Source organism: Ixodes scapularis, unplaced genomic scaffold (genome assembly GCF_016920785.2).
Source record: "Ixodes scapularis isolate PalLabHiFi unplaced genomic scaffold, ASM1692078v2 PGA_scaffold20__3_contigs__length_1032517, whole genome shotgun sequence".
In the NCBI taxonomy this organism is placed as follows: domain Eukaryota; kingdom Metazoa; phylum Arthropoda; class Arachnida; order Ixodida; family Ixodidae; genus Ixodes; species Ixodes scapularis.
In genome coordinates, this window is record NW_024609847.1 from 858,087 (window position 1) to 976,851 (window position 118,765).

The 118,765-nt window shown below is 44.8% G+C and overlaps 2 protein-coding genes and 4 long non-coding RNA genes across 7 annotated transcripts; 1 reads left to right on the forward strand and 5 right to left on the reverse strand.

Moving 5' to 3' along the window:
* Window positions 1-23,191: 23,191 nt before the first annotated feature.
* Window positions 23,192-38,371, reverse strand: LOC121836230. Of its 2 annotated transcripts, none has more exons than XR_006077844.1 (3): window positions 38,336-38,371; window positions 29,212-29,384; window positions 23,192-23,459 (listed from the first exon to the last, which is right to left on the reverse strand). It is a non-coding gene; the product is annotated as an uncharacterized LOC121836230 (long non-coding RNA). The 2 variants fall into 2 exon arrangements; XR_006077845.1 differs by lacking the exon at window positions 38,336-38,371 and adding an exon at window positions 32,252-32,279.
* Window positions 38,372-44,931: 6,560 nt separating this feature from the next.
* Window positions 44,932-46,065, forward strand: LOC115331815 (the record flags this gene model as incomplete). The annotated part of the gene is made up of 1 exon (XM_029994063.3): window positions 44,932-46,065. A coding segment is annotated over one exon (1,134 nt), but the record flags the coding sequence as incomplete, so codon positions are not given.
* A 5,599-nt stretch (window positions 46,066-51,664) lies between these two features.
* Window positions 51,665-59,324, reverse strand: LOC121836231. The gene is made up of 2 exons (XR_006077846.1): window positions 58,924-59,324; window positions 51,665-51,930 (listed from the first exon to the last, which is right to left on the reverse strand). It is a non-coding gene; the product is annotated as an uncharacterized LOC121836231 (long non-coding RNA).
* A 9,886-nt stretch (window positions 59,325-69,210) lies between these two features.
* LOC120839237 lies at window positions 69,211-74,839 on the reverse strand. Its single transcript, XR_006077847.1, has 3 exons — window positions 74,655-74,839; window positions 70,810-70,956; window positions 69,211-69,476 (listed from the first exon to the last, which is right to left on the reverse strand). It is a non-coding gene; the product is annotated as an uncharacterized LOC120839237 (long non-coding RNA).
* Window positions 74,840-87,919: 13,080 nt separating this feature from the next.
* LOC121836232 lies at window positions 87,920-94,510 on the reverse strand. The gene is made up of 2 exons (XR_006077848.1): window positions 94,408-94,510; window positions 87,920-88,044 (listed from the first exon to the last, which is right to left on the reverse strand). It is a non-coding gene; the product is annotated as an uncharacterized LOC121836232 (long non-coding RNA).
* Window positions 94,511-108,667: 14,157 nt separating this feature from the next.
* LOC121836229 lies at window positions 108,668-111,142 on the reverse strand. Its single transcript, XM_042291081.1, has one exon. The coding sequence runs from the start codon at window positions 111,140-111,142 to the stop codon at window positions 108,668-108,670; it is 2,475 nt and encodes an 824-aa protein (XP_042147015.1).
* Window positions 111,143-118,765: the final 7,623 nt, after the last annotated feature.

The window sequence follows — 118,765 nt, forward strand, 5'->3', positions numbered from 1 at the left end:
GTAGCTGGATTTGAAACAAGCCGACGTGGGGAAAGTACGGAAGCCGAGAAAACAAATGTGTCGGCCAAGCCGTAGCAAGGACGTCCCAGCACGACTGCGGACAGCGTTATCCTGGCTGTGCAAAGTGGACGTCCCTCGGAGACAAAAGGCAGACTTTTGGTATTCCGCAGTAACCATGCCTGCGTTCAAATTTTGGCCGTCAAGGGAAAAGGGACGTAGCTTGAGGGTTCCAACTGAACAGGTAGCAAGCTAGAAGGTTACTCGTGCTTCAGTTTAGCTCATCTTGCGCCAGAAAGTGCACAAGGGGACGAAATAGAAAGTGTCGGGCCAGTTGTACTGTAGGGGCATGTTTGTTTGTTTGTTTGTTTATTGGAACTTTTGACAATACAGGATTGTCATGGTGCTGAGGCAAAAGGTGACAGTAAGTCACCTGACCAGGCCCCTAGCACCAGACTACACTTGCAGCAGATGCAGCAGATGCAGCAGGCAGACTAGTGGTAGAGTGCTATAGTTAACCATAAACAAAAACAAAAAATACGCAGTAACTAGATCACTACACTACATACGCTCTTGCAATGAAAAATAAATAATTCGCAACATGCAACAAAAATATATGAACTACATTACTACAATTACATCTGTACACATAATTTAGAAGACCACAGTATTATGCGGAAAGTAAAAAATATTGTTTTTGATTTTTTTCTGAAAGTCAAGAGGTTTGAATTATGATCGATTATATCGATCAAGCCAGGGTGGAGGTTGAGAAGATTGGGAATCTGCCAAGATAGTAATTGCGTACCGTAATTTGTTCTGGTTCTGATTTTTATAAAGTTTGTATTTCTAAAATTGTAGTGTGTATCAGTATTCGTATATGTAGAAAGGAATAATTCACGGTCAGTTTTAACTTGGGAGAATATAACCTCAGACAATCGTTGATTATACAGTGCCTCAATATTCAGGATACGATCTTTCTCAAAGTATTGGAATGTATGATCGCGGCTTGATAGGTTTTCAATAAATCGTATACTTTTTTTCTGCATTAAGTACAAACTAGTCATATTACATTTAGATGTAACCCCCCAGACAAGTAAACAATAGTGCAGTCGAGAATGAACAGTAGTGAAATAGAGCTGACGTTTTAGCCACATTGGTAATAAGGCACGAAATCTATTCAGCATGCCAATAGACTGTGCGATGTCACGCTTCACAAAATTCACATGACATGTCCAGCGAAGGTTTTCATGAAAATGTATGCCTAAGAATTTGTATTCGGTAACCCTTTCTAGTGACCGTGACTGGAATACAATTTCGGTAGTAAGGTTAACTGGTCTGTTAATTGAGGAAAAAACAATATATTTTGTTTTGTTAACATTTAGAAGCAGCTGATTCGCATCAAGCCACTTCGATAAGTTTTTGAGCCATTCGTTTGTGACAGGAATAAGAGATGATAGGTCCCTGGATGAAAAAAAAAACACTCGTGTCATCGGCGTAAAGTACTATGTCTGGCGTATGGGGGATAGCAACAATGTCATTGATATAAAGAAGGAATAGTATAGGTCCTAATATTGATCCTTGCGGAACACCAAATTTTATATGTTCAGTGTCCGATTCTATACTATTAGCTACCACAAACTGGCTACGATTTGTCAGATAACTGCGCAATAGTTTAAGTGAAATGCCTCTAATTCCGTAGTGTGGCAGTTTATCAAAGAGAATATTATGCTTGATAGAGTCAAAAGCTTTATTGAAATCTACGAAGATGCCTATAGTGTAGGATTGATTTTCTATATTGCTGATAAGTTTTCCTCGAATGTTAAGTAAAGCTGACTCAGTATATTTACCTCTCTGAAATCCATATTGGTTTGCAGAAATTAGTCGGTATTTATGAAGATGATTAATTATTCTAGATGTCTACAAAAAGCTCTGTAGGGTTGTGTGGAGGCCCTCTTGCAGCACAGATGTGTATTTGTCCTCACCGTCTCTGGAAAAGACGACCATAACACAGTATGAACGTCCCTCGGAGACAAAAGGCAGACTTTTGGTATTGCGCAGTAACCATGCCTGCGTTCAAATTTTGGCCGTCAAGGGAAAAGGGACGTAGCTTGAGGGTTCAAACTGAACAGATAGCAACCTAGAAGGTTACTCGTGCTTCACTTTAGCTCATCTTGCGCCAGAAAGTGCAGAAGGGGACAAAATAGAAAGTGTCGGGCCAGTTGTACTGTAGGGGCATGTCTACAAAAAGCTCTGTAGGGTTGTGTGGAGGCCCTCTTGCAGCACATATGTGTATTTGTCCTCACCGTCTCTGGAAAAGACGACCATAACACAGAATGAACGTCCCTCGGAGACAAAAGGCAGACTTTTTGTATTCCGCAGTAACCATGCCTGCGTTCAAATTTTGGCCGTCGAGGGAAAAGGGACGTAGCTTGAGGGTTCAAACTGAACAGGTAGCAACCTAGAAGGTTACTCGTGCTTCACTTTAGCTCATCTTGCGCCAGAAAGTGCAGAAGGGGACAAAATAGAAAGTGTTGGGCCAGTTGTACTGTAGGGGCATGTCTACAAAAAGCTCTGTAGGGTTGTGTGGAGGCCCTCTTGCAGCACAGATGTGTATTTGTCCTCACCGTCTCTGGAAAAGACGACCATAACACAGAATGAACGTCCCTCGGAGACAAAAGGCAGACTTTTTGTATTCCGCAGTAACCATGCCTGCGTTCAAATTTTGGCCGTCGAGGGAAGAGGGACGTAGCTTGAGGGTTCAAACTGCTCAGATAGCAACCTAGAAGGTTACGCATGCTTCAGTCGAGCTCATCCTGCACCAGAAAAAGCACAAGGGGGGAAAATAAAGAGTGTGGGGCCAGTTGTACTCTAGGGGCATGTATACAAAAAGCTCTGCAGGAACAAACCTTTTCCCGAGGTGGACAGCAGGGGCCTGAAGACATAAATAAAAAAGAAGTGACACATTTAACGAGTCTTTACTGCGCCAGAAAAACAAGAATCAGCTCATTTCTTTTTGAGACCTCAGACTTTATTAGGCCAAGAATACAATTTTTCAGACGAGCTGTCTCAATGTAAAAACACACTTCCTTATTAGTACCCTTTTGACACACAAACAGTCCTACCTGGTGCGAGACCCTTCACCAACAATTTGATAGTTGTACGTACCTATAATGGTTTTCTAATTACGAGCGAGCGGCAGCTCTTTGAAGTCTTGCTCGCGCTCTGGTGAGCCTTCAAACGACTAGCCGCTCCGCCGAGCGCGCGCCGCACGAGATGTATGAATTAAAATAATCTCGCGCGCATAGCGAACGTTCCTTTTACCCGAGGGAGCGCTTCAGAACAAAAAAGCAAATTGTGGTAGCAAATGATGAAGCGGTGAGCAATATCGAACCTGAAAATGACTGCTTTCGTGCGGGAAGTCGCATCAGTGCTCGTACAGTAAACCATCGACTCGATCCGAGGCAAACTACAGTCGTCGGGTCTTCTACGGAACGCGTGCTCACGTTTGACACCAACATCGCGGCTCGGAAACGAAAATTCAGCCTCGGAGGTCCGAACACAGGCTCGGAAAGTACAATTGGCCGCCATGACCATGCCCACGGTAAAAGCGTCGTAGCATCGCGAAACCTTTTATTACACACGTTCAAAGTGGTGTCCGTAGAGTCTAGAAAGACCAAGGAACACATCGGTGCTAGCGGTGACGAGATACGACCAGTATTAATGAAGCGAGATCGAAGAAAGGATCGGTGCCTAAAGTGAGGAAAGCGAATGGCTGGCTTCGATGTGAAAACTTTCAAACGCCGTTTATTTCGCGAAACTCGCATCACACAAGAAAAGAAATCGGTCTCTGTCCAGTCCAGGGGCGGCTGGGAACAAGTGTCCCCCATTTGATATCGTAAATTCAAGGTCGTAATATAGATTTCAGAAATTCAATATTTTCAATGGTAAAACAAAAGGCACCAGGTGGCGGGATTTACCGACCGGTCGGAATTGCTCAGCCGCACTCATGGATCCATTCATTCGAAACGGGTCATCTATCTATTCATTCATAAAAAATGTAATTCCTGGCCGTGTTTTAAAATTAACGAAATCATACTGCGAGGTAAAGCTTCTGTACACCTGGCGTTTTGAAACCTGCCTGCGTCCAGCGTTCTTTCATTTCTGCTGTCACGTGACACGATCCGCCCGAGTAACTCGGGTTTATTAGGGTGAGATTTGAAACACAGCCCTGGTTTAATAAAACCAAACTTAGAATTACGGGAATCGTCTTATTTTTGAAAACGATGTCGTCGAGACCCGTGTTCCACAACAAGTTTAAATTATTTAGGTCAAGTATTTAGAAATTTACCGCCCATTCGTGGTTCTGGTTTGGTTTTTGCAAAAAAAGCAAATGGCTGCCGCGTGTTTTGCTCGCAACCGGAGGTGATTCAATCGCACGAAGCTCGGAAAGTAGGCTAGCTAGGACATTTATTTTAACCAGGGAGTAAGATTATGTTCCGAGGAACATTCGAGGCGCGTCTCATCGATGTAGGTATTCTAAAAAGAAAGTTATCAACAGAAGTTTACGTGTAAGTAAGGCTTCACTGTACGATGTTTGGACTTCACATATGCTCGTATAAAGAAAACTACGATAGCTAGCGGGTTCTAATTCGCAGCGAATGATCGCGCTCTGAATTTAGACGCACTGTTAAAATTTCATCGCTCCAGCTAGTCTAGAACTCGTTATATTCGCGAAAACAGGTTTTGGGACTCTGCTCGGAAATTAACAAGCCCGACCAAGTTCAATCGTTCGCCTGTGGATATTCAAGACCGCTGGAGTGCATTCATCGATTGTGGTCGTGAAAACAACATCATAGGAACATGTGTGTGCAGTGAAACCGTGTCAGCTCATCTCAATCGAGACTCATCGATCAACGGGGAGGGTGTCCCGAGCACAAGTGGATGGATATACTTCAAAGAGCTGCCGCTCGCTCGGAATTAGAAAACCATTAAGCTATCCAATTGTCGGGAAAGGGTGTCGCACCAGGTAGGAGTGTTTGTGTGTCAAATTTCTTCGAGATAGCAAACGCAAAAGTTGTTTTATCGACCTAATAAAACCGCTCGGAGAACTCGGCTCATTTCTGGTGTTTTTTCTGGTTTTTTTGTTGTTTTTTTTAGTGAAAAAAGATGACTCTTCAGATTACCATTTCTTTTAGGTAATTGAGAAGTTGCATTAAAGAAACGGCCTGCACAGTAAATACAAATGGTTCTATTGCGATTATTTCATAATTGAACCAGAAAAGCACATTAATGTTGGCCTAATAAGAGAGTCGGCTGTTTTTTATGTACTGCTCATGTCTAGGAAACGAAGAGTGCTAGAGCGACGATTCATTTTTGATACGAGTGCTTGCTTTCCTCCTGTAATGAACGAGCCCAGGTTGGTTAACACAGCTGGTGTCAAAGTTTATGTACGAACGCAAAAGCTGAAGGTAGTCCTGATTTTTCGAGCCTTTGAACAGTGGCGTGGGGTTTTGTAGTGTCTGAGAATAAAGAGGCACTGCAGACAAGAAGACTGTGTCCTCGGTGTTGCTTGCCCACCCCCGTAAGATGTGGAGACACACTTCATTGAAAACCTACGTGATTTACTAAGACGGGGGTTTCTGCAGAACCCCGTAGGGGGCTGTGCAGAGAATACAGGTCGACATCAAGCCTTCAGAATTCACAGGTACCATTCGACAAGAATGCTGTAGCTGGACTTGAAACAAGCCGACGTGGGGAAAGTACGGAAGCCGAGAAAACAAATGTGTCGGCCAAGCCGTAGCAAGGACGTCCCAGCACGACTGCGGACAGCGTTATCCTGGCTGTGCAAAGTGGACGTCCCTCGGAGACAAAAGGCAGACTTTTGGTATTCCGCAGTAACCATGCCTGCGTTCAAATTTTGGCCGTCAAGGGAAAAGGGACGTAGCTTGAGGGTTCCAACTGAACAGGTAGCAAGCTAGAAGGTTACTCGTGCTTCAGTTTAGCTCATCTTGCGCCAGAAAGTGCACAAGGGGACGAAATAGAAAGTGTCGGGCCAGTTGTACTGTAGGGGCATGTTTGTTTGTTTGTTTGTTTATTGGAACTTTTGACAATACAGGATTGTCATGGTGCTGAGGCAAAAGGTGACAGTAAGTCACCTGACCAGGCCCCTAGCACCAGACTACACTTGCAGCAGATGCAGCAGATGCAGCAGGCAGACTAGTGGTAGAGTGCTATAGTTAACCATAAACAAAAACAAAAAATACGCAGTAACTAGATCACTACACTACATACGCTCTTGCAATGAAAAATAAATAATTCGCAACATGCAACAAAAATATATGAACTACATTACTACAATTACATCTGTACACATAATTTAGAAGACCACAGTATTATGCGGAAAGTAAAAAATATTGTTTTTGATTTTTTTCTGAAAGTCAAGAGGTTTGAATTATGATCGATTATATCGATCAAGCCAGGGTGGAGGTTGAGAAGATTGGGAATCTGCCAAGATAGTAATTGCGTACCGTAATTTGTTCTGGTTCTGATTTTTATAAAGTTTGTATTTCTAGAATTGTAGTGTGTATCAGTATTCGTATATGTAGAAAGGAATAATTCACGGTCAGTTTTAACTTGGGAGAATATAACCTCAGACAATCGTTGATTATACAGTGCCTCAATATTCAGGATACGATGTTTCTCAAAGTATTGGAATGTATGATCGCGGCTTGATAGGTTTTCAATAAATCGTATACTTTTTTTCTGCATTAAGTACAAACTAGTCATATTACATTTAGATGTAACCCCCCAGACAAGTAAACAATAGTGCAGTCGAGAATGAACAGTAGTGAAATAGAGCTGACGTTTTAGCCACATTGGTAATAAGGCACGAAATCTATTCAGCATGCCAATAGACTGTGCGATGTCACGCTTCACAAAATTCACATGACATGTCCAGCGAAGGTTTTCATGAAAATGTATGCCTAAGAATTTGTATTCGGTAACCCTTTCTAGTGACCGTGACTGGAATACAATTTCGGTAGTAAGGTTAACTGGTCTGTTAATTGAGGAAAAAACAATATATTTTGTTTTGTTAACATTTAGAAGCAGCTGATTCGCATCAAGCCACTTCGATAAGTTTTTGAGCCATGCGTTTGTGACAGGAATAAGAGATGATAGGTCCCTGGATGAAAAAAAAAACACTCGTGTCATCGGCGTAAAGTACTATGTCTGGCGTATGGGGGATAGCAACAATGTCATTGATATAAAGAAGGAATAGTATAGGTCCTAATATTGATCCTTGCGGAACACCAAATTTTATATGTTCAGTGTCCGATTCTATACTATTAGCTACCACAAACTGGCTATGATTTGTCAGATAACTGCGCAATAGTTTAAGTGAAATGCCTCTAATTCCGTAGTGTGGCAGTTTATCAAAGAGAATATTATGCTTGATAGAGTCAAAAGCTTTATTGAAATCTACGAAGATGCCTATAGTGTAGGATTGATTTTCTATATTGCTGATAAGTTTTCCTCGAATGTTAAGTAAAGCTGACTCAGTGGATTTACCTCTCTGAAATCCATATTGGTTTGCAGAAATTAGTCGGTATTTATGAAGATGATTAATTATTCTAGATGTCTACAAAAAGCTCTGTAGGGTTGTGTGGAGGCCCTCTTGCAGCACAGATGTGTATTTGTCCTCACCGTCTCTGGAAAAGACGACCATAACACAGAATGAACGTCCCTCGGAGACAAAAGGCAGACTTTTGGTATCCCGCAGTAACCATGCCTGCGTTCAAATTTTGGCCGTCAAGGGAAAAGGGACGTAGCTTGAGGGTTCAAACTGCTCAGATAGCAACCTAGAAGGTTACGCATGCTTCAGTCGAGCTCATCCTGCACCAGAAAAAGCACAAGGGGGGAATATAGGAGTGTGGGAGCGGTTGTACTGTGGCGGCATGTCTAGAAAAAGCTCAAAAGTGATTTGTGGAGTCCCTCTTGCGGCGCAGACCTGTATTTGTCCTCACCGTCTCTGGGAAAGACCACCCTAACAAAAGAATGGACGTGAAACTGAGGCAAAGGGCGTAGTTTTGCTTCGAGGTAGAAACAGCGCCTGCGTTCAGATGTTGGCCGTCAAGTGAAAACGGACTTAGCTTGAGGGTTCAAACTGAACAGGTAGCAAGCTAGAAGGTTACTCATGCTTCAGTCGAGCTCATCTTGCACCAGAAAAAGCACAAGGGGGGAAAATAAAGAGTGTGGGGCCAGTTGTACTCTAGGGGCATGTATACAAAAAGCTCTGCAGGAACAAACCTTTTCCCGAGGTGGACAGCAGGGGCCTGAAGACATAAATAAAAAAGAAGTGACACATTTAACGAGTCTTCACTGCGCCAGAAAAACAAGAATCAGCTCATTTCTTTTTGAGACCTCAGTCTTTATTAGGCCAAGAATACAATTTTTCAGACGAGCTGTCTCAATGTAAAAACACACTTCCTTATTAGTACCCTTTTGACACACAAACAGTCCTACCTGGTGCGAGACCCTTCCCCAACAATTTGATAGTTGTACGTACCTATAATGGTTTTCTAATTACGAGCGAGCGGCAGCTCTTTGAAGTCTTGCTCGCGCTCTGGTGAGCCTTCAAACGACCAGCCGCTCCGCCGAGCGCGCGCCGCACGAGATGAATGAATTAAAATAATCTCGCGCGCATAGCGAACGTTCCTTTTACCCGAGGGAGCGCTTCAGAACAAAAAAGCAAATTGTGGTAGCAAATGATGAAGCCGTGAGCAATATCGAACACGAAAATGACTGCTTTCGTGCGGGAAGTCGCATCAGTGCTCCTACAGTAACCTATCGACTCGATCAGAGGCAAACTACAGTCGTCGGGTCTTCTTCGAAACGCCTGCTCACGTTTGACACCAACATCGCGTCTCGGAAACGAAAATTCAGCCTCGGAGGTCCGAACACAGGTTCGGAAATTAGAATTGGCCGCCATGACCATGCCCACGGTAAAAGCGTCGTAGCTTCGCGAAAGCTTTTATTTCACACGTTCAAAGTGGTGTCCATAGAGTCTAGAAAGAACAAGGAACACATCGGTGCTAGCGGCGATGAGATACGACCAGTATTAATGAAGGAAGTGTCTATTCTGCCGGCAGCCGGCAGAATAACCGGAGGGGGAAAAAGTGCCGGCAGTAGTCGCCTATTGGGTCTCGTATAAAACGGATTGTAAACACGCCTATTCCGAGCTGTGGATTAGCTCAGTGGGTAAGATGTGCGCTTCGTACACAACAGGATCTTAGTTCAATCCCCCGAGAAAATTTGTTTTTGTTTTTTTCTTCGGACTTTTGTTTTTTGTTGAGGTATTAGGCGATACTTACGGCATCCCTCTTTTAGAATTAACACTACAAAAAGAACGCGCAAAAAAAAAAAAAAACAGAAAAAACACCAGAAATCAGCCGAGTTCTCCGAGCGGTTTTACGATAAAACAACTTTTGCGTTTGCTATCTCGAAGAAATTTGACACACAAACAGTCCTACCTGGTGCGAGACCCTTCCCCAACAATTTGATAGTTGTACGTACCTATAATGGTTTTCTAATTACGAGCGAGCGGCAGCTCTTTGAAGTCTTGCTCGCGCTCTGGTGAGCCTTCAAAGGACCAGCCGCTCCGGCGAAGGCGCGCGCCGCACGAGATGAATGAATTAAAATAATCGCGCGCGCATAGCGAACGTTCCTTTTACCCGAGGGAGCGCTTCAGAACAAAAAAGCAAATTGTGGTAGCAAATGATGAAGCCGTGAGCAATATCGAACACGAAAATGACTGCTTTCGTGCGGGAAGTCGCATCAGTGCTCCTACAGTAAACTATCGACTCGATCCGAGGCAAACTACAGTCGTCGGGTCTTCTACGGAACGCGTGCTCACGTTTGACACCAACATCGCGGCTCGGAAACGAAAATTCAGCCTCGGAGGTCCGAACACAGGCTCGGAAAGTACAATTGGCCGCCATGACCATGCCCACGGTAAAAGCGTCGTAGCATCGCGAAACCTTTTATTACACACGTTCAAAGTGGTGTCCGTAGAGTCTAGAAAGACCAAGGAACACATCGGTGCTAGCGGTGACGAGATACGACCAGTATTAATGAAGCGAGATCGAAGAAAGGATCGGTGCCTAAAGTGAGGAAAGCGAATGGCTGGCTTCGATGTGAAAACTTTCAAACGCCGTTTATTTCGCGAAACTCGCATCACACAAGAAAAGAAATCGGTCTCTGTCCAGTCCAGGGGCGGCTGGGAACAAGTGTCCCCCATTTGATATCGTAAATTCAAGGTCGTAATATAGATTTCAGAAATTCAATATTTTCAATGGTAAAACAAAAGGCACCAGGTGGCGGGATTTACCGACCGGTCGGAATTGCTCAGCCGCACTCATGGATCCATTCATTCGAAACGGGTCATCTATCTATTCATTCATAAAAAATGTAATTCCTGGCCGTGTTTTAAAATTAACGAAATCATACTGCGAGGTAAAGCTTCTGTACACCTGGCGTTTTGAAACCTGCCTGCGTCCAGCGTTCTTTCATTTCTGCTGTCACGTGACACGATCCGCCCGAGTAACTCGGGTTTATTAGGGTGAGATTTGAAACACAGCCCTGGTTTAATAAAACCAAACTTAGAATTACGGGAATCGTCTTATTTTTGAAAACGATGTCGTCGAGACCCGTGTTCCACAACAAGTTTAAATTATTTAGGTCAAGTATTTAGAAATTTACCGCCCATTCGTGGTTCTGGTTTGGTTTTTGCAAAAAAAGCAAATGGCTGCCGCGTGTTTTGCTCGCAACCGGAGGTGATTCAATCGCACGAAGCTCGGAAAGTAGGCTAGCTAGGACATTTATTTTAACCAGGGAGTAAGATTATGTTCCGAGGAACATTCGAGGCGCGTCTCATCGATGTAGGTATTCTAAAAAGAAAGTTATCAACAGAAGTTTACGTGTAAGTAAGGCTTCACTGTACGATGTTTGGACTTCACATATGCTCGTATAAAGAAAACTACGATAGCTAGAGGGTTCTAATTCGCAGCGAATGATCGCGCTCTGAATTTAGACGCACTGTTAAAATTTCATCGCTCCAGCTAGTCTAGAACTCGTTATATTCGCGAAAACAGGTTTTGGGACTCTGCTCGGAAATTAACAAGCCCGACCAAGTTCAATCGTTCGCCTGTGGATATTCAAGACCGCTGGAGTGCATTCATCGATTGTGGTCGTGAAAACAACATCATAGGAACATGTGTGTGCAGTGAAACCGTGTCAGCTCATCTCAATCGAGACTCATCGATCAACGGGGAGGGTGTCCCGAGCACAAGTGGATGGATATACTTCAAAGAGCTGCCGCTCGCTCGGAATTAGAAAACCATTAAGCTATCCAATTGTCGGGAAAGGGTGTCGCACCAGGTAGGAGTGTTTGTGTGTCAAATTTCTTCGAGATAGCAAACGCAAAAGTTGTTTTATCGACCTAATAAAACCGCTCGGAGAACTCGGCTCATTTCTGGTGTTTTTTCTGTTTTTTTTGTTGTTTTTTTTAGTGAAAAAAGATGACTCTTCAGATTACCATTTCTTTTAGGTAATTGAGAAGTTGCATTAAAGAAACGGCCTGCACAGTAAATACAAATGGTTCTATTGCGATTATTTCATAATTGAACCAGAAAAGCACATTAATGTTGGCCTAATAAGAGAGTCGGCTGTTTTTTATGTACTGCTCATGTCTAGGAAACGAAGAGTGCTAGAGCGACGATTCATTTTTGATACGAGTGCTTGCTTTCCTCCTGTAATGAACGAGCCCAGGTTGGTTAACACAGCTGGTGTCAAAGTTTATGTACGAACGCAAAAGCTGAAGGTAGTCCTGATTTTTCGAGCCTTTGAACAGTGGCGTGGGGTTTTGTCGTGTCTGAGAATAAAGAGGCACTGCAGACAAGAAGACTGTGTCCTCGGTGTTGCTTGCCCACCCCCGTAAGATGTGGAGACACACTTCATTGAAAACCTACGTGATTTACTAAGACGGGGGTTTCTGCAGAACCCCGTAGGGGGCTGTGCAGAGAATACAGGTCGACATCAAGCCTTCAGAATTCACAGGTACCATTCGACAAGAATGCTGTAGCTGGACTTGAAACAAGCCGACGTGGGGAAAGTACGGAAGCCGAGAAAACAAATGTGTCGGCCAAGCCGTAGCAAGGACGTCCCAGCACGACTGCGGACAGCGTTATCCTGGCTGTGCAAAGTGGACGTCCCTCGGAGACAAAAGGCAGACTTTTGGTATTCCGCAGTAACCATGCCTGCGTTCAAATTTTGGCCGTCAAGGGAAAAGGGACGTAGCTTGAGGGTTCCAACTGAACAGGTAGCAAGCTAGAAGGTTACTCGTGCTTCAGTTTAGCTCATCTTGCGCCAGAAAGTGCACAAGGGGACGAAATAGAAAGTGTCGGGCCAGTTGTACTGTAGGGGCATGTTTGTTTGTTTGTTTGTTTATTGGAACTTTTGACAATACAGGATTGTCATGGTGCTGAGGCAAAAGGTGACAGTAAGTCACCTGACCAGGCCCCTAGCACCAGACTACACTTGCAGCAGATGCAGCAGATGCAGCAGGCAGACTAGTGGTAGAGTGCTATAGTTAACCATAAACAAAAACAAAAAATACGCAGTAACTAGATCACTACACTACATACGCTCTTGCAATGAAAAATAAATAATTCGCAACATGCAACAAAAATATATGAACTACATTACTACAATTACATCTGTACACATAATTTAGAAGACCACAGTATTATGCGGAAAGTAAAAAATATTGTTTTTGATTTTTTTCTGAAAGTCAAGAGGTTTGAATTATGATCGATTATATCGATCAAGCCAGGGTGGAGGTTGAGAAGATTGGGAATCTGCCAAGATAGTAATTGCGTACCGTAATTTGTTCTGGTTCTGATTTTTATAAAGTTTGTATTTCTAAAATTGTAGTGTGTATCAGTATTCGTATATGTAGAAAGGAATAATTCACGGTCAGTTTTAACTTGGGAGAATATAACCTCAGACAATCGTTGATTATACAGTGCCTCAATATTCAGGATACGATGTTTCTCAAAGTATTGGAATGTATGATCGCGGCTTGATAGGTTTTCAATAAATCGTATACTTTTTTTCTGCATTAAGTACAAACTAGTCATATTACATTTAGATGTAACCCCCCAGACAAGTAAACAATAGTGCAGTCGAGAATGAACAGTAGTGAAATAGAGCTGACGTTTTAGCCACATTGGTAATAAGGCACGAAATCTATTCAGCATGCCAATAGACTGTGCGATGTCACGCTTCACAAAATTCACATGACATGTCCAGCGAAGGTTTTCATGAAAATGTATGCCTAAGAATTTGTATTCGGTAACCCTTTCTAGTGACCGTGACTGGAATACAATTTCGGTAGTAAGGTTAACTGGTCTGTTAATTGAGGAAAAAACAATATATTTTGTTTTGTTAACATTTAGAAGCAGCTGATTCGCATCAAGCCACTTCGATAAGTTTTTGAGCCATGCGTTTGTGACAGGAATAAGAGATGATAGGTCCCTGGATGAAAAAAAAAACACTCGTGTCATCGGCGTAAAGTACTATGTCTGGCGTATGGGGGATAGCAACAATGTCATTGATATAAAGAAGGAATAGTATAGGTCCTAATATTGATCCTTGCGGAACACCAAATTTTATATGTTCAGTGTCCGATTCTATACTATTAGCTACCACAAACTGGCTATGATTTGTCAGATAACTGCGCAATAGTTTAAGTGAAATGCCTCTAATTCCGTAGTGTGGCAGTTTATCAAAGAGAATATTATGCTTGATAGAGTCAAAAGCTTTATTGAAATCTACGAAGATGCCTATAGTGTAGGATTGATTTTCTATATTGCTGATAAGTTTTCCTCGAATGTTAAGTAAAGCTGACTCAGTGGATTTACCTCTCTGAAATCCATATTGGTTTGCAGAAATTAGTCGGTATTTATGAAGATGATTAATTATTCTAGATGTCTACAAAAAGCTCTGTAGGGTTGTGTGGAGGCCCTCTTGCAGCACAGATGTGTATTTGTCCTCACCGTCTCTGGAAAAGACGACCATAACACAGAATGAACGTCCCTCGGAGACAAAAGGCAGACTTTTGGTATCCCGCAGTAACCATGCCTGCGTTCAAATTTTGGCCGTCAAGGGAAAAGGGACGTAGCTTGAGGGTTCAAACTGCTCAGATAGCAACCTAGAAGGTTACGCATGCTTCAGTCGAGCTCATCCTGCACCAGAAAAAGCACAAGGGGGGAATATAGGAGTGTGGGAGCGGTTGTACTGTGGCGGCATGTCTAGAAAAAGCTCAAAAGTGATTTGTGGAGTCCCTCTTGCGGCGCAGACCTGTATTTGTTCTCACCGTCTCTGGGAAAGACCACCCTAACAAAAGAATGGACGTGAAACTGAGGCAAAGGGCGTAGTTTTGCTTCGAGGTAGAAACAGCGCCTGCGTTCAGATGTTGGCCGTCAAGTGAAAACGGACTTAGCTTGAGGGTTCAAACTGAACAGGTAGCAAGCTAGAAGGTTACTCATGCTTCAGTCGAGCTCATCTTGCACCAGAAAAAGCACAAGGGGGGAAAATAAAGAGTGTGGGGCCAGTTGTACTCTAGGGGCATGTATACAAAAAGCTCTGCAGGAACAAACCTTTTCCCGAGGTGGACAGCAGGGGCCTGAAGACATAAATAAAAAAGAAGTGACACATTTAACGAGTCTTCACTGCGCCAGAAAAACAAGAATCAGCTCATTTCTTTTTGAGACCTCAGACTTTATTTAGGCCAAGAATACAATTTTTCAGACGAGCTGTCTCAATGTAAAAACACACTTCCTTATTAGTACCCTTTTGACACACAAACAGTCCTACCTGGTGCGAGACCCTTCACCAACAATTTGATAGTTGTACGTACCTATAATGGTTTTCTTATTACGAGCGAGCGGCAGCTCTTTGAAGTCTTGCTCGCGCTCTGGTGAGCCTTCAAACGACTAGCCGCTCCGCCGAGCGCGCGCCGCACGAGATGAATGAATTAAAATAATCTCGCGCGCATAGCGAACGTTCCTTTTACCCGAGGGAGCGCTTCAGAACAAAAAAGCAAATTGTGGTAGCAAATGATGAAGCGGTGAGCAATATCGAACACGAAAATGACTGCTTTCGTGCGGGAAGTCGCATCAGTGCTCTTACAGTAACCTATCGACTCGATCAGAGGCAAACTACAGTCGTCGGGTCTTCTACGAAACGCCTGCTCACGTTTGACACCAACATCGCGTCTCGGAAACGAAAATTCAGCCTCGGAGGTCCGAACACAGGTTCGGAAATTAGAATTGGCCGCCATGACCATGCCCACGGTAAAAGCGTCGTAGCTTCGCGAAAGCTTTTATTTCACACGTTCAAAGTGGTGTCCATAAAGTCTAGAAAGAACAAGGAACACATCGGTGCTAGCGGCGATGAGATACGACCAGTATTAATGAAGGAAGTGTCTATTCTGCCGGCAGCCGGCAGAATAACCGGCGGGGGAAAAAGTGCCGGCAGTAGTCGCCTATTGGGTCTCCTATAAAACGGATTGTAAACACCCTATTCCGAGCTGTGGATTAGCTCAGTGGGTAAGATGTGCGCTTCGTACACAGCCGGATCTTAGTTCAATCCCCCGAGAAAATTTGTTTTTTTTTTTTTCTTCGGACTTTTGTTTTTTGTTGAGGTATTAGGCGATATTTACGGCATCCCTCTTTTAGAATTAACACTACAAAAAGAACGCGCAAAAAAAAAAAAAAAAAAAAAAAACAGAAAAAAACACCAGAAATCAGCCGAGTTCTCCGAGCGGTTTTAATAGGTCGATAAAACAACTTTTGCGTCTGCTATGTCGAAGAAATTTGACACACAAACAGTCCTACCTGGTGCGAGACCCTTCACCAACAATTTGATAGTTGTACGTACCTATAATGGTTTTCTAATTACGAGCGAGCGGCAGCTCTTTGAAGTCTTGCTCGCGCTCTGGTGAGCCTTCAAACGACTAGCCGCTCCGCCGAGCGCGCGCCGCACGAGATGAATGAATTAAAATAATCTCGCGCGCATAGCGAACGTTCCTTTTACCCGAGGGAGCGCTTCAGAACAAAAAAGCAAATTGTGGTAGCAAATGATGAAGCGGTGAGGAATATCGAACCTGAAAATGACTGCTTTCGTGCGGGAAGTCGCATCAGTGCTCGCACAGTAAACCATCGACTCGATCAGAGGCAAACTACAGTCGTCGGGTCTTCTACGGAACGCGTGCTCACGTTTGACACCAACATCGCGTCTCGGAAACGAAAATTCAGCCTCGGAGGTCCGAACACAGGCTCGGAAATTAGAATTGGCCGCCATGACCATGCCCACGGTAAAAGCGTCGTAGCATCGCGAAACCTTTTATTACACACGTTCAAAGTGGTGTCCGTAGAGTCTAGAAAGACCAAGGAACACATCGGTGCTAGCGGTGACGAGATACGACCAGTATTAATGAAGCGAGATCGAAGAAAGGATCGGTGCCTAAAGTGAGGAAAGCGAATGGCTGGCTTCGATGTGAAAACTTTCAAACGCCGTTTATTTCGCGAAACTCGCATCACACAAGAAAAGAAATCGGTCTCTGTCCAGTCCAGGGGCGGCTGGGAACAAGTGTCCCCCATTTGATATCGTAAATTCAAGGTCGTAATATAGATTTCAGAAATTCAATATTTTCAATGGTAAAACAAAAGGCACCAGGTGGCGGGATTTACCGACCGGTCGGAATCGCTCAGCCGCACTCATGGATCCATTCATTCGAAACGGGTCATCTATCTATTCATTCATAAAAAATGTAATTCCTGGCCGTGTTTTAAAATTAACGAAATCATACTGCGAGGTAAAGCTTCTGTACACCTGGCGTTTTGAAACCTGCCTGCGTCCAGCGTTCTTTCATTTCTGCTGTCACGTGACACGATCCGCCCGAGTAACTCGGGTTTGTTAGGGTGAGATTTGAAACACAGCCCTGGTTTAATAAAACCAAACTTAGAATTACGGGAATCGTCTTATTTTTCAAAACGACGTCGTCGAGACACGTGTTCCACAACAAGTTTAAATTATTTAGGTGAACTATTTAGAATTTTACCGCCCATTCGTGGTTCTCGTTTGGTTTTTGCAAAAAAAGCAAATGGCTGCCGCGTGTTTTGCTCGCAACCGGAGGTGATTCAATCGCACGAAGCTCGGAAAGTAGGCTAGCTAGGACATTTATTTTAACCAGGGAGTAAGATTATGTTCCGAGGAACATTCGAGGCGCGTCTCATCGATGTAGGTATTCTAAAAAGAAAGTTATCAACAGAAGTTTACGTGAAAGTAAGGCTTTCACTGTACGATGTTTTGATTTCACCTATGCTCGTATAAAGAAAACTACGATAGCTAGAAAGTTCTAATTCGCAGCGAATGATTGCGCTCTGAATTTAGACGCACGGTTAAAATTTCATCGCTCCAGCTAGTCTAGAACTCGTTATATTCGCGAAAACAGGTTTTGGGACTCTGCTCGGAAATTAACAAGCCCGACCAAGTTCAATCGTTCGCCCGTGGATATTCAAGACCGCTGGAGTGCATTCATCGATTGTGGTCGTGAAAACAACATCATAGGAACATGTGTGTGCAGTGAAACCGTGTCAGCTCATCTCAATCGAGACTCATCGATCAACAGGGAGGGTGTCCCGAGCACAAGTGGATGGATATACTTCAAAGAGCTGCCGCTCGCTCGGAATTAGAAAACCATTAAGCTATCCAATTGTCGGGAAAGGGTGTCGCACCAGGTAGGAGTGTTTGTGTGTCAAATTTCTTCGAGATAGCAAACGCAAAAGTTGTTTTATCGACCTAATAAAACCGCTCGGAGAACTCGGCTCATTTCTGGTGTTTTTTCCGTTTTTTTTTGTTGTTTTTTTTTAGTGAAAAAAGATGACTCTTCAGATTACCATTTCTTTTAGGTAATTGAGAAGTTGCATTAAAGAAACGGCCTGCACAGTAAATACAAATGGTTCTATTGCGATTATTTCATAATTGAACCAGAAAAGCACATTAATTTTGGCATGTTTTTTTTTTTTTTTTATTATTTATCAATACTGCCAGCCCAATATAGGGCCAAGGCAGGAGTGGGGTGATACAGTGTCACACATGCACATTATAAACACAACAGTTCTAAACAAAAAGCAATCTTAGCACCGAAAATTAATATCTACGACATATTCGAAAGAAGAGAAACAATACAGTAACCAAATGTAACACTAGTAATAACAATAACAGTATAGCAGTAAATGTAACAGCAGTAATAAAAAATAAAGACAGTAAAATAATTTCATAAGAGCAATAAAAGCAATCTCAGCACTGAAAAATATTATCTACGGCTTTTTCGAAAGAACAGAGTGAATCAATATCGACAACATCCCCGGGAAGGCTGTTCCACAAATCAATTGTATGCACAAAAAAAGATTGTTTATAGCTATTTATTCGAGCTTTAATAGGGGCTACGGTCTTTGAGTGATGCAAGCGTTCCGAGTAAAAACTTTTTGGTTTTAAGTAAACGGAGCCATCAATTTTTATTGAAAATCTGAAAGAACAGCTTCAACCGTTGGCTCTCTCTTCTGTTTGACAGAGGGCTTATATTGGCTCTCCTTTTAAGTTCGGTCACAGACGTAGTTCGTCTGAAATCTGAAAAAACTATACGCACAGCTAGCGACTGAATATCTTCGAGTTCTCTGACCAGAGAGCTCTGCCATGGGCTCCACACTGCAGACGCGTATTCTAACACAGGTCTAGTAATTGTCTTATACGCAAGAATTTTAACGGAAGGGGGAGTTTTACCCAGCGTTCTCTTCAGGTACCACAATTTGTTAGTTGCCCGCTTTTTAACATACTCCACATGCCTTTTCCACCCGAGGTCAGAAGACAAAATCACTCCTAAATATTTGTAACTATCCACTTCAGTCAATACTACGCCAGCAACCTCATAGCTAAAGTTTAAGACAGTTCTTTTTGTTGTTATGTGCATGTACTGAGTTTTGCTAATATTAATCTTCATGTTATTTTCACGACACCAAGACGCAATGTTAGCCAGTGCTTTACTCACTTTTATCTGGTCTTGTATTTCAACAACGGGACTGCAAATGACGCAGTCGTCGGCAAACATTCTTAGCTTAATTGGGACATCTTCATTGGATGGGAACAAACTGTTAACGTAAGTTAAAAAAAGTAGGGGCCCTAAGACAGAACCTTGGGGCACCCCAGAATGAACATCTAACAGCCCTGAGTAAGTACCATTTATATCCACAAATTGTTGACGGTTTGAAAGATATGCATTGATCCACTTAGTCAAAGAAAAGGGAACTCCGAGATCTATTAATGTCTTAATCAGTCTGCGGTGAGGTACCCGGTCGAATGCCTTCGACAGGTCGATGAAAACTGCATCAACCTGCGTACGGTTGTTAACGTAAGTGGCTAATTCATGGTAAAATTCAATCAACTGGGTTACCGTTGACAGGCCCCTGCGGAAACCATGTTGGTTGGGGTTTAGAACATTATGCATTTCTAAGAAAGAAACGAGTTTCTAAGAAAGAAACGAAACAAGGGCGTGGGGTTTTGTAGTGTCTGAGAATAAAGAGGCACTGCAGACAAGAAGACTGTGTCCTCGGTGTTGCTTGCCCACCCCCGTAAGATGTGGAGACACACTTCATTGAAAACCTACGTGATTTACTAAGACAGGGCTTTCTGCAGAACCCCGTAGGGGGCTGTGCAGAGAATACAGGTCGACATCAAGCCTTCAGAATTCACAGGTACCATTCGACAAGAATGCTGTAGCTGGACCTGAAACAAGCCGACGTGGGAAAGTACGGAAGCCGAGAAAACAAATGTGTCGGCCAAGCCGCAGCAAGGACGTCCCAGCACGACTGCGGACAGCGTTAACCTGGCTGTGCAAAGTGACCACCGTAACGCAGACTGGACGTCCCTCGGAGACAAATGGCAGACTTTTGCTTTCAGACAGAAACAACGCCTGCGTTCAAATTTTGGCCGTCAAGGGAAAAGGGACGTAGCTTGAGGGTTCAAACTGAACAGGTAGCAAGCTAGAAGGTTACTCGTGCTTCAGTTTAGCTCATCTTGCGCCAGAAAGTGCAGAAGGGGACAAAATAGAAAGTGCGGGGCCAGTTGTACTGTAGGGGCATGTCTACAAAAAGCTCCGTAGGGTTGTGTGGAGGCCCTCTTGCAGCACAGATGTGTATTTGTCCTCACCGTCTCTGGAAAAGACGACCATAACACAGAAGGAACGTCCCTCGGAGACAAAAGGCAGACTTTTTGTATTCCGCAGTAACCATGCCTGCGTTCAAATTTTGGCCGTCAAGGGAAAAGGGACGTAGCTTGAGGGTTCAAACTGAACAGATAGCAACCTAGAAGGTTACTCGTGCTTCACTTTAGCTCATTTTGCGCCAGAAAGTGCAGAAGGGGACAAAATAGAAAGTGTCGGGCCAGTTGTACTGTAGGGGCATGTCTGCAAAAAGCTCTGTAGGGTTGTGTGGAGGCCCTCTTGCAGCACATATGTGTATTTGTCCCTTCCCCAACAATTTGATAGTTGTACGTACCTATAATGGTTTTCTAATTACGAGCGAGCGGCAGCTCTTTGAAGTCTTGCTCGCGCTCTGGTGAGCCTTCAAACGACTAGCCGCTCCGCCGAGCGCGCGCCGCACGAGATGAATGAATTAAAATAATCTCGCGCGCATAGCGAACGTTCCTTTTACCCGAGGGAGCGCTTCAGAACAAAAAAGCAAATTGTGGTAGCAAATGATGAAGCGCTGAGCAATATCGAACCCGAAAATTAGTGCTTTCCTCTGGAAAGTCGCATCAGTGCTCGTAGAGTAAACTATCGACTCGATCCGAGGTAAACTACAGTCGTCGGGTCTTCTACGGAACGCGTGCTCACGTTTGACACCAACATCGCGGCTCGGAAACGAAAATTCAGCCTCGGAGGTCCGAACACAGGTTCGGAAATTAGAATTGGCCGCCATGACCATGCCCACGGTAAAAGCGTCGTAGCTTCGCGAAAGCTTTTATTTCACACGTTCAAAGTGGTGTCCATAGAGTCTAGAAAGAACAAGGAACACATCGGTGCTAGCGGCGATGAGATACGACCAGTATTAATGAAGGAAGTGTCTATTCTGCCGGCAGCCGGCAGAATAACCGGCGGGGGAAAAAGTGCCGGCAGTAGTCGCCTATTGGGTCTCGTATAAAACGGATTGTAAACGCGACTCTTCCGAGCTGTGGATTAGCTCAGTGGGTAAGATGTGCGCTTCGTACACAGCAGGAGTTCAATCCCCCGAGAAAATTTGTTTTTTTTTTTCTTCGGACTTTTGTTTTTTGTTGAGGTATTAGGCGATATTTACGGCATCTCTCTTTTAGAATTAACACTACAAAAAGAACACGCAAAAAAAACAAAAAAAAAAAAAACAGAAAAACACCAGAAATCAGCCGAGTTCTCCGAGCGGTTTTAATAGGTCGATAAAACAACTTTTGCGTTTGCTATCTCGAAGAAATTTGACACACAAACAGTCCTACCTGGTGCGAGACCCTTCCCCAACAATTTGATAGTTGTACCTATAATTAATTTCTAATTACGAGCGGGGGCGGCAGCTCTTTGAAGAATATCAATCCACTCGTGCTCGGGAGACCGTCCCTGTTGATCGAAAAGTCTCGATTGAGATGAGCTGACACGGTTTCACTGCACACACATGTTCCTATGATGTTCTTTTCACGACCACGATCGATGAATGCACTCCAGCGGTCTTGAATATTCACGGGTGAACGATTGAACTTGGTCGGGGTTTTTAATCTCCAAGCAGAGTCCCAAAAACCTGTTTTCGCGAGTATAACGAGTTCTAGACGAGCTGGAGCGATGAAAATTTAACAGTGCGTCTAAATTCAGAGCGCGATCATTCGCTGCGAATTAGAACCTTCCAACTATCGTAGTTTTCTTTATACGAGCGTATGCCAAATCACAACACCACAGAATGAAGCCTTACACGTAAACTTTTTATTCGTAACTTTCTTATTAGATTAGCTACATCGATGAGACGCGCCTAGAATGTTCCTCGGAACATCCCACTCGCCTGGTTAAAATAAATGACCCAGCTAGCACTTGTGGATTGATATACTTGAATACAAAGTACAGAGATACAAAAAAAGAAGAGAAAACGCAAGTTCAAAGGCTGTATAGATAATACAACGCCGCTGACAGCGTCTTGCAATAAGCGCAACAGAGAACGTTAAAAGAATGCATGTGCTCGCTTTTGGGCGAGCACACACATAAAAAAACACATTTTTTTTTTTCACGATTACCACAGGAAAAAGTCAAATTTCTGAATAATACTGATAAGGTACTTACTTTGTTTCCGCAGGTGTGCACAGCAGGGGCCTCTTTGTCCGTTTAACCTCAGATTGTTATATTATATTAAAAACGCAACACCAGGTAATCCGTAAAATGGGAGAGCGGAACAGGGGAAAATTGTAATGTAATAGCTCACAACAAAGTTGGGAGGAGTGGCAGTAGTGGGCAAGAGGAAAATTAAAACACCATGCAAAGAGTTGCACATGAAACAAACGCTCGATCGACTACAAAACATTGTCAGATATAAATCTGCGATGAGGTAGGCTGTTTCATTCTGTTATGGTTCTGGGAAAAGAGTATTTAAATGCATTTGTAAGCAGATCAAGACCCTATGGCGTCGGGAAGTATTTAAATTCTTTTTTTATATTTGGTTTCTATTCATTTACACTGCAGGCCATTTCCAATCCCCAAGCAGGGTGCGACGAGAAGGAACAAAAAAATAACAGTAAACCGACAAATCTGGTACACTGGAGATCACAAAAAGAAAGAAGAAAAAACACAAGTTCAAAGGCTATGTATAGATATAATAGAACGCCGTTCATAGCGTCTTGCAATAAGCTCAAACATAAGAAAGAAGAATTTATGTCCTCGCTCTTTTTTTTTCACGATTACCACGGGAAAAAATCAAATCTCTGAACAAACTGATAAGGGACTTACTTCGTTTCCGCAGGTGTGCACAGCAGGGGCTTCGTCCTCACCAGCAAAACACAAAACAACAGATTTCTCCGTTTTAACCTCACGTTTTATTAGGCTTGACGTCAAACTTTATTAGGCCGACAATGCAAGTTTCCGGACGAGAGCTGTCTCGATGAAAACACACTTGTTCCTATTCAGTGAATTCGCACGAGCTAACACGATTTCATAAAAACACTTTTTGCTTGGAGCAAGTTCTCAGTTGCCATTCAAGCGGTCTTGATTAAGCACAGGTCATCCGCAGCTGAAGGAGGTCACTTGAAACGGAGGGCCAGCCGTGCAACTCGCTCTTGCGCTGCACAAAAAGACAATCTTTAGCGCCCTACATTAAAGATGCACCGAACGTTCTTACGCCATACACATATCTTTTTTTCTTTTCTTTCGTGCGTCAGAGGCCGGCTTCCTAGCTCGGCGCCGCCGATTCCGTGTTTCGCGTGAAAAGAACAAAAGAATTCGTGCAAGAAGTCGGCTCCAACGGTCGCCCAACAGACAAAGGGGCTGTAGCAGACGGCAGAGTTTCGGGGAAAGCTCACGCCACTAGCAAAGCCTGGCCTGGCGCTGCTGCCCGCCCGCCGAAACCGCTCCTCCTTTCCCTCCTTCGGGAGACGCTAGTATCTTTTTTTTTTCGGCTTCTTGTCGGCTGCGTTCTTGGCGCCCGACTTGATTGACAGCCTCTGTCTCGCGGTCTGCTTTAATCTCTTCTTCCCTGCCTTGCAGCGGGGACTGCTCCTCTTTGTGCAATAGCTACTCTGGGGCGTTTTTCTTTTTGCTATTCTTTGCTTTAAAAGCTCTTTCCCTGCGTCTAGCAAACACACACACTTCTTTCGCGGCACCGTTAATGAACACCGTCTGCGTTTAGAAACTTACAAACGAACAGCCCCGAACTCGATTACCGAAGCGCCGATGAAATTAATCAGCGCGCCCAGCGAAAACCCAACACGCTCGAACGCTGATTTTACGATGCAAGATAATAAAAAAAACGTACTTGGACACTACCAACCCAATTACAGCAACAAATTAAGAAATACGAGGGAAAACAATATTGCGCAATCCTTAATCGGACGTTCGAATCGCGGCTGACTTCGTTTTATCAGTTAAAAAAAATAATAAACGTAGGTAGACACGCTGAACTTCGCGTATAGCCACTCTAACACATACCGTTTTAAAGCCAACAGTTTATTTACTATTTCGTGCCAACTGAGAAATCGACACGAGCTCAAAAGACGAATTTTGCCTAACGAAAACTGCCCAAACGCCTAGGATGTGCAGGTCACGCTTGCATAATTGTGGAATGCCTTTTTCCCACCCTATTATAGTTTGATCGCTCACTCCTCTCTTTTTCCGAGGCAGTATTCCATCATTTCGCGATGGAATACGCGCTTCAAAGCTTAATACACTTTATCCCAGTCGAAAATTCTCATTAGATTCCAATTACAATTTCCAATTGGTACCAGTTAGGTTTTCGGACAACCAATAGGTCACTGTAATGGGAACCAACGGGAACCATTTGAAACCCATTAAGTTTCCAACTGGAAAATTTTTTCCAACTGGTGAGACCCATTGGCCAGTGTACTTCCAATTGGAACCCACTAAAACCGATTGGTTCCAATTAAAACCAGTTAGAATTCCAATTGGATCTAATGATAATTTTAGCTGGGATATCTTTGCAGAGCATGGACCTATCAAAAAAAAGCACTTGCATCAAACATGCATCGGTAATTCTTGCTCGCGCTCTGGTAAAGAGCCTTCAAAAAAACGACCAGCCGCTCCGCCGAGAATTCAATTCATCTTGCGCGCCTATATCACGCTCAATATAGTAGATCCCATTAAAAGCCTTCTTTGCCGACACTCGGAAAAGCGTGCAGAATCACGCACGCTCAGAAAAGAACATTTCCATCTACCAACCGCCGAGCACAACAAACGCTCTTCTAATCTCCTCGCAAAACGCACGCGCTCACACAAACGACTTTGGGCAAAAACAAAGATCATGAAATGATCTTTGTTTTTATTCCCAGCGTCATGTACACGCATTTCTTGCGTGGAACAACGAATGAATAACTGCTATCTGCGTTTAATTCGATCTAGAAATCCCGTCGCGCCCGTTTGTTTACTTTCTGCCTTCCAGGTTAGACAACCTTCCTTCAAAAAATCCTAAAAAATCACCAATTCGTGCTAGAAGTGCCTGCCTCGGACGATAGGTAGCGAACAATTAGCGCCTTAGTTTGCGATTAAATAAGCTTCTGTACGCGTTTAAATAAAACTTGAAAGCACGCCGCCCGTCACGCGCGATGCCGGCGTTCGCTTTTCCAGGAGGGTTAAACACACTGCTCCTTTTTTCTTTAAGTTGAAAAAAGGTAATAATAAAAGTAGATAGAGATTCTTAATTTCGTGTGCCGTTAGACAAACGTGTGCGCTAAGAGCACAGAAAAAGAGACTGTTCTAAAGGTAGTAGTTCACTTTTATTTTTAATTTTTGCCTGATCTTAGACGATCGGATCGCGGCTCGAGCGCGCTTTCCGGACTCAACCGCTTCACTCTCTAACCGAAGAAAAAATAGTTGTACGCATATCGAAGTATATATTTTCCGAAAGCTAATGAACTTGTCCAATAGGTGTAAAAATTATTTGATTTTAAACGGAATTATTCTTCTTCATATTTCGATCTAACCAGCCAAACTAGTTTTCGGGTGCTCTGGGTGGCTGGTCGATTTAAGTTAAAAAAAGGTAATAATAAAAGTAGATAGAGATTCTTAATTTCGTGTGCCGTTAGACAAACGTGTGCGCTAAGAGCACAGAAAAAGAGACTGTTCTGAAGGTAGTAGTTCACTTTTATTTTTAATTTTTGCCTGATCTTAGACGATCGGATCGCGGCTCGAGCGCGCTCCGGACTCAACCGCTTCACTCTCTAACCGAAGAAAAAATAGTTGTACGCATATCGAAGTATATATTTTCCGAAAGCTAATGAACTTGTCCAATAGGTGTAAAAATTATTTGATTTTAAACGGAATTATTCTTCTTCATATTTCGATCTAACCAGCCAAACTAGTTTTCGGGTGCTCTGGGTGGCTGGTCGATTTAAGTTAAAAAAAGGTAATAATAAAAGTAGATAGAGATTCTTAATTTCGTGTGCCGTTAGACAAACGTGTGCCCTAAGAGCACAGAAAAAGAGACTGTTCTAAAGGTAGTAGTTCACTTTTATTTTTAATTTTTGCCTGATCTTAGACGATCGGATCGCGGCTCGAGCGCGCTTTCCGGACTCAACCGCTTCACTCTCTAACCCAAGAAAAAATAGTTGTACGCATATCGAAGTATATATTTTCCGAAAGCTAATGAACTTGTCCAATAGGTGTAAAAATTATTTGATTTTAAACGGAATTATTCTTCTTCATATTTCGATCTAACCAGCCAAACTAGTTTTCGGGTGCTCTGGGTGGCTGGTCGATTTAAGTTAAAAAAAGGTAATAATAAAAGTAGATAGAGATTCTTAATTTCGTGTGCCGTTAGACAAACGTGTGCCCTAAGAGCACAGAAAAAGAGACTGTTCTAAAGGTAGTAGTTCACTTTTATTTTTAATTTTTGCCTGATCTTAGACGATCGGATCGCGGCTCGAGCGCGCTTTCCGGACTCAACCGCTTCACTCTCTAACCCAAGAAAAAATAGTTGTACGCATATCGAAGTATATATTTTCCGAAAGCTAATGAACTTGTCCAATAGGTGTAAAAATTATTTGATTTTAAACGGAATTATTCTTCTTCATATTTCGATCTAACCAGCCAAACTAGTTTTCGGGTGCTCTGGGTGGCTGGTCGATTTAAGTTAAAAAAAGGTAATAATAAAAGTAGATAGAGATTCTTAATTTCGTGTGCCGTTAGACAAACGTGTGCCCTAAGAGCACAGAAAAAGAGACTGTTCTAAAGGTAGTAGTTCACTTTTATTTTTAATTTTTGCCTGATCTTAGACGATCGGATCGCGGCTCGTGCGCGCTTTCCGGACTCAACCGCTTCACTCTCTAACCCAAGAAAAAATAGTTGTACGCATATCGAAGTATATATTTTCCGAAAACTAATGAACTTGTCCAATAGGTGTAAAAATTATTTGATTTTAAACGGAATTATTCTTCTTCATATTTCGATCTAACCAGCCAAACTAGTTTTCGGGTGCTCTGGGTGGCTGGTCGATTTAAGTTAAAAAAAGGTAATAATAAAAGTAGATAGAGATTCTTAATTTCGTGTGCCGTTAGACAAACGTGTGCGCTAAGAGCACAGAAAAAGAGACTGTTCTAAAGGTAGTAGTTCACTTTTATTTTTAATTTTTGCCTGATCTTAGACGATCGGATCGCGGCTCGAGCGCGCTTTCCGGACTCAACCGCTTCACTCTCTAACCCAAGAAAAAATAGTTGTACGCATATCGAAGTATATATTTTCCGAAAGCTAATGAACTTGTCCAATAGGTGTAAAAATTATTTGATTTTAAACGGAATTATTCTTCTTCATATTTCGATCTAACCAGCCAAACTAGTTTTCGGGTGCTCTGGGTGGCTGGTCGATTTAAGTTAAAATAAGGTAATAATAAAAGTAGATAGAGATTCTTAATTTCGTGTGCCGTTAGACAAACGTGTGCGCTAAGAGCACAGAAAAAGAGACTGTTCTGAAGGTAGTAGTTCACTTTTATTTTTAATTTTTGCCTGATCTTAGACGATCGGATCGCGGCTCGAGCGCGCTCCGGACTCTCCCGCTAAAAATCGGACTCTCCCGATAAAAATCAAAGCTATACTTCGTTTCACCTTATGTGCGAGCGAGGGCAAAGCTGGAAGCGCGAGCACGAAAGCTCCGTGCGTTCAGGCTTTGCTCGAGCGCGCGAGCTGGGGAGAAACGCAAAAAGCGCTGGTCTCGTGCTTTTAGCTTTGGCTTCGCTCGCAGATAAGGTGAAACAAAGTATAGAAGCAGACAAAGAACGCACCCGACAAGAAGCAACGCCAAAGAAAGGAAAGATAACGGATACAGTCTCAAAGAGCTAAGTGGGTCAGGGGGCCCAGGCAAGGGGTGGCCCTAGGGTGCCTGAATGTCCTTCTGTTTAGGGTGATGCCACCCTTTGTAGTACCAGATGCCGACAGCACGCGCTCACGGGCAAAATACAAAGAAATCGACGAAAACAAAATGTCGCCATAGCACAGTCAGCGCCACAAGCGCGTGCAGGGACACGCTCTTTCACCTGCTTCTCAACAAAAAAATAAACGTGTGTGACAAAATGGCGACATGCCACCACCCTAAGCAAAGCGCGCATGAAGGCACCCTAGGTGGCCCGGCGTGCGCGTTCTAAGCGGAGTCGAGTTAGAAAAAAGATTTCAGCGCGCGGTTCACCAAATGCAAAGGTAGAAATATGACATTTTCTAAAAATGCCTGGCACTTCGTTCTCTTCTACAGCACGAGCCGCGACGTTCGGCAACCGCTTCGAGGATCTGACCGGCTGTGTCCCGGTATCGACCACCTGAACCGGGAGCTACGCACGGTGCGAAGGGAACAGCGGAGGCACGAGCATCTACGCCACCCCGTCCCTGGACTGAGCGGCTACACAAGCCAGGAAACGAGCCTCGTCACGACATATGCCGGGGAATCTCTAGGCCTCGTAGAACTTTCTTTCTCCCGACCCTTCTCTTACCAACCCCGGACGAGCCTGTGACAACGTGCGACAGACATTGCTAATTGTTCTGTACAGAAGAGAACGAAGTGAGATGACAATTTCGTGTGCCGCTAAAGAAACGTGCGCGCCAAGAGCACAGAAAAACAAGTTAAAAAATGTAATAATAAACGGAGATAGAGATTCTTAATTCCCGCTTCACCTGCTTCACTCTCTAACGCAACGAGAAATACTTTTACGCATATCGAAGTATATATTTTCCGAAAGCTAATGAAATTCTCCAATAGGTGTGAAAAGCACTTGGTTTTAAACGAATTATTCTTCTTTTTTTGCTGAAAAACTCAAATCACTTTCGTTTGCCAAATAATCAAAAACTCGAAATTAAAGGATAGTATAATGGACGTACACTTACCCCAATGTGTCGAACGAAAGGAGGCCCTTTGACGAAGGCAGGAAGCGTGAGGCGACGTTCGGGGTCCGAAGAAGAAGAAGACCGATTTCGGAACAAAGAACAAAGAAGGAGCTGGACACGGGCGACTACGCGACTGCTCCCAAGCACAACGGAAACCACACTGGGGCCGGCCTCTGGGAACGAAGGAAAGCGGAGGAGGATGAGCGAGGAGGAGAGGGAAAGAGAAGGAAAAAAGTCGGGAAGGGGATCGCGCCGCCTGGTGGAGGGCAGACACACCACTCGCATCGGGTATTTTTTTCTTTATTATTTTGTTTATTTTTTGCACTATTTATTAAGGGAAGCATTCTCGTTGATCTCCCTTCATTAATACTGGTCGTATCTCATCACCGCTAGCACCGATGTGTTCCTTGGTCTTTCTAGACTCTATGGACACCACTTTGAACGTGTGAAATAAAAGTTTTCGCGATGCTACGACGCTTTTACCGTGGGCATGGTCATGGCGGCCATTTCTCCTTTTAGAAACCTTTGTTCGGACCTCCGAGGCTGAATTTTCGTTTCCGAGACGCGATGGTGGTGTCAAACGTGAGCAGGCGTTTCGTAGAACACCCGACGACTGTAATTTACCTCTGATCGAGTTGATTTTTTACTGTACGAGCACTGATGCGACTTTCCACAGGAAAGCACTAATTTTCGGGTTCGATATTGCTCAGCCCTCCTCCCTCGTACGTTTTCTTGAGAAAACTGTTTTTGTTTCTTGTTTAGCAACGGCCAGCGCACCTTTCGAAAGTTATTAGAAAACTTTATCTGCTCTGGATTTTAAATAAAGACACACCTGGGTCCTGTAGCCGAAAGATTTTTTTTTCTAAGCTTTGGAACCTCCTTTCGTAAAGGTATGCCTACTGAAATTTGAGGCCTCTGGTACCTTGCTACCTGTGAAGTTTCAACCCTCTGGATCCATCCGTTTTTCTCTGACGGCCAAAATTTGAATGCAGGCCTGTCTTAGTAAATCACGTTCAGGGGCTCTGGAAGCGGGGGGGCAGGGTGGGCTTGAGCCCCTCCTGTCCTCAGGACCGAGCTGCCGAGCCCCCCCTCCCCCTCCCTCTTTTTTTTCTTTTTTTTTAGTTTGTGTGTTTGCAGGTTATCTGGTATGGGCCTTCGGCCTATTTCCTGTACCTCCGTATCTCCTGAGCCGAAATAAATGAAATGACTCTTTATACATGCTGACCTACCGCCCTCCTCACCTCCGCCAAGCACAAAAAGCACCGGGGCGACGGAGAGGCTTGCTTGAAAAGTCAAAACCAGAAGAAAATGACAGGCAGGACTCATGAGCCTGATTGACAACCAGTTTAGAGCGAGCAAAGAGGAGACAGCGAAATGAATGGATTCCGACAAGACGACGTCGGCCAGCGTTTGTCTGCTTCCCCCGTGTGGAAGCAAGAAGCCCAGAAGATGCATGGTGCTTCTGGCCCGCGGACAAAACAGGCAGGCGCTTAAAGGCCATCATTAGGAAAAGGGGGAGGGGGGGGGGGGTCTGGTGAGCTTGAGTGGGGATTCGGCAGTGAAAGTCTACGAGCTCCCAAATTTGACAAGGCGCCTTTGATGGCGAAAGCTTTGCGCGCATGCGGCGTCGTGCCCGCAGGGTGGTGAGGCATGAGGCGACACATGTTTACAAACTAAGGACAACACAACACGAAGTCTGAAACACAGCTATTATCCTTCAGTACTCTCCTTTTGTGATGCCCCCCAACTTGTATTGACGCCAGGAGTCCGAAGCGATCACGGTCGATGTACTTGATCCCGAGGTACATACCGATGTATGCAACCTCTGCTTCCAGTTAAGACATCCGATGGCCCAACTTGCTGTGTTTGAGACTCCGTGTTGTGTTGTCCTTTTTTCCCCCGAGTTTCGGGGTTTTGTCTAAAACTTTTAACACTTGTTTGTCTACGTCTGCGTTAATACATCATGCTTCCCCGAGAATCCCTAAATGAAGGAAGGTTTTCATTTTTAGACATAGCCAATTTGGCATAGGCACAGCTGCGGTTGACATGTAACAGTTGGTATAGGAAAGAAAAAATAAAGAACACATGGTGCGGCTGATTTCAGTGGTTATCCAATCATTGTATGAGTTGTCAGTGCAAGCTTCTTACTGTTATTTTACTGAACCATTGTTTTAATTTGTTTTCCATGGATATGTGCGTGAATATGCGAACGCGGTGCATTAATATGTTTTCATTCAAATGTGGCAATTAATGTCAACCTGAAACCAACCTAACCTTGAGGATTTCGGAGATGTCGAGCCCCCCCTCTAAAGAAAGACTTCCGGAGCCTCTGGTCACGTTTGTTTTGATTAAAGTGTGTCTCCACATGTTACGGGGTGTGGGCTCTGTAGGGTTGTGTGGAGTCCCTCTTGCAGCACAGATGTGCATTTGTCCTCACCGTCTCTGGAAAAGACGACCATAACTCAGAATGAACGTCCCTCGGAGACGAAAGGCACACTTTTGGTTTGGCGCAGAAACAACGCCCGCGTTCAGATGTTGGCCGTCAAGTGAAAACGGACTTAGCTTGAGGGTTCAAACTGCTCAGATAGCAACCTAGAAGGTTACTCGTGCTTCAGTCGAGCTCATCTTGCATCAGAAAAAGCACAAGGGGGGAAAATAGGAGTGTGGGAGCGGTTGTACTGTGGCGGCATGTCTAGAAAAAGCTCAAAAGTGATTTGTGGAGTCCCTCTTGCGGCACAGATCTGTATTTGTCCTCACCGTCTCTGGGAAAGACCACCTTAACAAAAGAATGGACGTGAAAGTGAGGCAAAGGGCGTAGTTTTGCTTCGAGGTAGAAACAGCGCCTGCGTTCAGATGTTGGCCGTCAAGTGAAAACGGACTTAGCTTGAGGGTTCAAACTGAACAGATAGCAAGCTAGAAGGTTACTCGTGCTTCAGTCGAGCTCATCTTGCACCAGAAAAAGCACAAGGGGGCAAAATAAAGAGTGTGGGGCCAGTTGTACTCTAGGGGCATGTATACAAAAAGCTCTGCAGGAACAAACCTTTTCCCGAGGTGGACAGCAGGGGCCTGAAGACATAAATAAAAAAGAAGTGGCTCATTTAACGAGTCTTCACTGCGCCAGAAAAACAAGAATCAGCTCATTTCTTTTTGAGACCTCAGACTTTATTAGGCCAAGAATACAATTTTTCAGACCAGCTGTCTCAATGTAAAAACACACTTCCTTATTAGTACCCTTTTGACACACAAACAGTCCTACCTGGTGCGAGACCCTTCCCCAACAATTTGATAGTTGTACGTACCTATAATGGTTTTCTAATTACGAGCGAGCGGCAGCTCTTTGAAGTCTTGCTCGCGCTCTGGTGAGCCTTCAAACGACCAGCCCCTCCGCCGAGCGCGCGCCGCACGAGATGAATGAATTAAAATAATCGCGCGCGCATAGCGAACGTTCCTTTTACCCGAGGGAGGGCTTCAGAACAAAAAAGCAAATTGTGGTAGCAAATGATGAAGCCGTGAGCAATATCGAACACGAAAATGACTGCTTTCGTGCGGGAAGTCGCATCAGTGCTCGTACAGTAAACCATCGACTCGATCAGAGGCAAACTACAGTCGTCGGGTCTTCTACGGAACGCGTGCTCGCGTTTGACACCAACATCGCGTCTCGGAAACGAAAATTCAGCCTCGGAGGTCCGAACACAGGCTCGGAAAGTACAATTGGCCGCCATGACCATGCCCACGGTAAAAGCGTCGTAGCATCGCGAAACCTTTTATTACACACGTTCAAAGTGGTGTCCGTAGAGTCTAGAAAGACCAAGGAACACATCGGTGCTAGCGGTGACGAGATACGACCAGTATTAATGAAGCGAGATCGAAGAAAGGATCGGTGCCTAAAGTGAGGAAAGCGAATGGCTGGCTTCGATGTGAAAACTTTCAAACGCCGTTTATTTCGCGAAACTCGCATCACACAAGAAAAGAAATCGGTCTCTGTCCAGTCCAGGGGCGGCTGGGAACAAGTGTCCCCCATTTGATATCGTAAATTCAAGGTCGTAATATAGATTTCAGAAATTCAATATTTTCAATGGTAAAACAAAAGGCACCAGGTGGCGGGATTTACCGACCGGTCGGAATTGCTCAGCCGCACTCATGGATCCATTCATTCGAAACGGGTCATCTATCTATTCATTCATAAAAAAATTCATTCCTGGCCGTGTTTTAAAATTAACGAAATCATACTGCGAGGTAAAGCTTCTGTACACCTGGCGTTTTGAAACCTGCCTGCGTCCAGCGTTCTTTCATTTCTGCTGTCACGTGACACGATCCGCCCGAGTAACTCGGGTTTATTAGGGTGAGATTTGAAACACAGCCCTGGTTTAATAAAACCAAACTTAGAATTACGGGAATCGTCTTATTTTTGAAAACGATGTCGTCGAGACCCGTGTTCCACAACAAGTTTAAATTATTTAGGTCAAGTATTTAGAAATTTACCGCCCATTCGTGGTTCTGGTTTGGTTTTTGCAAAAAAAAGCAAATGGCTGCCGCGTGTTTTGCTCGCAACCGGAGGTGATTCAATCGCACGAAGCTCGGAAAGTAGGCTATACTTCGTTTCAGCTTCCGTCCGAGCGCAGCCAAAGGCTGAGGGACGGTTCGCAGCTTCGAAAAGAGCATTCCTACGCACCACAAAGTAGTCCGCAAAAGTAATTATTTTAAAATGACTGTTTTGTGTGTAAACATTGCACAAATATTCCAGATGTGTACTGCTGAGAATGATTTGTAACTAAAGGAATTAAATATCTGAAGTTTATGTTTTTATTAATATATGTAAATGCACGTGGTTCGGTGAAAACACGTACATCCGCTGGCAACACGGCTGCAGCGCTCGGTTTTTCTGTGTGATTTCGGTCCCGTGACGGCCAAATCATGTGGTTCGTTGCTTTCCTCGTCGAGTCGCTTCAAATCGTCCTTTCGCAAAGGCGCGTTTAGGCGTCAGGCGCGAGAGGTCGTGATGAATGTCTACTTTCAAATTTTTTCAGCAGGGGACTCCGGCCACGTCGTACCGCGAATGCGTTGTAAACAAGGAAAGCGTCCGGGCCACTGCAATTCAGATACGCGGCGAAATCACGGCATCCCTTTACCTGCCGATCACATTGAACGCCGAGAAGCTAGTGGAAAGGACTGCGCCTCGAGCCCTGGTATATCCAGACAGTATAAGGAAGCATCAACGGCGGGGTCATCGGGCACCTTGCAACGTGTACTTACATCTCGAAACTATGCCGAAATGCCGAACAGGTGGAAAGCTCGGACACAGACGGCTGCGGCCAGCCTACGTACTGACATCCCCTGTGACTAAATTTCAGAACGTGAAAGGTAACTTTTTAAACCTATAGCAGACGACACTGTTGATAGACTCGTAGCAGACGAAATCCTCGGCGAGCGCGGGCGGCGCGGACGACCACCGGCGCAGCGGAGTGATACAAAAGTGCAGGCGAGATCGCGTGACCTTTTGCCGGCGTGTGATTGGCTCCGGCCACACGTAGCTTCGGCTGCGCTCGGACGGAAGCTGAAACGAAGTATAGCTAGGACATTTATTTTAACCAGGGAGTAAGATTATGTTCCGAGGAACATTCGAGGCGCGTCTCATCGATGTAGGTATTCTAAAAAGAAAGTTATCAACAGAAGTTTACGTGAAAGTAAGGCTTTCACTGTACGATGTTTTGATTTCACCTATGCTCGTATAAAGAAAACTACGATAGCTAGAAAGTTCTAATTCGCAGCGAATGATCGCGCTCTGAATTTAGACGCACTGTTAAAATTTCATCGCTCCAGCTAGTCTAGAACTCGTTATATTCGCGAAAACAGGTTTTGGGACTCTGCTCGGAAATTAACAAGCCCGACCAAGTTCAATCGTTCGCCTGTGGATATTCAAGACCGCTGGAGTGCATTCATCGATTGTGGTCGTGAAAACAACATCATAGGAACATGTGTGTGCAGTGAAACCGTGTCAGCTCATCTCAATCGAGACTCATCGATCAACAGGGAGGGTGTCCCGAGCACAAGTGGATGGATATACTTCAAAGAGCTGCCGCTCGCTCGGAATTAGAAAACCATTAAGCTATCCAATTGTCGGGAAAGGGTGTCGCACCAGGTAGGAGTGTTTGTGTGTCAAATTTCTTCGAGATAGCAAACGCAAAAGTTGTTTTATCGACCTAATAAAACCGCTCGGAGAACTCGGCTCATTTCTGGTGTTTTTTCTGTTTTTTTTTGTTGTTTCTTTTTAGTGAAAAAAGATGACTCTTCAGATTACCATTTCTTTTAGGTAATTGAGAAGTTGCATTAAAGAAACGGCCTGCACAGTAAATACAAATGGTTCTATTGCGATTATTTCATAATTGAACCAGAAAAGCACATTAATGTTGGCCTAATAAGAGAGTCGGCTGTTTTTTATGTACTGCTCATGTCTAGGAAACGAAGAGTGCTAGAGCGACGATTCATTTTTGATACGAGTGCTTGCTTTCCTCCTGTAATGAACGAGCCCAGGTTGGTTAACACAGCTGGTGTCAAAGTTTATGTACGAACGCAAAAGCTGAAGGTAGTCCTGATTTTTCGAGCCTTTGAACAGTGGCGTGGGGTTTTGTAGTGTCTGAGAATAAAGAGGCACTGCAGACAAGAAGACTGTGTCCTCGGTGTTGCTTGCCCACCCCCGTAAGATGTGGAGACACACTTTATTGAAAACCTACGTGATTTACTAAGACGGGGGTTTCTGCAGAACCCCGTAGGGGGCTGTGCAGAGAATACAGGTCGACATCAAGCCTTCAGAATTCACAGGTACCATTCGACAAGAATGCTGTAGCTGGACTTGAAACAAGCCGACGTGGGGAAAGTACGGAAGCCGAGAAAACAAATGTGTCGGCCAAGCCGTAGCAAGGACGTCCCAGCACGACTGCGGACAGCGTTATCCTGGCTGTGCAAAGTGGACGTCCCTCGGAGACAAAAGGCAGACTTTTGGTATTCCGCAGTAACCATGCCTGCGTTCAAATTTTGGCCGTCAAGGGAAAAGGGACGTAGCTTGAGGGTTCCAACTGAACAGGTAGCAAGCTAGAAGGTTACTCATGCTTCAGTTTAGCTCATCTTGCGCCAGAAAGTGCACAAGGGGACGAAATAGAAAGTGTCGGGCCAGTTGTACTGTAGGGGCATGTTTGTTTGTTTGTTTGTTTATTGGAACTTTCGACAATACAGGATTGTCATGGTGCTGAGGCAAAAGGTGACAGTAAGTCACCTGACCAGGCCCCTAGCACCAGACTACACTTGCAGCAGATGCAGCAGATGCAGCAGGCAGACTAGTGGTAGAGTGCTATAGTTAACCATAAACAAAAACAAAAAATACGCAGTAACTAGATCACTACACTACATACGCTCTTGCAATGAAAAATAAATAATTCGCAACATGCAACAAAAATATATGAACTACATTACTACAATTACATCTGTACACATAATTTAGAAGACCACAGTATTATGCGGAAAGTAAAAAATATTGTTTTTGATTTTTTTCTGAAAGTCAAGAGGTTTGAATTATGATCGATTATATCGATCAAGCCAGGGTGGAGGTTGAGAAGATTGGGAATCTGCCAAGATAGTAATTGCGTACCGTAATTTGTTCTGGTTCTGATTTTTATAAAGTTTGTATTTCTAAAATTGTAGTGTGTATCAGTATTCGTATATGTAGAAAGGAATAATTCACGGTCAGTTTTAACTTGGGAGAATATAACCTCAGACAATCGTTGATTATACAGTGCCTCAATATTCAGGATACGATGTTTCTCAAAGTATTGGAATGTATGATCGCGGCTTGATAGGTTTTCAATAAATCGTATACTTTTTTCTGCATTAAGTACAAACTAGTCATATTACATTTAGATGTAACCCCCCAGACAAGTAAACAATAGTGCAGTCGAGAATGAACAGTAGTGAAATAGAGCTGACGTTTTAGCCACATTGGTAATAAGGCACGAAATCTATTCAGCATGCCAATAGACTGTGCGATGTCACGCTTCACAAAATTCACATGACATGTCCAGCGAAGGTTTTCATGAAATTTGTATTCGGTAACCCTTTCTAGTGACCGTGACTCGAATACTATTTCGGTAGTAAGGTTAACTGGTCTGTTAATTGAGGAAAAAACAATATATTTTGTTTTGTTAACATTTAGAAGCAGCTGATTCGCATCAAGCCACTTCGATAAGTTTTTGAGCCATGCGTTTGTGACAGGAATAAGAGATGATAGGTCCCTGGATGAAAAAAAAAACACTCGTGTCATCGGCGTAAAGTACTATGTCTGGCGTATGGGGGATAGCAACAATGTCATTGATATAAAGAAGGAATAGTATAGGTCCTAATATTGATCCTTGCGGAACACCAAATTTTATATGTTCAGTGTCCGATTCTATACTATTAGCTACCACAAACTGGCTACGATTTGTCAGATAACTGCGCAATAGTTTAAGTGAAATGCCTCTAATTCCGTAGTGTGGCAGTTTATCAAAGAGAATATTATGCTTGATAGAGTCAAAAGCTTTATTGAAATCTACGAAGATGCCTATAGTGTAGGATTGATTTTCTATATTGCTGATAAGTTTTCCTCGAATGTTAAGTAAAGCTGACTCAGTGGATTTACCTCTCTGAAATCCATATTGGTTTGCAGAAATTAGTCGGTATTTATGAAGATGATTAATTATTCTAGATGTCTACAAAAAGCTCTGTAGGGTTGTGTGGAGGCCCTCTTGCAGCACAGATGTGTATTTGTCCTCACCGTCTCTGGAAAAGACGACCATAACACAGAATGAACGTCCCTCGGAGACAAAAGGCAGACTTTTTGTATTCCGCAGTAACCATGCCTGCGTTCAAATTTTGGCCGTCAAGGGAAAAGGGACGTAGCTTGAGGGTTCAAACTGAACAGATAGCAACCTAGAAGGTTACTCGTGCTTCACTTTAGCTCATCTTGCGCCAGAAAGTGCAGAAGGGGACAAAATAGAAAGTGTCGGGCCAGTTGTACTGTAGGGGCATGTCTACAAAAAGCTCTGTAGGGTTGTGTGGAGGCCCTCTTGCAGCACATATGTGTATTTGTCCTCACCGTCTCTGGAAAAGACGACCATAACACAGAATGAACGTCCCTCGGAGACAAAAGGCAGACTTTTGGTATCCCGCAGTAACCATGCCTGCGTTCAAATTTTGGCCGTCAAGGGAAAAGGGACGTAGCTTGAGGGTTCAAACTGCTCAGATAGCAACCTAGAAGGTTACGCATGCTTCAGTCGAGCTCATCCTGCACCAGAAAAAGCACAAGGGGGGAATATAGGAGTGTGGGAGCGGTTGTACTGTGGCGGCATGTCTAGAAAAAGCTCAAAAGTGATTTGTGGAGTCCCTCTTGCGGCGCAGACCTGTATTTGTCCTCACCGTCTCTGGGAAAGACCACCCTAACAAAAGAATGGACGTGAAACTGAGGCAAAGGGCGTAGTTTTGCTTCGAGGTAGAAACAGCGCCTGGGTTCAGATGTTGGCCGTCAAGTGAAAACGGACTTAGCTTGAGGGTTCAAACTGAACAGGTAGCAAGCTAGAAGGTTACTCATGCTTCAGTCGAGCTCATCTTGCACCAGAAAAAGCACAAGGGGGGAAAATAAAGAGTGTGGGGCCAGTTGTACTCTAGGGGCATGTATACAAAAAGCTCTGCAGGAACAAACCTTTTCCCGAGGTGGACAGCAGGGGCCTGAAGACATAAATAAAAAAGAAGTGACACATTTAACGAGTCTTCACTGCGCCAGAAAAACAAGAATCAGCTCATTTCTTTTTGAGACCTCAGTCTTTATTAGGCCAAGAATACAATTTTTCAGACGAGCTGTCTCAATGTAAAAACACACTTCCTTATTAGTACCCTTTTGACACACAAACAGTCCTACCTGGTGCGAGACCCTTCCCCAACAATTTGATAGTTGTACGTACCTATAATGGTTTTCTAATTACGAGCGAGCGGCAGCTCTTTGAAGTCTTGCTCGCGCTCTGGTGAGCCTTCAAACGACCAGCCGCTCCGCCGAGCGCGCGCCGCACGAGATGAATGAATTAAAATAATCTCGCGCGCATAGCGAACGTTCCTTTTACCCGAGGGAGCGCTTCAGAACAAAAAAGCAAATTGTGGTAGCAAATGATGAAGCCGTGAGCAATATCGAACACGAAAATGACTGCTTTCGTGCGGGAAGTCGCATCAGTGCTCCTACAGGAAACTATCGACTCGATCCGAGGTAAACTACAGTCGTCGGGTGTTCTACGAAACGCCTGCTCACGTTTGACACCAACATCGCGTCTCGGAAACGAAAATTCAGCCTCGGAGGTCCGAACACAGGCTCGGAAAGTACAATTGGCCGCCATGACCATGCCCGCGGTAAAAGCGTCGTAGCATCGCGAAACCTTTTATTACACACGTTCAAAGTGGTGTCCGTAGAGTCTAGAAAGACCAAGGAACACATCGGTGCTAGCGGTGACGAGATACGACCAGTATTAATGAAGCGAGATCGAAGAAAGGATCGGTGCCTAAAGTGAGGAAAGCGAATGGCTGGCTTCGATGTGAAAACTTTCAAACGTCGTTTATTTCGCGAAACTCGCATCACACAAGAAAAGAAATCGGTCTCTGTCCAGTCCAGGGGCGGCTGGGAACAAGTGTCCCCTATTTGATATCGTAAATTCAAGGTCGTAATATAGATTTCAGAAATTCAATATTTTCAATGGTAAAACAAAAGGCACCAGGTGGCGGGATTTACCGACCGGTCGGAATTGCTCAGCCGCACTCATGGATCCATTCATTCGAAACGGGTCATCTATCTATTCATTCATAAAAAATGTAATTCCTGGCCGTGTTTTAAAATTAACGAAATCATACTGCGAGGTAAAGCTTCTGTACACCTGGCGTTTTGAAACCTGCCTGCGTCCAGCGTTCTTTCATTTCTGCTGTCACGTGACACGATCCGCCCGAGTAACTCGGGTTTATTAGGGTGAGATTTGAAACACAGCCCTGGTTTAATAAAACCAAACTTAGAATTACGGGAATCGTCTTATTTTTGAAAACGATGTCGTCGAGACCCGTGTTCCACAACAAGTTTAAATTATTTAGGTCAAGTATTTAGAAATTTACCGCCCATTCGTGGTTCTGGTTTGGTTTTTGCAAAAAAAGCAAATGGCTGCCGCGTGTTTTGCTCGCAACCGGAGGTGATTCAATCGCACGAAGCTCGGAAAGTAGGCTAGCTAGGACATTTATTTTAACCAGGGAGTAAGATTATGTTCCGAGGAACATTCGAGGCGCGTCTCATCGATGTAGGTATTCTAAAAAGAAAGTTATCAACAGAAGTTTACGTGTAAGTAAGGCTTTCACTGTACGATGTTTTGACTTCACATATGCTCGTATAAAGAAAACTACGATAGCTAGAAAGTTCTAATTCGCAGCGAATGATCGCGCTCTGAATTTAGACGCACTGTTAAAATTTCATCGCTCCAGCTAATCTAGAACTCGTTATATTCGCGAAAACAGGTTTTGGGACTCTGCTCGGAAATTAACAAGCCCGACCAAGTTCAATCGTTCGCCTGTGGATATTCAAGACCGCTGGAGTGCATTCATCGATTGTGGTCGTGAAAACAACATCATAGGAACATGTGTGTGCAGTGAAACCGTGTCAGCTCATCTCAATCGAGACTCATCGATCAACAGGGAGGGTGTCCCGAGCACAAGTGGATGGATATACTTCAAAGAGCTGCCGCTCGCTCGGAATTAGAAAACCATTAAGCTATCCAATTGTCGGGAAAGGGTGTCGCACCAGGTAGGAGTGTTTGTGTGTCAAATTTCTTCGAGATAGCAAACGCAAAAGTTGTTTTATCGACCTAATAAAAGCACTGTCAGTACTCGGCTGATTTCTGGTGTTTTTTCTGTTTTTTTTGTTGTTTTTTTTAGTGAAAAAAGATGACTCTTCAGATTACCATTTCTTTTAGGTAATTGAGAAGTTGCATTAAAGAAACGGCCTGCACAGTAAATACAAATGGTTCTATTGCGATTATTTCATAATTGAACCAGAAGAGCACATTAATTTTGGCATGTTTTTTTTTTTTTTTTTTTTATTATTTATCAATACTGCCAGCCCAATATAGGGCCAAGGCAGGAGTGGGGTGATACAGTGTCACACATGCACATTATAAACACAACAGTTCTAAACAAAAAGCAATCTTAGCACCGAAAATTAATATCTACGACATATTCGAAAGAAGAGAAACAATACAGTAACCAAATGTAATACTAGTAATAACAATAACAGTATAGCAGGAAATGTAACAGCAGTAATAAAAAATAAAGACAGTAAAATAATTTCATAAGAGCAATAAAAGCAATCTCGGCACTGAAAAATATTATCTACGGCTTTTTCGAAAGAACAGAGTGAATCAATATCGACAACATCCCCGGGAAGGCTGTTCCACAAATCAATTGTATGCACAAAAAAAAGATTGTTTATAGCTATTTATTCGAGCTTTAATAGGGGGCTACGGTCTTTGAGTGATGCAAGCGTTCCGAGTAAAAACTTTTTGGTTTTAAGTAAACGGAGCCATCAATTTTTATACAGTTCTTGAAAATCTGAAAGAACAGCTTCAACCGTTGGCTCTCTCTTCTGTTTGACAGAGGGCTTATATTGGCTCTCCTTTCAAGTTCGGTCACAGACGTAGTTCGTCTGAAATCTGAAAAAACTATACGCACAGCTAGCGACTGAATATCTTCGAGTTCTCTGACCAGAGAGCTCTGCCATGGGCTCCACACTGCAGACGCGTATTCTAACACAGGTCTAGTAATTGTCTTGTGCGCAAGAATTTTAACGGAAGGGGGAGTTTTACCCAGCGTTCTCTTCAGGTACCACAATTTGTTAGTTGCCCGCTTTTTAACATACTCCACATGCCTTTTCCACCCGAGGTCAGAAGACAAAATCACTCCTAAATATTTGTAACTATCCACTTCAGTCAATACTACGCCAGCAACCTCATAGCTAAAGTTTAAGACAGTTCTTTTTGTTGTTATGTGCATGTACTGAGTTTCGCTAATATTAATCTTCATGTTATTTTCACGACACCAAGACGGAATGTTAGCCAGTGCTTTACTCACTTTTATCTGGTCTTGTATTTCAACAACGGGACTGTAAATGACGCAGTCGTCGGCAAACATTCTTAGCTTAATTGGGACATCTTCATTGGATGGGAACAAACTGTTAACGTAAGTTAAAAAAAGTAGGGGCCCTAAGACAGAACCTTGGGGCACCCCAGAATGAACATCTAACAGCCCTGAGTAAGTACCATTTATATCCACAAATTGTTGACGGTTTGAAAGATATGCGTTGATCCACTTAGTCAAAGAAAAGGGAACTCCGAGATCTATTAATGTCTTAATCAGTCTGCGGTGAGGTACCCGGTCGAATGCCTTCGACAGGTCGATGAAAACTGCATCAACCTGCGTACGGTTGTTAACGTAAGTGGCTAATTCATGGTGAAATTCAATCAACTGGGTTACCGTTGACAGGCCACTGCGGAAACCATGTTGGTTGGGGTTTAGAACGTTATGCATTTCTAAGAAAGAAACGAGTTGTTTGGTTATGATATGTTCTAGTAATTTACAGGCCGTGCAAGTCATGGAGATGGGACGATTCATGGAGATGGGACGATGGGACGAAGAGTGCTAGAGCGACGATTCATTTTTGATACGAGTGCTTGCTTTCCTCCTGTAATGAACGAGCCCAGGTTGGTTAACAGAGCTGGTGTCAAAGTTTATGTACGAACGCAAAAGCTGAAGGTAGTCCTGATTTTTCGAGCCTTTGAACAGGGGCGTGGGGTTTTGAAGTGTCTGAGAATAAAGAGGCACTGCAGACAAGAAGACTGTGTCCTCGGTGTTGCTTGCCCACCCCCGTAAGATGTGGAGACACACTTCATTGAAAACCTACGTGATTTACTAAGACGGGGCTTTCTGCAGAACCCCGTAGGGGGCTGTGCAGAGAATACAGGTCGACATCAAGCCTTCAGAACTCACAGGTACCATTCGACAAGAATGCTGTAGCTGGACTTGAAACAAGCCGACGTGGGAAAGTACGGAAGCCGAGAAAACAAATGTGTCGGCCAAGCCGCAGCAAGGACGTCCCAGCACGACTGCGGACAGCGTTATCCTGGCTGTGCAAAGTGGACGTCCCTCGGAGACAAAAGGCAGACTTTTGATATTCCGCAGTAACCATGCCTGCGTTCAAATTTTGGCCGTCAAGGGAAAAGGGACGTAGCTTGAGGGTTCAAACTGAACAGGTAGCAAGCTAGAAGGTTACTCGTGCTTCACTTTAGCTCATCTTGCGCCAGAAAGTGCAGAAGGGGACAAAATAGAAAGTGTCGGGCCAGTTGTACTGTAGGGGCATGTCTACAAAAAGCTCTGTAGGGTTGTGTGGAGGCCCTCTTGCAGCACAGATGTGTATTTGTCCTCACCGTCTCTGGAAAAGACGACCATAACACAGAATGAACGTCCCTCGGAGACAAAAGGCAGACTTTTTGTATTCCGCAGTAACCATGCCTGCGTTCAAATTTTGGCCGTCGAGGGAAAAGGGACGTAGCTCGAGGGTTCAAACTGAACAGATAGCAACCTAGAAGGTTACTCGTGCTTCACTTTAGCTCATCTTGCGCCAGAAAGTGCAGAAGGGGACAAAATAGAAAGTGTCGGGCCAGTTGTACTGTAGGGGCATGTCTACAAAAAGCTCTGTAGGGTTGTGTGGAGGCCCTCTTGCAGCACATATGTGTATTTGTCCCTTCCCCAACAATTTGATAGTTGTACGTACCTATAATGGTTTTCTAATTACGAGCGAGCGGCAGCTCTTTGAAGTCTTGCTCGCGCTCTGGTGAGCCTTCAAACGACCAGCCGCTCCGCCGAGCGCGCGCCGCACCAGATGAATGAATTAAAATAATCTCGCGCGCATAGCGAACGTTCCTTTTACCCGAGGGAGCGCTTCAGAACAAAAAAGCAAATTGTGGTAGCAAATGATGAAGCGGTGAGCAATATCGAACCTGAAAATGACTGCTTTCGTGCGGGAAGTCGCATCAGTGCTCGTACAGTAATCTATCGACTCGATCCGAGGCAAACTACAGTCGTCGGGTCTTCTACGGAACGCGTGCTCACGTTTGACAGCAACATCGCGGCTCGGAAACGAAAATTCAGCCTCGGAGGTCCGAACACAGGTTCGGAAATTAGAATTGGCCGCCATGACCATGCCCACGGTAAAAGCGTCGTAGCTTCGCGAAAGCTTTTATTTCACTCGTTCAAAGTGGTGTCCATAGAGTCTAGACAGAACAAGGAACACATCGGTGCTAGCGGCGATGAGATACGACCAGTATTAATGAAGGAAGTGTCTATTCTGCCGGCAGCCGGCAGAATAACCGGGGGGGGGGGGGGGAACAAGTGCCGGCAGTAGTCGCCTATTGGGTCTCGTATAAAACGGATTGTAAACACGCCTATTCCCAGCTGTGGATTAGCTCGGAGAAAGAAGAAGACGCCGTAGCGAAAGGCTGCGTTTTCATGTTCTCCGCTCAAGAAAACCAATCGGCCTCTGGCCGAGGAATTCCGGCTACAGATTCAGATGCTACCATTACTGCAATGGACAACTACCGTGTTCTGATGCCACGTCTGCCCACAGGTAACCTCGTTCTAAATTCTGTCTTCCTTCATGGGGATCTCGCTGCCAGACCATACCGAGCTCCGGACTTCAGAGATGCCCTCAAGGGCATCATTGATCTAAAGGATATAATCGCCATGGGACAGTACCAAATGTCTCATGTGTGGATGGTCCAGTGTGCGACTTCGCTTGCAAAAGCAAAGCTCGTCGCATGTGAAGACCTGAAGGTGAAGGGACGGAAATGTCTCGTTGTTGATCCAGAGACAAAGGAGGTGAAGATCAGACTGCTTTGGTTACCACCTTATATGGAAAACCGAAGAATCGTTGAAGCGATGGAACCCTACGGCACAGTACGTTCCGTTGTGCGAGAAAAGTGGAGATGTGAAGGAATGGAGGACATGGAAACCCTCAAACGTGAAGTACAACTGACCCTTCGAGACGACACTAACGTGAACAAGATTCCACACCTGATGACCATCTTCGGGTGCCAGAGCTTGCTTCTCATCTCAGGTCGGCCTCCTTTGTGCCTACGATGCCATCGAGTGGGCCACATCCGCCGCAATTGCCGGACTCCCTGGTGTGCGAAATGCCGACGGTACGGGCATAAACCGGAGGACTGCGTCATGACCTACGCTGACAGGCTGAGGTTGGGGACAACTGAAGAATCAACAACAGAGAACCTCATGGATGTAAGTGAAGTCGTTGACCCTAATGGCGACGTCTCTGCAATGGCAGCAGCCCTCGACGGTGGGTCTCAATCGGCCTCCAGAAAACCGGTTGTGCCAGAGAACCTCACGTCGACCACCACCTCTAGCGAAGACCCAATAATCACCGTTTCGCCTGCAACCGAAAACAGCACCCCGACAAACCCCGCGACTCCAACAAATAGGGACGCCCTCACGAACGAAGAACAGTGCGAAACAACCACCGAGGCTAACCTGGAAGACACCGAAACGGAGGAAAACGATGAGGTACAGGACCCAATTCTTGAACTAGAAGCGCTTACCAACGTGGGATTAAATGACGGCCTTATAACTAGAGCAAAGCACTATGAAAAGAGACTGTGCGCTGTTCGACATAAGCCGTATTCAAAAACGCTCCCTGGCGCCAAGCTTGTTGAAGACAAGCAAACGGGCGATAACGCCCGACCATAAATGATCGCATGTCCAGCACCCTCCAACTTCGCGTGTCCACCTTAAATGTGAGAGGTCTCAGTTCTAAACGGAAGCAGTGTCAACTTCTACAACTAATAGTCCAGCAGAAGATCGATATATTAGCTGTGCAGGAAACGAAAATGTGCAGCCAGGAACAAACCGAGATCGCATTGGAGCCCTTCCTGAAAGATTTCGAAGTGTGTGTCACTCATGCATCTGGCACATCGGCTGGATGTTTTTTGTTTCTAAAGAAGGGGTTAGGTTTAACTGCTGCTTCTCTCACTACCGACCAGGAAGGGCGCTTTATATCTTGCGATCTAGACCTTGTAAACATTCAATTGCGCATTATTTGCGTGTACGCTTCAAATGATGTGACAGCGCGCAAACATTTTTTTTCTTTTCTAACACCATACATTGACACAGATAGAAAACTGTTGCTATTGGGAGACTTCAACTGTGTGCTACATCTAAACGATCGCTCCCAACTAACGACTAGATTCGACCCTAGTGCAGCTGTACTCCAATCTCTTGTGAGCGATAACAACTTAGTAGACATCGGAAAACAAAAACGAGGCAGAGTGCACTATACACATTTCCAACGCTCCTCTCACGCTCGACTCGACCGGATATATATCACTGGAGACCTTTATGACAATATTTCTGATTACTCAGTGAAACCTATATTTTTCTCAGACCACTGCCTTGTATCTGCAACTTTTGGGACAAAGAAACAACCCCCAATAAGACGTGAATGGAGCCTGTGGAAATTAAACACATCACTCTTAAACGACAAAATATTCACCGATGCTATACCCTCTATCCTTTCCTGTGTCAAACAGGACGCTTCCCTACACGTGTTTTGTAAATGGGACATGTTCAAGCAAGAAGTTAAAAATTGGGCAATTGAACGCTCAAGCTCCATTACCTTTATGAAAAAGCTAGAGCTACGAAACCTGCTCGCGATGCTATCAGAGCTTTATGAGCTTGAAAGCCTCAATCCCGGCGAATATACTGAGGAGATTAACATGGCAAAGACACAACTACAAAGATACGATACCGAGAAATATCGAGGCGCGGTGATCCGATCGCGCTCGCAAAAATATTTGCTCGGAGAGACGCCTGGACGCCGGTCCTTTGATGATGAAAGGAAATATGCCCTAAGCAAAGAAATACTTGAAATAGAACACAAAGGCAGCGCCCACACTGAAACGCAAAGCATTATAGAAGCTTTCCAAGACCACTACACTTATCTTTTCGGAAAGAGTATTGAGACCAAAGAGAGCGAAGAGATACAAAAACTTATAGAATGCATGCCATCTTTAACAGACAAAGAGAAAGAGAGTGTTGAAGGCTCTCTGACCTTGGAAGAAACACAAGCTGCGATAAAAGCTCTACCGTCAGATAAGACTCCAGGCCCGGACGGCCTGGGCGCTGAGTTTTATAAGAAATTCTCATGCCTGCTGAGTCCATTGCTCCTTGATGTATTCAAAGCCGCATATGAGCACCAAACACTACCGCCAACCTTTTACGAAGGACATACAGTGCTTATACCCAAAACAGAAGACACGTTAGCTTTGAAAAAGATGGAGGCTTACAGGCCTATATCACTTTGCAATGTAGACTATAAGATCTTCGCAAAAGTTTTAAATGAACGTTTACATCTCATAATAGACAATCTAATCGGAACTCATCAAACTTGCGGTATACGTGAAAGAAATATTCAAACGAACATACATGTTGCAAGGTCCGTAATAGATTCAATATCCGACGAACAAAATAAAGTAGCCATAGTCCAACTAGACTTATCCAAAGCATTTGATAGAGTTAGCCACTCCTTTTTATTCAGGCTACTTTCTCACGCAAACGTAGGGACCACAATAATAAAGGGCATTCAGCTATGTTACAAGAACAGCACCACAAGACTAATTATAAATAACTCACTTTCTGAACCTATACTTATAAAATCCTCGGTAAGACAAGGTTGTCCACTTTCACCACTGCTCTTTACCATATATCTTGAACCTTTATGCCGTAGTATTATCAACAAAAATACAATTCGTGGCTATCAACTTTGCTCCGCAGAGGTAAAGCTACTAGCCTACGCCGATGATGTAGCGTTATTTTGTTCAAATAAGGCGAGTGTTGAAGAAGCACTTCAGGTAACAGAGAAATATTGCAACCTAACTGGAGCAAGGTTGAATGCAGAAAAATCAAACGGTTTTTGGATAGGAGCGTGGGCAACCACTCCGAAATGCTTTGGTGGGATTTCATGGAATCGCTGTCCTTTCAAATACCTTGGTGTTCCTCTTGACCAAACTCGTTCCACTGATCCATATTGGAGCACCGCCGTAACTATAATTAGACGTAAATCGCAGGCATGGAGGGCACGAGAAATGTCAATTTTCGCTAAAGCAGCCGTCTGCAACACCTTCTTAATATCCAAACTTATGTATGTTTTGCAAGTACTGCATTGTAATCGCTCTAAAATTCAAGCTTTTCACCGAATTTTCGCTACATTTATCTGGAGTTCTCCTTGGGAACGCATGAAACGCGATAATTTATTTATTGCCTTTGGACTCGGGAGGCCTGGGCCTGGCGCATTTATTTGTGCGCCAGCTGGTCTCAAGATTGTTTTTCTTTAGGAATTTATCCCACCCGTTTCTTCTCATGGCTGTTCAAAGAAAACTGGTTCACCATTTACCCTTTCTTATCGTTTCTACTACAAGCTCTGCTCCAAGCGGCCTCTGGGGTTTCTGGAAAGAGGTAGTCGATACCTTCTTGTTTTTAAAAGTCCGTTTTTCATTAGACTATCTTTTTGAAGTACCCAGAAAGCGGTTAGCACAAGCGTTGATCGAAAGTTTTTTTCCCGCTCCGTTATACAGATCTAAGTTCGGTAACTGTGAAGGACAGGACGTTCTAAAACGTGTAAAGCGTATGTCTGTATCTCCAAGCGCTAAAACGTTCATGTTTAAACTACACACGTCAACGCTTCCAGTCAAATGGTGGCTCCAGAGCCGCGGTTTCTTTGTGCCTTGGTCAATTGACTGTCGTTTATGCCAGCAGCCGGAAACAATAGAGCACTGTTTTATTTACTGTACAGATGCGATTTTCTTCTGGGATGTGCTCCAAAGAACCCTAAGAAAAGATATTGACTGAACTGATCACAGTATTCGTTACTTATACGTCCCGACTGAAACAAATATCCCTTATGATTTATTTATGCTGATTGGTTTACACAGTCTCTGGAGATGCCGGATGATCGACAGAAATGCTGACATTCCACGCACAACTAAATCCATATTTCTAGAAGAAATTGCAAAAGTTAGAAGTGTTTATGAGGCCCACCCACCAGTGCCCGACTGGTTTCCTCTGTTTGACGCTTGTCTAGGACTTCCTGATTTTTAATATAGTGAAAGCAGCCAACATCCGTACATAATCAAATTATGTCTTTCATACACAACACACTTGAAATGTGTTTGCCTTAGGAATTTGTTTAAGTGTATGCCATGAATAAGTTGTACTCTCCGTTTCCGCAAAAGTGTATAGTGCCCAGAGTGAAGACATGAGTGCGACACGAGTGCAAGTACAGTCATTATGTTCATCAAGGACTGATCACCAGGAGAGCATCCATTCACCACCTCCATCCTCATGTATATAACATTCACTGTGTGTATATAGAATTCGAACTTTAAATTGTGATTTTCCATGTATTAAAGAAAAAAAAAAAAAAAAAAAAAAGCTGTGGATTAGCTCAGTGGGTAAGATGTGCGCTTCGTACACAGCAGGATCTTAGTTCAATCCCCCGAGAGAATTTGTTTTTTTTTTTTTTTTCTTCGGACTTTTGTTTTTTGTTGAGGTATTGGGCGATATTTACGGCATCTCTCTTTTAGAATTAACACTACAAAAAAAAACACGCAAAAAAAAAAAAAACAGAAAAAACACCAGAAATCAGCCGAGTTCTCCGAGCGGTTTTAATAGGTCGATAAAACAACTTTTGCGTTTGCTATCTCGAAGAAATTTGACACACAAACAGTCCTACCTGGTGCGAGACCCTTCCCCAACAATTTGATAGTTGTACCTATAATTGTTTTCTAATTACGAGCGGGGGCGGCAGCTCTTTGAAGAATATCAATCCACTCGTGCTCGGGAGACCGTCCCTGTTGATCGAAAAGTCTCGATTGAGATGAGCTGACACGGTTTCACTGCACACACATTTTCCTACGATGTTGTTTTCACGACCACGATCGATGAATGCACTCCAGCGGTCTTGAATATTCACGGGTGAACGATTGAACTTGGTCGGGGTTTTTAATCTCCAAGCAGAGTCCCAAAAACCTGTTTTCGCGAGTATAACGAGTTCTAGACGAGCTGGAGCGATGAAAATTAACAGTGCGTCTAAATTCAGAGCGCGATCATTCGCTGCGAATTAGAACCTTCCAACTATCGTAGTTTTCTTTATACGAGGATATGCCAAATCACAACACCACAGAATGAAGCCTTACACGTAAACTTTTTAATCAACACTTTCTTATTAGATTAGCTACATCGATGAGACGCGCCTATAATGTTCCTCGGAACATCCCACTCGCCTGGTTAAAATAAATGACCCAGCTAGCACTTGTGGATTGATATACTTGAATACAAAGTACAGAGATACAAAAAAAGAAGAGAAAACGCAAGTTCAAAGGCTGTATAGATAATACAACGCCGCTGACAGCGTCTTGCAATAAGCGCAACAGAGAACATTAAAAGAATGTATGTGCTCGCTTTTGGGCGAGCACACACATAAAAAAAACACATTTCTTTTTTTTTTTTTTTTTCACGATTACCATTGGAAACAATCAAATTTCTGAATAACACTGATAAGGTACTTCGTTTCCGCAGGTGTGCACAGCAGGGGCCTCTTGGTCCGTTTAACCTCAGATTGTTATATTATATTAAAAACGCAACACCAGGTAATCCGTAAAATGGGAGAGCGGAACAGGGGAAAATTGTAATGTAATAGCTCACAACAAAGTTGGGAGGAGTGGAAGTAGTGGGCAAGAGGAAAATTAAAACACCATGCAAAGGGTTACACATCAAACAAACGCTCCATCGACTGCAAAACATTGTCAGATACAAATCTGCGATGAGGTAGGCTGTTTCATTCTGTTATGGTTCTGGGAAAAGAGTATTTAAATGCATTTGTAAGCAGATCAAGACCCTATGGCGTCGGGAAGTATTTAAATTCTTTTTTTTTTATATTTGGTTTTTATTCATTTACACTGCAGGCCATTTCCAATCCCCAAGCAGGGTGCGACGAGAAGGAACAAAAAAATAACAGTAACCCGACAAATCTGGTACACTGGAGATCACAAAAAGAAAGAAGAAAAAACACAAGTTCAAAGGCTATGTATAGATATAATAGAACGCCGCTCATAGCGCCTTGCATTAAGCTCAAACATAAGAAAGAAGAATTTATGTCCTCGCTCTTTTTTTTTTTCACGATTACCACGGGAAAAAATCAAATCTCTGAACAAACTGATAAGGGACTTACTTCGTTTCCGCAGGTGTGCACAGCAGGGGCTTCGTCCTCACCAGCAAAACACAAAACAACAGATTTCTCCGTTTTAACCTCACGTTTTATTAGGCTTGACGTCAAACTTTATTAGGCCGACAATGCAAGTTTCCGGACGAGCTGTCTCGATGAAAACACACTTGTTCCTATTCAGTGAATTCGCACGAGCTAACACGATTTCATAAAAACACTTTTTGCTTGGAGCAAGTTCTCAGTTGCCATTCAAGCGGTCTTGATTAAGCACAGGTCATCCGCAGCTGAAGGAGGTCACTTGAAACGGAGGGCCAGCCGTGCAACTCGCTCTTGCGCTGCACAAAAAGACAATCTTTAGCGCCCTACATTAAAGATGCACCGAACGTTCTTACGCCACACACATATCTTTTTTTCTTTTCTTCCGTGCGTCAGAGAGTGATGAAACGTTTGAGTTCGTAGAGGCCGGCTTCCTAGCTCGGCGCCGCCGAATTCCGTGTTTCCCCTGAAAAGAACAAAAGAATTCGTGCAAGAAGTCGGCTCCAACGGTCGTCCAAGGGACAAACGAGCTGTAGCAGACGGCAGAGTTTCGGGGAAAGCTCACGCCACTAGCAAAGCCTGGCCTGGCGCTGCTGCCCGCCCGCCGAAACCGCTCCTCCTTTCCCTCCTTCGGGACACGCTAGTATCTTTTTTTTGGGCTTCTTGTCGGCTGCGTTCTTGGCGCCCGACTTGATTGACAGCCTCTGTCTGGCGGTCTGCTTTAATCTCTTCTTCCCTGCCTTGCAGCGGGGACTGCTCCTCTTTGTGCAATAGCTACTCTGGGGCGTTTTTCTTTTTGCTATTCTTTGCTTTAAAAGCTCTTTCCCCGCGTCTAGCAAACACACACACTTCTTTCGCGGCACCGTTAATGAACACCGTCTGCGTTTAGAAACTTACAAACGAACAGCACCGAACTCGATTACCGAAGCGCCGATGAAATTAATCAGCGCGCCCAGCGAAAACCCAACACGCTCGAACGCTGATTTTACGATGCAAGATAATAAAAAAAAAACGTATTTGGACCCTACCAAACTTATTACAGCAAGAAATTAAGAAATACGAGCAAAACAATATTGCGCAATCCTTAATCGGACGTTCGAATAGCGGCTGACTTCGTTTTATCAGTTAAAAAAATAATAAACGTAGGTAGACACGCTGAACTTCACGTATAGCCGGTATGTAAAACCTTAGTAAATAAAATGTAAATAAACTGTTGGCTTTAAAACGGTATGTACACATACCGTTTTAAAGCCAACAGTTTATTTATTATTTCGTGCCAACTGAGAAATCGACACGAGTTCAAAAGACGAATTTTGCCTAACGAAAACTGCCCAAACGCCTAGGATGTGCAGGTCACGCTTGCATAATTGTGGAATGCCTTTTTCCCACCCTATTATAGTTTGATCGCTCACTCCTCTCTTTTTCCGAGGCAGTATTCCATCATTTCGCGATGGAATACGCGCTTCAAAGCTTAATACACTTTATATCTTTGCCGAGCATGGACCTATCAAAAAAAGCACTTCCATGAAACATGCATAGGTAAATCTTGCTCGCGCTCTGGTAAAGAGCCTTCAAAAAAACGACCAGCCGCTCCGCCGAGAATTCAATTCATCTTGCGCGCCTATATCACGCTCAATATAGTAGATCCCATTAAAAGCCTTCTTTGCCGACACTCGGAAAAGCGTGCAGAAACTCGCTCGCTCCGAAAAGAACATTTCCATCTACCAACCGCCGAGCACAACAAACGCTCTTCTAATCTCCTCGCAAAACGCACGCGCTCACACAAACGACTTTGGGCAAAAACAAAGATCATGAAATGATCTTTGTTTTTATTCCCAGCGTCATGTACACGCATTTCTTGCGTGGAACAACGAATGAATAACTGCTATCTGCGTTTAATTCGATCTAGAAATCCCGTCGCGCCCGTTTGTTCACTTTCTGCCTTCCAGGTTAGACAACCTTCCTTCAAAAAATCCTAAAAAATCACCAATTCGTGCTAGAAGTGCCTGCCTCGGACGATAGGCAGCGAACAATTAGCGCCTTAGTTTGCGATTAAATAAGCTTCTGTACGCGTTTAATTAAAACTTGAAAGCACGCCGCCCGTCACGCGCGATGCCGGCGTTCGCTTTTCCAGGAGGGTTAAACACACTGCTCCTTTTTTCTTTAAGTTGAAAAAAGGTAATAATAAAAGTAGATAGATTCTTAATTTCGTGTGCCGTTAGACAAACGTGTGCGCTAAGAGCACAGAAAAAGAGAGTGTTCTAAAGGTAGTATTTCACTTTTATTTTTAATTTTTGCCGGATCTTAGACGATCGGATCGCGGCTCGAGCGCGCTTTCCGGACTCAACCGCTTCACTCTCTAACCGAAGAAAAAATAGTTGTACGCATATCGAAGTATATATTTTCCGAAAGCTAATGAACTTGTCCAATAGGTGTAAAAATTATTTGATTTTAAACGGAATTATTCTTCTTCATATTTCGATCTAACCAGCCAAACTAGTTTTCGGGTGCTCTGGGTGGCTGGTCGATTTAAGTTAAAAAAAGGTAATAATAAAAGTAGATAGAGATTCTTAATTTCGTGTGCCGTTAGACAAACGTGTGCGCTAAGAGCACAGAAAAAGAGACTGTTCTGAAGGTAGTAGTTCACTTTTATTTTTAATTTTTGCCTGATCTTAGACGATCGGATCGCGGCTCGAGCGCGCTCCGGACTCAACCGCTTCACTCTCTAACCCAAGAAAAAATAGTTGTACGCATATCGAAGTATATATTTTCCGAAAGCTAATGAACTTGTCCAATAGGTGTAAAAATTATTTGATTTTAAACGGAATTATTCTTCTTCATATTTCGATCTAACCAGCCAAACTAGTTTTCGGGTGCTCTGGGTGGCTGGTCGATTTAAGTTAAAAAAAGGTAATAATAAAAGTAGATAGAGATTCTTAATTTCGTGTGCCGTTAGACAAACGTGTGCGCTAAGAGCACAGAAAAAGAGACTGTTCTGAAGGTAGTAGTTCACTTTTATTTTTAATTTTTGCCTGATCTTAGACGATCGGATCGCGGCTCGAGCGCGCTTTCCGGACTCAACCGCTTCACTCTCTAACCCAAGAAAAAATAGTTGTACGCATATCGAAGTATATATTTTCCGAAAGCTAATGAACTTGTCCAATAGGTGTAAAAATTATTTGATTTTAAACGGAATTATTCTTCTTCATATTTCGATCTAACCAGCCAAACTAGTTTTCGGGTGCTCTGGGTGGCTGGTCGATTTAAGTTAAAAAAAGGTAATAATAAAAGTAGATAGAGATTCTTAATTTCGTGTGCCGTTAGACAAACGTGTGCGCTAAGAGCACAGAAAAAGAGACTGTTCTGAAGGTAGTAGTTCACTTTTATTTTTAATTTTTGCCTGATCTTAGACGATCGGATCGCGGCTCGAGCGCGCTTTCCGGACTCAACCGCTTCACTCTCTAACCCAAGAAAAAATAGTTGTACGCATATCGAAGTATATATTTTCCGAAAGCTAATGAACTTGTCCAATAGGTGTAAAAATTATTTGATTTTAAACGGAATTATTCTTCTTCATATTTCGATCTAACCAGCCAAACTAGTTTTCGGGTGCTCTGGGTGGCTGGTCGATTTAAGTTAAAAAAAGGTAATAATAAAAGTAGATAGAGATTCTTAATTTCGTGTGCCGTTAGACAAACGTGTGCGCTAAGAGCACAGAAAAAGAGACTGTTCTGAAGGTAGTAGTTCACTTTTATTTTTAATTTTTGCCTGATCTTAGACGATCGGATCGCGGCTCGAGCGCGCTCCGGACTCAACCGCTTCACTCTCTAACCCAAGAAAAAATAGTTGTACGCATATCGAAGTATATATTTTCCGAAAGCTAATGAACTTGTCCAATAGGTGTAAAAATTATTTGATTTTAAACGGAATTATTCTTCTTCATATTTCGATCTAACCAGCCAAACTAGTTTTCGGGTGCTCTGGGTGGCTGGTCGATTTAAGTTAAAAAAAGGTAATAATAAAAGTAGATAGAGATTCTTAATTTCGTGTGCCGTTAGACAAACGTGTGCGCTAAGAGCACAGAAAAAGAGATTGTTCTGAAGGTAGTAGTTCACTTTTATTTTTAATTTTTGCCTGATCTTAGACGATCGGATCGCGGCTCGAGCGCGCTCCGGACTCAACCGCTTCACTCTCTAACCGAAGAAAAAATAGTTGTACGCATATCGAAGTATATATTTTCCGAAAGCTAATGAACTTGTCCAATAGGTGTAAAAATTATTTGATTTTAAACGGAATTATTCTTCTTCATATTTCGATCTAACCAGCCAAACTAGTTTTCGGGTGCTCTGGGTGGCTGGTCGATTTAAGTTAAAAAAAGGTAATAATAAAAGTAGATAGAGATTCTTAATTTCGTGTGCCGTTAGACAAACGTGTGCGCTAAGAGCACAGAAAAAGAGACTGTTCTGAAGGTAGTAGTTCACTTTTATTTTTAATTTTTGCCTGATCTTAGACGATCGGATCGCGGCTCGAGCGCGCTCCGGACTCAACCGCTTCACTCTCTAACCGAAGAAAAAATAGTTGTACGCATATCGAAGTATATATTTTCCGAAAGCTAATGAACTTGTCCAATAGGTGTAAAAATTATTTGATTTTAAACGGAATTATTCTTCTTCATATTTCGATCTAACCAGCCAAACTAGTTTTCGGGTGCTCTGGGTGGCTGGTCGATTTAAGTTAAAAAAAGGTAATAATAAAAGTAGATAGAGATTCTTAATTTCGTGTGCCGTTAGACAAACGTGTGCGCTAAGAGCACAGAAAAAGAGACTGTTCTGAAGGTAGTAGTTCACTTTTATTTTTAATTTTTGCCTGATCTTAGACGATCGGATCGCGGCTCGAGCGCGCTCCGGACTCAACCGCTTCACTCTCTAACCCAAGAAAAAATAGTTGTACGCATATCGAAGTATATATTTTCCGAAAGCTAATGAACTTGTCCAATAGGTGTAAAAATTATTTGATTTTAAACGGAACTATTCTTCTTCATATTTCGATCTAACCAGCCAAACTAGTTTTCGGGTGCTCTGGGTGGCTGGTCGATTTAAGTTAAAAAAAGGTAATAATAAAAGTAGATAGAGATTCTTAATTTCGTGTGCCGTTAGACAAACGTGTGCGCTAAGAGCACAGAAAAAGAGACTGTTCTGAAGGTAGTAGTTCACTTTTATTTTTAATTTTTGCCTGATCTTAGACGATCGGATCGCGGCTCGAGCGCGCTCCGGACTCAACCGCTTCACTCTCTAACCCAAGAAAAAATAGTTGTACGCATATCGAAGTATATATTTTCCGAAAGCTAATGAACTTGTCCAATAGGTGTAAAAATTATTTGATTTTAAACGGAATTATTCTTCTTCATATTTCGATCTAACCAGCCAAACTAGTTTTCGGGTGCTCTGGGTGGCTGGTCGATTTAAGTTAAAAAAAGGTAATAATAAAAGTAGATAGAGATTCTTAATTTCGTGTGCCGTTAGACAAACGTGTGCGCTAAGAGCACAGAAAAAGAGACTGTTCTGAAGGTAGTAGTTCACTTTTATTTTTAATTTTTGCCTGATCTTAGACGATCGGATCGCGGCTCGAGCGCGCTCCGGACTCAACCGCTTCACTCTCTAACCCAAGAAAAAATAGTTGTACGCATATCGAAGTATATATTTTCCGAAAGCTAATGAACTTGTCCAATAGGTGTAAAAATTATTTGATTTTAAACGGAATTATTCTTCTTCATATTTCGATCTAACCAGCCAAACTAGTTTTCGGGTGCTCTGGGTGGCTGGTCGATTTAAGTTAAAAAAAGGTAATAATAAAAGTAGATAGAGATTCTTAATTTCGTGTGCCGTTAGGGAAACGTGTGCGCTAAGAGCACAGAATAATAAGATTCTTGTGAAGCGAGTAGTTCGTTTTCATTTTTAATTTTTGCCTGATCTTAGACGATCGAATCGCGGCTCGAGCGCGCTCCGGACTCTCCCGCTAAAAATCGGACTCTCCCGATAAAAATCAAAGCTAGAAGCAGACAAAGAACGCACCCGACAAGAAGCAACGCCAAAGAAAGATAACGGATACAGTCTCAAAGAGCTAAGTGGGTCAGGGGGCCCAGGCAAGGGGTGGCCCTAGGGTGCCTCAATGTCCTTCTGTTTAGGGTGATGCCACCCTTTGTAGTACCTGATGCGGACAGCACGCGCTCACGGGCAAAATACAAAGAAATCGACGAAAACAAAATGTCGCCATAGCACAGTCAGCGCCACAAGCGCGTGCAGGGACACGCTCTTTCACCTGCTTCTCAACAAAAAATAAACGTGTGTGACAAAATGGCGACATGCCACCACCCTAAGCAAAGCGCGCATGAAGGCACCCTAGGTGGCCCGGCGTGCGCGTTCTAAGCGGAGTCGAGTTAGAAAAAAGATTTCAGCGCGTGGTTCACCAAATGCAAAGGTAGAAATATGACATTTTCTAAAAATGCCTGGCACTTCGTTCTCTTCTACAGCACGAGCCGCGACGTTCGGCAACCGCTTCGAGGATCTGACCGGCTGTGTCCCGGTATCGACCACCTGAACCGGGAGCTACGCACGGTGCGAAGGGAACAGCGGAGGCACGAGCATCTACGCCACCCCGTCCCTGGACTGAGCGGCTACACAAGCGAGGAAACGAGCCTCGTCACGACATATGCCGGGGAATCTCTAGGCCTCGTAGAACTTTCTTTCTCCCGACCCTTCTCTTACCAACCCCGGACGAGCCTGTGACAATGTGCGACAGACATTGCTAATTGTTCTGTACAGAAGAGAACGAAGTGAGATGACAATTTCGTGTGCCGCTAAAAAAACGTGCGCGCCAAGAGCACAGAAAAACAAGTTAAAAAATGTAATAATAAACGGAGATAGAGATTCTTAATTTCGTGTGCCGTTAGAGAAACGTGTGCGCTAAGAGCACAGAATAATAAGATTCTTGTGAAGCGAGTAGTTCATTTTAATTTTTAATTTTTGCCTGATCTTAGACGATCGAATCGCGGCTCGCGCGCGCTCCGGACTTTCCCGCTTTACCTGCTTCACTCTCTAACGCAACGAGAAATACTTTTACGCATATCGAAGTATATATTTTCCGAAAGCTAATGAAATTCTCCAATAGGTGTGAAAAGCACTTGGTTTTAAACGAATTGTTCTTCTTTTTTTGCTGAAAAACTCAAATCACTTTCGTTTGGCAAATAATCAAAAACTCGAAATTAAAGGATAGTATAATGGACGTACACTTACCCCAATGTGTCGAACGAAAGGAGGCCCTTTGACGAAGGCAGGAAGCGTGAGGCGACGTTCGGGGTCCGAAGAAGAAGAAGACCGATTTCGGAACAAAGAACAAAGAAGGAGCTGGACACTGGCGACTACGCGACTGCTCCCAAGCACAACGGAAACCACACTGGGGCCGGCCTCTGGGAACAAAGGAAAGCGGAGGAGGATGAGCGAGGAGGAGAGGGAAAGAGAAGGAAAAAAGTCGGGAAGGGGATCGCGCCGCCTGGTGGAGGGCAGACACACCACTCGCATCGGGTATTTTTTTCTTTATTATTTTGTTTATTTTTTGCACTATTTATTAAGGGAAGCATTCTCGTTGATCTCCCTTCATTAATACTGGTCGTATCTCATCACCGCTAGCACCGATGTGTTCCTTGGTCTTTCTAGACTCTATGGACACCACTTTGAACGTGTGAAATAAAAGGTTTCGCGATGCTACGACGCTTTTACCGTGGGCATGGTCATGGCGGCCATTTCTCCTTTTAGAAACCTTTGTTCGGACCTCCGAGGCTGAATTTTCGTTTCCGAGACGCGATGTTGGTGTCAAACGTGAGCAGGCGTTTCGTAGAACACCCGACGACTGTACTTTACCTCTGATCGAGTTGATTTTTTACTGTACGAGCACTGATGCGACTTTCCACAGGAAAGCACTAATTTTCGGGTTCGATATTGCTCAGCCCTCCTCCCTCGTACGTTTTCTTGAGAAAACTGTTTTTGTTTCTTGTTTAGCAACGGCCAGCGCACCTTTCGAAAGTTATTAGAAAACTTTATCTGCTCTGGATTTTAAATAAAGACACACCTGGGTCCTGTAGCCGAAAGATTTTTTTTTCTAAGCTTTGGAACCTCCTTTCGTAAAGGTATGCCTACTGAAATTTGAGGCCTCTGGTACCTTGCTACCTGTGAAGTTTCAACCCTCTGGATCCATCCGTTTTTCTCTGACGGCCAAAATTTGAATGCAGGCCTGTCTTAGTAAATCACGTTCAGGGGCTCTGGAAGCGGGGGGGGGGCAGGGTGGGCTTGAGCCCCTCCTGTCCTCAGGACCGAGCTGCCGAGCCCCCCCTCCCCCTCCCTCTTTTTTTTTCTTTTTTTTTAGTTTGTGTGTTTGCAGGTTATCTGGTATGGGCCTTCGACCTATTTCCTGTACCTCCGTCTCTCCTGAGCCGAAATAAATGAAATGACTCTTTATACATGCTGACCTACCGCCCTCCTCACCTCCGCCAAGCACAAAAAGCACCGGGGCGACGGAGAGGCTTGCTTGAAAAGTCAAAACCAGAAGAAAATGACAGGCAGGACTCATGAGCCTGATTGACAACCAGTTTAGAGCGAGCAAAGAGGAGACAGCGAAATGAATGGATTCCGACAAGACGACGTCGGCCAGCGTTTGTCTGCTTCCCCCGTGTGGAAGCAAGAAGCCCAGAAGATGCATGGTGCTTCTGGCCCGCGGACAAAACAGGCAGGCGCTTAAAGGCCATCATTAGGAAAAGGGGGAGGGGGGGGGGTCTGGTGAGCTTGAGTGGGGATTCGGGAGTGCTTAGAAAAGGCGAAAGTCTACGAGCTCCCAAATTTGACAAGGCGCCTTTGATGGCGAAAGCTTTGCGCGCATGCGGCGTCGTGCCCGCAGGGTGGTGAGGCATGAGGCGACACATGTTTACAAACTAAGGACAACACAACACGAAGTCTGAAACACAGCTATTATCCTTCAGTACTCTCCTTTTGTGATGCCCCCCAACTTGTATTGACGCCAGGAGTCCGAAGCGATCACGGTCGATGTACTTGATCCTGAGGTACATACCGATGTATGCAACCTCTGCTTCCAGTTAAGACATCCGATGGCCCAACTTGCTGTGTTTGAGACTCCGTGTTGTGTTGTCCTTTTTTCCCCCGAGTTTCGGGGTTTTGTCTAAAACTTTTAACACTTGTTTGTCTACGTCTGCGTTAATACATCATGCTTCCCCGAGAATCCCTAAATGAAGGAAGGTTTTCATTTTTAGACATAGCCAATTTGGCATAGGCACAGCTGCGGTTGACATGTAACAGTTGGTATAGGAAAGAAAAAATAAAGAACACATGGTGCGGCTGATTTCAGTGGTTATCCAATCATTGTATGAGTTGTCAGTGCAAGCTTCTTACTGTTATTTTACTGAACCATTGTTTTAATTTGTTTTCCATGGATATGTGCGTGAATATGCGAACGCGGTGCATTAATATGTTTTCATTCAAATGTGGCAATTAATGTCAACCTGAAACCAACCTAACCTTGAGGATTTCGGAGATGTCGAGCCCCCCCTCTAAAGAAAGACTTCCGGAGCCTCTGGTCACGTTTGTTTTGATTAAAGTGTGTCTCCACATGTTACGGGGTGTGGGCTCTGTAGGGTTGTGTGGAGTCCCTCTTGCAGCACAGATGTGCATTTGTCCTCACCGTCTCTGGAAAAGACGACCATAACTCAGAATGAACGTCCCTCGGAGACGAAAGGCACACTTTTGGTTTGGCGCAGAAACAACGCCCGCGTTCAGATGTTGGCCGTCAAGTGAAAACGGACTTAGCTTGAGGGTTCAAACTGCTCAGATAGCAACCTAGAAGGTTACTCGTGCTTCAGTCGAGCTCATCTTGCACCAGAAAAAGCACAAGGGGGGAAAATAGGAGTGTGGGAGCGGTTGTACTGTGGCGGCATGTCTAGAAAAAGCTCAAAAGTGATTTGTGGAGTCCCTCTTGCGGCACAGATCTGTATTTGTCCTCACCGTCTCTGGGAAAGACCACCTTAACAAAAGAATGGACGTGAAAGTGAGGCAAAGGGCGTAGTTTTGCTTCGAGGTAGAAACAGCGCCTGCGTTCAGATGTTGGCCGTCAAGTGAAAACGGACTTAGCTTGAGGGTTCAAACTGAACAGATAGCAAGCTAGAAGGTTACTCGTGCTTCAGTCGAGCTCATCTTGCACCAGAAAAAGCACAAGGGGGCAAAATAAAGAGTGTGGGGCCAGTTGTACTCTAGGGGCATGTATACAAAAAGCTCTGCAGGAACAAACCTTTTCCCGAGGTGGACAGCAGGGGCCTGAAGACATAAATAAAAAAGAAGTGGCTCATTTAACGAGTCTTCACTGCGCCAGAAAAACAAGAATCAGCTCATTTCTTTTTGAGACCTCAGACTTTATTAGGCCAAGAATACAATTTTTCAGACGAGCTGTCTCAATGTAAAAACACACTTCCTTATTAGTACCCTTTTGACACACAAACAGTCCTACCTGGTGCGAGACCCTTCCCCAACAATTTGATAGTTGTACGTACCTATAATGGTTTTCTAATTACGAGCGAGCGGCAGCTCTTTGAAGTCTTGCTCGCGCTCTGGTGAGCCTTCAAAGGACCAGCCGCTCCGCCGAAGGCGCGCGCCGCACGAGATGAATGAATTAAAATAATCGCGCGCGCATAGCGAACGTTCCTTTTACCCGAGGGAGCGCTTCAGAACAAAAAAGCAAATTGTGGTAGCAAAAGATGAAGCCGTGAGCAATATCGAACACGAAAATGACTGCTTTCGTGCGGGAAGTCGCATCAGTGCTCCTACAGTAAACTATCGACTCGATCCGAGGCAAACTACAGTCGTCGGGTCTTCTACGGAACGCGTGCTCACGTTTGACACCAACATCGCGTCTCGGAAACGAAAATTCAGCCTCGGAGGTCCGAACACAGGTTCGGAAATTAGAATTGGCCGCCATGACCATGCCCACGGTAAAAGCGTCGTAGCATCGCGAAACCTTTTATTACACACGTTCAAAGTGGTGTCCGTAGAGTCTAGAAAGACCAAGGAACGCATCGGTGCTAGCGGTGACGAGATACGACCAGTATTAATGAAGCGAGATCGAAGAAAGGATCGGTGCCTAAAGTGAGGAAAGCGAATGGCTGGCTTCGATGTGAAAACTTTCAAACGCCGTTTATTTCGCGAAACTCGCATCACACAAGAAAAGAAATCGGTCTCTGTCCAGTCCAGGGGCGGCTGGGAACAAGTGTCCCCCATTTGATATCGTAAATTCAAGGTCGTAATATAGATTTCAGAAATTCAATATTTTCAATGGTAAAACAAAAGGCACCAGGTGGCGGGATTTACCGACCGGTCGGAATTGCTCAGCCGCACTCATGGATCCATTCATTCGAAACGGGTCATCTATCTATTCATTCATAAAAAATGTAATTCCTGGCCGTGTTTTAAAATTAACGAAATCATACTGCGAGGTAAAGCTTCTGTACACCTGGCGTTTTGAAACCTGCCTGCGTCCAGCGTTCTTTCATTTCTGCTGTCACGTGACACGATCCGCCCGAGTAACTCGGGTTTATTAGGGTGAGATTTGAAACACAGCCCTGGTTTAATAAAACCAAACTTAGAATTACGGGAATCGTCTTATTTTTGAAAACGATGTCGTCGAGACCCGTGTCCCACAACAAGTTTAAATTATTTAGGTCAAGTATTTAGAAATTTACCGCCCATTCGTGGTTCTGGTTTGGTTTTTGCAAAAAAAAGCAAATGGCTGCCGCGTGTTTTGCTCGCAACCGGAGGTGATTCAATCGCACGAAGCTCGGAAAGTAGGCTAGCTAGGACATTTATTTTAACCAGGGAGTAAGATTATGTTCCGAGGAACATTCGAGGCGCGTCTCATCGATGTAGGTATTCTAAAAAGAAAGTTATCAACAGAAGTTTACGTGTAAGTAAGGCTTTCACTGTACGATGTTTTGATTTCACATATGCTCGTATAAAAAAAACTACGATAGCTAGAAAGTTCTAATTCGCAGCGAATGATCGCGCTCTGAATTTAGACGCACTGTTAAAATTTCATCGCTCCAGCTAGTCTAGAACTCGTTATATTCGCGAAAACAGGTTTTGGGACTCTGCTCGGAAATTAACAAGCCCGACCAAGTTCAATCGTTCGCTTGTGGATATTCAAGACCGCTGGAGTGCATTCATCGATTGTGGTCGTGAAAACAACATCATAGGAACATGTGTGTGCAGTGAAACCGTGTCAGCTCATCTCAATCGAGACTCATCGATCAACAGGGAGGGTGTCCCGAGCACAAGTGGATGGATATACTTCAAAGAGCTGCCGCTCGCTCGGAATTAGAAAACCATTAAGCTATCCGATTGTCGGGAAAGGGTGTCGCACCAGGTAGGAGTGTTTGTGTGTCAAATTTCTTCGAGATAGCAAACGCAAAAGTTGTTTCATCGACCTAATAAAAGCACTGTCAGTACTCGGCTCATTTCTGGTGTTTTTTCTGTTTTTTTTTTTGTTTTTTTTAGTGAAAAAAGATGACTCTTCAGATTACCATTTCTTTTAGGTAATTGAGAAGTTGCATTAAAGAAACCGCCTGCACAGTAAATACAAATGGTTCTATTGCGATTATTTCATAATTGAACCAGAAAAGCACATTTTTTTGGCATGTTTTTTTTTTTTTTTTTTATTATTTATTAATACTGCCAGCCCAATATAGGGCCAAGGCAGGAGTGGGGTGATACAGTGTCACACATGCACATTATAAACACAACAGTTCTAAACAAAAAGCAATCTTGGCACCGAAAATTAATATCTACGACATATTCGAAAGAAGAGAAACAATACAGTAACCAAATGTAATACTAGTAATAACAATAACAGTATAGCAGTAAATGTAACAGCAGTAATAAAAAATAAAGACAGTAAAATAATTTCATAAGAGCAATAAAAGCAATCTCGGCACTGAAAAATATTATCTACGGCTTTTTCGAAAGAACAGAGTGAATCAATATCGACAACATCCCCGGGAAGGCTGTTCCACAAATCAATTGTATGCACAAAAAAAGATTGTTTATAGCTATTTATTCGAGCTTTAATAGGGGGCTACGGTCTTTGAGTGATGCAAGCGTTCCGAGTAAAAACTTTTTGGTTTTAAGTAAACGGAGCCATCAATTTTTATACAGTTCTTGAAAATCTGAAAGAACAGCTTCAACCGTTGGCTCTCTCTTCTGTTTGACAGAGGGCTTATATTGGCTCTCCTTTTAAGTTCGGTCACAGACGTAGTTCGTCTGAAATCTGAAAAAACTATACGCACAGCTAGCGACTGAATATCTTCGAGTTCTCTGACCAGAGAGCTCTGCCATGGGCTCCACACTGCAGACGCGTATTCTAACACAGGTCTAATAATTGTCTTATACGCAAGAATTTTAACGGAAGGGGGAGTTTTACCCAGCGTTCTCTTCAGGTACCACAATTTGTTAGTTGCCCGCTCTTTAACATACTCCACATGCCTTTTCCACCCGAGGTCAGAAGACAAAATCACTCCTAAATATTTGTAACTATCCACTTCAGTCAATACTACGCCAGCAACCTCATAGCTAAAGTTTAAGACAGTTCTTTTTGTTGTTATGTGCATGTACTGAGTTTTGCTAATATTAATCTTCATGTTATTTTCACGACACCAAGACGCAATGTTAGCCAGTGCTTTACTCACTTTTGTCTAGTCTTGTATTTCAACAACGGGACTGTAAATGACGCAGTCGTCGGCAAACATTCTTAGCTTAATTGGGACATCTTCATTGGATGGGAACAAACTGTTAACGTAAGTTAAAAAAAGTAGGGGCCCTAAGACAGAACCTTGGGGCACCCCAGAATGAACATCTAACAGCCCTGAGTAAGTACCATTTATATCCACAAATTGTTGACGGTTTGAAAGATATGCATTGATCCACTTAGTCAAAGAAAAGGGAACTCCGAGATCTATTAATGTCTTAGTCAGTCTGCGGTGAGGTACCCGGTCGAATGCCTTCGACAGGTCGATGAAAACTGCATCAACCTGCGTACGGTTGTTAACGTAAGTGGCTAATTCATGGTAAAATTCAATCAACTGGGTTACCGTTGACAGGCCACTGCGGAAACCATGTTGGTTGGGGTTTAGAACATTATGCATTTCTAAGAAAGAAACGAGTTGTTTGGTTATGATATGTTCTAGTAATTTACAGGCCGTGCAAGTCATGGAGATGGGACGATTCATGGAGATGGGACGATGGGACGAAGAGTGCTAGAGCGACGATTCATTTTTGATACGAGTGCTTGCTTTCCTCCTGTAATGAACGAGCCCAGGTTGGTTAACACAGCTGGTGTCAAAGTTTATGTACGAACGCAAAAGCTGAAGGTAGTCCTGATTTTTCGAGCCTTTGAACAGTGGCGTGGGGTTTTGTAGTGTCTGAGAATAAAGAGGCACTGCAGACAAGAAGACTGTGTCCTCGGTGTTGCTTGCCCACCCCCGTAAGATGTGGAGACACACTTCATTGAAAACCTACGTGATTTACTAAGACGGGGGTTTCTGCAGAACCCCGTAGGGGGCTGTGCAGAGAACACAGGTCGACATCAAGCCTTCAGAATTCACAGGTACCATTCGACAAGAATGCTGTAGCTGGACTTGAAACAAGCCGACGTGGGGAAAGTACGGAAGCCGAGAAAACAAATGTGTCGGCCAAGCCGCAGCAAGGACGTCCCAGCACGACTGCGGACAGCGTTAACCTGGCTGTGCAAAGTGACCACCGTAACACAGAATGGACGTCCCTCGGAGACAAATGGCAGACTTTTGCTTTCAGACAGAAACAACGCCTGCGTTCAAATTTTGGCCGTCAAGGGAAAAGGGACGTAGCTTGAGGGTTCCAACTGAACAGGTAGCAAGCTAGAAGGTTACTCGTGCTTCAGTTTAGCTCATCTTGCGCCAGAAAGTGCAGAAGGGGACAGAATAGAAAGTGTGGGGCCAGTTGTACTGTAGGGGCATGTCTACAAAAAGCTCCGTAGGGTTGTGTGGAGGCCCTCTTGCAGCACAGATGTGTATTTGTCCTCACCGTCTCTGGAAAAGACGACCATAACACAGAATGAACGTCCCTCGGAGACAAAAGGCAGACTTTTTGTATTCCGCAGTAACCATGCCTGCGTTCAAATTTTGGCCGTCGAGGGAAGAGGGACGTAGCTTGAGGGTTCAAACTGAACAGATAGCAACCTAGAAGGTTACTCGTGCTTCACTTTAGCTCATCTTGCGCCAGAAAGTGCAGAAGGGGACAAAATAGAAAGTGTCGGGCCAGTTGTACTGTAGGGGCATGTCTGCAAAAAGCTCTGTAGGGTTGTGTGGAGGCCCTCTTGCAGCACATATGTGTATTTGTCCCTTCCCAACAAGTTGATAGTTGTACGTACCTATAATGGTTTTCTAATTACGAGCGAGCGGCAGCTCTTTGAAGTCTTGCTCGCGCTCTGGTGAGCCTTCAAACGACTAGCCGCTCCGCCGAGCGCGCGCCGCACGAGATGAATGAATTAAAATAATCTCGCGCGCATAGCGAACGTTCCTTTTACCCGAGGGAGCGCTTCAGAACAAAAAAGCAAATTGTGGTAGCAAATGGTGAAGCGGTGAGCAATATCGAACCTGAAAATGACTGCTTTCGTGCGGGAAGTCGCATCAGTGCTCGTAGAGTAAACTATCGACTCGATCCGAGGCAAACTACAGTCGTCGGGTCTTCTACGGAACGCGTGCTCACGTTTGACACCAACATCGCGGCTCGGAAACGAAAATTTAGCCTCGGAGGTCCGAACACATGTTCGGAAAGTACAATTGGCCGCCATGACCATGCCCACGGCAAGAGCGTCGTAGCATCGCGAAACCTTTTATTACACACGTTCAAAGTGGTGTCCGTAGAGTCTAGAAAGACCAAGGAACACATCGGTGCTAGCGGTGACGAGATACGACCAGTATTAATGAAGCGAGATCGAAGAAAGGATCGGTGCCTAAAGTGAGGAATGCGAATGGCTGGCTTCGATCCGAAAACTTTCAAACGTCGTTTATTTCGCGAAACTTGAGATGAGCTGACACGGTTTCACTGCACACACACTTTCATATGATGTTGTTTTCACGACCACAATCGATGAATGCACTCCAGCGGTCTTGAATATTCACGGGTGAACGATTGAACTTGGTCGGGGTTTTTAATCTCCAAGCAGATTCCCAAAAACCTGTTTTCGCGAGTATAACGAGTTCTAGACGAGCTGGAGCGATGAAAATTTAACAGTGCGTCTAAATTCAGAGCGCGATCATTCGCTGCGAATTAGAACCTTCTAACTATCGTAGTTTTCTTTATACGAGCATATGCCAAATCACAACACCACAGAATGAAGCCTTACACGTAAACTTTTTATTCGTAACTTTCTTATTAGATTAGCTACATCGATGAGACGCGCCTAGAATGTTCCTCGGAACATCCCACTCGCCTGGTTAAAATAAATGACCCAGCTAGCACTTGTGGATTGATATACTTGAATACAAAGTACAGAGATACAAAAAAGAAGAGAAAACGCAAGTTCAAAGGCTGTATAGATAATACAACGCCGCTGACAGCGTCTTGCAATAAGCGCAACAGAGAACGTTAAAAGAATGCATGTGCTCGCTTTTGGGCGAGCACACACATAAAAAAACACATTTCTTTTTTTTTTTTTCACGATTACCACAGGAAAAAGTCAAATTTCTGAATAATACTGATAAGGTACTTACTTTGTTTCCGCAGGTGTGCACAGCAGGGGCCTCTTTGTCCGTTTAACCTCAGATTGTTATATTATATTAAAAACGCAACACCAGGTAATCCGTAAAATGGGAGAGCGGAACAGGGGAAAATTGTAATGTAATAGCTCACAACAAAGTTGGGAGGAGTGGCAGTAGTGGGCAAGAGGAAAATTAAAACACCATGCAAAGAGTTGCACATGAAACAAACGCTCGATCGACTACAAAACATTGTCAGATATAAATCTGCGATGAGGTAGGCTGCTTCATTCTGTTATGGTTCTGGGAAAAGAGTATTTAAATGCATTTGTATGCAGATCAAGACCCTATGGCGTCGGGAAGTATTTAAATTCTTTTTTTATATTTGGTTTCTATTCATTTACACTGCAGGCCATTTCCAATCCCCAAGCAGGGTGCGACGAGAAGGAACAAAAAAAAAATAACAGTAAACCGACAAATCTGGTACACTGGAGATCACAAAAAGAAAGAAGAAAAAACACAAGTTCAAAGGCTATGTATAGATATAATAGAACGCCGCTCATAGCGTCTTGCAATAAGCTCAAACATAAGAAAGAAGAATTTATGTCCTCGCTCTTTTTTTTTTCACGATTACCACGGGAAAAAATCAAATCTCTGAACAAACTGATAAGGTACTTACTTCGTTTCCGCAGGTGTGCACAGCAGGGGCTTCGTCCTCACCAGCAAAACACAAAACAACAGATTTCTCCGTTTTAACCTCACGTTTTATTAGGCTTGACGTCAAACTTTATTAGGCCGACAATGCAAGTTTCCGGACGAGCTGTCTCGATGAAAACACACTTGTTCCTATTCAGTGAATTCGCACGAGCTAACACGATTTCATAAAAACACTTTTTGCTTGGAGCAAGTTCTCAGTTGCCATTCAAGCGGTCTTGATTAAGCACAGGTCATCCGCAGCTGAAGGAGGTCACTTGAAACGGAGGGCCAGCCGTGCAACTCGCTCTTGCGCTGCACAAAAAGACAATCTTTAGCGCCCTACATTAAAGATGCACCGAACGTTCTTACGCCATACACATATCTTTTTTTCTTTTCTTCCGTGCGTCAGAGAGTGATGAAACGTTTGAGTTCGTAGAGGCCGGCTTCCTAGCTCCGCGCCGCCGCCGATTCCGTGTTTGATAAAAAAAAAAACTGCTCCGACTTTACTCAACAAGATTAACAATTTAATCAAACGTTTCGTCTCCCATCCGGGAAACATCGTCAGTGAAACCTACAAGCAGGAATGAGGGGAAAAAAACTCGATTCCGTGTTTCCCGTGAAAAGAACAAAAGAATTCGTGCAAGAAGTCGGCTCCAACGGTCGCCCATGCACGCTGTGCGGGTTCAGACATTGCCTTCTTTGCTTTAGCTCACTTCTCTTCACCAACTTTCTTTCGCGGCACATTTTTCACGTACCGGGGTCCCCCTCGAAAGAAAGCCCACCAGGAAAACCTAAGTAATCAAAACTTGGCCAAGCAGTCATTGAGTTAGAGAGGGATTTTTATAGCAGCGTATGATTTAAACAAGAGCAGGAATGTCGACGCGTTTCAGTTTAGAAATATCTGCAGCGACGTGGGGACGGCAACACACGACGTCGCACGAAGCTCAAAAAGTAACTCCCGCCGCGCAAAAACGTGGTTTTGTTTCACAGCATGACGGCATGTTTGGCATCCGATACACTAGAGACGAGATTTTTGAGACGACGAGTACACGAAACGCGAGACGTCGGGAAAAATCATGCAAGACCAAATAGACGATTGATACAGGGTACTTTGTGTCGGGTGGCGTCTTGTGCGACCTAGCTTACACAATTACGGTTCTCAGTTTAGTTTCGTTATTGAAAGGCGACCAAAATTGCTTCTTTGGCGCAGATTAGCCATATTTCGGTGAAATGTAGCAGGATGTAGCAAGGTTAGCCCCTTGGTGCAGTTTGGCGCAATTATCACATCACTGGTATTCCATCATTTCGCGATGGAATACGCGCTTCAAAATACACTTTATATCTTTGCCGAGCATGGACCTATCAAAAAAAAGAACTTGCATCAAACACGCATAGGTAATTCTTGCTCGCGCTCTGGTAAAGAGCCTTCAAAAAAACGACCAGCCGCTCCGCCTATGTGCGCCTATATCAATATAGTAGATCCCATTAAAAGCCTTCTTTGCCGACACTCGAAAAAGCGTGCAGAATCTCTCCGAGAACAACATTTCCATCTACCAACCGCCGAGCACAACATAATCTCCTCGCAAAACGCACGCGCTCACACAAACAACGACTTTGGGCAAAGAACAAGGAAATGAGCAAATACCTTCTCGAGTTACGGTAATCCGACCTTCTTCCGTTCTCGGCTCCTTCTGAAAGTGAGCCCGGGCCCAGACAGAACACGCACAGCAACAGCCAGGCGCCGTTGAGGCGAGGGTGACTCATCCTTGCTCCGACAAAAACATCACGTGACCTGGAGTGAGAAAACACACACAACCCAAACCGAAACCCTGGATCATGATGATGATACCTTCTCCAAACCCCTAACGGTCAAAACCCGCGCAAAAATGTCGACGCACGTCGTAACGGTACCATACAAAGTGCTATTACGTTCTGTGTCGACCTTTTTCAACTAGAGCCTAGAATTACAACTCTTTAATTAAAACCGACCGAATCTAAAAACAAAAATATCTATTGTACCCTTTGTTGAAATGACAACACTTTTCTTTTCTATTCCAGAAATCCTCTCTCTGCCGCTAGTCCCTACCTCAGTCGCCCAACTTCACAAACGGCCGCCCAAATCCACGTCTGTGTGTGCGCTTCGTTGCGAGTCAAGAGAAGAGGGTGCGCGGGCGAGCTGGTGAATGTTAACAACGTTGAAATAGCCCGAGACTGGGGTAGAGAAGAAGCTTGAAATAGTAGAAGGGACAGAAAATATCTATTTTCTGTCCCTTCTACGATTTGATGCTTCTACCCCAGTCTCGGGTGATTTCAAAACGGCCGTGCCCCGTCTCAACGTGGACGCTTCCGTGAACGTGTGTGTGTGTGTGCACTTTCCTGGTGAACTTTGGATTACTCTGGACCTTGGATAACATCTGGACCGCTAGACACCATGCAAGGAAAGGTATTTGAGAATGCTTCTATCTCTCTCTCTCGTGGTTTGAATAGGAGTCCGGACTATAAAGCGCTCGGCCGCGCTTCGAAATCTCTTCTTCGCGTAACAAATATTGATTAAAAAAAAAGTATTCGCTTCTAAAATTTCTCTTATTCCCAGCGTCATGTACACGCATTTCTTGCGTGGAACAACGAATGAATAACTGCTATGTGCGTTTAATTCGATCTAGAAATCCCGTCGCGCCCGTTTGTTTACTATCTGCCTTCCAGGTTAGACAACGTTCCTTCAAAAAATCCTAAAAAAATCACCAATTCGTGCTAGAAGTGCGTGCCTCGGACGAGAGGTAGCGAACATTAAGAGCCTTAGTTTGCGATTAAATAAGCTTCTGCACGCGCCTAATTAATACTCAAAGTCGCGCTTTCCCACACGGCCAATGCATGAATTTCGCTCTAAACGTGCCTCCCCTGCTCCTTCAAAAAATCACAAAAAATCACCAATTCGTGCTACAAGTCCCTGCTTCGGGCGAGAGTTAGCGAACAATTAGCGCCTTATTTTACGATTAAATAAGCTTCTGCACGCGCCTAATTAATACTCAAAGTCGCGCTTTCCCACACGGCCAATGCATGAATTTCGCTCTAAACGTGCCTCCCCTGCTCCTTCAAAAAATCACAAAAAATCACCAATTCGTGCTACAAGTCCCTGCTTCGGGCGAGAGTTAGCGAACAATTAGCGCCCTATTTTACGATTAAATAAGCTTCTGCACGCGCCTAATTAATACTCAAAGTCGCGCTTTCCCACACGGCCAATGCATGAATTTTGCTCTAAACGTGCCTCCCCTGCTGCTTCAAAAAATCACAAAAAATCACCAATTCGTGCTACAAGTCCCTGCTTCGGGCGAGAGTTAGCGAACAATTAGCGCCTTATTTTACAATTAAATAAGCTTCTGCACGCGCCTAATTAATACTCAAAGTCGCGCTTTCCCACACGGCCAATGCATGAATTTCGCTCTAAACGTGCCTCCCCTGCTGCTTCAAAAAATCACAAAAAATCACCAATTCGTGCTACAAGTCCCTGCTTCGGGCGAGAGTTAGCGAACAATTAGCGCCTTATTTTACGATTAAATAAGCTTCTGTACGCGCCTAATTAATACTCAAAGTCGCGCTTTCCCACACGGCCAATGCATGAATTTCGCTCTAAACGTGCCTCCCCTGCTCCTTCAAAAAATCACAAAAAATCACCAATTCGTGCTACAAGTCCCTGCTTCGGGCGAGAGTTAGCGAACAATTAGCGCCTTATTTTACGATTAAATAAGCTTCTGCACGCGCCTAATTAATACTCAAAGTCGCGCTTTCCCACACGGCCAATGCATGAATTTCGCTCTAAACGTGCCTCCCCTGCTGCTTCAAAAAATCACAAAAAATCACCAATTCGTGCTACAAGTCCCTGCTTCGGGCGAGAGTTAGCGAACAATTAGCGCCTTATTTTACGATTAAATAAGCTTCTGCACGCGCCTAATTAATACTCAAAGTCGCGCTTTCCCACACGGCCAATGCATGAATTTCGCTCTAAACGTGCCTCCCCTGCTGCTTCAAAAAATCACAAAAAATCACCAATTCGTGCTACAAGTCCCTGCTTCGTGCGAGAGTTAGCGAACAATTAGCGCCTTATTTTACGATTAAATAAGCTTCTGTACGCGCCTAATTAATACTCAAAGTCGCGCTTTCCCACACGGCCAATGCATGAATTTCGCTCTAAACGTGCCTCCCCTGCTGCTTCAAAAAATCACAAAAAATCACCAATTCGTGCTACAAGTCCCTGCTTCGGGCGAGAGTTAGCGAACAATTAGCGCCTTATTTTACGATTAAATAAGCTTCTGCACGCGCCTAATTAATACTCAAAGTCGCGCTTTCCCACACGGCCAATGCATGAATTTCGCTCTAAACGTGCCTCCCCTGCTCCTTCAAAAAATCACAAAAAATCACCAATTCGTGCTACAAGTCCCTGCTTCGGGCGAGAGTTAGCGAACAATTAGCGCCTTATTTTACGATTAAATAAGCTTCTGCACGCGCCTAATTAATACTCAAAGTCGCGCTTTCCCACACGGCCAATGCATGAATTTCGCTCTAAACGTGCCTCCCCTGCTCCTTCAAAAAATCACAAAAAATCACCAATTCGTGCTACAAGTCCCTGCTTCGGGCGAGAGTTAGCGAACAATTAGCGCCTTATTTTACGATTAAATAAGCTTCTGCACGCGCCTAATTAATACTCAAAGTCGCGCTTTCCCACACGGCCAATGCATGAATTTCGCTCTAAACGTGCCTCCCCTGCTCCTTCAAAAAATCACAAAAAATCACCAATTCGTGCTACAAGTCCCTGCTTCGGGCGAGAGGTAGGGAACAATTAGCGCCTTAGTTTGCGATTAAATAAGCTTCTGTACGCGCCTAATTAATACTCAAAGTCGCGCTTTCCCACACGGCCAATGCATGAATTTCGCTCTAAACGTGCCTCCCCTGCTCCTTCAAAAAATCTAAAAAAATCACCAATTCGTGCTACAAGTCCCTGCTTCGGACGAGAGGTAGGGAACAATTAGCGCCTTAGTTTGCGATTAAATAAGCTTCTGTACGCGCCTAATTAATACTCAAGGGCGCGCTTTCCCTCACGGCCAAGCAGTCATTGAGTTAGAGAGGGATTTTTATAGCAGCGTATGATTTAAACAAGAGCAGGAATGTCGACGCGTTTCAGTTTAGAAAGCGCCATATCTGCAGCGACGTGGGGACGGCAACACACGACGTCGCACGGAGGAAAGAACAGTTGCAGAAAAAATATACTTCGTTTCTGGAGCAGCAGTGGGGAGCTATTATTTATTCGCATTTATAGACTGACACTTTGAGCACTTTCCGAAAGCTAAAGAAATTGTCCAATAGGCGTACAAATTATTTTGAATTTAAACGGAATTATTATTCTTTTTTTGCTGAAAAACCTAAACCACTTTCTTTTGGCAAATAATCGGAATAAAAAACTCGAATTAAAGGATAGTATAATGGACGTACACTTACCCCAATGTGTCGAACGAAAGGAGGCCCTTTGACGAACGCAGGAACCGTGAGGCGACGTTCGGGGTCCGAAGAAGAAGAAGACCGATTTCGGAACAAAGAACAAAGCAGGAGCTGGACACGGGTGACTACGCGACTGCTCCGAAGCACAACCGAAACCACACTGGGGCCGGCCTCTCGGAACAAAGGAAAGCGGAGGAGGATGAGCGAGGAGGAGAGAGAAAGAAACAAAGCGAAAGACAAAAGAACAAACGAGCAATTAGCGGGCCAAAGAAAGAAACCGGGGGGACAAACAAAGAGAAGGAAAAAAAAGTAACCGTTGCCACGGGTTACTAAGAAGCGTGTGCGCGCGCAACTTGGTAACGGCGGATGGATGGATAGATAAATACGGCTGAGCCCTTTGGATCCGGCGGTAGCTTACGCCACCTAGCCACAAAAACGTCGGGAAGGTGGATCGCGCTGCCTGGTGGAGGGCAGACACACCACTCGCCTCGGCTAGTGTGTCTGCCCTCCGCCAGGAGGCACTCAATTTTATTTTGAACTATTTATTAAAGGGCAACTCCACTCAAAAAGTCGACCCTATCGAAATGACTGATATCGCTTTAGGAGGTCAAAATACGGTCATACCCAAAATATCACGTCAAACCGACGCCGCGTTACCGATTAAAACCAATATTAAAAATGTTTTCCCAGCTCGGTTAGCGGCCCGAAAGCGGGTGAGCAACGCTGGCACCGGGTGAGCTAGTGAAGCAACACTGGGCAATGACGTAGGTCTAGTCCTACGCTCTCGTACGGACGCCGCGAACGCTTCGTTTCCCGTGGCATTCTGCGATTCTGCTGACGGCACGAGGTGTTTACCACATTATCCTGTGTTCTCCTATTTTTATTAGCGTCCAGGCAGTTCCTTTAATTCCAGCATTGCTTCCGCGACAGCGCGGAAGAAAGGGAAGCGGTGCTGCTCGCTCACGCGCGCGTCGTGGAGCCGGAGAGATTCGCCGGTCTCGCGTTGGGCAATGTCGAGCAGGATTTTTAGTGCTGTGGGTTGCACCAACAATCCGGTGTGCAACCCGGAGCTGCGATTCCACCAGTTCCCAAGAGACCGGGAGATGCACAAGGTGTGGGTCGGTGCCGCTCGCCGGATAGACTTCGGAAGACCGTTGACTCCGAGCTCCAACGCGAAGCTCTGCTCCCAGCACTTTACGTCAGACACCTACACACGGGATCTGCGGCTGCTGACTGTTGCGGGTTTCACCACGAAACAGGCGTCTTTGAAGAACGATGCGGTGCCGTCGCTGTTCGCGGACCGTCCGCCGGCTGCTCCAGCACGATCGGCCGGACGCAGCAGGTCGCGGCTGATCTAACTAGCGTGCACATAAAGGCACCTTGGCTTTAACAACTTAGACCACTTGTGGATAGATCTGTCCATCTATCTCCCATTATTTCGTTTTCTCGGTCCGCGCGCAAGAAACAAATACAGTCACGCTGCGCCGGCACCAGTCGGATTCGCTTTTCGGCCGGCAAATTTATAAATACACACTAAAAATTACTACATTTGGTGCATATTAACAAGGTGAAGCGGTAAAAAAAAAAAGAAAATGTGCATCTAACCTTCTGTTTTGAAACTCCACGTGCGACTGAGCCGACCTTGTCGGCGCGTCGGCTCAGAAGCGCGGGACTAGAACTAGGTCATGCCGACGACGCGTCAATAGTATCAGTGTTGCCAAGCTGCTTCAACCGGTAGTTTCGGTTTCGCCGTGCCGCCGGACCGATTCTTGCATTCGCGATATCTACAAGACTATACACACTACCGAAAAACAAATTATATCTCGTGATTCAGGGTCGCCGGCTTCGACTAAACAGATCATAACCCAAAAATTTTAAAAATGGAGTGGAGTTGCCCTTTAAGGGAAGCATTCTCGTTGATCTCCCTTCATTAATACTGGTCGTATCTCATCACCGCTGGCACCGATGTGTTCCTTGTTCTTTCTAGACTCTATGGACACCACTTTGAACGTGTGAAATAAAAGCTTTCGCGAAGCTACGACGCTTTCACCGTGGGCATGGTCATGGCGGCCAATTCTAATTTCCGAACCTGTGTTCGGCCCTCCGAGGCTGAATTTTCGTTTCCGAGACGCGATGTTGGTGTCAAACGTGAGCACGCGTTCCGTAGAAGACCCGACGACTGTAGTTTACCTCGGATCGAGTCGATGGATTACTGTACGGGCACTGACGCGACTTCCCGCACGAAAGCAGTCATTTTCGTGTTCGATATTGCTCACCGCTTCATCATTTGCTACCACAATTTGCTTTTTTGTTCTGAAGCGCTCCCTCGGGTAAAAGGAACGTTCGCTATGCGCGCGAGATTAATTTAATTCATTCATCTCGTGCGGCGCGCGCTCGGCGGAGCGGCTGGTCGTTTGAAGGCTCACCAGAGCGCGAGCAAGACCCGCGTCGAATACCGATATATCATCCAACTGCTTCTTGATAGGTCTATGCTCGGCAAAGAAAGCTTTCACTATAAAGTGTATACTCTATAATTGAGCTCTAAAGCGCGTCCGCCGCGAAATGATGGAATACTGCCTCGGGAAAGGAGATGACAAGGTTCATTTTGAAATTGAGGTGTGCGATCAAACTATAATAGGGGGGAAAAAGGCATTCCACAATTCTGCGAGCCTGGCCTAAAAAATATATTTGGCGTGATATCGTTTCGCGTATCTTTTTAAATGTAGGGCGCTAAAGATTGTTTTGTCTTTTGTGCAGCACGAGCGTGTCGCACGGCTGGCCCTCCGTTTCAAGAAACCAATGGCCTCCTGACCCGAGTCTTCTTCAGCTGCGGATGACCGCTTCAATGGAAACACCGATTGTGACAACTCTCTGCGAGCAACATGTGTGTGAAATCGTGTTATCTAGCTCATAGGTTAAAAAAAAAAGAACACTATACGAACTGTGAGATTTTCATGGCAGGGTACTAATAAGGAAGTATGTTTTTACATTGAGACAGCTCGTCTGAAAAATTGTATTCTTGGCCTAATAAACTCTGAGGTCTCAAAAAGAAATGAGCTGATTCTTGTTTTTCTGGCGCAGTGAAGACTCGTTAAATGTGTCACTTCTTTTTTATTTATGTCTTCAGGCCCCTGCTGTCCACCTCGGGAAAAGGTTTGTTCCTGCAGAGCTTTTTGTAGACACGCCCCTACAGTACAACTGGCCTTTCTATTTTCTCCCCTTGTGCACTTTCAGGCACAAGATGAGCTCAGCTGAAGCATGAGTAACCTTCTAGCTTGCTACCTGTTCAGCTTCAACCCTCAAGCTACGTCCGTTTTCCCTTGACGGCCAAAATCTGAATGCAGGCGTTGTTTCTGCGCCAAACCAAAAGTGTGCCTTTGGTCTCCGAGGGACGTTCATTCTGTGTTATGGTCGTCTTTTCCAGAGACGGTGAGGACAAATACACATCTGTGCTGCAAGAGGGACTCCACACAACCCTACAGAGCTTTTTGTATACATGCCCCTAGAGTACAACTGGCCCCAACTTTTGCGTGTGCTGTCTCGAAGAAATTTGACACACAAACACTCCTACCTGGTGCGAGACCCTTCCCCAACAATTTGATAGTTGTACGAGCGAGCGGCAGCTCTTTGAAGTCTTGCTCGCGCTCTGGTGAGCCTTCAAACGACCAGCCGCTCCGCCGAGCGCGCGCCGCACGAGATGAATGAATTCAATTAATCTCGCGCGCATAGCGAACGTTCCTTTTAACCGAGGGAGCGCTTCAGAACAAAAAAGCAAAGTGTGGTAGCAAATGATGAAGCGGTGAGCAATATCGAAAAACGTTTAAAATTTCATCGCTCCAGCTCGTCTAGAACTCGTTATATTCGCGAAAACGGGTTTTGGGACTCTGCTCGGACATCACCGACCACAAACTTTTGCTCATAACTTTATTAGCTACATCGATGAGACGCGCATCGAATGTTCCTCGGAACATAATCACACTCCCCTGGTTAAAATAAATGTCCTAGCTAGCCTACGGTCTTCTTTTTCGCTGAAAAAAGAACTGGAAAAACAGCCGAAATCATTCCAGTACTGAGTGGTCTTATTAGGTCGAATAAACAAGTTTCGCGTGTGCTGTCTCGAAGAAATTTGACACACAAACACTGCTACCTGGTACGAGACCCTTCCCCAACAATTTGATAGTTGTACCTATAATTGTTTTCTAATTACGAGCGGGCGGCAGCTCTTTGAAGAATATCAATCCACTCGTGCTCGGGAGACCGTCCCTGTTGATCGAAAAGTCTCGATTGAGATGAGCTGACACGGTTTCACTGCACGCACATTTTCCTATGATGTTGTTTTCACGACCACAATCGATGAATGCACTCCAGCGGTCTTGAATATTCACGGGTGAACGATTGAACTTGGTCGGGGTTTTGAATCTCCAAGCAGAGTCCCCAAAACCTGTTTTCGCGAATATAACGAGTTCTAGACGAGCTGGAGCGATGAAAATTTAACCGTGCGTCTAAATTCAGAGCGCGATCATTCGCTGCGAATTAGAACCTTCCAACTATCGTAGTTTTCTTTATACGAGCATATGCCAAATCAGAACACCACAGAATGAAGCCTTACACATACTTTTCTACGGAACGCGTGCTCACGTTTGACACCAACATCGCGTCTCGGAAACGAAAATTCAGCCTCGGAGGTCCGAACACATGTTCGGAAAGTACAATTGGCCGCCATGACCATGCCCACGGCAAAAGCGTCGTAGCATCGCGAAACCTTTTATTACACACGTTCAAAGTGGTGTCCGTAGAGTCTAGAAAGACCAAGGAACACATCGCTGCGAATTAGAACCTTCCAACTATCGTAGTTTTCTTTATACAAGCGGAAATGCAAAATCAGAACACCACAGAATGAAGCCTTACACATACTTTTCTACGGAACGCGTGCTCACGTTTGACACCAACATCGCGTCTCGGAAACGAAAATTCAGCCTCGGAGGTCCGAACACATGTTCGGAAAGTACAATTGGCCGCCATGACCATGCCCACGGTAAAAGCGTCGTAGCATCGCGAAACCTTTTATTACACACGTTCAAAGTGGTGTCCGTAGAGTCTAGAAAGACCAAGGAACACATCGCTGCGAATTAGAACCTTCCAACTATCGTAGTTTTCTTTATACAAGCGGAAATGCAAAATCAGAACACCACAGAATGAAGCCTTACACATACTTTTCTACGGAACGCGTGCTCACGTTTGACACCAACATCGCGTCTCGGAAACGAAAATTCAGCCTCGGAGGTCCGAACACATGTTCGGAAAGTACAATTGGCCGCCATGACCATGCCCACGGTAAAAGCGTCGTAGCATCGCGAAACCTTTTATTACACACGTTCAAAGTGGTGTCCGTAGAGTCTAGAAAGACCAAGGAACACATCGCTGCGAATTAGAACCTTCCAACTATCGTAGTTTTCTTTATACAAGCGGAAATGCAAAATCAGAACACCACAGAATGAAGCCTTACACATACTTTTCTACGGAACGCGTGCTCACGTTTGACACCAACATCGCGTCTCGGAAACGAAAATTCAGCCTCGGAGGTCCGAACACAGGTTCGGAAATTAGAATTGGCCGCCATGACCATGCCCACGGCAAAAGCGTCGTAGCATCGCGAAACCTTTTATTACACACGTTCAAAGTGGTGTCCGTAGAGTCTAGAAAGACCAAGGAACACATCGGTGCTGGCGGTGACGAGATACGACCAGTATTAATGAAGCGAGATCGAAGAAAGGATCGGTGCCTAAAGTGAGGAAAGCGAATGGCTGGCTTCGATGTGAAAACTTTCAAACGCCGTTTATTTCGCGAAACTCGCATCACACAAGAAAAGAAATCGGTCTCTGTCCAGTCCAGGGGCGGCTGGGAACAAGTGTCCCCCATTTGATATCGTAAATTCAAGGTCGTAATATAGATTTCAGAAATTCAATATTTTCAATGGTAAAACAAAAGGCACCAGGTGGCGGGATTTACCGACCGGTCGGAATCGCTCAGCCGCACTCATGGATCCATTCATTCGAAACGGGTCATCTATCTATTCATTCATAAAAAATGTAATTCCTGGCCGTGTTTTAAAATTAACGAAATCATACTGCGAGGTAAAGCTTCTGTACACCTGGCGTTTTGAAACCTGCCTGCGTCCAGCGTTCTTTCATTTCTGCTGTCACGTGACACGATCCGCCCGAGTAACTCGGGTTTATTAGGGTGAGATTTGAAACACAGCCCTGGTTTAATAAAACCAAACTTAGAATTACGGGAATCGTCTTATTTTTGAAAACGATGTCGTCGAGACCCGTGTTCCACAACAAGTTTAAATTATTTAGGTCAAGTATTTAGAAATTTACCGCCCATTCGTGGTTCTGGTTTGGTTTTTGCAAAAAAAGCAAATGGCTGCCGCGTGTTATGCTCGCAACCGGAGGTGATTCAATCGCACGAAGCTCGGAAAGTAGGCTAGCTAGGACATTTATTTTAACCAGGGAGTAAGATTATGTTCCGAGGAACATTCGACGCGCGTCTCATCGATGTAGGTAATCTAAAAAAAAAGTTATCAACAGAAGTTTACGTGTAAGTAAGGCTTCACTGTACGATGTTTTGACTTCACATATGCTCGTATAAAGAAAACTACGATAGCTAGAGGGTTCTAATTCGCAGCGAATGATCGCGCTCTGAATTTAGACGCACTGTTAAAATTTCATCGCTCCAGCTAGTCTAGAACTCGTTATATTCGCGAAAACAGGTTTTGGGACTCTGCTCGGAAATTAACAAGCCCGACCAAGTTCAATCGTTCGCCTGTGGATATTCAAGACCGCTGGAGTGCATTCATCGATTGTGGTCGTGAAAACAACATCATAGGAACATGTGTGTGCAGTGAAACCGCGTCACCTCATCTCAATCGAGACTCATCGATCAACAGGGAGGGTGTCCCGAGCACAAGTGGATGGATATACTTCAAAGAGCTGCCGCTCGCTCGGAATTAGAAAACCATTAAGCTATCCGATTGTCGGGAAAGGGTGTCGCACCAGGTAGGAGTGTTTGTGTGTCAAATTTCTTCGAGATAGCAAACGCAAAAGTTGTTTTATCAACCTAATAAAACCGCTCGGAGAACTCGGCTCATTTCTGGTGTTTTTTCTGTTTTTTTTTGTTGTTTTTTTTAGTGAAAAAAGATGACTCTTCAGATTACCATTTCTTTTAGGTAATTGAGAAGTTGCATTAAAGAAACGGCCTGCACAGTAAATACAAATGGTTCTATTGCGATTATTTCATAACTGAACCAGAAAAGCACATTAATGTTGGCCTAATAAGAGAGTCGGCTGTTTTTTATGTACTGCTCATGTCTAGGAAACTAAGAGTGCTAGAGCGACGATTCATTTTTGATACGAGTGCTTGCTTTCCTCCTGTAATGAACGAGCCCAGGTTGGTTAACACAGCTGGTGTCAAAGTTTATGTACGAACGCAAAAGCTGAAGGTAGTCCTGATTTTTCGAGCCTTTGAACAGTGGCGTGGGGTTTTGTAGTGTCTGAGAATAAAGAGGCACTGCAGACAAGAAGACTGTGTCCTCGGTGTTGCTTGCCCACCCCCGTAAGATGTGGAGACACACTTCATTGAAAACCTACGTGATTTACTGAGACAGGGGTTTCTGCAGAACCCCGTAGGGGGCTGTGCAGAGAATACAGGTCGACATCAAGCCTTCAGAACTCACAGGTACCATTCGACAAGAATGCTGTAGCTGGACTTGAAACAAGCCGACGTGGGAAAGTACAGAAGCCGAGAAAACAAATGTGTCGGCCAAGCCGTAGCAAGGACGTCCCAGCACGACTGCGGACAGCGTTATCCTGGCTGTGCAAAGTGGACGTCCCTCGGAGACAAAAGGCAGACTTTTGGTATTCCGCAGTAACCATGCCTGCGTTCAAATTTTGGCCGTCAAGGGAAAAGGGACGTAGCTTGAGGGTTCCAACTGAACAGGTAGCAAGCTGGAAGGTTACTCGTGCTTCAGTTTAGCTCATCTTGCGCCAGAAAGTGCACAAGGGGACAAAATAGAAAGTGTCGGGCCAGTTGTACTGTAGGGGCATGTTTGTTTGTTTGTTTGTTTATTGGAACTTTTGACAATACAGGATTGTCATGGTGCTGAGGCAAAAGGTGACAGTAAGTCACCTGACCAGGCCCCTAGCACCAGACTACACTTGCAGCAGATGCAGCAGATGCAGCAGGCAGACTAGTGGTAGAGTGCTATAGTTAACCATAAACAAAAACAAAAAATACACAGTAACTAGATCACTACACTACATACGCTCTTGCAATGAAAAATAAATAATTCGCAACATGCAACAAAAATATATGAACTACATTACTACAATTACATCTGTACACATAATTTAGAAGACCACAGTATTATGCGGAAAGTAAAAAATATGTTTTTGATTTTTTTCTGAAAGTCAAGAGGTTTGAATTATGATCGATTATATCGATCAAGCCAGGGTGGAGGTTGAGAAGATTGGGAATCTGCCAAGATAGTAATTGCGTACCGTAATTTGTTCTGGTTCTGATTTTTATAAAGTTTGTATTTCTAAAATTGTAGTGTGTATCAGTATTCGTATATGTAGAAAGGAATAATTCACGGTGAGTTTTAACTTGGGAGAATATAACCTCAGACAATCGTTGATTATACAGTGCCTCAATATTCAGGATACGATGTTTCTCAAAGTATTGGAATGTATGATCGCGGCTTGATAGGTTTTCAATAAATCGTATACTTTTTTTCTGCATTAAGTGCAAACTAGTCATATTACATTTAGATGTAACCCCCCAGACAAGTAAACAATAGTGCAGTCGAGAATGAACAGTAGTGAAATAGAGCTGACGTTTTAGCCACATTGGTAATAAGGCACGAAATCTATTCAGCATGCCAATAGACTGTGCGATGTCACGCTTCACAAAATTCACATGACATGTCCAGCGAAGGTTTTCATGAAAATGTATGCCTAAGAATTTGTATTCGGTAACCCTTTCTAGTGACCGTGACTGGAATACAATTTCGGTAGTAAGGTTAACTGGTCTGTTAATTGAGGAAAAAACAATATATTTTGTTTTGTCAACATTTAGAAGCAGCTGATTCGCATCAAGCCACTTCGATAAGTTTTTGAGCCATGCGTTTGTGACAGGAATAAGAGATGATAGGTCCCTGGATGAAAAAAAAACACTCGTGTCATCGGCGTAAAGTACTATGTCTGGCGTATGGGGGATAGCAACAATGTCATTGATATAAAGAAGGAATAGTATAGGTCCTAATATTGATCCTTGCGGAACACCAAATTTTATATGTTCAGTGTCCGATTCTATACTATTAGCTACCACAAACTGGCTACGATTTGTCAGATAACTGCGCAATAGTTTAAGTGAAATGCCTCTAATTCCGTAGTGTGGCAGTTTATCAAAGAGAATATTATGCTTGATAGAGTCAAAAGCTTTATTGAAATCTACGAAGATGCCTATAGTGTAGGATTGATTTTCTATATTGCTGATAAGTTTTCCTCGGAACGTTAAGTAAAGCTGACTCAGTGGATTTACCTCTCTGAAATCCATATTGGTTTGCAGAAATTAGTCGGTATTTATGAAGATGATTAATTATTCTAGATGTCTACAAAAAGCTCTGTAGGGTTGTGTGGAGGCCCTCTTGCAGCACAGATGTGTATTTGTCCTCACCGTCTCTGGAAAAGACGACCATAACACAGAATGAACGTCCCTCGGAGACAAAAGGCAGACTTTTGGTATCCCGCAGTAACCATGCCTGCGTTCAAATTTTGGCCGTCAAGGGAAAAGGGACGTAGCTTGAGGGTTCAAACTGCTCAGATAGCAACCTAGAAGGTTACGCATGCTTCAGTCGAGCTCATCCTGCACCAGAAAAAGCACAAGGGGGGAATATAGGAGTGTGGGAGCGGTTGTACTGTGGCGGCATGTCTAGAAAAAGCTCAAAAGTGATTTGTGGAGTCCCTCTTGCGGCGCAGACCTGTATTTGTCCTCACCGTCTCTGGGAAAGACCACCCTAACAAAAGAATGGACGTGAAACTGAGGCAAAGGGCGTAGTTTTGCTTCGAGGTAGAAACAGCGCCTGCGTTCAGATGTTGGCCGTCAAGTGAAAACGGACTTAGCTTGAGGGTTCAAACTGAACAGGTAGCAAGCTAGAAGGTTACTCATGCTTCAGTCGAGCTCATCTTGCACCAGAAAAAGCACAAGGGGGGAAAATAAAGAGTGTGGGGCCAGTTGTACTCTAGGGGCATGTATACAAAAAGCTCTGCAGGAACAAACCTTTTCCCGAGGTGGACAGCAGGGGCCTGAAGACATAAATAAAAAAGAAGTGACACATTTAACGAGTCTTCACTGCGCCAGAAAAACAAGAATCAGCTCATTTCTTTTTGAGACCTCAGACTTTATTTAGGCCAAGAATACAATTTTTCAGACGAGCTGTCTCAATGTAAAAACACACTTCCTTATTAGTACCCTTTTGACACACAAACAGTCCTACCTGGTGCGAGACCCTTCACCAACAATTTGATAGTTGTACGTACCTATAATGGTTTTCTAATTACGAGCGAGCGGCAGCTCTTTGAAGTCTTGCTCTCGCTCTGGTGAGCCTTCAAACGACTAGCCGCTCCGCCGAGCGCGCGCCGCACGAGATGAATGAATTAAAATAATCTCGCGCGCATAGCGAACGTTCCTTTTACCCGAGGGAGCGCTTCAGAACAAAAAAGCAAATTGTGGTAGCAAATGATGAAGCGGTGAGCAATATCGAACACGAAAATGACTGCTTTCGTGCGGGAAGTCGCATCAGTGCTCCTACAGTAACCTATCGACTCGATCAGAGGCAAACTACAGTCGTCGGGTCTTCTACGAAACGCCTGCTCACGTTTGACACCAACATCGCGTCTCGGAAACGAAAATTCAGCCTCGGAGGTCCGAACACAGGTTCGGAAATTAGAATTGGCCGCCATGACCATGCCCACGGTAAAAGCGTCGTAGCTTCGCGAAAGCTTTTATTTCACACGTTCAAAGTGGTGTCCATAGAGTCTAGAAAGAACAAGGAACACATCGGTGCTAGCGGCGATGAGATACGACCAGTATTAATGAAGGAAGTGTCTATTCTGCCGGCAGCCGGCAGAATAGCCGGGGGGAGAAAAAGTGCCGGCAGTAGTCGCCTATTGGGTCTCGTATAAAACGGATTGTAAAGACGCCTATTCCGAGCTGTGGATTAGCTCAGTGGGTAAGATGTGCGCTTCGTACACAGCAGGATCTTAGTTCAATCCCCCGAGAAAATTTGTTTTTTTTTTTTCTTCGGACTTTTGTTTTTTGTTGAGGTATTAGGCGATATTTATGGCATCTCTCTTTTAGAATTAACACTACAAAAAGTACACGCAAAAAAAAAAAAAAAAAAAACAGAAAAAACACCAGAAATCAGCCGAGTTCTCCGAGCGGTTTTAATAGGTCGATAAAACAACTTTTGCGTTTGCTATCTCGAAGAAATTTGACACACAAACAGTCCTACCTGGTGCGAGACCCTTCCCCAACAATTTGATAGTTGTACCTATAATTGTTTTCTAATTACGAGCGGGCGGCAGCTCTTTGAAGAATATCAATCCACTCGTGCTCGGGAGACTGTCCCCGTTGATCGAAAAGTCTCGATTGAGATGAGCTGACACGGTTTCACTGCACACACATTTTCCTATGATGTTGTTTTCACGACCACGATCGATGAATGCACTCCAGCGGTCTTGAATATTCACGGGTGAACGATTGAACTTGGTCGGGGTTTTTAATCTCCAAGCAGAGTCCCAAAAACCTGTTTTCGCGAGTATAACGAGTTCTAGACGAGCTGGAGCGATGAAAATTTAACAATGCGTCTAAATTCAGAGCGCGATCATTCCCTGCGATTTAGAACCTTCTACCTATCGTAGTTTTCTTTATACGAGCATATGCCAAATCACAACACCACAGAATGAAGCCTTACACGTAAACTTTTTAATCATCACTTTCTTATTAGATTAGCTACATCGATGAGACGCGCCTAGAATGTTCCTCGGAACATCCCACTCGCCTGGTTAAAATAAATGACCCAGCTAGCACTTGTGGATTGATATACTTGAATACAAAGTACAGAGATACAAAAAAAGAAGAGAAAAGGCAAGTTCAAAGGCTGTATAGATGATACAACGCCGCTGACAGCGTCTTGCAATAAGCGCAACAGAGAACATTAAAAGAATGAATGTGCTCGCTTTTGGGCGAGCACACACATAAAAAAAACACATTTCTTTTTTTTCACGATTACCACTGGAAAAAATCAAATTTCTGAATAAAACTGATAAGGTACTTACTTTGTTTCCGCAGGCGGGCACAGCAGGGGCCTCTTTGTCCGTTTAACCTCAGATTGTTATATTATATTAAAAACGCAACACCAGGTAATCCGTAAAATGGGAGAGCGGAACAGGGGAAAATTGTAATGTAATAGCTCACAACAAAGTTGGGAGGAGTGGAAGTAGTGGGCAAGAGGAAAATTAAAACACCATGCAAAGAGTTACACAACAAACAAACGCTCGATCGACTGCAAAACATTGTCAGATATAAATCTGCGATGAGGTAGGCTGCTTCATTCTGATATGGTTCTGGGAAAAGAGTATTTAAATGCATTTGTAAGCAGATCAAGACCCTATGGCGTCGGGAAGTATTTAAATTCTTTTTTTTTATATTTGGTTTCTATTCATTTACACTGCAGGCCATTTCCAATCCCCAAGCAGGGTGCGACGAGAAGGAACAAAAAAATAACAGTAAACCGACAAATCTGGTACACTGGAGATCACAAAAAGAAAGAAGAAAAAACACAAGTTCAAATGCTATGTATAGATATAACAGAACGCCGCTGATGGCGTCTTGCAATAAGCTCAAACATAAGAAAGAAGAATTTATGTCCTCGCTCTTTTTTATTTTTTTTCACGATTACCACGGGAAAAAATCAAATTTCTGAAGAAACTGATAAGGTACTTACTTCGTTTCCGCAGGTGTGCACAGCAGGGGCTTCGTCCTCACCAGCAAAACACAAAACAACAGATTTTTCCTTTTTTTACCTCACATTTTAATAACCTCAGAGTTTATTAGGCCGACAATGCAAGTTTCCAGACGAGCTGTCTCGATGAAAACACACTTGTTCCTATTCAGTGAATTCGCACGAGCTAACACGATTTCATAAAAACACTTTTTGCTTGGAGCAAGTTCTCAGTTGCCATTCAAGCGGTCTTGATTAAGCACAGGTCATCCGCAGCTGAAGGAGGTCACTTGAAACGGAGGGCCAGCCGTGCAACTCGCTCTTGCGCTGCACAAAAAGACAATCTTTAGCGCCCTACATTAAAGATGCACCGAACGTTCTTACGCCATACACATATATATATATTTGTTCTTTTCTTTCGTGCGTCAGAAGGCCGGCTTCCTAGCTCGGCGCCGCCGAATTCCGTGTTTCGCGTGAAAAGAACAAAAAGAATTCGTGCAAGAAGTCGGCTCCAACGGTCGCCCAAGAGACAAAGGAGCTGTAGCAGACGACAGAGTTTCGGGGAAAGCTCACCCCACTAGCAAAGCCTGGCCTGGCGCTGCTGCCCGCCCGCCGAAACCGCTCCTCCTTTCCCTCCTTCGGGAGACGCTATTATCTTTGTTTTTGGGCTTCTTGTCGGCTGCGTTCTTGGCGCCCGACTTGATTGACAGCCACTGTCTGGCGGTCTGCTTTAATCTCTTCTTCCCTGCCTTGCAGCGGGGACTGCTCCTCTTTGTGCAATAGCTACTCTGGGGCGTTTTTCTTTTTGCTATTCTTTGCTTTAAAAGCTCTTTCCCCGCGTCTAGCAAACACACACACTTCTTTCGCGGCACCGTTAATGAACACCGTCTGCGTTTAGAAACTTACAAACGAACAGCACCGAACTCGATTACCGAAGCGCCGATGAAATTAATCAGCGCGCCCAGCGAAAACCCAACACGCTCGAACGCTGATTTTACGATGCAAGATAATAAAAAAAAAACGTATTTGGACCCTACCAAACTTATTACAGCAAGAAATTAAGAAATACGAGCAAAACAATATTGCGCAATCCTTAATCGGACGTTCGAATAGCGGCTGACTTCGTTTTATCAGTTAAAAAAATAATAAACGTAGGTAGACACGCTGAACTTCACGTATAGCCGGTATGTAAAACCTTAGTAAATAAAATGTAAATAAACTGTTGGCTTTAAAACGGTATGTACACATACCGTTTTAAAGCCAACAGTTTATTTATTATTTCGTGCCAACTGAGAAATCGACACGAGTTCAAAAGACGAATTTTGCCTAACGAAAACTGCCCAAACGCCTAGGATGTGCAGGTCACGCTTGCATAATTGTGGAATGCCTTTTTCCCACCCTATTATAGTTTGATCGCTCACTCCTCTCTTTTTCCGAGGCAGTATTCCATCATTTCGCGATGGAATACGCGCTTCAAAGCTTAATACACTTTATATCTTTGCCGAGCATGGACCTATCAAAAAAAGCACTTCCATGAAACATGCATAGGTAAATCTTGCTCGCGCTCTGGTAAAGAGCCTTCAAAAAAACGACCAGCCGCTCCGCCGAGAATTCAATTCATCTTGCGCGCCTATATCACGCTCAATATAGTAGATCCCATTAAAAGCCTTCTTTGCCGACACTCGGAAAAGCGTGCAGAAACTCGCTCGCTCCGAAAAGAACATTTCCATCTACCAACCGCCGAGCACAACAAACGCTCTTCTAATCTCCTCGCAAAACGCACGCGCTCACACAAACGACTTTGGGCGAGAGAGAGAAATGGTTTATTGAAAGACGAAGATGTTAACCTAGCTGTATGATGCCGGTTTGCTACTTCGTACTGGGGAAAGGGAAGGGGAAATAAAGAATCGAGAGGAAGAAAAGAAGAACAGAAAGAAAGAGTACTCGTGAAAACATTCACGCACACATAAATTAACTAAACATAAAAAAAAAAAAAAAAAAAAAAAATTGACCTTAAACGCAAAAGTGGAGGAGCGTATGCGTCAATCGCAAGTACAAAAGGAACAGAAGGTGTAAAAAAAAAAAAAAAAAAAAAAAATGATTGGCGTGGTCGGTTCTTTCCTTTTTGTCTCTAAAGTGTCCTGTCCAGCCGGGTTTCTTTTAGATACTTGGTCAGCGCATTTGTTGCAACCTCAGCTTCTCCGTAAGTTTGCCAAGGGCCAAGGAGTCGCTGCAGGGATAATGGTTGTCCGGATAGATGCAATGCCTGAGCCATGGTAGCACGTTCCTTCTCGTACAATCTGCATTCGCACAGGAGATGATGTTCGTCCTCAAGTGATGAGCACGGTTGGCAGAGTGGGGATGATGCTCTGCCGATCATGTGAAGATACTTCTTGGTGAAAGCAACACGCAGGCGTATTCGGTGAAGTGTGGACTGCTCACGCCGTCCAAGTCCTCGCGGTACACGAAACTGAAGTTGAGGGTCAATTTCATGGAGCCGCTTGTAGTGATAGTTTGGGCAAGACCAGAGGGAAGAACGGATGGCGCTTCCGATACGATTTGCCAATCGCCTAGCGTCTGCCTTTGAGTATGGAATACGTATGATGGAATCTGATTTTCTTCCGTTTTTGGCAGCAATGTCTGCTGATTCATTTCCGGCGACTCCACAATGGCTTGGTATCCATTGGAAGAGAACTGTGTGTCCAGTCATGATTGTCTCATTGTGAAGGTGCTGTATTTTCCGTACTATTTGGATGTTCGCGCTTTTTACGTTTGGGTTTATCATGCTTTGCAGCGCCGCTCTAGAATCAGTGAATATCGTCCAGCTGGCTGGAACTTGTTCAATTATTAGCCTCAAGGCTTCGCGAATCGCAACTAGCTCTGCAGCTGTGGAGGACGTTGCATGACTAAGCTGTGCCTCAAGTGTGAAGTTCATCGACGGAACAGATATTCCTATGCCTGTGCTGTCTGACGCAGTGGATCCGTCAGTAAAGATATGTCGTCGTTTAGAATGGCGTTCCTGGATTATGGTAAGAGCATGCTGCTTAAGAGTTGTTAGTGCGCATCCTTTTCTTGAGGTAATTCCTGGAACATCAATATAAATTTCAAGGTCCGAGCGTAACCACGGAGGGAATGAAAATGTCTCTAAAGGTTCGAATCCATCAGGAAGCTCACTACTGAGAATGTTCAAAACCTGCGCGAAGCTTGAAGCCTTTCTAGTGCTACCAAGAGTGGCGAGATGATGTGCCTTATGGCGCGTGCTTTGTCGCAGGTGCGTACATAATATTTCCTGTGTCCTAAGAATAGCGATGGAGAACGCTCTGGCTTCTGCAACGCTTCCTGTGTTAGATGTGCATGAAGGAAGTCCGAGGCATGCGCGAAGGGCCTGAGCTTGCACAGATTCAAGCTGCTTCATGCTAGAACGTGAGATGTTGTACAACACTGGCAGACTATAACGCAAGAGTCCCACGAATAAAGCGTTGTAAAGTCTTTTAAGGGAGGGGACGGAGGAACCCCACCTGGTGCCACTAATAAATTTGAGTATGTGTACTATGGTGACTAATTTTGCTTTCAGACGTTTCACATGAGGAGACCAACTTAGGGATCGATCAATTACTATTCCTAAGAAGGTATGTTTTCGGACGTAAGGGATAGCAAGGCCATCAATATATAGCCGGTACTTGTCCGTGTCGCGCTTCGTAAAGGCCATTGCCGCTGTTTTTTCTGGTGAAACTGTAAGTCCTCGTTCTTTTAGGTAAGAAGATATGATGATAATTGCTTTCTGCAGACGGATACGATTAAAGTGTTGTGAGATGGAGGATGTCCAAATACATATATCATCTGCGTAGAACGATGTTTTTGTAGACTTTGGAATCTTTTGTGCTAGTTTGATAAGACATATGTTGAATAGGACGGGACTTAAGACACCACCCTGTGGGACTCCGCGAGTGACACTGTGCATTGTAGTATTTCCTTCTGTAGTTGACATATAGATAAGGCGGCCATTCAAGTAACTTAATATCCACGCGAGAAGTCGTCCTTTTATACCAATATCACGTACAGCAGCGTGTATTGCCTCGTGCATAACATTGTCAAATGCACCTTTGACGTCAAAGAAGACAGCTGATGTAATTCGTTTTTCTTTTTTGGCTTGCTCGACGGATGAAACAAGATCTATTACACCATCAACGGAATTCCTTCCACGTCGGAAGCCAGACATGCTTTCAGGATAAATGTTCCGTTCCTCTAAGAACCATTCCAAGCGTCCTAGTATCATCCTTTCCATTACTTTACATATGCACGAAGATAGCGCTATCGGGCGGAAAGATGTTATGTCAAGTGGAGACTTTCCCGGCTTCAAAACAGGTATAATTCTCGAAGTCTTCCAGCTCTCAGGTACTACTCCAGATTCCCATGATTGGTTATACAAGTTGAGTAGTCTAGACTTTCCTTGTTCACCAAGATGAGCCAAAGCTGCATACCGTATATTATCTGGACCGGGCGATGATGGTCGATTGGATAAATTGGGCGAAAACAAAGATCATGAAATGATCATTGTTTTTATTCCCAGCGTCATGTACACGCATTTCTTGCGTGGAACAACGAATGAATAACTGCTATCTGCGTTTAATTCGATCTAGAAATCCCGTCGCGCCCGTTTGTTTACTTTCTGCCTTCCAGGTTAGACAACGTTCCTTCAAAAAATCGTAAAAAATCACCAATTCGTGCTAGAAGTGCGTGCTTCGGACGAGAAGTAGCGAACATTAAGCGCCTTAGTTTGCGATTAAATAAGCTTCTGTACGCGTTTAATTGAAACTTGAAAGCACGCCGCCCGTCACGCGCGATGCCGGCGTTCGCTTTTCCAGGAGGGTTAAACACACTGCTCCTTTTTTCTTTCAGTTGAAAAAAGGTAATAATAAAAGTAGATAGAGATTCTTAATTTCGTGTGCCGTTAGACAAACGTGTGCGCTAAGAGCACAGAAAAAGAGACTGTTCTAAAGGTAGTAGTTCACTTTTATTTTTAATTTTTGCCTGATCTTAGACGATCGGATCGCGGCTCGAGCGCGCTCCGGACTCAACCGCTTCACTCTCTAACCCAAGAAAAAATAGTTGTACGCATATCGAAGTATATATTTTCCGAAAGCTAATGAACTTGTCCAATAGGTGTAAAATTATTTGATTTTAAACGGAATTATTCTTCTTCATATTTCGATCTAACCAGCCAAACTAGTTTTCGGGTGCTCTGGGTGGCTGGTCGATTTAAGTTAAAAAAAGGTAATAATAAAAGTAGATAGAGATTCTTAATTTCGTGTGCCGTTAGGGAAACGTGTGCGCTAAGAGCACAGAATAATAAGATTCTTGTGAAGCGAGTAGTTCGTTTTTATTTTTGCCTGATCTTAGACGATCGAATCGCGGCTCGAGCGCGCTCCGGACTCTCCCGATAAAAATCAAAGCTAGAAGCAGACAAAGAACGCACCGGACAAGAAGCAACGCCAAAGAAAGATAACGGATACAGTCTCAAAGAGCTAAGTGGGTCAGGGGGCCCAGGCAAGGGGTGGCCCTAGGGTGCCTGAATGTCCTTCTGTTTAGGGTGATGCCACCCTTTGTAGTACCAGATGCCGACAGCACGCGCTCACGGGCAAAATACAAAGAAATCGACGAAAACAAAATGTCGCCATAGCACAGTCAGCGCCACAAGCGCGTGCAGGGACACGCTCTTTCACCTGCTTCTCAACAAAAAATAAACGTGTGTGACAAAATGGCGAGATGCCACCACCCTAAGCAAAGCGCGCATGAAGGCACCCTAGGTGGCCCGGCGTGCGCGTTCTAAGCGGAGTCGAGTTAGAAAAAAGATTTCAGCGCGTGGTTCACCAAATGCAAAGGTAGAAATATGACATTTTCTAAAAATGCCTGGCACTTCGTTCTCTTCTACAGCACGAGCCGCGACGTTCGGCAACCGCTTCGAGGATCTGACCGGCTGTGTCCCGGTATCGACCACCTGAACCGGGAGCTACGCACGGTGCGAAGGGAACAGCGGAGGCACGAGCATCTACGCCACCCCGTCCCTGGACTGAGCGGCTACACAAGCGAGGAAACGAGCCTCGTCACGACATATGCCGGGGAATCTCTAGGCCTCGTAGAACTTTCTGTCTCCCGACCCTTCTCTTACCAACCCCGGACGAGCCTGTGACAACGTGCGACAGACATTGCTAATTGTTCTGTACAGAAGAGAACGAAGTGAGATGACAATTTCGTGTGCCGCTAAAAAAACGTGCGCGCCAAGAGCACAGAAAAACAAGTTAAAAAATGTAATAATAAACGGAGATAGAGATTCTTAATTTCGTGTGCCGTTAGAGAAACGTGTGCGCTAAGAGCACAGAATAATAAGATTCTTGTGAAGCGAGTAGTTCATTTTAATTTTTGCCTGATCTTAGACGATCGAATCGCGGCTCGCGCGCGCTCCGGACTTTCCCGCTTCACCTGCTTCACTCTCTAACGCAACGAGAAATACTTTTACGCATATCGAAGTATATATTTTCCGAAAGCTAATGAAATTCTCCGATAGGTGTGAAAAGCACTTGGTTTTAAACGAATTATTCTTCTTTTTTTGCTGAAAAACTCAAATCACTTTCGTTTGGCAAATAATCAAAAACTCGAAATTAAAGGATAGTATAATGGACGTACACTTACCCCAATGTGTCGAACGAAAGGAGGCCCTTTGACGAAGGCAGGAAGCGTGAGGCGACGTTCAGGGTCCGAAGAAGAAGACCGATTTCGGAACAAAGAAGCTGGACACGGGCGACTACGCGACTGCTCCCAAGCACAACGGAAACCACACTGGGGCCGGTGGCAATCAGTTCGTCGAACGACGTTTCATGGACAAATCGTTTCGTCGACACTGCGATGTTTCATCGACAGATCGTTTCGTGGAAACGAGCGCCCGCTCGTTTCATCGACAGATGTTCCGACGTTTCGTCGACAGCTCGCTGCCTCCGCCAGCTGCACCTCCTCGCGACCTCTGCGCATGCGCGGCGCGCGGCGTTGTGTTGGATGGATGGATGGATGAAAGATGGCCGACTGGGCCAAGTATGGCGAACCTGTGAGCAGCCATTTTGCCTCACCGACTTAAACTATCGCAATTCTTTTTTTTTTTTTTTTTGGGGGGGGGGGGGGGGGGGGGGGGCGGGGGCGGGGGGCGGGTGCAGCGATCGCACTGATTTCGGCACTTACGATTTGTATGGTTTCGCTCGTGTCTTTGCCCGAACCTTTAGGGAAGCGTTGTCAAAGCCGGGAAGTTTTGTTCTCGACCACTGTCGTTTTCTCAAATTACTTTCTTAAAACATTTAACAATATGCGCTGCCCTTCAGGGCTACACTTTCGGCAGCCCTGAAGGGCAGCCGAAAGTGTAACCCTTCGCGGGCTGGCCGCCGGCACTCCCACTGTTTTAAATAAGTGGCAGGATCGTTTCCAGAGCAAGTGTATTTTTCCGCGCGTCGCGTCTTTTGGTAGAATCCTCAAGAGCCACCTGATCATAGCATAGATGATAGATAGTTCACACGTCAAAACACTGAACCTCTTAAAAAATTTTGAAACAAAAAACGAGGCCTGTTTGCGGTGCACACAACCTTTCTACCGTTGAAAATGGCATAAAATCTGTTTTTAAGCTAGTTGGCATCTGGTCTTAGCCACAAGCAATAAACTTTGAAGAAGACTGAGCATTCGGCTACGCGTACTTTACTTTTACGGTGATAAAACGCGGTTGTTTTCTCCTCCAAACACCGGGTATTCAACGTACTGTACTTAATTACCAGACCATACGATTTTTAGACTTTAGCATATTTAGCTTCTGGATATTAGATAACACTATAGTTTTGCATGTTATATCTGTACTGAAATTTGGCATGCACATAAACCAATATGTGACCAAAGAACATCAGATTTGGAAGCCTCTCCTTTATGCAAAGAGATGGGCCACGAACTTGCCCCAGATATCTGTCTGCTGGCATCGATAAAAGAATAATTAAATGTGGCGTGTGAGGACCAGTCGGCTGCTGCCGACAGATCTTGTCTAGTGGTACTACCGCCTCCAAGGCCTTGCATGCGGCGGCTGCTCGAGAGAAGCTGTATAATGCATGAAGTTCCACATTTGATATCAACTATGGTTCACTTTGTGTAATAAGACTAAACTTTGTGTAGTGTTTTATTTATATGTTACCAATTCTCTTTTTTTTTCTTTTTCTTTTTTTGCATTGCATTGCATTGCAATGTAGCTTTTTTTTTAGGTTTACTCACGGGCAGCGTGCTCGCGGTAGTGCGAGTGTTATTGGTTTTCGTGCTTTTGTTATTTCTTTTTATTTGACGTTGTTTACAGCCCCCTTGTTATGTAATGTCCTTTTTAAACGGCCCTTAAGGATAAATGACAATGAAACGAGTGCGACTAAACAGTTTTTTCGCGTATAAGCCGCAGTAGCCAGTAAAACACTGCATCACTTTTCCTTTTGAATAATTGAGAGTAATGAACATGCGTAATTTGAATTGAAATATTAGGGTTGTAATGCTGCAATAAAAGGCTGCAAGCTGTATTTCTGCTTAAAAATAACCAATATGAAGAAGAAAATAAAATCAGTGTTTACGCCCTCTTTCGCAACCCACCATAGCATCGAAGTTTTGTTTTGTGCCTACACATATTTTTTCTCCACCACTTTTCTTCTTCCAGTAACTTTCGGTTCCATAAACGGGCATCGGAACTTGCAAATATCCGAATAGACCGCGCCCGAAATCCTGCGCGCTCTTGCTTATTCCATACGACACGGATGAGAGCGAGAGGATAGCGCAGTTGCTCACCTTGGCATCGTTTTTGTTATCTGTTACAAGCGCTTCTACCCTAAGTTTCCGGCATTCCTTTCGGAACAGCAAAAAAAAAAAAAAAAGTTTGTCGACGAAACGTTTTACGGTGGTGCTGTCGACGAAACGATGGTCGACGAAACGTCACAGTGTCGACGAAACGTGTGTCCATGAAACGTGTGTCCACGAAAAGTTGTCCACGAAACGTAATTCCACGAAACGAGTTTCGACGAAATGATAGGGACCCCACTGGGGCCGGCCCACAGTTTATCATATACAGTTTGCCCACTGTAGAATAAGCCTGTGGTAATCGCAAACCACGTGATCGAGGGCCTTGTGTGAATAAAAGTACATTGTAGAACTAAACTCATTACATATTACTCACACAATATTAATTATATTGATAACCTAATAATTCAAAAAGAGCGAAAGTTCCTTAAACAATTATTTAAACTCGTAAAAGCGCCCTCTCACCACGGATGGGGTAACTAACCACATTTTATGCTTCGTTTTTATTGTTTTGCTTTTCAAGATGGCAGCCCCCATAGCATTTTGTGTACCCGGTTCTCGCGTCCGCTTGCGTTGCGCTTTCGCTTTATTGTGACGTGCGCACCACTGGACGACAATCACAGGTAATTTATTCACACAAGAGTTATTTCAAGCAGGCGAATGTTTATTTTCGCTCTACATAGTACAATTTATAAAACGTTACAAACAGCACATGCAATGATGCGGTTGCTGACGGGTATTATCGAACATACACGGTAGTACAAACAGTTTGAATGTTAGCCTTCAAGCTATGTGCATAAACAATGATAAACCTAAGATCAACAAACAGTCTAAACACGTAGAAGTAAAGTCGCGGTAAAGGTATTTCAAAACAGCTATTCATAAACCATGCTAAAAAAAAAAAAACTGCACAGACGCGACAGTTTTACATAACGAGTGCGATTACAAACCAGTTGCTCTAACAGTAACTACAGGCTAATGTGGTAAAGAATAAAGCTGTGCTTGGAGGTGCATTTGACCTGCCTGTCCTTTCCCCCCCAAGATGAATGTTCAACACACCTGGGGGGTATGTTCGACGACAAATGTTTCGTTTCTCCTAAAAAGAAACGGAAGTGATGGAAGTGAAGATATTGCGTCTGATTGGTTAGAGGTTCAAATGATGAAAGTTCCCGCTTTCGTCATTTGAGCCTCTAACTAATCAGACGCGATATCGTCACTTCCATCACTTCCCTTTCTTAGGAGAAACAAGACATTTGTCGAACATTGCCCCCCTGGTCAGTTTTCTATGATATGTTGGATCTAGCCAGTCAATTTTTTCAGCACAATGTTAAGCTGTTAGGTTCGATGACAGCGCGCCTTTACAACTCTCCGTCTCCTGATCTGCCTAACGGGGCTACTGGCCCTTCGACAAAAAGATCACCTATCATCGACAAACCGTAAGCACCTAGAATGCCACTTTCTGACTGCAGCATCACCATTGAACATTGTAATCCATGGAAGCAACCTCCTGGCTCAGCATTCTTCACTCATCGCCCTCGCCAACCTCACCTAATCTTGTTATTGCTGATCACTGGTGAAGCACACCCGCCAGCAATATGAAAGTGAACACTTTACCTGGATTCTTGCCCGTTTTACGGCTCTCTAAAGCTATATTAACTCTCAACGTCTCAAATAGTATGTGGCTTGGGGTATAAACATTGCGTTCTAGCCCTCTTCTGGAACAGAGCTTGTTCCAAAACTTGCAGGAGCATCAAAAACAAGAAGAGGGCTGTTCACCTTCATATCGCTCATGGGCGTACCTTCAAACTCCGGCTCACGTCCCACCTGCCCCTGCCGTTTCCTGTCTGTCGACAATGTCGCCACTCTCCAATGCGACATTTATGATTTGTGGTTCCACCAGAAATGTGAAGATGTATCTCTCGCTTTGTATAGACGCCTCTCCTCATTATCAACCGAGTGGCTCTGTGCGGCGTGCCAGCTCTCACCCCTGGCCGATGACCTCTTTCCATTCACTAAGCAGCACGGAGCCCCTGTGTACCCCACCATCATCGCCAACTCTACCAAGTAGTTCTCCGACCCGCCTCCGGCGAGCGACATCAGCAGCATTCACCGTTCACATGACAACTCCGCGTTTGGCATAGTTGTCGTGTGAAAAGTGCGCGATCAGAGTCTACAGACTCCAATCCCGTTTGGTTTTCCAACATTTGCTTCCTAAAAAACAACCTTCCTGACTTTAAAGCGCTGAAGTAATCTTTCCCGAATACAATATTCGCTGTGTGCGAGACATGGCTGGACGCCTGTCTTTGGTGGGCAATTACACTCTCAGAAAAAAAGGGTGTATGTGGGTGTATCGCGCACCCTTACACCCCCCTTCGACCGGGGACACCCGGCGAGCGTACTCGTACTCCCATCACGTGAATCCTCCTCTCCCGAAAGAATCGACGGGCGAGGCCAGGGTGTTCCCGGGTGCACCGTTACACCACCAGGCACAACAACCGGCTAGCAAGCCCGAGCCACATGGATTGAATCCAGATGGATTCTTTGGAGGCTCATTTTACTTCGCACATAATTAAGAAAAAGTTGGCAACATATTATGTTGTATATTTTTTGTACCACAATATTATCTCGTCAAAACAGAGGCCAGATTCACAAAACTATCTTACCACGAAAAATGTGCGTACGAAAAAAATTTAAGAAATCCGTAATCACGAAGCGAAATGATCGCGAGTTTTGCGTAATTCACGAAGGATTTCCAAAACAGCATCCGAGCCATCCGAGCTGTCTTCCGCACTTTTCGACATGTCCGTTCACATCGCTCGGTCGCTCGTGTTTCGCCGCGAGAAGCGACTGAAAATTTTCTGAATACTCTTCGACTTTGGGCGCGTTCCGACTTCAAGTAGGGAACGGAAAGAAAGAACTTCAAGTACACGCCGAGGATTCCCGGAAGCAGTCACAGGAACCACTACGACCGTATCGACAGAGCGGATAAGAGCTCGTTCACGGGAAAGGCCTAGGCGCTTCATACCTGCAGACCGTACGCCCAAAGGGGACACGACCTTCTTTTCTTTTCTATGGACCTTTCTCGTGTTAATAACCTGAACAATTACCTCGAATGTACGGCTAGTAGTCTAATTTGTCCCTCGTCAATCTCGGGGCGGCTGCACCCTCCGTCATTCCCACTCTTTCGGCCCCCGTGCGGTACGACTCTGGAGGTACCTTCCCACGTCGATCACCAACCCAACACCAAATGACCAGACCTCCATACGCATATTCACCAAAAACGTCGCAAGCTACCTGCGGAACAATTGAGTGCATAACTCATGTAACATTTATGTAGCCGGTGACCCCCCCCCCCCCCCCCCCCCTTTGTTTTGTATATCTAAGTTCCTTCCTCTCTCTGCTTAAGAGGCACTAAGTGTTACGCTCATAACTTTCGGTATGAGCGTAACACTTGATTACAGTGATCCAACTCTCCAGAGGGAAATAAAGAAACAAATATACAAACAAACCAAAGCTCTCGGTAAACAACGTTCCCGTCAAATCAATCCTTTTTGTTTTAAATTTAAATAACTGTTTTGTGTATTAACCCCCCTCGCGACACATGGTACGTAACATTTTATTTCTTCAATGAGCGCGTATCTTGTATTTAGACGTGACGAACAGCTGGACGATTCAGAACTCCGCAGCCGATATATGATGCTAAGATATCTACGCGTGACACGCCTTGAAAACTTTGTCGCGGCGCCGATTCTTGATCGGTATCCAAGCGCGCGAAGGCACAGAGACGCAGTGCTTCAGGGCGCCAAGAAAGAACCTTTGATCCCGCCGCGAGACCGGCGAAACTTGCTTCCGACGAGTTGTGCCTTTTTCCTGCGGCACTGCATTTCCGTAAAAATTCCCTTTCGAAAAGGGAGACCCGTACCATTTAGTCGAACAAAATTTTCTCAAAAACATTCGGTTTTTTTTGTTCTTTTTTAATTCTGAAAAAGAAATGTAAATATTGCCAAATGCCTCGACAAAACAAAATGTTAAAAAAAAAAAGAAAAAAGAAGTGGCCCACCCGGGCATCGAACCCACGTCTACAGCGTATGAGGCCGACGCGCTATCAATATGCTACGTTATACCTTTTTTTTTCCCAACAAAAACAAGTATATTTACATATCGCAGTTGCACATAACACGCGTGGACATTTTCACATGTTTAGTCATCATACTGTGAGGGTAGAGTGACACAGTCAGTCCTGGTTTACATCACACAAGATAGCGCAAAGAGTCAGTCCCGGTTAACAAGCTACATTCCGAAAAACGTTCTTTGCTCGCGCCCTGACGAAACCCGTACTCTGGTCATACCTACAAACGTCCCGTTTTGACAGTTGCTTTTACCGAGAACCAATAAGTTTCGCGTCGTGCGCAAAGCCTTCGTCTTGGAAGAACTTTTTCGGCAAATGACGACGGACGAGTAGAATACGTGTCCTCAGCATGCTGCCGCCAGCCTCTGCAACGCCCCTTGGCAACGCCCCGAAAATACGATTGTTGTTCCGCAGTTTCCGCATTCTCCATGCGCACGCTTCAGTTTGCCACCGGAGGGACCGGAAGCGCTAGAGTAACCGGAGGTCGCATAGACACTAGCGCCAGTAAAACCGTAAAACCTCTAGCGTATATAATAATAATTCTACGTCGTCTACTTTCCGAACGAGGGCCGTGTTCCAAAATTTACTCGATCTTACTCTAGGGTAAGAGTTTTGTACCTGGGCGTTCCAAAACCTACCGGCGTCCTGCGTTTTTCCCGTTTTCCCCATTTTTCAGTCTGTTCTATCACGTGACACGACCCGCCGGAGTAACTCCGATCCATTGGGGTAAGATTTCGTGCAGCCGGTGCAGCGACGAGTCGACGGGCAGAAAAAATTCGCCGAAGATGGAGGGAGGTACAGACGCGAGTCGAAACGTTTTTCGTGCGCGTTGGGGAGGTTATGTGCAGATTGGTAGATTGCGGGTACTACGGCCAGCGAAACCACGATGTTTTCTTGGTTGTGTCTGGGTATGTACTGAACTGAGTTTCCGCTCGCGGAAGAACGGCACTGGCGATGGGACGGCGCAGAAAGTCAACATCGTCGTAACTTCTGCCACCTGTCCAACCTAAGCCTCTGCTTTATGTTAATCTCCTGCAGTGGGGTGCAAGCGGAGTATGAGCCCCGTCCGGCGACGTATGCGTACGTTCCTCCTCTCTTCGTCTTTAAGAAAGGTAGAACAAATGCTAGAGCTGAACCAGTGTCCAGTGAAAGCGCCCGGCGTTCAAAGCCCCATGCAGGCACCCCTACGGTATGTGGAAACGTCAAACCAACTGCTATGGATGCAGCAACAACGTGACTACAGCAGCAACGGCTTGGTAAGTCAATTTACGTGTTTCTTGTTTTTTTTCCGCGCGCACGTGCGTGCGTGCGTGCGTGCGTCTCTGTGTGTGTGTGTGTGTGTGTCTGTCTGTCTGTGTGTCATTAAATTTCAAGGTAAAACTTAAACCGATTTACCGCTCCCAAGCACTCCCTCCCGAGTTGGACGTCACGTCAGATTATCGTTTCATCCCTGCCACCGCTTTTGGTTTAGAAGTCGCAAGCCAACAGAATTCGACGAAGAAAATTTACACGCTCCCATGTCGCAACTGTATATTTACTATACTTTCTGGCAGGAGACCAGAGCCCTTCTGGTTTTAGCCACTTTGCTTCAGTCTCCTGCTTATGCATGCATCTTGGGGATGTCAATTAATAAAAGAAAAATTAATGTTTATTAATTTGTGCATGTCCATTACATACATAATCATTTTTCCAATTGTTCAAGTTATTTCTTTTGTGCCCATGAGTAACTTTAATTTCTTTTACATAAGTAATCCAGGAAATGTGCAAGAGAGCACTACTTATTCTCAATTAAAGAAACACAAAAGAGTTTAACGAAAATGACACATAGGTTAAACATCTTTGTCTTGTCTGTCCTTTTCATTTTTTTTTAATCTGGTACCAACGAGCTCACCGGGAGTTATTTTCAATGTTGTCCTCACAATGCACCCTTAACCTTTGCAGTAGCCACCCACGCGCTGATCCTTCCAACACATCTCACACATGCAATCTGAAAACTGGATTGACCGGGGTAGCACGTGGCTTCATTTGTCGTACTGTAATAATTACACAACTGCACAGCAGCACAATGCCTGCTGATATTCAAGGGGCATTCAAGAAGTATCCGACCTTACTCCTAAATGTAAACATTTCGGCAGAACTCCGCCTGGTTAGGTAAGTAATAAGAAAAAGTACTACGTACACTCTAACCAATTTCTTCAATGTGCCCGACGTTTCGAAGCCAGCTCGGCTCCTTGTTCACGGGTGACTGTATATGGACCCAAAGGTAGCAACAATCTGAACCGATCCACCGGAACGCTTCCAAGCAGCTATATATACGGGCTAAAGTGCGCCACACACAGAAACAGAAGAAGAAAACAAAGCTAAGAGAGAGGAGAAGAAAACGACGACAGGTTGCTTGCTACCTTTGGGCCCATATACAGTCACCCGTGAACAAGGAGCCGAGCTGGCTTCGAAACGTCGGGCACATTGAGGGAATTGGTTAGAGTCTGCGTAGTACTTTTTCTTATGACCTTACTCCTATTAGCCCCAGTGCCAGCACCCTCTCCACGCATACCAAGGGAAGCCGCCAAAGTCTCCCTACCGCCCTTTCTGCCCTTGCTCCACGAAGAAGCCTCCAGCCCGGCTCTGGAAACAGCCACTCGGCTCGCTTCCCACGCGGCCATGTCAGCCTTTTCCCGTAAATCCCCTTGGATGGTGCCGACAAAAGAAAGGGATGAGCCGTTGGGGCGCCCTTCACGGATTGCTCAAGTCGGTTAGGCTTGACGAGCTGTCATGTCTAAACGAGGTTGCAATTTGTGGCATTCCTACGCACGCCCCCTGAAAGCTGCGCTAGGACTTTTGGACTTGCCAGCAGTTGCAAAAAACGGGAGGCGATAGCTGCAACACCAACATACAAACAAACCGCTTAACCTCAAGCGAAAAATAAAAACAACAAAACACATGGCTTAAAATAACCTAGCCAAGCACCCCCAGCACAAATTGCGAAATAAAAACGAGGAAAAAAAAAAAGGAAACTATACTTTGTTTCTCAGCTGGCCTCCCGAGGACCTGGATCGCTCGCAACAATGACACCATCGGTGCCGCAAGAGCTTCCGCAAACAAAAGACCGAAAAAGACGTAACGAAGCACGGCAAACCAGCATTCAAGGAAAACTGAAAACGCATGGTGAACACTGAACAACGCTGGAACGTTCGATTGCTCAAAATAACCGCGACAGTGATCGCCTCCCAAGTCGCCCACGGCTGACACCATTCCCGTAGAGCAGTGATCTCAAACTCATTTGAGTGTGGGGGCCAGACATTGAGCACCTCAAATGACGAGGGCCAACGTGAAACGCGGGGGGAGTAAGGGTAGACCTTGTGCTTTATGCTTTTTGTAAACTCAAAGTCTTGCCAGTGACAACTTTAGATTTGATTTTTTATAAGACTACCTTGGCTTTGGCCCTTGACGTGATGTGATAATAAAAATGACACCGCTCCGCCAACGTGCTGGCATTTTTAATTGAACAAGTACACTGTCGTTCCCGTTGCTCAATTCACCCAGGAATTGACCAAGCTCAAGGTGTCTCTAAAAACAATCAGTAATATGACAGTTGCTGTTTTCCTGACGATTTTTACTACAGCAATGGAACAAATACTTGTCTTTTAATGGTGTTAGCTTTTTGAACGCGAGAATCCCGAGCTCGTAGCTTATCTTTGCCAGTTGCTCCTGCTGATCAAGAGTTTGTGCAGCCGAAATGCTTCCTTCAGCGAATAGCTTGCGCTTGCAGCCTAGTAGCTGAATTTCGGTACATTACAGAAAGCTGCGAAGCAAAATATAAAGCGAAACAAAGGGTAAATGCACACAAATAGGTATAAACTATGTAAATACTTTTCGAGCGAAAATGAATCGGCGAGAGGAGGTCACGATGGTGAATGCCAATTCTAGCGCTCGAGACATTGGGACCGGGACTCGTAGCCGGTTGCCTGCGGGCCGCAACCAAGCGAGTCTCTACGGCAAGGGTCTCAAACATGCGGCCCGCGGGCCGCGTGTTTGAGACCCTTGCCGTAGAGCGATTAAGCGCTCTTCTGCCACCCTGCAAGCACACCACACCCGAGCAGCTGTGTCGGCTGTCGCGAGGACCGTGATGCTCGCCAGAGCATCCTCTAGGCCCTCAAAGGCGTGCCCGGCTTGATTTTTCCACGTAACTGTGTTTGGCGCTCGCTTTGCGGCAACTTGGTCGAAGGAAGAACCAACTTTGCGCCCCTGGCGCGCCATCTCTTTCCCAGCGCCTAAGTGGTTGCCCCACAACGACTCGTGCGCCTGCACCGACACCTCCCCGCGCCGCCCACTTGGTGGCACCCACCATGTCACACCCTCTGCACAAGGCCCGTCATGGCGACACTGAAGTCCAATTTGAACAACTGCAGTAGCCCCCCTCGTGACCTCGGAACCCACCAGTCTCCCCAGTGCTGGGCCTGACTCCTGGTCCTCCGGGAGCTCCTCCCTTCCAGCTGCCCTGACGCAGGAACACCCTCATTCTCACGCGGCCCAATCGGCCTTGGACTCCACGATAGTCTCCAGTCCTTGAACTACACGATCGTCCTCGAACCCCATGGCAGTCTCCGGTCCCAGTACGTCACGATCGGCCTCGAACCTACGACAGTGTCCGGTTCCTGAAGAGCGCGATCGGCGTTGGGGACCCCACGGCAGTCTCCTCATTCTGTACAGCACGACCGGCCTCGGACCCCACGGCAGTCTCCGGTTTCTGAACGACACGATCGGCCTCATACCCCAAGCCTGCCTCCGGGTCACCTCGCGCGTCCGGTTCTTTCTCCCTCACACATCGGGCCTCGGGCAAAGCTGCGTCTCTTCACCGCGCTCCCCCAGGAGACAAACTCTTGCTCTCCGCTCCTCCGCCCGGAGTTCTGCGAGTCGTACCTGCAGCTCTAGCTCCTTCGTTTTTTTCCTCACAAGGACTAACTGAACGCTCAGCGGAACCGCTTCCCCACCCGACCCCTTGTCGCCTGTTTCACAAGGGCCTGCCCCACACCGCAAGTTATGTTTCGCCATGCGCCTAAGAGCATGGGTATCAGCCGGGGATGGAACGAAAGGAGATCACTGACCTGGCGGTGCTGTGAAGTCTATAAAGGTTGTTGACGTCACCAACTCGCGGGTCCCCGGTGTCAATCACCGCACGGGGAGTCCGTTCCCCTGAGTCCCGGTTTCTGTCGATGCAGGCTTCGGGTGTTGACGAAGTCTTCTTGAGGCTGGCTTCTTGAGAGTACCCCGGTACCCCGTTGATGAGTCTCGCCGAGCCAGTACTGCTGGATCAGCTGAAAGCTGTTGTCCTAGTCGTCTTGAGCACTTGTCGCCGAAGCCCCCCCCCCCCCCCGCTCCGCACAGGCACTGTCGTCATCGTCTCTCTGGCACACAATGTTGTCCAAGCGGCCGACGACGTCCACGATTCCTGTCGACTGACCCTGTAAGGTTTCATTGTCCCCTGAAGAGGGTTGTTTTCCTCGGTCGGTGGCCGTCTCCCTTGGAGTCTCGATCAAAACCGGTCGATTATGGGGTGCTGTGATGGCTGGAGGACGGCTTGTTTTCGGTGACCTCAGTGTTGCTCAGGCTCGGCGGTTGAGTAAATATGTATATATTTACAGATGACGGACAACTTTTTACAAAACAAAGCAAGAAAACATTGCACTTTGGCGTACTGTCGCTCGCGACAGCCTCCGTCAACGATGATGCGCCAAGTGCCCAACCGTGCACGGTGCGGGCAAGCTCCTTTGTCACGCACGACAAACTTATGTGGCCGTCAAACCGCGGGAGACAAATGTAGCGATCCGCGGATTCGTTTAAATTCAGCTCGTCCCGGTTTGGCAGGACCTCAAAACCAGCTTGCTGACACTGGGCCTGTCCAATCAGGGACATTAAACACTCCTATTGGCCCCAGTGCCAGCACCCTCTCCTGGCATACAATAGGAGCTGCCGAGATCTCTCTACCACCCTTTCTGCCCCCTGATCCATGAAGATGCCTCCAACCCAGCTCTGGGAACGGCTACTCTGCTCGTTTCCCACGCGGGCATGTCAGCCCGTTCCCGTAAATCCCCTTGGACAGGGCCGACAAAAGAAAGGGATGAGCCGTTCGGCTGCCCTTCATGGATATTTCAAGTCGGGTAGACTTGACGAGCTGTCATGTCTAAACGAGGGGGCAATTTGGGGCATCCCTACAGTCATGGTCAATGTTTTTTAACTGGTTAATCGGTTCAACTCGTGTAAACCAAGTATAAATTAACCATTTGCCATTTTCTTTCTGACTGCTGCGCTCTCCAAAGCGTAAACACAAACCCCTTTGTCGGCAGGTAACTCACAAACAACACTGCATTCGGTTGATGTATGAGACAGGGAAAGATAATGTTTTGCCTTTTTTTGGACGTACTTGTGCGCCGGGGCAGTACTGGGAGTGTGGAACGGCAGTGTACCGTAAGCCGTGTGACACAGGGACCGTTTTGTCCTTTGATTCACACCACCCGACCGAACACAAACGGTGTGCTGTAAGAACATTATTATCACATTGCGATGCAATGTACTCTAACGAACAGCTAGGGTTTCCAAGAACTAGAGAATGTAGCTGATACTTCAGAAAAACGCCATTCTTGCAGGGCATTCATTAAAGATATGAGGAGGTGGATTCAGATGGGTAGAAGGAGTGATTCACAGGCGAGGCCAACACAGGTTTCGTCAATTCCACATGTCCAGGGCATGTCAGACGCCATTAGAAGTAGCTTTGTGTCCTTTGGGTACATGAACAGTTTTTAAACCGCATTACCTTTTGGCGAATCTGTCCACGAAGCCAAAGGGCCGTACCCCTGCAGACAGATTGTGACGCTACTTACATTGGCGAAACAGACAGAAAGAGGGCCACGAGAATAAAAGAACACAAAAGGGATGTTGCCAATGCCACACATGCCATGCGATCAAAGAAAGAACGTGTCAAACACTGTTGGATGACGGGACACACATTTGACTTGGACAGTGCAACGATGCTGGCCCGAGAACAATGATGGGGTCAAAGAAAATATCTCGAATCCTGGTTCATTCGTTCTAACTCATCGGTGTGCAATACCGTCTCCCCCCCACAGATGTTTTCAGGGATGTGTGTGATAAGTAGAAGCTGATTGACCTCGCTTCATTTGTGTTAGTGTATACTAAGGATGCCACCTGCATAGGTAGCGAAACGTCTGTTTTTGTTACCTTTGTATGTTATGCCTGAGTAAAGCTTTTTATCATCGGCTTTTGGAGCATTTTTGTATTCATGTACTGGGTGTTCAAAATAGTTTGTGGCATGCACCTCTGGTAGAATTGAAACATTGTCCTGTACTAATTCTCACTCGCGAGGATGCCACTGTGTTGGTGGCCACCATTACAGACTCTGCTCCATTTTGGAAAGCAGCTCGCTCTGGCTTTAGTCGTTCAAGCCTAGCGAGACCACAGAATCCAGCGGAAGTGCATACAGAATAAATTAATCTAATCTGTTTTCACATGTAACCGATCGGTTAAGTACAGAAGTGCATATTTTTTGTTTTTTGTTGGACCTGTTGATCCAAACAAGGTTGCCTGTTTACGCCCCTTAGCCTTCTCCTGCGCCGCACACAACTTCTGAAACGGAGCACAATGTGTATGTGCTTCGCGCTTTGATCAGTGTAAAACTCACCGTGGCAACCAAAACAGTGTGTAATAAATACTAGCAAGGACCGTGGTACTAATAAAACTGATGTAGACTGACTTCCCATGTGCCGTCACTTCTGGTTTCGGAGGATCGCCTAGCAAAAGCGCAGAAACTTAGTTTCAGTTTCGTAAATTTGTTCGCAGGTAGAGCAATAAATGTCGCAGCGTTCTCTAAAAAAATTTAATGGCATGCTGGGACCCCAAACATTCGGAAAGCACTCTTCATTGAAAATTTCTAAAATCTTGTTCATTGTTCCTTTAAGGGTAATAGAAGAGGTCCCACTTTGGCACGATCTCTCCTCCCGTGTACAAATCTAAACGTTGGAAACAGGCTTCCTTGCCAGTTTGGGAGAGGTAGAAGTTCTCGGTCCTCCGCACTTTGTAACAGCACCTGTGCCTGCGGTACATTTCTACTTCCAGCTCGTTGAGGAGGAGAAACACTTTACCATTCTTGAGGTAGAGTGCACTAACCTCAGCAAAGCTGAGGGACGTTGTTCTGTTCATTACAAGAACATCCTTCTTCCGATAGCCTCCTGTGCTTGTCTTGACAGACCTTGCCTCCCATACCTGGCCATCAGACGCAAGGCTCCGCGCGCAGGGATTTAGCTCAGCGGGAGCTATGGCTTTGAGGCCGGTGGCGCAGACATTCTTGTCAAGAACATACATGTGGAGCTCGTAGCTCTGCAGAAGCTGATGCCGTGTGGATAGGGACTTGCCGATGTTCACAAAGTTCTTGTTTTTCGATGCCATGCTCTTGAAATACTGGTGTTTGGCCTCAAACCGCATGCACCAGTATTGCTGTAGAGGGCCATACCTTTCTATGATTCGAGGGTAATGTATAAGGTAGTGCAGCTTGGGAGAGACACTAGCTGATGTGTACAGCTCGCTGAAGGTTCGCAGAAAAGCCTGAATCCTATCTTCAAGATACGGCAGGATGTCAGTGGGTATGATGGGAGCAAGCACCATGTCCACAATTTCTCGGTACATCAAGTAAACCTCCCAGTGTGAGTTTCCCTCCGGGATGCAGGATGCAACCATCAATGGCAGCAGCCTGAACAGACACCACTTTTGGGAAGCGGTGCCTTTTAAGGCACGGTGGTCCCTGGAGAAGTTAGCTTGCAGTTCTTCGGGCCTATTTTTTTTATCGTTGAAGCCGACCTTAAATGTTGCCACTTTGCCAAAGTCTGACAGTGTCAGGATGCCATCTGAAGTGAGTCCCTGAAGAGTGTAGTGCAAGACAACGGCAAATCCTCCCTCAAACTGGTCGTGCATAACATCCGGCATGAGTTGCTTGGTGATGTCAAAGTTCTCCAATGCCAGCATTGGCGAGGGTCCATTGACACCGTACAGCTTCTTCAATGCTGGATTCACAGAAATTGCTGACAGGTGTTTGCTGTGTGTGGCAGCATTTCTTAATGTGCACAGGTCTTCCCTCGTGAGGTCTGCAAGCGTGGCTTTGTGGGCCATGCAGAATCTGCACACTCTGCCACTGCTGAAACAACAGGAGAATCCTCCAAGCTTGTTGAGGGACAAATTATCGCCACAAATGGCAGCAACTGTGGCCTTGACCCTTGTACTTCCTTTGCTGCTTTGAACTTGAAAACCGTGGTCCCTCAGTTCAGCCAGGTCACGGAGAAGGGGGTCTAACACTTTCTGGAGTCCCTCCTTCTCGACATCCTGGTACTTGGCCATCAGTGTCAAATGTATGTTGCTCAAGTCTGCGCGGTATCTTGGATGGAGGTCGAGTAGGGAAAAATAGACCACCAACAACTTGTGTCGCTTTTGATTTGGCCCCAAGGGGTTCGTAATCCCCAGTTCATCAGTGTACAACGCAACATGAAGGTTGTGCACAGATTCATCGTTATTCGTTGGCACTTGCTTCAGTGCTGTGCCTTCACGAAAGGACCGCAATTCATGTGGATCGGTCCTCAACTGCTCTGCTGGCTGCAAGAGGTGTTCTGCCAATGCGGGAACTTCGAACAGGTTTTCAATTACCTTTCCAATTGGAATGTACTGGAACGATGAAGTCTCTGGGCTTAGGAGCAGGTGTTCTTCAGGCTCCACGTACAAGAAGTTCCTCTTCGCGAATTGTTCCCTCTGATAGCTGCTCTTGACCTTGTCGAAGAGGCAACTAGGGAAGTCGGTACCGAACACACCATGGCTGTCAGTCAGGGTGTCGGAAACGGTCATGGCTTGCCGGATCTGCTCGGCATGCTTGTTCAGGATCACCTCGAGCAGAGACTGGAAGTCGCCGAAGACGTTCTCGCAGGTCATATGTGGCATCTTGTGCTTTTCAGCAAGTTTAAAAAAAAACAAGCAGATGTTCGTTTGCAGACCTCTAACAAACTCGTCGAATGTTTCGATGGGCCTCTCAGTTGGTGAAAGGGGAGCAGCCGCTGCTTGCTCTTGAGGGACGTCAAATGATAGGTCCTCTGCGTTGACCTCGTTGTGGGGGTCGACCTCGTTGTGGGGGTCGACCTCGTTCTGGGGTTCCGCTCCTCCGACGGCAGCGAGACCAGACCCGCAACCCCCGGACGTCTGTAGATGCTCGGAGTGACTCCGGTAAACGTGGCGGCGATACGAGTTGAACACCTTGAATGTGTGACAGCAGCCATCGATGCCGCAAAGTATCGTAAAGTTCGACTCCGCACTATGTGTTTCTGCTACGTGATTTATCACTCTTATCAGGTTCACCGCGAAGAACACACACAGCGGGCAGCGCCAAAACGTCATTTTCCTAAAAGGTCCAGTAAAAACCGCATTGAATTGGCACCTCTGCGATAAAAGAAAGGCGTCGAGATCCTGTTTGCGTACGTGAATAGCAACACTGCGAATTAACTAGCGATACCCAACGTTGCTCGTGAAATTGGGCATCTTCGTTACAGTGCCGAATTCCTACAAATAAAAAATTATTATTTTTAAATTGTGTGCCTAATCGGGGGCTGAAATTAATATTTACGTGAAATGAGTGTACACTGTAATCAACACTACCGCAGTTACCAGTTCTGCATATCCGGGTTTCTCGGTTTACGTCCTTTCTTTTCATCGCTACCGTGAGATCAAGGTGTCGGGTCACGTCAGTCCTAGTAGCCCTATCAAATTACTGTGTCGGGTAAGCTCGTTTTATTATTGCTTTAAACGTGTTCATGTCTTTTTATAAGGCATGATCAGCCAACGCCGCCGTTCAGCTTCATCCTGCGCTCCTTTGAACATCCCTGTGAGATACGTACGAACACACGTGGGCTCGGCATGGTCATTGTTAGCAGCGCGGGCGCGTCCATCTGGGCGCAGCAGGGCTTGCGAAACAAAACGGAGATTACGCTATCGGTTTACATTTTCAACAACCAGGTCTTGCGAAAACGGGGATAGAGAAGGCGAGCCACATTCACACGCAATTCAATGAAAGCGAGCAATGTTGGTGGTGCCTTGAGAACAGTCTGCTAAACGGTCTTGTTCAAACCACTGCGAATAACTAGCTTCTCCCCTAAGAATGTTCTATTAAAAACATTTTTGTTTCTTGTGATCAATTACGAACGGGGCTGACTCAAGCGCAATGGCGTCGCAGCTCCCGACCGCGATATCCAACCGCGCGCCTCTGGTGAAAGGTGGACTTTCGGCAGTTCGTTTTCGGCGCTCAGATAACGTTACCCGATACGACGCACGGGCAAAGGCGCCGACGGTGTATCATGTGTCGTCCTCTGGTTTATCGGAACGATCTCGCCTCGAGATACCAGCTCACGCACGCGTTCCAAGCTTCGAGCGCTTATGAAGCCAAACAATTTAGTGTCCATAATAAGTGGTGCACGTTCTTTCCACGAGCCAGCAGCCGCAGGTGTGCGCGAGCATGCGCAACAAAATTGACGTCATAGTCCCCCATTTGCGCTAGAGATGACGGTGAAATGTATGGGCTTCGGGCCAAAGGAGAACAAAGTCAGGAAAATGGATAGGTGGGCTAGTTGGTACATGTTTAACTTGCAAAGCGCCTAAAAAACGAGGACAAGAGAATAAAGAGACAGGACCAGAGCGCTTGGTCCTGTCTCCTTTTCCCCCGTGTCCTTGTTTTTAGGCGCTTTACAAGTTCAATAAAGACAGACTTTTCATCTGCACAAGTGGAAGTCACGTGCTTGTTAGACAAATTGATCGCTTACGTTTTACACCAGGCCTCACCGTGGAGATGAAAAGCGTGTCTTTATTCTCCATTACCTGTCTTCCGGAGCACCAGAGAATTGCCACACAATCCTTTAGGAAACCATGAAGACACAGGTATTGACACCAGGGGTCAATACCTATTAATATTGTCAAAAATCTGATGCCTGAAGTCAGATTTGTACTACACATTTATCCTTTTCATTAGCCATCCCCACTTTGGTTTTGTTTTGTTTCTATTAGCTGTTCTGTTCCTTGGAACATGGCAAAATAAATGCAAGATGTAAAATTGTGACAGTGATAGCTTTTTGTTTTCATTGGGAGTGTCAGTCGAAAATATTTTTGCGTGCATCATTTTTCTATTTTCCCGAAAAGATAGTCGTGCAGCGGATATTTTTGAAATCTCGCATTTAAATACAAGTTTTTGAGAAGAGCGATAAGTCGAACCTGCATTGTACAAGGCCAGATTTTATTTTTCTAACATCCTCTGGCTGATATTGTTTATTTTGGACATTAAGTTATGCATCTCCAGCTAAAATGTGGTAGTTAGAAATGTACATAAAATTAGTGACTTAAATGGGAGCAAGAAAAAAAGGAAAGGGGGGGGGGGGGCTTCTAATACATGCGTTGCATGTCACATCATTCAAAGAGCGCTCCGATGACCACCGGAAAAGAGGGGAAGACAGAGCTCCCCTCTTATCAGGATCATCTTTTCTGCCTCCTGAATTTGCACAGACGTCGCTATTCTCCTTCCAGAAGATTATAGAAGATAAACCCCTCCCTCAAAATCCTTACAAAAGCAGCTTCCCTCTCCTCCTCTTCCATGGTAATCAAAAGTATGCAATTTGACGTCAGTGCGACCCATGTATTGTCACATACACAAGCTGTGCAGTCTGCCTCGGCCAACACTGTTATAAAAAAAACGCTTCATTTGTAGCTTATTATTTGCTGAAGTATTTCCAGTGTGGGTGAAGTGCTATGTATAGCATGTTTTTCTGCAGAAGTCTTCATTTTTCTCGATTTGTAATACTTCACAAATGACACAGATGTTGAAATTTGTTTTACAGTTTAACGTGAACTCATGGATATCACGTGCCTGGTTAGGCATGGGCAGTCGTGTAAGACAATCACTGTTTCTGGCTGTCACATGCTGAATGATGTTGTTGAGGCTCTGGAGACGTCGATGCACTTCGGCCATCTAAACCTTGAAAACCTAATACTTCAGGTAAACATGTTGTGCTGGGCTCACAGATTTAAATTTTATTTCCCCCTTGCTGTGCTGTTTGCATGCTGAACTGCCGTGTTTGACCTAGTAATGAAGTATGCCGAAATTGTCCTTGTATGCTATAAACGGTTTCATGAATCGCCGTCTGACTCTTGGTGAATTTTGCACTATACGTTTACATGTAGGCCACTCTTTGCCAGTGTCAGTCTTGGCGATAGTAAATATTGAGCATGACGAGTAGTTTCGTCATTGATGGAGCTCGAGGACCACAATTAAGGACATAATTGCATCGGACAAATGCATGTTTTAGTCATTTTCTTCCAGCCTTGCCAGCATGGAGACAATTGGTTATGTGTGCAAGAAATGTGGATTTTGTGTCAATTTGTTTGTACGCCTGTTCATGGCAGCTTTATGTGTTATGATTGCACCAGCTGTGGAGCATAATCTCATTCCAACATTTTTTAACTCAGGCGTATGATGAAAGATTTGAGGACTACATTGATATGGACTGTTCGACCATCCTGGCCCAGTACTCCAAGCTGAGACTTTTGAACAAAGAAAACCAGCCTGAGGGAGCGGAAGCAACACCTGCAGTTGCGGGTGCAACAGCTGGGTAATTCTATATGAATATTTGCCAGTTCTTCGTTGCTAGCAATGCAGTCTTGTATGATATGAATTTGTTATACAATTGAGGCTGTTCTAGATCTGTAATTATGAGACAGCAAAAACAAAATAGCTGCAAAGAATGTTTTCAACCTTTTCTTCTACAAATGCATCTTAAAAAGAAATTGGCAAGGTATGGCAGATATATTGTGTCCATTTGACTTCTAATATAGGTGCAGCTTGGAGCCTCATTGATGAGCATTACATGTTTCCCTTTTATACGGGGTGTTATTTCTTAATGTAAACAGAATTAAAAAAAAAAGTGTGAACTTCTAGCTGAACGCCGTCTTTGCTAAGTGTCTCTTTGAGTTCGGCAGACATTAGAGGGGTGGATAACCGTCGTGGCCTTTTGAGTAATTAACTCAAATTTGTTAAATATATTTTTAATTATTGGTTTTTCGATTCATGTTATACACGAACTCATCTCTTTGACGTCACGGCGCGGTGGTGGCGCGTCGGTCGCACTTCCGGTCTGGGGCTGTGGGCAGAAGTCCCCATGCCAGACGTGTATTCCTGCGTTGTTTTGAAAGGAACCAGACGAAAACCTGCCTTCTCGTCAAAACGCCGCGACTGGGGCCGTACCAAAAGTGTTGAGAAAGGTTTGAAGGTCAGTTTCCACGTGCTCGGTTCGTCCGAGAATCGGATATGTGCCGTGAAAAGGGAAAAGCAGACGCCGTCGGACAACGATTGCTTGGGCGGGAAGCACTTTGGGTTGAATTCACGGATACTTGCGGTCATCAGATTTATTTGTTTTGTTCCAACATGAACGCCAGAAAACTGTCAAGTTGTGCGGACCACCTGTGGACTATGTTCAGTGCGTCTTCAAGTTCAAACGGCCGCCTGATTGTTCGAATTGTCGTCTGCTCTTCCAAACGTTTCTGCTTGTCGTCTGCTCTCTTAGACGACGCCGGTCCGTAGACCAAATGTTGGCCCGGCACTTGCGATAAGAAGTGAGTGCAGGCTTCAAAAGACTTAAATTTGAAGGTTGGTAGGCAGGCTCGATGTAAACAGTAGATACAAGGAGGTGTTGGTCATTGTTACAAGTGACCAACACCGACTTGGTATGCCTAATTCAGTTCGTCCGATTCTGCTAGCGATTTTCAGTATCGTCGTCGACCACCTCAGCTACGGTTCACGCTTTTGCAGCCCGAGCGGCGTCGCGACTGAAAATTCCGAGTGAAATCTCATCATGCGAATCAGGCTTTAGCGTACAATCTGCGGCTTCCACGCGTAATGAATCGCCACATGTCACATTATTCACGCGAAGTTTTGCGGTGTAACGAGCCTCGGTAATTTCGCTGACGCAGCTCAAGATAGTCAGGCATTGCCAGGAAGACGTAGAACCAACAAATCGAACGCGAAAAGGGGCAGGGGGACTCACACCGACGCCAACATCGCATTTCAATGGTTTGTTTATGGGCGACGGCGAGCTTTTTGCCCACACCCCCATCGCGCATGCGCGGCGCCGGTGGCGTCCGCTAGGGGCGCTGCGGGCGCTCCGGTTTGTTTGTAAACATGAGTTGGTGTATAAACACAGTATCAATGTTGACTGCCATGGAAAGCTAAATCAATTTGGACAATTCAAGAAGAATTACTGTTTTTCTAGATATTCGTTGACAATTTCTCGCATCGCCCTCCTCCGTTTCCGAAACTGGACGCTCAAAGAGCGCCGGACAGGCTGCCTATGTGACGCTTGTAAGTGTGACGTTTACATGACGTGAAAATCGTCATGCAAATGAGAACAGATATATGTGAGCATACGCTATCCCTATTCCAGTTCACGTTGACTTGGCAAACGGTGAAGACTACAATACCCATTAGCCAATAACAGTGTCAAAGCTGAGCACATGACACCAAGGTGCCGTATCCGTCTATCAGAATAACATTCACGCCTTAGGTGGGAAAAGAGACCGAAGAAGTGGTCTGACGGGTGACACGCCAGTTTTGTTTATCGAAATTTCCAAGACGGCAGGCTTGCTCGCGTTGAAGGTAAATGATCACCTTAAACCATCTGTTGAGTCTTTCTGGATTACAGTCCTTTCCGGAATACCAGGAAGTCGACGGACCAATTTGCCCTTGAAGAACTGGGCGTGGATGGAGACGTAAGCGGGCAAATAACAAGGTCAAATGTTTGTTCTGTGGCACAGAGCAGCGTTGCTCCGTGCCGCCGAGACAGTACACTGCTAGGATGTAACTGCTGTTACACTATCTTCCTCAAAGCACAGTTGTTCAAGGGTCTGGCTAGGCGCCAGCTTTCTTTTTGACTGTTCACCATGGTTGACAAGATGGGGAGAGGTCACAACACACAGATAACTGGCCACCAAAGCGACCAAATACTGGCCACCAAAGCGAACTGGCCACCATTCCAATCGTTCTTATTGGCTCGCTGAGCCATTGTTTTCGCCGTCCACCAAGCTATTGAGAAACGGGGTATAGCAAAGCCACTCTGCTGCGGGTTCACAATCGCGGGTGAGGTTTCGAGTGCAGTAACGCATTAAAAGACCGACGCAGCAAGTTTTCATGTCAAGAACAGCGGTCCGACAGCCGCAGTGCAGATATGAGATCAATACGATTTTCATGTCATGCAAATGTAATTCCTACAAACGTCACGTGGACAGCTCCTCTGGAGCACTTTAAGTGTCCAGTTTCAAAAACGGAAGAGGGCGATGCGGGAAATTGTCAACAAATATCTCGAAAACCATTAGTTATTTTTTAATTATCCAAATTGAACTAGCTTTGCATGACGGCTGACATCAATATTGCACTTGCAACATAGACCGAAAAGCCAGTAATTAAAAAGTTAATTTACGATTTTTAGTTAACTACTTGAGAGACCGCAAGGGTTATGCACCCCTATAATGTCCGCCGAACACACCTAGCAAAGGCATCATCCAACTAGCAGTTTGCACTTTTTTTTTTAATTTACATTAAAAAGAACACTTTGTGTATTAGGAGACAAACTGCATTCTAAGAAGGTATATCAGCTAAGCATATTTCTTCAAAGTTTTGTGAATTGGATTGTTCTTTCATGAACTGAGTGACATTTTCAAATTTCCTTTCATTTTAGGTGGTGATGAGAAGGGCAAGGAATTCATGCAAAAATATTTTCTACATTCGGCATCATGGAATGATCCCCCTAGTTTAACAGTGTTCAGAATGACTCTTGGAGCTTCAAATCGACGAAATTCATGTTTTTTCATTCCATGCACTAGCAGTCGGGAAAACATTTAGAAAAACAAGTCACATTAACTCGGCCAGCTCGCGGCCAGAATAAGTGGTCTCTTGATCTGGTGCCTGCTGTAGGATACCAAGTATGTTCACTAATGTAGCAACACAGGGGGCATCTGCTCTGCCTTAGGCATTGTTAGAGCTTGGCAATCTCTATTATTGTGAGCTCTTTCTTGAATTGTCCTTGATGCAGTGCTTGTGTCTAATTTTTGGGGCACACTCTGCTGACACACTCAAGGGATGATCCCCATGATTATGTCAGCAAGCTTTGGAAGTGCGAGAAGGGAAGGAATAGTCTATTTCAGTTCTTGTAATTGCAGAGTGACAAAGAAGTTTGTACCTCATAGCGTAGGTATACTTGCATCCTGGTTGTGTCTGTTCGGTTCTGTGCAGTACATAGAGTCCAAACTCTGTCACCTCATGCTCTCTTATGTACTTCGTAAAGGTGCTAAAACATTCACTACTCGCTGAAAACGATCTAGTGAATGGGACAACTAGTTTTTGAGAATTATAGTCAGTGTGACAGCTTGTACTTCATTTTAAAGCTTTTTGTTTGAGTGTATGAAAGTTGAAAGGAATTGCTTCATTTCATCGGAAACTTGGCTTGCAGGTTTCTCAATTAACAATGCACTAAAAGCTGGCAGCCGACACTGCAATTTGATGTTTTCAGTATTAATGTATAAACAATCTCTTGCCGTTTTTCTTTTTTCAGGCAATCCCAGTTGCTTGTTTTTCAGCAGAAAGAGCTCCCAAAACAGTCGGCACGAAGGAACCCAGAGAGGTACCATCTCCCGCCAATGCCCTTGCACGTCACAACCGCGTTGAAGGATGTAACCGGATTGGGAGATCTAACCGAAGGTCTCAAACGTCGGATAGTAGATCACATCTACCACGATATGTGCACGTACACCATGTGAGTAGGCATGTGTTTTTGCATTCTGTTTTTAAGAACTTGTCACATATTTTACACATACAATTAAGGCCATAACGTTACGTTCGAGTGTCTGAAAAAAAAAAAAAAAGCCAAACGTGTCTTAAGGGGGGTGGAAAGAAAGGCTCAACTTTAATTAATGTTTGGCCCTCAGCTCCTTGAA

Coding starts and splice junctions, on each gene's coding strand:
- LOC121836229 (XM_042291081.1), bottom strand. CDS start 111,142: ATGACGTTTTGGCGCTGCCCGCTGTGTGTGTTCTTCGCGGTGAACCTG.